General features: G+C 44.8%; 1 protein-coding gene and 1 long non-coding RNA gene across 3 annotated transcripts; one reads left to right on the plus strand and one right to left on the minus strand.

Annotated features, from left to right (window-relative positions):
• Positions 1 to 19,837: 19,837 nt before the first annotated feature.
• Positions 19,838 to 40,085, minus strand: ECI2 (enoyl-CoA delta isomerase 2). Of its 2 annotated transcripts, XM_061194781.1 has the most exons (10): positions 39,985 to 40,085; positions 37,010 to 37,172; positions 34,784 to 34,882; positions 34,370 to 34,558; positions 31,968 to 32,037; positions 28,529 to 28,631; positions 27,661 to 27,781; positions 23,020 to 23,109; positions 21,295 to 21,438; positions 19,838 to 20,643 (listed from the first exon to the last, which is right to left on the minus strand). In XM_061194781.1, the coding sequence occupies exons 1-10, from the start codon at positions 40,047 to 40,049 to the stop codon at positions 20,488 to 20,490; spliced, it is 1,200 nt and encodes a 399-aa protein (XP_061050764.1). In that variant the 5' UTR covers positions 40,050 to 40,085; the 3' UTR covers positions 19,838 to 20,487. The 2 variants fall into 2 exon arrangements, with proteins under 2 accessions (XP_061050764.1, XP_061050765.1); XM_061194782.1 differs by lacking the exon at positions 28,529 to 28,631 and having other exon boundaries at positions 27,661 to 27,758.
• Positions 40,086 to 40,447: 362 nt separating this feature from the next.
• Positions 40,448 to 82,703, plus strand: LOC133094272 (uncharacterized). Its single transcript, XR_009701443.1, has 4 exons — positions 40,448 to 40,536; positions 48,301 to 48,467; positions 81,740 to 81,867; positions 82,490 to 82,703. It is a non-coding gene; the product is annotated as an uncharacterized LOC133094272 (long non-coding RNA).
• Positions 82,704 to 144,179: the final 61,476 nt, after the last annotated feature.

Genomic DNA, 144,179 nt, shown 5'->3' on the forward strand with positions numbered 1-144,179 from the left:
ACTCTATAGAAATAAAATTTTAAACTTTAACTTTGAGGAAAGAAATTTTCTTTAAGGAGCATACATGGTAATGTTAAAATGTTTTGTGAATTACTTAAAACCAAATATTTATCCTTACCTTGTTAATTTTGCCTGAAAGAATGTGTATGAAAAAAAAGACAATTAATAGGTACATAAAACTGGTGATATTCAAAACAAGCCCCCTTTAATATGAGTGGTTGTTCATATTGTAAATTCGAATATAAATTTTCATATATTTATAAATATAAGTATAATTAGACACATCGAGGATTTCTTACCACCTGTGGCACCATCCCTTTCAGGTGGGAAGTTTTTATTTTCAGGAACAGGTACTTCTGTATCCAAATTCCAGTGAGATAAGTTCTAAAACAATATTTGTTTTAGGATAAACTTAATGTAAGAAAACTTTAAAAGCTCAAATACATAATTTTACAAGTCCCTTAGTTAAAATATGACAAAAGGCACAAAGGTCCATGACCGGCCCCCTCCCTCCTATAAAGGACACTCAGCATTTGTGAGGAGGGGGCAATGCTCTCATCAAACTATTATCAGCTGGATAACTAACACCTCTTAGGAAATGAAAGGCTTTTATAAGAATTTATGATTTCATTCACATTTTGTTAAAAATAATGGCACACAAGTTTTCAAAACTTGTGATTTAAAAGATATGATAAAATGTCCAGTTCACAATGGCACAGTCACCAGATTTTATATATCTGAGTACCAGATCTGAAAGAGTATAAGAATCTTTCCATCAACCGAACAAAATTCTCACATACTCCACACTGACCAGCCCACCTCTCATTCTAGACTCCAGATGCTGAGAAACACTTAGGAAATATTTTTTAAGGCAAAAAATGAATAAGGATAGGTACAATATCTATTGAGGATTTATGTTGCAGACACTGTGCTGAGTGGTATGCGGGAAAAGCGTGGGGTGTGTGCAGGAGAGGGAGGTGATCATTTATCCTGGAAAGGGAACGTGAGGGATGAACTCAGTTTTTTTTTTTTAACCTCAAACGAGAAAATCCTTTGCAAACTAAACTCCAAGCAATATACAAATGAAACTGTTAGGTAGTACTAGGTATTATCTCTGCACTAAGGAGAAACAGGGACAAATAAGATTAAGTACAGGATGAGGATTTAATTGATCCACAAGGAAGTTATCTCTCGATAGGAAGGAGAGTTGAACATTGGAACGTGGGCTGCAGATTATCTTTCTCCGGAGGTTTTCATGAAAAACAAAATAAATAAAATTCTCTGCTCTCTGAGATAACATGCATTGGATCTAGTCTCTGCATGAGAATCACCAGGGGAGCTCTTTAAAAATAATAGTTGAAAAAAATAGCACAGATTCTGATTCAGTAGGATGAGGCCAGATATTTGTATTTTTAAAGCCTCCTGACAGATTCTCAAGCTTCTCTCAGCTCTGTAATCCTGGTTCCCTAAGGTACAAAATAACCTGTGAGAGAAATAGCCTTACCTTAACATGATAAAGGGGAGCTGATGAAAACCATGCTGTTGAGGTCATAGAATAAAAGTAACCAAATTCGTCAGCCAGTAAGGAAGGCTGTCAGTAGCCCGTGAAGTCAGCCAGACTGCAAACTGCCTACAGGGTGGGCATTGGTTCTACTATTTGATATCCACCTGCCTTACCGATATTTTTCGCAAAACACGTGTGAGAAAATTTAAAAGGTGAGCACTGCCCGACAGTTCAAGGTGGCATGTTTCACCAAATCCAACTGCAATTAGAAATGCTTGTAGGACTTCCCTGGTGACGCAGTGGTTAAGAATCCGCCTGCCAATGCAGGGGACACGGGTTCGAGCCCTGGGCCGGGAAGATCCCACATGCCGCGGAGCAACTAAGCCCGTGTGCCACAACTACTGAACCCGTGCTCTAGAGCCTGTGAGCCACAACTACTGAGCTCACGTGCCACAACTACTGAAGCCCATGCGCCTAGAGCCCGTGCTCCGCAACAAGAGAAGCCACCGCAATGAGAAGCCCGTGCACGGCAACGAAGAGCAGCCCCCGCTCGCCACAACTAGAGAAAGCCCGCGCGCAGCAACGAAGACCCAACGCAACCAAAAATAAATAAATAAATAAATTTATTTTAAAAAAAAAAAGAAATGTTTGGAGATTTACAAAGAAGCTGGTTAGCTTTTCCTTTGTTAAAAGACAAAAATTTTCAGGGAACTCTACTCAGTACTCAGTAATAACCTAAATGGGAAAAGAATTTGAAAAAGAATAGATGTTTATGTATAACTGAATCACTTTGCTGTACACCTGAAACTAACACAACATTGTTAACCAACTATACTCCAATATAGGATAAAAATTAAAAAAAGAAAAAAGAAAAAAGAAAATTTTCCATTCGGTATCCCAAATGCACCAAGAGGTAAAAGTACAAGCTGCTCCCAGAGAGAAAGCAGCGGGGGACGTGGCAGGAAGCTTCCGCGGAGTGAGGCCTCGACCGCCGGGGCTGCTCCCCCGACGCTGCGCCCCCGGCAGCTGCCGCACCTCTCGGGAGACGGACGCGCGCAGCCTGGGGCCGCTGTCCTCACCATTTCTTGCCCCGTCCCGCTTCTCTGTTTCCTCACACTCCTGCACAGGTGTGGGACAGGCACGCTGAGGGTACGGCACGAGGCTGATTTCAAAGAGCGCGTGAACTTCGGCTCCGCATCCACAGCGGGTCAGGAGAAAGCGTAGAACGCGGGAGAGAGGGCCTGTGGGGTGAGGCGGGGTAGCAACAGGAAATTAACTGCAAGCCAGAGGCGATCAGACAAAAACGGGGGGCACAGAACAAGCAAGGTGGAAGGTCTGAGTGACAGAAGAGTAGGAAGTGAAGGTCTGAAGTGAGAAAGGAGATATTTTCAGACAGGACGATAAAACACAAATTAGAAAAAGTATGGTGAATTATCTGGAATTAAAACTCAGGGTCATGAACTCTGCTCTTAATGATTTAAGCCAGGGGCTCCGTTTGAAAGCAGGATGAACCTTACGCACGGGCACCGCCGACACTCCCACAGGCCGCAGAGGTACCAAAAGGCCCACTGTTTTCCACCCAAACTATCCTGCTATGGCGCCCACTCCTGTTTAAGGCAGAAGTCTCCGAGAACTACTGTGCAATAAAACAAGTGAAGCAATCTTTAAGGCGTTGCTTAAACGGATTAAGGCATTGCTTAGCGCATGGGTATCCGCAAAAAACCACACACTGAAGCCACCGCAGTACTCAGTGTCTTTGCTAGTCGTTTACAACTGTTTGTCCCCTAGAGGAAGGGTGGGTCCTGAGGACGCAGAGAACGCAGCCCAGGGATGCTCTACATCAGTAAGAACCGATCCACCTGCGCCGCGCCCGGGCGGAAGGAGCGGGAGGGAGGCGCGCGCGGGCGCGGGGGATGCGGCCCCGCGGGGTGTGCGAGGTGAGCGCCCGGCCCGGCCTCTGGGACGGGGACCCGGGGCGGGGCCGTGGGGGTGGGCGTCCGGCAGGGCCCGGCCGCCTCTTACCGCTCGGCGCCGCTGGCCCTCGGCTCGTCCCCGGCGGCGTCTCCGCGGGCGCTGCCGCCCCGAGGCCCCGGCCGCTCCGCGCGCGCAGCCTCCGACTCGGCCCGCCTGCAGGGAGGACAGAGGGCAGCGCGCAGCCGGGATACGGCCGGCGGGGCCGCGACCCCGACCCCTGACCCCCGACCTCGACCCCACCCTGGGCCCCGCCCCTAGGCGCTCGCCCGACCACTGACCCCGCCCCTGGCCCCGCCCCCTCCCCCTCGCCGCACCCGGACCCCAGACTCCGGCCCTGTCCCCGACCTTGAGCACAACCTCGCCACCGACCCCGGCCCAGACTACGCCGGGCCACGACCCTGATCCCGATTCCGCCCCCGCCCCGGACCTCTCCTCGGACCCGGGCCCCGCCCCCAACCCGGCCACGCCCCCGCCCCCGCCCCCGCGCCACCAGGCCGTGCTGTGTGTCCAGTGCTGTCCACGCTGCCAACATGCAGTGTCCCCATAACTGACGTGAGAGCAGGAAGGTGACCCCGCTGAGCGCAAGCGCGCCTCTGGGCGGGTCCTCATGAGTCCAGATTCGATTATATGACGAAGCACTGACATTTGAGCCAGAAATGGGGGTGGTACTAATGCATTCTGTGCGTGTAACACCCCAGTGAGGCTGGTAGTACTGGTTATGCCTATTTTATAAATGAGTAACCTGGGCCTTAAATATATTAAGTAAGTTTTCCCACTTACAGTTACTTGAAAAATAGTGAGTTGGGTAAATGTGGGGTCCACGTATTCCCAGCTAACACTTCCTATAAATATATCTAGGTGGGAAAGATTTTTTCTGTTCCCTGGCTGGGAGACAGAAATGATGTGTGTATGTGTACATGTGTGTGTGCATTTCACATGTGTAGCTTACACATCTCCCATCTTCCTTGCTCTCTGTTTCTGCTTTTACCTTTTGTTTCAGAACTTGAGATGCTTCCTGAGCCCTTTAAGTCCCTCTGAGACGTGTCATCCAGGAATACATCCTCCAAGATCCTCTTTTTCTTCCTTCACAGAACATACTCTTAAAAAGCCTCCTTTCCTATTATCGTCCCCGCTTGACACTTCTTCCTTCCTCTGGAAACTTTCTGAACGCTTTGCATCAGCATCAAAATCCTGCTTCCTCCCCCCCCCATCACTTGTTGAACTGATAAAGTTTTTAGTGTTGCATGTTTAACACTATGGTGACAGCACAGACCCTGCACGGTATTCACGGGGAGCCAGGGGACAAGGGCCAGATGTGAAATGTCGTGGATATGGAGGAATGCAGGGAAACAACCAGAGAGCTTGGGTTGAGGCTGGTTCCAGTCTGGTTTGCCTCTAGACCAGCCTTGAGAGCCAAGGCATGAGTTGGACGTAGGCTGTTTTCCATAGCAGCTCAAGTCTTCGGCCCAAGAGAATGCACTGTCCTTCTTGACCATCCCAAGGCCCCCGTGGGGATTCAGTTTTGAGTGGTAGCTTTAGCCTGTCTTACTTTCATCCTGTATCTCTTTATTAACCCAATGAAGCAGGGCCAGGTTGACCCTGTCTCATGGCATTTAACAAACTCTTCTGTCAGTTACACCAGAGGTGGTCTGAATGGGTGGAAGAGAAGGAAATCCTAGGAAATCCAATCACCTAGTGGGTAAGATGCCTTGCTGCCCACCTCGGTTTTTCCTGCTGTGACAAAGGTGACAACATTGACCACCAATAACTCTTTTGGAAAGCACTTTGATGTACATTCCTTTTCATTGTCCAGGTTTATGCAAAACGTCAGGAAGAACAGTGCTTGCTTTTGATCAGTAGTTATTCTGGAGGGAAAAGCTCTCTATTTCAGCCTCGCTCTGTCAATCCCTTTCATGGTTTACATTTCCATGCATTTGTCTCCACCTCCCTTGATTTTCCCTCCAGTATTGCCAAGCTCACGGCTGCTCGTGTTCTACAGTAGAATCGTGTGCAGCGTAATCAGGTACATGTTTTCAGAAAGTCAGGACAATCTTTTCTAATTAACAATATGCATTTTTGTTCTCAAATAAGATGGTAAGTCAGTGGGAAATATTCCAATTTAATTATGGGCAATTTGTATTCAATGTATTTAGATAACTAGTCTTTCCCATGGCTAATCATATTTATCCCCAATTTCGGACTCCATTTCTGTGAGCGTTTACCTTAAATAGCCTAACTTTCTTGTCTGTGTATAATTCTGCTCTGAGAAATATAGATGGAAAGGTTTTTAGTTAGAAGTTGTGTTTTTGTTTTAAAAATTAACCTTTAACACTTTTCTCCCTTATTTGGGAGGCCTCCATTTTGTCGCAAAAATACAAGAAATCTTGATTAAAATCTATTTATTCCTAGAAGGCATGTGATAGTGACGTATATCAATATATTTCCAGATGTAAGATGAACACAAACATCAGTAAATTCGACATCTGCATCTGTTGCAGCTCGTGCTTTTGAATCAGTTCTCAATCATATATTTCCACGTTTATTTAGATTTTTCTGCAAGATCTGATTTCTGCAGTCCAAGTTGCTTTACACCTCTTCCTGTCCTTCAGATGCCTATTCTCTCTAGCTGTGTTTTCTTAGCCTTATATCACGAATTCACTTTGAATTTTGGTTTGGGTTTCAGGATCAGAACTTACTTTCTGGTGCCAGGAAAGCTGTAGCTTGGATCCTCTTTCTGGTAGCTGGGACCTTCCCATCTCATCTGCTTGGAATGGAATGCTCTCTTTAGGACGCGCTCTTTCAGAAACTTGGAGATGATCTTTTCTCTTTGGATGTTACTGAATACCCTGCCTTCTGGAAGCCAGCTGATCTTGTCACATCCACTGTGGCAGAGCGGGAGGGGAAGGAGTTCGGGAGACACGACAGCCCTCTTTGGAATAAAAAAAGGAATTGCCGTTTACCTAAGAGTTGTGAGTAAGAGATCAGCCTACCTAGAAAAACAACCCAGAGTCCTGCAGCTGCTCTGCTGTGGGATCAACTTAGTTAATAACACACGGCACCTGCACGGGGCTGCTGGCCTTCAGAGCAGTTCAGCGTCATCACAGTAAGAAAAGGAGCACGGGCTGAGGAGGAGTCTTTCTGATCTTTTCTTGGGAGAAAATAACACTTGATCACAAATTCAGTTTTGAAAGGTCAATATACCTACCGGTCATTGAAGGGTAGCATTGTAAATAAGAGGAGTACGAAACAAGATACACAATGGAAGGTTTTGTCTCAGCAGCAGCACCGCAGGCTGAGACCTGTTTGGCTGCTGTGAAGATCACACAGCTAGTTAGCAGCTGGGCTCAGCAGCCTCTACTCTCAGGTAAGACTGTTAACTCCCATCCCCGACAGTGTTCTTGCCATTGCACGGTAATCAGAGAAAATGAATGAGATTTGACTCCTTGAAGAAGACGTACCCATGGCAGAAAACATTTCTCCCTTGGACAGTTTATTTAAAAATAAACGTGATCATTGTGGCCTCCTGATTTCAGCCAAGGTCAATAAACTTCAGATCGCTAGAAAGAGTCCAACAGTTGTTATTTAGACCAATGGTTAAGAACATATGGATCAAATAGAGAACAGACTTGTGGTTGCCAAGGGGGAGGAGGGTAGGGGAGGGATGGAGTGGGAGTTTGGGATTAGCAGATGCAAACTATTATATATTGGCTCGATAAAGAACAAGGTCCTACTGTATAGCACAGGGAACTATAGTCAATATCCTATAATAAACCATAATGGAAAAGAATATGGAAAAGAATGTATATGTATAACTGAATCACTTTGCTGTACAGCAGAAATTAACACAACATTGTAAATCAACTATACTTCAATAAAATGAGTTAAAAGAAACATATGGGTCAACTTATGTGGCTTGAAAAAAATCGATTTTAATAGATCACTTCCTTGGCCTGTTGAATGTCTTAAGACATGGTTTGTTCTTTCCTATTTATGTAAATGAGGATTTAGAGTAATCCACCCAAATCTGCTTGGAAGAGAGAAACTTCTGGCTACCAGAATATTCTACCCACCTCACCTCCACCAATTCCCTTCTCGCTCCAAAAACACCCATGAAATGATGAGAATCACATTCTATTCCAGTAGTTCTCGTTAGTTCTATACCATATTTTAAATATAGTTGTATTTAAAGTATGCCTTTGTGTTTACTTTTTAAAGTTTTACTTTTTTTTTAACTTCTTTATTGGAGTATAATTGCTTTACATTGTTGTGTTAGTTGCTGCTGTATAACAAAGTGAATCAGCTGTAGTATACATACATCCCCATATCCCCTACCTCTTGTGTCTCCCTCCCACCCTCCCTATCCCACCCCTCTAGGTGGACACAAAGCACCGAGCTGATCTCCCTGTGCTATGCGGCTGCTTCCCACTAGCTATCTGTTTTACATTTGGTAGTGTATATATGTCCATGCCACTCTCTCACTTCATCCCAGCTTACCCTTCCCCCTCCCCGTGTCCTCAAGTCCATTCTCTACGTCTGCATCTTTATTCCTGTCTTGCCCCTAGGTTCTTCAGAACCATTTTTTTTTTTTTTTTAGATTCCATATATATGTGTTAGCATACTGTATTTGTTTTTCTCTTTCTGACTTACTTCACTCTGTATGACAGACTCTAGGTCCATCCACCTCACTACAAATAATTCAATTTCGTTTCTTTTTATGGCTGAGTAATATTCCATTGTATATATGTGCCACATCTTCTTTATCCATTCAATTAAGAAGTGGAATTTTGTATCTCCTGTGCTGGGCACCACGATACCATCATGATTTTTTTACAATCCTGGCCGAGGGTTTTTAAGTTTGGTAAAAAGCTGGCAAGCACTCCCAGCCTTTGCCGCGGCACCCTTGGCTCGCGTGGCTTTCCCCATTTCTGACCACTTTGGAGTGTGATTGTCTAGCCAGTTCATAGAACAGAGCAATTACGGTGAGCCTGGCTTGGAACACGCTGAAACGAAGGAGCAGCTCTAACAGACCTCATTATTTACATTTTTGCCCCAAATCTGGGAGTAGTCCTTGGCAGCTTCTGTCTTTGTTGGGGGCTGTGCTATCAAGTGTGGTGGTTTAAGATTATTTAGTACGTCTACTGTCCTCTGCTTTTCTTTGTTTCTTTTTGATTTAATTTTTTAAATTTATATCTTATTTTTAAAAATTGAAGTATTGTTGATTTACAGTGTTGTGTTAGTTTCAAGTGTACATCAAAATGATTCTGTTAGACATATATATACACATATCTATTCTTTTTCATATTCTTTTCCATTTAGGTTATTACAAGATATTGAGTATAGTTCCCTGTGCTATACAGTAGGTCCTTGTTGTTTCCCTGTTTTATCTTTCCTCTGCTTTTGGTCCACAATGAAGAATGGCTTCTACAGTAAAGCCAGAGCTGAGAATTTTTGTTTGTTTACTTTTGTTTCCTTGGTGTTAGTTTGGACATGAGAATAAGAAGCAGGTGAGCTTCTTACCTGTGTTAATCTGGACATTTCCTCGGTTGTGGATGAGGAAGCTCTTTCCCCAGTTCCGCTTGAGAACTGCGCTGATGTAACCACACTCCCTCAGGGTCTGGTCGGTCTGTGGAGCCTTAATTATGTTCACACAGGGTGCACGGCCTCCACAGGGGCCCAATGGGAAAATAACACTGATGTGTGCCCACCGGGTCCCCCTTTCCTTTAGGAAAGCACCCTGTCTTCCTCAGATACTGTCCATGTCCAGACAGGAAACTGGGGTTTCTGCCTACAATCCCTTTCAGACTTGGGATATTTGTGAAAGGCTGATTTCCTCTGGTGGGAAGATGCAGGGTGAGCATGCCGGTTCCAGGCTAAGCTCTGGGCCATTGTGACCCTCGGAACGCTCAGGAGTCAGAGACCAGAAGACAGTTTCCATGGTACCTTCCTGGAGATGAAGGAAAGCTCGGAGAGAGGGCACTTGCGAGGGACTCCACCCTTCAAGTTCTCCGTGCATTCTTCTCCGTAACTTAACGGGTCAGCATGGGAACAGCCAGGGACAATCAACTTGAACTGAAACTCCCACTCCTTGAAAAACCTAAGGCCCCGAAAAACTATAACCATCCTGAGGTTCTCCGTCACACCTTTGAGACTCTGTCTAACCTTCACAAGCTGCTTCCAAATCGTATGATGGAGCTGCTCTTTTCCTACAAGAGTGCAGAAGACAAGACAAAATGTATGTGGGCAGAGGGTAGGTGCCAACTCTTTTTAGAAAGCGTACACTTTGTCGTGGTACCCACGGCCCCTCCTTTAGCCACGAGTGAGAATTCAGTCTTAGAGAGCAGGTGTGGTCCATCCTTGAGACCCAGGGCCCGTCTGGATCGTGCTGTGGGACCCCCTGATCAGGGCTCATGTGCAGTTAACCCGCACACTGACTTGGCTTTCCCATCGCCTCCTCAGGTTCCTTCGGTTTAAGTTGGTCTTTTATGAACCAAGATAGTTCTGTCACTCTTCTTCAGGCAGAGCGTACCTGTGGAAAGATGGAAAGGGGACTGAATGGCAGATACCAGTAAATGTACAATTTCAGCTTTAGATCTGATTTTAAGATTAGTGAGAGAACTTCCCAGTTGAAGGTCAGGCTTTGAAGTTTATTCCCTGCCTCTATTTCCTACTCCTCCTTTCTGTCACCAGGATTGTACCACCCCTAGGGAAATGCTGGCCATTTCCCCGGGGCATTCTAGGCAAACTTTGCCTTTCACAGTATGGAGTGGGCTGCCCCTTCCGGATTCTGACCCAGAGGGTGATAACTGGGCTGACTCACAGAGCTGGGTGGAGCCTGCCTCCTGGGGTGTTCAAGCCCAAGTGAAGGGCAGAGGGTGATGGCAGCCACTTGTGCCCCAAGAACTTAGGGAGCAAAGTAGCAGCTGCCACAGTGATTAATACACAAGTCCTGGGTAGGAAGGTGGGTATTGGGGTAATGATTTTAAAACATTATGGCCAATTTGGCCATTTGTATTCTAATTAATCCCTAATCCCTGAATCCACGGTATTGTGAATCAATTGCAAGATCCAGATTACACTAAAGATTACCTAAAAATCATCAAGAAAAATGTAAGCAACCTAATAGAATAGATAATCGTCATAGACAGGCAGTTCACAAGATGAAACACAAGCCATCAATAGGCATGAAAGATGTTCAAGCACTCTGGTAATCAAGGAAGTAAAAGATAAACCAAGGAGATCCTTTTAGGCTATCATCGTGGTAAAATTTAATAATAAACGTGTGGGGAAATTAGTATCCTCACAATTGATGGCATGTTCCTTGATTCAGGCTCTTTCAAAGAAACTGTCAAAATTTTAAATGTATGTTGCTGGCTTATTGAATGAGTTGAATTTGGTAAAGAGTAAGCAGAACGTAATTTTCTTCTTCTCACAACTGCCGCCTTGTACCCATTCTGTTGATCTTCGCTCATCACCTTTGGGTGAAATTACAAGCAGATCTCATAGCTTTCCTGGTCATGCTCAGGTAATAAAAAGTCCTCTCTCATATCCAAACTCTAAACCCTCGTCCAGTTTGAAGGCTCTCTGCTCTCCACTTCACCGGCCTGATTTAGACTCAGAAACTGGCAGCAGGTCGGGCCATGTGCAGGATTTCTTCTTCTTGCTCTGCCCCCTCCCTTGGTGGCTACTCTTAGGTTGACAAGGGTGAGGGTGGGAGGAATGGGAAAACTTTTCCTCGATTGGAGAAACATCACATTGTCATCTGTCATTTGTGGTCCCTGGAGGGTGGCTGCCTTCAAGAGCTGACCTTTTCTCTCCGTGGCATTTGTGTGGGTTCTTTGGGGGCTTCCACTGCTGGGGGTCTCACCTGCACAGCCTCCTGCTGACCTCTCCTCCACCACCCCCGCCACCGCCCCAGCATTGGCACGGTACACTTCCATCCTATTTCATCCCAGATTGCCTCAGTCTTTAACAGAGTCCTCTTGAAATCCTATTCAAGATAACTCAAAGCTGACTCCTTTCTGGGAGCTCGGAGGAAATTTGACCCCTGTCCTCTGACCTTCACCCAGTTGGTGAAAGTACAGCTAGTTTCCTGCACTGACCTCTTTTCTCTGTGGGCACAGGCAGCTGCGGTCCCAGCCCTTTACCATTAGACCTTTCTGGGTGTTACGGGTTGAACTGTGTGCCCCCAAAGATATGTCCAAACCCTCAGTATCCCGGGATGTGACCTCATTTGGAAATAGGGTCTTTACAGAGGTACAGATGTGATTAAGTTAAGATGAAGTCATACTGGAGCAGGGTGGGTTCTTAATCCAATATACTGGTCCTTATAAGAAGACAGAGACACACAGGGAGAAGATGGTCACGTGACGACAGAGGCAGAGATTGGAGTGATGCATCTGTAAGTCGAGGAACACCGAGGATCCCCCGCAAACCCGAGAAACTGGGAAGAGGCGAGGAAGAATTCTCTCCTGGAGGCTTCAGAGGGAACACAGCCCTGATGACACCTTCCTTGGCTCTGGATCTCCAGCCTCCAGGCTGTTAGACGATACATTTGTTGCTTAAGCCCCCAGTTTGTCATACTGCTTTATGGCAGCCCCAGGACACTAATACACCAGGTGACAGGGGACGCAGCCCGGCTTACGTAGTTCTCTTAAAGTACCTTCATTTGCCAGGGGGAGGGAAGATGCTACAGTACCCAGCACTACAACAGCTTTGCCTAAAGAAGTCTTCATGTGCCAAAGAATGTTTAGCTTTTTCTTAGACAGATAAGTTTGTCGTTCATAGCTGGGTATCTGGCACCACTGGATTTTTTTCAGACTGTGTGGCCTTAGGACAAAACTGAGACAACAGAAAAATTCACATTTTAACATCCTGCTATATATGTGTGCCCTTCAACTTAGCAATTGCACTTCTAGTTAGTGTCCTAGAGAAATACTGGCACCCGTGCACACAGATGCAGGAACAAGGGGGTGTGCTGAAGCATTGTTTATAATGGTGAAAAACTGTAAACAGCCTAATGTCATTCAACAGCCGAATGGTTAAATAAACCGATACATCCGTACTGTGGAATACTGTTAAAAAGAAAGTTGACATTAAAATATCTGTAAAACACACTGCAGAGTTTTAATAAACAAGCTGCAAAATAAGGAGCAATGATTCCATTTTTGCCAAAAGAAGACTATGTATTTGTAGATGCAAATATGTATATAAATACATAGAAAAGAGTTCCAGAAGGAGACACAGCAAATGCAGGGTGGTGCCTACCTCTGAGGAAGGATAGAGATGGGAGGGAGGAAGATGTTCCCTTTGCTGTTGACTTGAACCAAGAGGACCGCCTGGCATTTCTCCAGCAAAGACGGGTTTATTCAGGATCAGAAGAGAACCGCAATTTGGGGTCTGCAACCTTGGTGAACCACCGGCAAGTCTCCACATGGCATGGGAAGGAGAACATTTTATAGAGGGGAAAGGAAGTTAGGAGGGCAACAAAAATAGTAAACAAAGAGTCTGTGGTTGAGTCCCAGCAGGCAAGAGGGGAATCTTTCTTCTTTCTGGTTGGGCTCAGCTCTGGATGCAGGGGTGAGAGCGCCCCCTGCTGGTCTCCCGGCTCTATTTAACTGAGGTTTCTGTTCATTAATTTTTCACACTATGTATACTTCTTTAAGTTGTTTGATTTTATTTATTCCAGTGGAAATCTTTTCCTGTGTCTTTAATTTTTGTAACTAAAATGCAATTTTAAAATCGAAAATACAGTGAGCATTTATGTGAGGTTGGAGAAGCGGGTTTTGATTTCCCAGTGATATTCCAGTTATACGTTGATTTAGAGTTTGTTCTCTTAGCCTCCCAGTGTAGACATGAATAGATATTGATACATCTTTAGCAACTGGCAGTGTTCCTGCCGTGTAGACTGCTGTCCATTTCATTAGATTTGAAATTCTGACAACCAAAGCAAACCCTATGCCCTTCCTATTGTTGGGGCAAGCCCGTGGGAGCTTCCGGGCGGCCCAGCTGTGCGGTCACTGAGCTAATAAACTGCTGCTAAGAGCCCTGGCCTTCGCCCGCTGGGCAGGAGCTCCATATTCCGGGCCTGCTCTTGCCTCACTTGGAGTGGTTTTTCTGGCCTCTAAGGATCAATCTATTCAGCAAGTCATTAAGCCATTTAGTCCGAATGCCAACCTATGGTCCCTTGAGCCAATTCTTTGTTCCTTAGGTCTCTGTCAATTACCCTGCCTGGGAGGGACCTTCAGGGATTCAGCCTGAGAAATGATGGGGGCTGGACGAGCACTGATCTAATTCCTAATCCAATGCAGGGTTGCCCTGAGTCTCTCTGAGGCTTAGCTTTTCTTCCTACGGTAGGTGTGTAACAGCTTATTTTCTATGCACCTAAATGGATTGCAGAGATGCTCAGAGCACAGCCTGCAAACTGGCTTTTGCTTCTCAAATTGTTACCAGTTGGCAAAGAGATAAGAAGCTTACACTACAAGATAACTCAGCTATGTCACTAAACACCCTGCGTGGTTCAACTGACTCCCCTTCTCCTTCCCTCCCTCCTTCCCTCCTTCCCACCCTCTCTCCTTCTCTCTCTCTCCCTCTTTCTCCTTCCCTCCCTTCCTTCCTTCTTTTTGGAGAAGATGGTTTTAAAGAAGGAAGGAAGCAGTGTACTGGATTACATTCTGGCACAAGCTCTTTGTGTCACTACGGATGGGCAATTTGGTTAGGGGCCAACTGAGGTCAGTGTGAAGCAGTGGATGTGATGTCAACGCAGAGTGTGGTTAATATCGCTGAAGATAAAAATAGTAGTCCAGTTACTTACCATTCGTTTGAGAATCATGCAGAGATTACACCAATGACCGTCAGTACCTGTGGTAGTACGAGCGCACCTGCTTTGTTTGTTCACTCATTTCTTGCTGTGCATCTATTAGATGTCTAGAACCCGGCTACGGTCTAAATGTTGCTCATGATATTTTTGGGATGAAGAAATGGCAGACCTAAACAGCGATTAAGTGACACAAATAGTCTTTCTCAAATTAATGACATCTTACTCTTGCTATGCAAAGATGGAAAGGAACGTTGAATTGTATTCACGATTGTTCTATTACTAGGTGAGAATTCTGAATTCTCTGGCTTAGAAAGGATCTTAGAAAGACATCAATTTCCCAAAGAGATTAATCTGACCCCCAAACCAAGCAGTATGCCCCTGTGGAGAAGAAAAGTCAACAACAATGCAAATCAGGGGTGGAAGAAATGCCATTTGTGGAATAAAAACACAAAGGAGCCTCCAATGTCAACCATAGTTGTCAGGTAGGTGCCTAATTTTTGCCCTATGCAGGCATATTTAGAGATGTATAGGATGACCACAAACTCTCTTTATGCCTTAAAAAGCTAAAAAATGACTTAATGTTGTCTTTGGCATATACGGTGAGTGTGAAAACAAGCATTGCTCTGTATAAAAGCACATGAGCCCCGTTTTCACACCTCCCAGTGTCTGCAGGAGCCCTCATTGGGAGAAAACTCATGGAGACTGGAGCAGGTGCGTGGGTTCCCCATGGGCCATCGCATTCCAGGTCAGTGAGCAGAGACCTAGCAGGGCTGGAGAGGGATTCTTAGGGACCCAACCACCGAGCTGTAGGGCTTTTATGCTGCATGAGTTGGGAAGCACCAGCCCACCCCAAGCATGACCAGGGACCTAGGATAATATCATAAGAGTAGTAGAACTTTGGCTTTACATCTAGTCTACAAGATTTCTTCTTTTTAACGTAAGCATGTACAGCTATAAATTTTCCGCTTAGCACTGATTTTACTTTATCCCACAAGTTTTGGTATGTTGTGTTTTTATTTCATTTGTTTCACGATATATTCTAATTTCCCCTTTGACTCATTGGTTGTTTAAATGTGTTGTTAATTGCCATATATTTGTGGATTTTCCAGTTTTCCTTCTGCTGTTGATTTCTAGTTTAATTCCATTGTAATTAGAAAAAGATATTTTATACGATTTTACTCTTTTAAAATTTATTAACACTTGTTCTGTGGCCAAACATATGATCTTTCCTGGTTAACGTTCCATGTGCACTTGAGAAAAATGTGTATTCTGTTGTAGTTGGGTGGAGTGTTCTGTACACATCGGTTAGGTCCAAAGGATCTATGGTGTCGTCCAAGTTCTCTATTTCCTCATTGATCTTCTGTCTGGTTTTCTATCCACTGTTGAAAGTGGGGTATTGAAGTCTCCTACTATTATTGTAGGCTGTTTCTCCCTTCAATTCTGCCAATGTTTCCTTATATATATTGGAGTTCTAATATTTAGTGTGTAAATGTTTATCATTGTTATATCTTCTTGCTGTTTTGACCCTTTTATCATGATATTATGTCTGTATCTTGTAACAGCTTTTGAGTCTATTTTGTCTAAAATAAGAGCCATCCTCCTCTCTTTTGGTTACTATTTGTATGGAATATCTTTTTTTCATCCTTTCACTTTTAACTTATGCATGTCGCTAGATCTGCAGTGAGACTCTTATAGGCAGCATATAGTTGAACCTTGATTTTTTTAAATCTTTTCTGTCAATCTGTGTTTTTTGATTGGCGAGTTTAATACATTTAAAGTAATTATCAATAGGGAAGCACTTACTTTTGCCATCTTGTTTCCCATATGTCTTATATCATTTTTTGGTCCCTCATTTCCTCCATTACTACTTTCCTTTGAGTTGAGTTGATATTTTTGTGTTGACACATTTTGATTCCCTCCTCATTTCTTTTTGGATATTTTCTATGGATATTTTCTTTGTGGTTACCATGGGGGTTACAGATAACATCCTAAAATCATGATGATCTGTCTTAAATTTTTACCAACTTAACTGCATACAAAAACTACTGATTTACAACTCTGCCTCTCCATTTGTTATTGATGTCACAGATTACATCTTTATATATTATATACCCATTAACATAGATTTATAATTATATCTTAAGCATTTGTCTTTTAAATCCTGTAGAAAATAAAAAGTGAGGTTACAAAGCAAAATTACAATAATAGTTTTATATTTGTGTGCATGTATTTACCTTTGCTGGAGAACTTTATATTTTCATGTGGCTTTGACTTACTATCTAGCATCCTTTCATTTCAACTTGGACTCCCTTTAGCATTTCTTGGAGGGCACATCTAGTGGTAATGAACTCCCCCAGATTTTGTATAGGAATGTCTTAAATTTCTCCCTCATTTTTGAAGAACACTATTTGCCAGATGCAGAGTTAGCGGTTGACAATTTTTTTTGTTCTTTCAGCACTTTCAATATATCATTCCATTGCCTTCTGGCTGCTGAGAAATCTGTTCATAATCTTATTGGGGATCCCTCGTATATGATGAGTTGCTTTTCTCTTTCTGCTGTCAAGATTCATGCTGTCTTTGACAGGTTTGATTATAATGTGTCTCAGTGTAGGTCTCTTTGTGTTTATCCTACTTATAGTTCATTGAGCTTTTTGCATTGTATATCATGTCTTTCCTCAAATTGTGTTAAGTTTTTAGCCATTATTTCTTCAAATATATTGCTCTGTCCCACTGTCTCTCCTCCTCCTCCTCCTGGAATTCCCATTGTGTGCATATTGGTCGCTTGATGGTGTCCCATAAGTCCCTTAGTCTCTGCTCACTTTTGTTCTTTCTTCTTTTTGCTCCTCAAGCTCAATAATTTCAAATGTCTTTAAGTTTGCTGATTCTTTCTTCTTCCAGTTTGAGTCTGCTGGTGAACCCCTCTAGTGAATTTTTCAATTCAGTTATTGTAATTTTCATCTTCAGAATTAATCTTTTTAAAAAATAATTTCCATCTCTGTTAATATTATTTTGTTCATACAGTGTTTTCCTGATTTCCTTTAGTTCTTTGCCCATGTTTTCCTTTAGCTCTTTTGAACATATTTGACAGTTGTTTTAAAGTCTTTGTCTAGTAAGTCTCATGCCTGTGTTTCTTCATGGACTATTTGGGGAGATTTTGTTCCTTTGAATGGGTCACATTTCCCTGTTTCTCTGCATGCCTTATGACCTTTTCTTGAAAGCTGTGCATTTGAAAGAGCAGCCACCTCTCCCAGTGCTTGCACACCGCTGTGCGAGACCTTGAAATGGTGGGCCCATGAGTCCTGAGATCAGCCCAGGCCTTTTCAGGTTTAACTGGGCATGATTCCTGTCTGGGCCTGTGTGTAGGTTTAATTTTTGTTTTTGTTTTTTTTAATTCCGTCCCCCGCCCCCCCTGCTTTTAAATGTCTTAATTTCCCAAAGAGTCTCATTCCAGCTTCTTCTCAGGGTCTTAAATGCTCTGTCTTCCTCTGCTTGTAATCTCTTTCTCTGCATCCACGGGTGTGCAATCAGCTTGTACTTTTCATGTGTTTCACCGCCTTCTGTGGCTTCTAGCCCAGGACCCAAACTATGCCAGTGTTTCCATCTGAACTCTGAGTCAGGCAAGATAGCAACCAATCCCTCAGGCAACCCAGACAGGCCAGAATGTTGCAGACAAGTTCCAGTCTGTTCCTTCCATCCCAAGAGAAGGAGGTGGGAATTAGACTAATTGCTTCCAACCACATCATGCAGTGGAGTAGGTGGGGCAAGAGTGAGTAAAAATGTCACAAAATCTCCTATCATTTTTAATGTAATTTTTTTCTTGACTGGACATTCACTTGTTTGCTGTAGATGTCTGACTGGTTTCTGTAGTTGATTATTTGATGTTTCTGTTGGGCAATGAGGACCTGAAACTTCCAACATCTTGCTGATGTCACTCTGCTTATTTATTTTTCCTAGTATTTTTTTCTCTCTGTACTTCACATTGCTTAGTTTCTATTGATTTATCTTCTAGGTTCTTTGACTCCTTTGTCATCTACATTCTGCTAGAGAGTCCCTCCAGAGAATTTTTTTTTTTTTTCCCACATCATGATGCAGCTTGTGGGATCTTAGTTCCCCAACCAGGGATTGAACCCGGGCCACCGCAGTGAAAGTGCTGAGTCCTAACCACTGGAATACCATGGAATTCCCTAGAGAATTATTTTTAAATTTCCGATTTTCAGTTCTAAATATTTTATTTGGTTCTTTTTTTTGTAGTTTGTTTCTCTGATGAGAATTCATGTAGTTTTAATCATTTCAAGTGTGTTTTTCTTTACCTTGTGGAGCACAGTTATGAGAAAAAAAAAGTCTTTGTGGGACAATTCCAACATCTAAGTCATCTCGGGATTGACATGTGTTGTCTTTTTCACCTTAGTGTTCACATTTTCATGGTCTTTTGTATGTCAATAATTTTGGATTGTATCATGGACACTGTGAATATTATGTTGCATGGACCCTGCCTGGGTTTTGTTGAATTATCTGGAGAATGTTGATGGTTTTGTTTTAGCAAGTAATCAACCTGCTTAGGTTGAGTCTACAAGCTGTCTTCATCTTGTGTTTGTGGCACTTAAAATCCCAGTTTACTTCCCAAAGCCTTTACCATGTTGGTTTGAGCCTGTCCCACTTGTGAACCTAGGCTGTGTAGGTTCATACCTAGAATTAGGGGAGCATCTCACTCCTTCTCTGCTCTGGGATTCTCCTCTCCAGCCCCAGGGAATCCTTTTCCTGGTTAGAGAGATGTTCTTCTTGGCCTCAAATTTTGTTTTGCCCATCACACCATGGCAACCACTGCACTGCTGCACAGTCGGGCCTGCCTTTGGGGCATATGTCCCGTGCTCAGGACAGAGATCCCAGCAATTGTTTCCTAGTGTCCCACAGTCTCAGAAACTCATGGGCAGATGCTTCTCCATTTTGATGCCTTACCACAATCCATCTGCTTTTGTTTAATTTCAGCATCCTCAAACCGTTGTTTTTCAACTTTTGTCCGGAGATGTTAGTTGAAGTCAGTGGGAGGGATGGGCGGCAGTTGGCTCATGGGGACACAGTGGGGCTGGGACTCTCTGACCCTTACTGGGACTCTGACTCTGGAAAAGCTACTTACATCTCCATGCCTTGGACTCCTTACTTGTAAATGGGTAGCAGCAACAGTTTACCTCATTTTTAATTTTTGGCATTGTTTTTTGAGGACAAAATGTGCTTATGGGCATTAAGCACTAGAAACAAATAGTAAGTGCTCAGGAAACATGAATGGGTTATTACTATTAATACATTTCCTATAAGACTGAACACTTTGGGTTAGGATTACTGGAATAAAAAAATCAAGAACTAAGAAGTTAGAGGTTCGGTGGGTTGGCTATCTGGATGCTGATGCTTGAAGGAGGTTAAAAAGGAAGGAGGACATTTAGAAGAGCAAAATATTCCATGCCAATCCTATAGCCATTGGAATTAAACTCTTGTCAAGTGATACATATGGCAGCCATCGAAACAGAAAGTCACAAGGACAGTTAAGGCAGCTTTCAGGTGTGCTTTTTATAAAGTACCACATTAAATGAGAATGAAGACTATACGATAAATGAGGAAATAATCACTGATACAGAACATCACTTTCCAACGAAACAATCCAATCACTTCATCCCTTTTTATCAAATTATGGGGGGGGGATGAAACTAAGATTCTAATTTATCCTCTAGTAATATTGCTCCTTCCATTTGCTCCCCCTGCCAGATGGCTGAAAAAGAACATGCGACCCACTGAAGATCTTGACTCGGTCATCCAGAGACTGTCGGTGTTTGGGCCGATCAAGTCAGTGAGCCTGTGTGGACGGCGAAGTGCAGTAGTGGTTTTCGAACACATGGTCTCAGCCTGCAACGCTGTGAATGCCTTTCCGAGCAGGACGCCGGGCACAACGTTTCAGTGTGCCTGGCAACAGCGATTCATAGCGGAAGACGTAAGACTCCCCACTACCAAAAACCTACGTACATTCTCAAAGCTGGTTTCACATCATTTGTTTTTCATCAGGGCTCTAGTGAAGTATAATTATCATAACTGATATTTTAGCACTGAAAAAAGGCACAGCGAGGTTTACTTAGTTCAGGAACTGGAAAGCAGAAATAGTAGCACATCCCTTCCTTGGAAACGTTTAGCTTTGATGTGATGGTCATCACAGCTTTGCTTTTTTGGACAGGAAGTTCACGATGGCATTCATGCACTCATCTGACAGCCACCTCTCCTGCAGGATACTGCTTTCTTCAGCATTAATCGCGTGTAACTTTTCTTTCTCCCTATTTCTGATGACCTGTTTTGAAATTCTCATGGCCTGAAAAAACAAAACCAACAGTAAGGTTAAGAGGTATCCTAAGAAGAGTGGGATTATTCTAGAATTCTGATGCTTGTTTCTCTGTTGTTCATTTGATCCTGTGACACCTAAGAAATATGTGTAGATAAGACACTGCTTCTCAAACGTTTGTGTGTGCACATATCCTCCCAGCAGGTGTGGGGCAGGGCTTGTGATCACACATTTCTAAGAAGCTGTAGATAGAAACCAAAGCTTCTGGTTCCAGGATCACATTTTGAGCAGTGAGAACATGAGAAAATCAGTCACCAGCTATCACATATAAAAACGAAAGTGCTGCGTGGTCAGAATCTCCTCAAAGTTAACCTGTCTGGTTGCTCACCTGGATTCAAGGATGAAAGTGCTGGCAAAGGCTGCCTATCAACCTCCTCAAAGTGGTGCCCAGAAAGAGCTGCCCCCCTGTCTCCACAGCACAGAAATGGAATGCCTATTTGATAAGTTCTGTAAAAATCAGTATTTCTAACATTATTATGCTTACTTTTAATCTCAGATTTAGATGTGCTCAGAGTCAGCTAAGATGTCTCGTTTTTTAAATTGCTTATTCTCTTAAGGCAAACAGATGATTTCCATGGTTCTTACAAGCAAAACAAAACAAACAAACAAACGAATACTAACATTTGGGGGGAGCTTTGAATATGCTTTCAGCCTGACCCAAACTTCTTTCTGAAAAGTGCTGTCGGGAAAAACTTCAGTAACAAGTCCTTGGGTACATGCTTCCCGGGCTGTTAACTTCTTCCCAAAAACGAGCATCTCTGTTGCCTGAAATGAAAAGCAGGATTGAGACGTTAACTCAATGAAACAAGGCTCAGCTAACTTCAGAATGAACTGCTTTCAGCAGACATGGGGATATCTCCTTCTGGTCTTTGAGGTCGCCAGTATTTCTCATTAAGGGAGAAACTGATGGCGCCACAGGCAATGGTTTGCCAACTGCGTGCTGAGACCATTAGGCTTTCTAGACAGTTTGTAGAGGTTGCCGCTGCTGTGTGTGTCTGTGATGGGGAGCAAGAGCTGGGAGCCTGGGGCAGCAAGGCTGTGAGGCAGATGTTGATTCTACGACACATGGCAGCAATGAGTTCCTGCTTTATACACTATAAACAATTATAAAACAAAAAGAAAAATCACGGTCATAGGAAATGCCAACCAACATTCAGGAACACCAACTGTCAAAATTCCCTTCCCTGGGGACTTCCCTGGTGGTCCAGTGGGTAAGACTCCACACTCCCAATACAGGGGGCCTGGGTTCGATCCCTGGTTGGGGAACTAGATCCCGCACGCCTCAACTAAGAGTCTGCATGCTGCAACTAAAGATCCCACGTGCTGCCACTGAGACGCGGCGCAGCCAAAATAAATAAATAAAATAAATATATATATATATATATTTTTTTTTTTTTAAATTCCCTTCCTTGGAAATTCACACGGTGGTCTGGCTCTGACAGTTTTCTTTACCTGCCCAGGTACTCCAATGAGCTCCACTTAACTGAAGGAAAGTGAGGGAGATGGATGTTCAGTTTCTAACAATACTGGGGGCACCAAGTGGATATCCTTCCCTATGTTTGCAATTTCTCTTCCAGAAAAGCAAAGACTGTTTCAGAGTCAAATGTTCTAAGCCTTAGGGTTGGGTCTGCCCAAATTTTCAAAGTTCAAATCTGTATAAGAATTCAGGGCACATGACTGAAGAAAGAGATTTAAAAAGGGAATTCCTTGGTGGCCTCATGGTTAGGATTTCAGGCTCTCACACTGCTGTGGCCGGGGTTCAATCTCAGGTCGGGGAACTGAGATCCCGCAAGCCGCATGGCATGTCCAGAAACAAAAGAAAAGAGAGAGATTCTAAAAATATACCTTTTTTTCAATGAAAACCTAATAGCAACGAACAGAGGCTCAGTTCCCACTCCCCTTCTTCCAGATCCCGAAGGATGTTTGCTAAGCCTCTCCCTACCCCCGGCTCTCGGTCTTGTCATGATCCCCTTGGGGTCCTGCCCACCAAGGGTGGGCACCTAGGTTTCCATAACTGCAGGGACAGACCTGAGCGACCACTGGGCCCCTTGGAGCCTTGATGCCCTGTGGGACAGTCTGGAGAAAAGGCTGTGGAGGCCGGGAGCGGCGCTGGGAGCACCAGGCACCCAGCTGAGAGTCACTCCCAGTTTGGGGACAGAGCGTCTAAACTTCCCTGCAGACCAGACGCTTCCCACAGCCTGGTTCCTCTACGTTTAAAACTCTTGGAGTTGGGGAGCAAATAATTTGCTTCCGTCTGTTGTCTCTATTATCGAGGGAAAGAACAGAGAGTGTGGGGTTACTTTTGGAATGGAGATGACATTTCGTTTTAAGGTTTCCAAAAATTACCTTGCTTGGGCCCATTATCTTCGGAAAAGTGTAAGAGGAGCATCCTTCTGGACTCTGGCCTAGGTGACTGAATGGAGTATGAAATGTTGCCTTTTTGAAGAGAGAAAAAAAAAAGAGAAAAGAAAATCATCTTTTCACATGTGATTTCAAAAAAATCACTATTTGTTTCTATCTTCCTTACAATACTTAATTGAAGAACTTTTAAAAAAATTATGGTTATTGTATTATTATACAGGCAGACCTCCTTTTATTGTGCTTTGCTTTATTGTGCTTCGCAGATACTGCATTTTTTTTTTTCTTACACAAATAGAAGGTTTGGGGCAACCCTAAGTCAAGCAAGTCTGCTGGTGCCATTTTCCCAACAGCGTTATTTTTTAATTAAAGCTGTTTTAAAATGTCTGATTGTTTTCTTAGACATTGCATGTTGCTATTGCATGTTTAATAGACTACAGTGTAATGTAAACATAACATTTGTATGTACTGGGAAACCAAAAAAGTCCCGTGACTCACTTTATTGCGATATTTGCTTTATTGCGGTGGTCTGGAACCAAACCCACAATATCTCCGAGGTCTGCCTGTGTACACAAAATCCACTCTCTTAACGTATGCGGTTTGATGAGTTTTAAACAAATGTATACAGTTATGCAGCCACTACCATGATCAAGGTATAGAATATTTCTATCACCCCCCCAAAGTTTCCTCACGCCCCTTCTGCAGTCAGTCTGTCTCTCACCCTTAAGCAACCACTGATCTGTTTTGTTCCTACAGTTTCACCTTTTCTAGAGTGTATATAAATGGAGTCACACATTCTGTAGCCTTTTCTCCTTTTGTGGGCTTCTGTCCTTAGCAGGAGGCTCGTGAGTCACCACATCGTTACTGCACAGATGAGGGTTTGTTCCTTCTTATTTCTGAGTAGTATTCCATTGTAGGGACGTGTCATAATTCGTTTATCCATTCACCAGTTGGAGCCATTGTGGTATTTCCAGTATTCTGGATATTATGAATAAGGTTATGATGAAGGTATATTTTCAACTCTCTTGGGTAAATGCCCAGGCATGCAATTGCTGGGCTGTGTGGTTCATGTGTGGTTTAACTTTCTGAGACGTTGCCAGACTGTTTTCCAAGGTGCAGCAGGGAGTTCCAACCACTCCGCATTCTCCCTAAACCTGTGATTATCCTTAGTCTTTTCAATTTTACCCACTCTAGTAGGTGTGTCGTGGCGTCTCGGTGTGGTTTTAATTTGCTGTTCCCTAATGACTAATGATATTGAGCATCTTTTCGTGTGTTTATCAGCCATTTTCATACCTTCTTTGGTGAAGTAGCTTGCAATACTTTGCCCACTATTTTTAAGTTGGATTGGTTGTCTTTCTTTTAGAATTAATTAATTAATGGCTGCGTTGGGTCTTCGTTGCTGCGCGTGGGCTTTCTCTAGTTGCGGCGAGCGGGGGCTACTCTTCGTTGCGGTGCGCGGGCTTCTCATTGCAGTGGCTTCTCTTGTTGTGGAGCACGGGCTCTAGGCACGCGAGCTTCAGTAGTTGTGGCATGAGGGCTCAGTAGTTGTGGCGTACGGGCTTAGTTGCTCCTCGGCATATGGGATCTTCCTGGACCAGGGCTCGAACCCGTGTCCCCTGCATTGGCAGGCAGATTCTTAACCACTGCACTACCAGGGAAGTCCCTACAAGTCCTTTTCTTAATGGTGTCTTTCTCATGTGTTTTTTTTTTTACATTTTTATTTATTTATTTATTTATGGCTGTGTTGGGTCTTCGTTTCTGTGCGAGGGCTTTCTCTAGCTGCGGCAAGTGGGCACCACTCCTCATCGCGGTGCGCGGGCCTCTCATTATCGCGGCCTCTCCTGTTGCAGAGCACAGGCTCCAGACGTGCAGGCTCAGTAATTGTGGCTCACGGGCCTAGTTGCTCCGCGGCATGTGGGATCTTCCCAGGCCAGGGCTCGAACCCGCGTCCCCCGCATTGGCAGGCAGACTCTCAACCACTGCGCCACCAGGGAAGCCCTCTCATGTGTTTTTAAGAGCCATTTATACTTTCTTTTCTGTGGGCTATTTATTCCTCTCTGTCGTGTATTTTTATATTAATTTGTTGATCCATCACTTTACAGACACATTTAAAAAAATATATTAGAAAGGTTAGCCTCTATTGTGTGAGTTGAAAAATTATTTCCTCAATCTGCCATTTGTCTTGATTTTGCCTCAGAGTCTTTTTGATTGGTTTTAAATATCAGAAACTACTTTAATATTGGTTATTTAGACTACAGAGTCATTTGTAGTTTTTTTCTAGATGTCAGAAATAGTTTTGTGTGTTTCTTGATGAATGAAAAGTTCTTATGAAAGGAAATTAACTTATAATCAACAATTCTGTAAACAGCTTATTTAGACTTCATTTCCCATAATCAGGTATGGCGGGTTTTTTTTAATGAATATTGCTAGAAGATATAAACATATAATGTGCAAAGCATACAAATCAAAATAATAAAAGTATAAAGTAAACAGTTATTAATGTCACCTATCTTCTCTTTTCCCCCCCAAAAGAAAGCGTATTGGAGAAAATGTGCTGAGAAGTCACAGCCTAAGGAACACAACCAGAAAACTGAAAGAAGCAGCCAACCTTGGTAAAAGCCACAAACAGGTACGTGGAAAGCTGATAATAAGCAGCATTTAATTTACTTATAAACATTATTATAAGCAAACACTGAGCTAATTTTCAGAAATGGAGCAGTAGATGTAGTTAAGGGTTAGATGCTGGCGTCAGGCTGCCTGGTGACCCTGGAGCTTCTTAACTTCTCTGTGCCACGGTTTTCTCATCTGTAAAATGGGATGAGAGCACCTGCCTCGCAGGGCAGTTAACGTGGGCGTTTACTGAACACATATAATGTGCATCAGCAGAGTGCCTCCTAGATACTGAGCACTCAAAGATCTATTACTGTTATGATTTCTGCCTTTTTATTAACTCAAAGAGGAAATGTGCTGTTTGCTGACAGAGAAGCTAATAGGCAGAGGCACTACTTATCGCCCATAATAAAGAATAATTTGGTTATATGGGTTAAATGTTAACCCACATTTAATATGGTATCTATTCATGAAGCCAGGAATGAGAAACCCTGTAAAATGAATTCCTCTCCACAGCTTCTTTCTTCTGTGTCTTTCCCTGATTTTAAATTGAACCTTGGTTTAATTCAGTTGGGTGAACTCTTAGCAGTGGTCACTATTTGTCAAATATTTTACTTTGGGCCCAATCTTTTAGCATATATAATATATACGCATTTCCCTCTGATTTCAATTTTAATTCAAATTGTATCGTAAGATGGGAGTCCTAGAAATCTTTAAAAAGATGATGTACATGACAATCATTTGGAATCCAGTGGGAGAATCAGGACAAGATTCAAATACGATGATATCTGGCCTCCAAGTACTGAAGAATGAGACCCCCAAGTTCAGGTCAGGAACTCCTGATCCCACCCTGCTCAAAGCAGGTCAATTAATTGGTCATTTAACACACAGAGTGTGACCGAAGACTGTTAATTTCTGCCTTTGAGCAGAAACTTCCACCTACAAAGGTTAGGTAGCCTAGCGTCTAGACTTCCATTTGCTATTTTTATGGGAAAATTATCAGTAAAAATTAGATCTGACAATATGCCCAATCTCATTGAAAGGAATCCAGTAAAAGATGAGCCAGAGTTAAGGACCCTAATATACTGTCCTATTAGTGGAGAAAATAAATACCTCTAAACAAAACCAGGAATCTCTTCAGTGGTAAAAACCAAATGTTCCCTGCAAGGCTGTATGTACACTAGCAAATTTTATTGCCACAAAAGCAAAAGTCACTCTAAGAATCTGATAACCGTAAGAGATGGTTATTAGTTCTACAGTAAAAGTTCTAAGATAAACGTTCATCACATTTTTGTTTGTAAGGACAAAAACTGGAAATATTCTAGGGTTCCAGTGTCAGGGACTGGTTAAATTAGATAAGTTAAATAACCCAAATGTTAGCACTGCTTATCTGAGTGGTGAGATAAGGAGTGACTTTTAAATTAACTCTTTTTTTTGTACTTTTCCATATTTTCCAAAATTTTATTTTCTACTATGACATATATTACGACTGTAGTAGGAAGAAAAATTAAAATCTATATAATTCAATGGTGAACATGACTTCTCTGAGCTTTGGTTTTCTTATCTGCAAAGAAGGGAGTGAAAGTAGAATAATGCCTGAAAGTTCTTCCTTATTCTAGATTTATAAATTCCAGGATTCATTTACTTGGAAAAAATGATCAAATAACTCACTTGCATAACCTCCAAAGCAGCTATTTTTTGCCCCCTGCTAACAAGCTTTGAAGGTTCCTGACTATTTTAGAGTAAAAATGAACAAGTGTTGTGTAATAGGATTAGAGCACAGAGCCAAAAGAGCTGGGGCAATGTTCACAACAATATTCGTGTTTAGGAAAATTCAAGTTAATAGTAAAGGAAAAATAAAACGCGTCATATTAGACTAATTTTTTGGGAAAAATTTAAATTTGGTCCATTCTACCACAAACCGTATGTAATCTGTTTACTACTAGCAACAATAAAGGAGAATTCAGAGGATCTCCTTTTTACTTGTGTAACTTCATACATTTCTGGGAGCTGACTTACCCTGTCGGTTGCATACACGATATCAAATAGCCCGAGAATGGTGACGGAGATTCCTACAGCTGGTCCGTTTACCACTGCAACCAGAGGCTTCGGAAAATCTATAAAACAGTCGACAAAATCCCTACAGACGTGGAAATATAAAAGCATGTTTAAATATGCCAAAGTAGCATCACTGAAGTATGCAGGCGAGACAGGGTGAGTCTGGAACATGCTTTTCTGGCCAGGCTGGTGAGTTTCCCATCGCCCAGCAGTGCCTCTCTGCCCTGCCACCTCCCCCGCCTCTCGCACCAGGTTCCTCCCATCTGAACGCAATTTGAGGGAAACTCGCAGAGTCCCACAGGTCAGCCTTGGTTCAAATCTTGTGTTCTGGGCATTCGGTCAGGGACGTAAGCCAGCTGTAGACTCAGCGGCTAGGGTGGCCGCCAGCACGTGCTGCGGTATCACAGCTCAGTGGGCACCAGAGATGCAGCGGGGACTAACGAGGCGGGAGGAGACGCCTTCGCGCCCTCTGTGTTTTCCGAGACCATTTCAAGTCTCCTATGAGCAGCGATCGTGGCAGTCACGCCTTCCTCTGGCCAGAGGAGAAGTTGCTAAATTCCTCTGCCTCAATATGGGAGAATTTAATTTGTAGCGGTAGTTGACTTGTATGCTTTCCAGTCAAATGTGGTGTAGGGAGGCCAGGAGAACAGGTAACAGAAGTTACAGTGATGGAGCAAACGCCCTCTACTGGTAGAAGTCTGGAGAAATATGCTTGCCTAAAGTCACAGCCGATTACACGGAACCTAAGAAGTATTTCTTTTACTTTTGCGCAGCTGAAGACCACATTGATAAGGATAAGCCCCCCGGGATGAGACAGACGGGCTCTCACCTCAGTAAAACGGCCCCGCTTCTGGCTCTCTCCTCCACTTCACCAGGGGGAATATCCGTGAAGTTGGTCAGATCATTCCCACTACAATAATAGTCCCCATTGCCTGTAAACAAAATCCATGGATCCACCACTCATTCGCTCTACAGTAGTCACTGGGCATCTTACATGTGCCAGGCTCTGTACCAAGCTCTGGAAATACACTGGTGGACCAGTTGGGGTCCTGCCCTAATTGAAAGACTAGGGAGTCAGCTGGACCTTGATTTAAAGACACATGAATAACTGTAGGCAATGCAGCTATGATGATGCAAAGGGACATGAGGACAGGAGAGCAGGCAATGGGGCTCTGCTCTCACCTGGGGGTTCAGGGAAGGACTTTGCTAAGGCGGGAATGACTAGACTGAGATCTGAAGGACACGGGCAGGGGTAGATGGAAAGACGGTGGGGGGAATATTCCGCAGCGGTGACAGCGTGTGCAAAGGCTCTGGGGAGGGGGGGACCCGGCGTAGGATGGGCTGAGAGAAACAGATGCCTTTAATTTTCTTTTTTCAGTCCAGACAGACAAATTAGAAAACAGAATTTAGGAAATCTATATAACATGAATTAGAGAGGCAAGTCTAACTGATATAATTGTAACTCTATACCTTAAAAATCAAGAATGAACTTTTAATTTTCTTAAATTTCTCTTTTATTTAAAACATTTTTTCATTACTATTATTTTTTTGGTTGCACCGTGTGGCACGCGGGATCTTAGTTCCCCGACCAGGGATCGGAACCAGTGCCCTCTGCACTGGGGACACGGAATCTTAGCCACTGGACCACCAGGGAAGTCCCTGAACTTACTTTTTAAGTGTTCCTGGACGATATAAAATATTGGCCATTTTTCTGATTCTTAATCTTCAAGGCAGAGATTTCAATATATAGCTAATATACACGAAATTTTAATAGATTCTAAAAAAAGTAAAATTAGTAAAACCAATCATGTCTGATTATAATACAATAAACTAGGAATTGATAACAGAAATGGAAAACCAAAAAAAAAAAAAAATCCTTTCTGGAAATTAAAGGACCTATTATTACAACTTTTAGATCAAAAAGGAACTGAAAACGAAAGTGAAGGATATATAGAAAATCACTACAGGAAAAGCACTATTTATCAAAACTTAATCTTTCAGTTTTCTCACCTGTAAAATATGAGTAATAACAGGGCCTAACCTCACAGGGTTATTGCAAGAAAGCTTAGAAAAGTTAAGAATCAAAAAGCTATCAAATGAATTAAAATGCTTAGACGAGTGCTCAGCAAACAGGAAGTATGGTGTAAACGTTAGCCGTTATTACCATTACTACGAAACCCAGCAACTTCACTTCTAAGAATATAGCCTTTGGATACTTTTGCACATTCGCTGCAACACATATGTCCAAGGATACTCCTTGCAACATGATTTTAATAGCAAAAGACTAAGTACAGTCTACCCGTTCATCAATAGAGGAATGATGAAATAAATTATGGAATCCCAAAACTTTCATACTTTGTAGTCCTGCAGAGAAAAACTTAGATGTATATGTGCTGACAGAGAACAATTTTTCGGGATATGCTGTTAGGAGAAGGTGGGTGTAGTATGTATGTATTATATGCTTCCTTTTCTGTTTACAAGAGGCGGGGTACACACACGTACACACATAGGCAGTTTCTGGAAGGCTCAAGAAAAGCTGAGTTTTTCTAGGAAGCAGGACTGGGGTTCCAAGGAGAGTGAGATTTAGTTTTGTTATATGCCATTTCATAGTCTTTGGATTTTTTAAAAAACCATGTGCCTGTATTATACTTTTAGTTAAAAAAATTTTTATGTATATGTATAGCTGATTGACTTCGTTATAAAGCAGAAACTAACACACCATTGTAAAGCAATTATACTCCATAAAGATGTTAAAAAAAATTTTTTTTAATTAAAAAACCAGAAAACATTCTTCTCCTGTATCAAGCCAACGCCACCTCTAGACTGTTTTTGTTGTCTCCATTCTCCTAGGTGTATTTGTGAAATACAAGGGCCATGTTCAACTCTTCGCTTTCCTTCACCCCCTCTCATCAGCTGTTAGGTATCTCTCTTTCTCCCCATCTCTCTTTTTTACTAAAAGTTCTCTGATATCTCTATATAATATTATATACTTTACAAATTTTAAAGAAAATTAAAAGAAAATAAAATCACTCTGGGAATTCCCTGGTGGTCCAGTGGTTAGGACTCCGCACTTTCACTGCCAAGGGCGCAGGTTCAATCCCTGGTTGGGGAACTAAGATCCCGCAAGTTGCGTGGCGTGGCCAAAAGAGAAAATAAATAAAATAAAATAAAATCAGTCCTGCTTCCACTGCGTCAACACACGGTAACAGCTCCCGTCTCCCAAGCACCTGCTGTGAGCCCTGCCCTGCACTGTCTCGTGTCACCGCCTCGACCATTCCGTGGGGTTAGGAAGACACTGTCTTCTCCATTCAGGAAGCAGAGGTCGCCCACAGGTAGTAAGGAATGAAGCCAGGATTTAAACTCCAGTTGATCTGAGTCCTGACCCTCAGCTTGCGCCACCACACGCAGGGCCCCTTCCAAGTTCAATGACTTCCACTCTCCGAGTTCTCGTCAGCCCAGGCCCCGGAGCAGCCATCGTATTTTCCACTTACTACCACAGTGCTGATATAATTGCTAATGTTTTTTATTGTATCTTAAACAGTTGCTATAGTGTTGGTCTCTAGAGTTGTAAGTTTTAATACTTGTACAGTATATAGTCTACTGGATGTTCTATAATGTGCTTTATTATTCTGTCATGCAGCATATTTACAATGTTTTAACATTTTCACAATTATAAGTAATGCTGCAAAGATTATCTTTCTTGCATAAGACCTTTCCTTTTTCTTGGATAATTTCCCTAAAATAAATTCCCATAAGTGGGATTCCTGTATCAAAGTATATGAACATTTTACGTACTGTCAAATGCCCTTTCCTCAGCTACTTACACTTTTTATAGCCATTTACGCTGCTGTCAGCAAGGGATTAGAGGCATTTATTCTACCATAACCTTGTCAAAATTGGGTATAACATGAAATTTTGCTAATTCAGATAAGTATAAAGTGGTATCTCATCATTTTGATTTGTGTTTGTGCTTATTAATCTGGTTGCATTTTCCTTGTTTCTTTAATGCCCGGACTTTCTCATATAAATTATCTGTTCATTTTACTCACCCGTTTATCTAATAGGTCTTAGTACTTTTCTTACCAATTTGTATCTGCTTTTTACGTGATAAAGATATCAATCCTGTGTCTATCATATTTTTTACGTATTTAAGAATTAGAGTATCTTAGCACTAGGAAAGATATTAGAGCTTATTTACTCAATTTCCTACCTAGATGAAAATCCCGCCAAATAGAAATTTAACCAAGAAATCTAAGAAAATGTCTCACCTGTTAAAACAGTTATGGCTGAATCATCCTTGCTTGCAGCCTCAAGTGCAAGCATGATGTCGTGATACATCTGTGTGAAAGGGGGAAGATGAGGAAAAGAAAAAAACTCTGAAAATGATAACCATCACCCAGGGGCTTCACTAAACATCAGTCTGCAAGCCCACCCTCTGCAAAGTGCCAAACATTTATGTTGGCTGTATTTATAGAACCAAAAAGGCAGCCCGAAAGACTGAAAGGACTTTCATTCCTTTTATGATTACGTGGTGTGTATTCCGTACCAAGTGCTATGTAGAAGATGCTGGGGAACATGTCCACGTTTTTCCCCCAAAATGAACAAGTAAGACACAGTCCTTGAGCTTTTGGAATTAATAGACGGGGATAGCTCTAAAATGGGTGGAAAGTACAAAGCAGCAGAAAGCTCAGAGGAGCTGCCGGTACTTTTCTAGGGTGGGTAGGATGGGGCGGGGAGCAGAGGAAGATTTCCAGGAAGCGGTTTTTCATTTGGGATGTCAAGAGAGAGCATGAGTGTGGCAGGCAGTCCGGGAGGGTTATGGACGGTGAAAGGCTGGACTCGGTCAAGAACAGTGGGCCCAATATTTCAAATCAGCAACGTCTCTGAAAATCTTGGACGTGTAGCTGTCATAGCTTTCAAGGCATTTAAAACAGGTGCAGTTTCTACCTTAGATGAGGGAGAGAATGGTGAGGAGGGGTGACGTTTACAGATACACATCCCTTACTGAAAAAATAAACGCATGGACTTTACACAATGTATGAATGGAGGTGAAATCATTTCTACTGAGGGAGGGAATGAGGAAGTAGTTCCGTTATGACTACAGGGGTGGTGACGCAGCATGACAGGGCAAGTGGGAAAAGCCAGGCTTAAGAGACGGGTAGATCACGGTTTCAACTTAGATCTTCCTGGTTATTAGTCATGTGAATTGGAGCAAATAAATACTTAACCTAATTATTTTATTGTTAGGTAGCAATACTGGTAGGCTCCTGGTGGGAATTAAACCTCTGGGTGGAAAGTACTGACACACACGCGCCACTCTGTAAAGAGTAGTTATTGCTATCGCTACCATGAATATATAAAAACGAGTCAGGAGAAAAGGAAACAGTTTTGAGACTCGAATGCTTTGTTAACTGCATAGTGCATATCCAACTTCATGGAATCCTTATTTAAGACTATTTTAAGGCAGTGTGCTTTTTCTACTACAACAGAGGTGATACATCCAGTGAAAAGGGGTTACAGCCCTTTTGAATTTTACTCCCAGTTCAGCACCAAGTATCCAATTAATTCTCTACTTTTTCTGTCAAGGGGAAAGGGGTGAAGTGGCTATTTTTTCCTTAAACTTCAATTTATTTTTTTTTTAAATGAGCTATAACTGACATATGTTTGTTTCGGGTGTATAACATAATGATTTAATATTTGTATACATTGTAAAATGACTGCAGTAAGCCAATGTCCATCACCACACATTGTTACAATGTTTTTTCTTTGTGATAAGAAATTTTAAGATTTATTGTCTTAGCAACTTTCAGACATGGAAAACAGTATTATAATCACTGTGCTGTACAGTATATCCCTGTGACACATTTATTTTATAACTGGAAGTTTGTACATTTTGACCCCCTTCACCCCACACCTCTGACAACCACCACTCTCTTGTTCTCTGTATTTATAAGTGAGATCATACGGTATTTGCCTTTCTCTAAGCTACTTCGCTTAGCATAATGCCCTCAAGGGCCATCCACGTTGTCACAAATGGCAAGATTTCACTATTTTTTATGGCTGAACAGTATTCCACTGTGTACACGTATCACGTTTTCTTTGTCCATCATCCATCGATGGACGCTTAGGTTGCGGAAGTGGTTATTTTTATTATCGTTCTAGTTCAATGACCGATTCAAAGACTAACAGTGCCCTTGTGAAGCAGCTCATTTCAAGCAGAGCTGGGTTCTGATCTATTTAAGCTCTTCTCTCCTTTTCCCTCTATTTGTACAAAATAAAGCTCCATGCAAGTAGATTAGTACTCACTCTCAAGTCTAAGTGACACGAAGATACGTCCAGGGAGCGTCTATGCCAACCTTAGAGAAGCCCTCTGCATCTTCTCTTACAGTGATGTGTGTTTCATTTATATTCACATCATTTACCTGTGTTTCCACCATTAGAAAAGTTGCAGTGCCTTCTGGGCATGTAGAACACACCTGAAGCTCACAAGTTCTAAATAATGAACGTCCCACTCTGCTGTATGAAGTAGCCCCAATTATTAATCTTCTGCACAAATCAAACAAGAGCTCTCACAGAAACAGGAAGGATGCTGACACACTACAGTTTTTGAGTGAAACAGACAGAGGAAGAGAAGAAAAGCAGGGCGGGCTCTTAGGGCGGGTCGCGTTACCTGAGGGGTGAGTGCATTTTTTTTGTCGGGCCGGTTCAACGCGATGGTCGTGATGCCGTCTTGGGAGGTCACCACCAGGGCGTCACTTCCCGGTTGCTTCCTGTCTGCTGCAGGTGTCACCTGGCCGGAGGACTCGGATGAAGCGCTCAAACTGGACACCACGTCCACGTAGTTCTGCCTGGCGGTTTCCTGAAGAGAGATGACAATTTCAGCCCATGGTCAATGAACAAGCATTCTGAGAAACTTCCTGTGCTAATAAGGACACCCGGCAATGAAGAAAGAATAGAGGTTCTGGTTCGGTAGAGGGATCTCAAGATCCTGAAGCCTCATCTGTAATGGCTTAATGATGAGAAGCAACCCCTTCCCTTAGGAGCACAGCAAATGGAATAAAAGCAGCATGATAAGTAACTGTACCTTGGGCAGACTGCCAAGAGCATGCCAAGCATCCCACTTGGCCTTATTGATAAAGTCAAGCACACCTGGTTTGGGCACATTACAAGGTCCTTCAGTGGCCTGTGAAAAGGAAAGGGGCAATTATTGGTCAAACGCCCATGCAAACTGGAGCCTTAAATAGTTAAGACCCATAAAATGCACGCTAACGTGAATGCACCTTCCCCTCCCAAGGTACATAAATTGATTTGAATTTTCTTCTCCCTTTGCTGCTGTTGCTAAAAATGCACAAGCAAGAGAAAAAAGACTGGAGGGACAAAATATGCTATTGGCTATCAGTCCCTAAAATAAGTTATAACTGCCTGTGCACGAAAATAATGCAAGATTAGGGTTTTGGGAAAGTATTGAATACTTTTTAAAAAATCGTCATCGTTCATTAGTTTTATAGCGATGGTCACATTCTTCATACATGATCAAAATCTTCAAGCAAACAATCTTCAAAGGTAACTCGCCCACAAACATTTAGAACACACAGTGTGTTCTGAAAGCCCATTCAAAAGAACCACCCTCCCCAACCCAGTTCCGTGGCAGATATCTGATAACTGAGCAACACAGCTGCAGCTGGGTAGGAGGGGGCAGGGGTGAGGTCATCAGAGCCGCTGGCCCTTAGGACACTTAACTGAAGGACATGCGAGCAGAAAGCAAAAAGCAACTAAAGTTTACTTGTTTGAGGGTAGGCGCACTGAGTGTTTTGAGATGAAAAAAATATGCACTCAGTTATCTTCAGAGATGGCAATTTAAAACTCCATTTAATAACCATGTTTTTCAATTTCATAATATAACTAGCTAAAAGAGGAAAGAAGAAAGAGGCTTTGAAAAACAAAGGCAGCAAAGGAGGCTAAGACTTTCCAAAGAAAAAGAGCTAAGATTCACCTTGCAAGAGTTAGCCTTCTGAGAAATCAGAGGCAACGCAGGCCGTAAGACTGCCCCCCTCCACTTCTGACACCAAGTGCAAGATTGGGGGGCTCCCGAAACCACCCTTGGGTTCAATAATCTGCTAGAATGACTCACAGAATGCACTGAAAGCTGTTGTACTCTTGGTTACCGGTTATTAGGGGGAAAGGATACGGATTAAGATCAGCAAGGGAGGATACAGAGGGTGAAGTCTGGGGGAGGCGCGTGTGTGACACCCCAGCCCCCCGGACAACCGGCCACTGTGGAGTCAGGACAGCGCACTCCTCCAGTGCCAGACTGACGCGTGACCACACACAGAGCACTGCCCACGAGGGAAGCTCATTCAAGCCTCGGCCGGCGTTCAGCGTTTTCACTGGGGCTCCACCACCTCGGCATGGTTAAAGTGTAATCGCAGCCCCTACTCTAAATGCCACTGTTAGACTCTCCAGGCAAACAAAGACACGTCTATCACTCTTGGCATTTCAAGGGCTTAGAAATTACCTCCCAGAAGCCAAGGGCAAAGGTCAGACCTCTTTGGGGGCAAAGTTAAATTCTTTACTATACACACCAGTATGAAAGTAAGAGAGGCTCATGTGCGTCAGAGGAAGAGAAAAATAGAAAACACACAAGAACCCAGAGGGGCTGACTTCCCAGGACATTTTTCAGACACTGTAACTTAAAAACATGAGTTTTAAAATTTTGTAATAAAAAATTTCAAACATATACGAAAGTAGGATACTGTAATGAACTCCCAATATTCTTCACCCAAATTCAGTAACTCTCGTTTTTGCCATACTTGCTTCATCCATCCTTTTCTTTCCTTTTTTGCTTCATTATTTTAGAGAATGCCAAACACCATACTATTTTACCCCTAGGTACTTAGTATGCATTCCTAAAAAAAAAAAAAAAAAAATCAACATTTTCTTATACAACCATGATGGCATTAAGAATAATTCCTAGGTATCACCTAATACTCAGTTCCTAATCAAATTTCCCCAATTGTCTCAAGACCACTTTTTCAGCTGATTTATTTTAATTAGTGGCCAAATAAGATCTACACATTTGGTTGTTATATCTTTTAAGTCTCTTTTGCTCTGGAGTGATCCTGAGGAGTTACTTTTTGCCTTGATAATATTTTGAAGTCTAATATAATAAACTCTCATGTATACACTCTTGGTAGGAAAGGCAGCAACACACCCTAAAAGCATTAAGGCTGCATTTTAGTACAACACGCAGAATGTCTGTCTGAGGTCCCAACTGCTCAAAATGTCTTTATATCGCACCTTAGGCATTTACCTGCTTATACAGTGCATAGAGTTTTAGCTTCACTTCATTTCCTGGATCCTTCTTCAAGAGTTTCACCTGATTCATGGCGTTTTCAAAGTCCTTCTGGCTGGCTCTCATTGCTGGGCCACACACATGCAGCTGAAGTGCTGGGAAACGAGTGACCTGCAGAGGACTGCAAACAGGCAGGCTGACTGCTAATCGTTCCCAGCCCTTACACGCCAGAATGCTACGTTCCTCCAGAAATATTTTCCCTATACTTCCCCAGCCACCTGGCTGTGAATGGTTAGTGGTTTCCAAAACTGTCCCGAGATAAGAAATCAGTACAGAAGCTAACGGCAGTAATGTAGCCTTCAAATTAAACAGAGAAAAAGCAGCCAGAAGCCCAGGAGCCGTGGAATTTTGCCACAGGCAGGAAGCCAGTGAGAGGCCTGTGAGATGGAGGACAGCAGGAGTCCTGCGCGGGATGTGAAGATTGCAAAGCCACTTGTGTACAACTGAAGTGAAAGCAAAGACCCAAAACAGTTGTTTTTAGAAGTGAAGTGGTTTTGATATAAGAATGATGTGAGCTGTGTCAGGCTGACATCTCATCTTTCTGGTTGGTAACCATCGGAGCTCAGCGTCTGAGGGGTTCTGCAGGAGACGTATTGACAAGAGCAGATGAAGCAACTATGGGGAGGGGACATTCAGACTATAAATACCCAGAGTTTGTGAGGACCGTCCGAGAGCTTCAGTCTGGGCAAAGCTCCCCTCTGCTGATCCAAATAGCTCTCCAAGACCTTGGGGCACTAGCTCCTGCCATGGTAAAGGGGACTCTTTTATCAGCAGTGATGAAAGCCATGTAGCGGCCACCGAAGAAATCAGCCTGCCTGGCCACACCAGCAAACTGCTCCAGCATCAAGGGACTTTTATTTTGGGGCTGGCAGCTGGACATCAGCTCTTGGATGGCAAAGTCAAAACTCTTCACTGGCTTATGAAGAGGCCTTATCCTGTATGCTACTGGCTTGTGAAATTATTATTATTCCCGCAGTTAACCTGTGTTAAATAAAACAGTGGCAAAGACAATCTCAGTCTCTGAGTTTAATATGCCTGCCCCACCCCCAAACAAAATAAAGATACCGAGACCAAGGGGGTAAAGTACAAAGAATTCAGTCATTTGGGTCCCAAGGTCCAGAAACAGCCTCTGCAGTTGAAACTGAGTCCCCCTGAAACCGAGTTTCCTTACCGAGTCTGTAAGTCATCCCTCTATCCAAAACTTTATTCCCTTTCTTGTCCCCTCTGACCTCAATCCTGGGCTAACTGAGCACTAATCAACCAGAGTCAGATGACTAAAACTGCTGCTGTCGATACATCGTTTTTGTACTAAAACTGCTATTATAGACATCATTGTTAAGGTGCAGACTCAGGTTGTTTCTCCAGAGCAGGATGAGCTCACAGACCCCTGTGCCATGGACCACCTGGCCAGAGAGTTGTAAACCAGAGACATTCAATGATTAATAAATGTCACAAGAGGATAATTAACTTCAGCTTCTTTGTTCATCCCCTCAAAAAAAAAAGAAAAAGCCTGTAACACAAAGATCAATTTGGAGTGGACCTGAGGCTTGTCCTCCCACTCCCATGCTTAGTGCCCTGCAATAAATCCTTACTTTGCTGCAAACTCCTGCTGTCAGAATTTGGTTTTCTGCCCCTCAGGCACATAAGCCCTTTGCTCAGTCACATAGTCACTGATCAACAAAGTATAAACTTTTATCAGGTCAATTCCTGACTCTCTGCTCAGCAAACATGTGTGTCCCAGCACACACACAGGTGAAAGGAGGGGAAAATGAAGACGAAAGAAATGTTCAGAGGCGAGATGAACAGTTGCTGTCATTCCAGACAGACAGCACTTCTTTCTTAGGGAGGTGGAGGACCTACCTGGGGGGAATCTACCTGCCTTGGATGCTAGGCTGTGAAGCCTGCTGAGCAGACATACTCAACCCTCACCCAGAGATGTCTAATGAGCCAGGTGCAGAGCAGAGACAGCAAGTGCTACCAGGTAAGTAACTTTTTAAGCACACACAGTAAGCAGAGGGGAGGGGAAAGCATCAATGCACAGCAGTGAGGTCACAAACAAACAATGGATGTTCACAATAATGACCTTGAGTAATAAAGTTAAGGGCATCAAAGATGATTAAAATAATACAGTTACAAATAAAGCCCAAACCTAACAAACGTATCACCTCCTCTGCAATAATGTAACTTTCAAAGAGTAAGTTCAAACCTTGAATTAGCCTCATTCAGTAAAATTAGCCTTCTATGAGTTTTACATTAATTGAATCCGTTTTTTTCTTTTCCAAAAAGGGAAAAACTCTGCATCTTACATGAATTTGGCACCTGGCAAGTTACAAGCAGAAAAATGAAAGGAAAACTTAAAATGTACATAAAGGGCGAAATGTGCAAGTTCTCACAAAACATGGTGCAAACTTATTTTTTTTTAAATAGAGTTTTAAAAAAATTACAAAACCCGACCGCTTAATATATAAAATCGGGAAAATCATAACTCCACCCCCGAAGGCAACCAGCACGTTCCAGGGTTTTCCCCTTGCCGGTGCACAGCCCGTTCTGGTTTCCACGTGGCCCGGCTGTGCATCCCGCCACCATCACTAGGCAGGACGTTCTCCACGAAGCAGACGGGTCACCCCAACCTGACCGCGGGGCGCGCTCCCACGGCGGGCACGAGCCCGCAGGGCCGCTCACGCGACCCCCCCACTCAGCAAAGCATCTCCGAGCCCGGCGGCGGGGGCGGGCGGGGACGCACGCGGGGAGACCCGGCTCGGCCGTCCTGACCCTCCGGCCCAGAGGAGGGCGAGCGGGAGAGGGACACCTGACGTCACGCTCTGCTGGAAGCCCGCAAACCCTGCTGCTACCGAGACGCGATGACAGACAGCGCGCCCCCCGCAAGCACGGCGGCGTCCGAGGGCGACCTTGGGCTCGGGCTCGGCACTTACCTGCGCAGAGCGCCCGAGCACCACCGCCTCGCCAGCCTTCCGGCCACTCCGGCCACTCCCGCCATGGCTGCCCCGGGGCGTGGGCGGGACTGCGGGCGGGGGTGTGGGGGTGGGGACTGACTCCCGGACGGGGCCGGGACACCATAGGTCTGAGCGGGGTCGGGGCGGGGCAGGGCCTGAACGCGATAGGTTGGAACGGGGCGGGGGCGGGGCCTGAGCCCGGGGGGCGGTCCGGGGCGGGGCCTGAAGGCGACCGGTTGCCGCGGGGCTGGGGGCGGGGCCCGCGCGGGGGGAGGGGCCGGGAGTGATAGGTTGAGTCGGGTCAGCGGCGGGGGCGGGGCCTGGGGGGGCCTGGGGGGCCTGGGGGGCCTGGGCGGGGCGGGGCCGGGCCGGGCCGGGCCGGGCGGGGCGGGGCCGGGCCGGGGGCGGGAGGCGCGTAGCTCTGCCCGAGGGCCCTGCGGGGCTGGCGGGAGCACCGGCGGACCCCGCGTTAGAGGCCGGAGGCTGGGAGGCAGCCGAGGGCGTGTGAAAAGCACGTGTTTGCTCCGCAAGGTGAGCGGCTCGCAGACCCGGTAGAGCGGGGGCGTCAGACGGTCTCTGTCGAACAGTTTAAACCCAGCTTTTCAGGTCAATCACCGTCTGAGGGTGTTTTTGAGTTCTGCCAAAGCATTTAACAAACTGTTTTTTATAGGGAAGAAACCCTGAGAGTTGGAAGGGGCTTTGTCGCCTCGTCCAGGTCCCAGAGGAAAAAATTCCGATTTTTAGATGAAGGGAGTTGACACCTGCGGACCAGCTAGAGCGAGCCAGGCTCATTGTTATCCTCTGAGCAGGGAAATGCTGTCGCCCTGTTTTGCTGATGTGTAACGTGAGGTCCGCGAAGATTAATTAGGTGACTTCCCCGAGGACCTGAGACTTGCAAGTGGTCAAAGTCCCAAGTAATTTTATTATTTGTGCTTCATCATAGGCGGGGGCAAGACTGAAGACCATGTAGAACAGTTCGGACTTATTCTGAACCCTTTCTTCAGATGTTACAAGGTGATGGTTGGTAGGCTGAGCTGAGCCTCTCAAAGACCTGAGACCCTCTCTCAGGCTGACTTAAGTAACCCTCGGAGGTAATGGAAATGCCTGAGAAGAAAGGTGAAACACCGCTCATAGAAATATTAATTTAAAAAAAATCCCTTACTGGTAAGCATATTTGGATGGTGAGACTTTTCGTAAGACAAGTGAAGTCTTCTCAGGCTTATGCCTACTATATTTTACACAGAAAAGTGGGGTATGGGAAATTTGCTGTTTTTGTCAAAGTATCATTTAAAAAATATAGGAGCATGTGTCAAAGATTTACCTAACCCATTAATTAGGGAACCAGCAGGATGATAAAAAAGAATTTGAAACACTGGTTTATAGAGTCAGTGTAAAAATGAGTGCTGGAGTAGACTGCAGGGTTAGGTACAAAACTGGCTGATGTCCTACAGAGCAGTAAGACCTTAACCTCTGGGGCAAAAAATTTTTTTCCCTATTGGACAAATCAGGTGCATCTCTACTAGCTGTCATTTACTGAAGACCCATTCTATGCCAGTGTTTGAGTGAGGGGAGATGGTGAAGAAGACAGACATTCCTGGCAGAGAGTTCATCTTGGGTCCACCTTTGGTCTGTTGAACTGTTCCCAGGAGTCCAGGCCATGCCGTTTAAACGTGGTTGCTATGGCCTTGTGGGCGGAGACCAGTACTCGGCAAAAGGGAAGCATTGTGAGTTTGTTCAGTGTTCCACCTGAGCGTGCAGATCCTTGTGTCCATATGCCCAGGAGACTGCACTCTCTGCTGAGGCCAGTGGAGATCCACTGAAGGGAAAACCAGTGTGTCTGGTCATCCAGTTCTTAGTGCAGTCATTTGCTCCCCGTATACTCCCACGGTGTCCTCGGAGTGTAATGCTTCTAGAGAAGATTAAGACACGTGGAAGCCCAGCCAAGACCTCACCTAAAGCTCTAATCATCCTGTAATCTGAGCAGGTTCCCCCAGTGCTTATGAAGGCTTTGGGAGGGGACGTCCCATCTGGTTAGATCTTAGAGTGTTGATTGCAGGGGAGGGGGCTGCCTAGGAGGGCAGTTGATCCTGTTGTGCACGCGGAGAATCCCGGACACCCCTCGTGGCCGCAGGTGCCGGGAGGAGCTCTCCCTGCTGTAATGAGTCCTAGGGGCACAGTGCTGTGCTCAGTGTTGGAGCTAAATGTTTACTTTTGAACATTACAGAGTAGAATCTACCATGTTTGACACTCCTGCAGGCATAGTATTATTTTAATTTCTGATCTTTAAACCATCAAGTGCTGTTATAATGATGTGTGAAAAGCCTGTCGTGCTCAGTCACGAGGGACATTCTGACATCGTTGTTTAGTTAACCGTGCAAACTGGGAGCCGGAAGCACCCGGGCTCCCTCTGTCTCACTGACCCGTCACTTCTGTTGGTGCCACGTCCTGGTGATCCTGTCTCCTAAGTATTGTTTCATTTCCCCCCCTTTTCCTCTACCACTGTCTTACCTCAGGCGCTTATCATGTTTGGGTTACTGTTGCTTAGATTACTGGGGTACTATAACAGCCACTGACCGGTTTTGCTGATCTCAGCCCTGCATCTGCAATCCACTCTCTTCCTGCTTCCTGACTGATCTCCCTACCTTGTAAACCTGACACGATACTCATAATTCTCCCCTAATCATCCCCCCATGGCTGAAAATCTCACAGTGGGACCCCTTCGCCTCCGAACAAATCCAGACTTCTTAGCCTGACCTATAAGGTCCTCAAGACTTGGCCCTAGCCTACTGCCCAGTTTATCTCTCACCAACCCCACACTTGAACCTTTTCGTTTCCGGTGAACTTGGGATGCTCAGTTTCTCTGACTCTCCGTATTTGCATGTTCTCTCATGCCAGGCACTATCTTATCTAGGAAGTCTCCTCTGACCCTCCACTGGGTGTGTCCCCTCCTGTGATTTCACAGGAGATCTCCGGTGATCTCCTCAGGCTTCTCTTTCTCAAAGTAGCTGTCACTATGTTATGTGTGTGGTGAGTCATTTGTCTTATTCCTCACCCAAGGGACACCCGAGGAAGTCTCCTACCCTTACGGTAAACCCCACTGCCCTTCTCCTGACACACTCCGTGACACAAAATACTCTGTGAATGTGTGTTAAAAGTTCTTATCTCCGCCGTATTTTTCCATGTTTGATAATATGTTGTGAGTAAATTGCTCCCTTTTTATTAAGTTGTCAGAAGGAATTAACATCAGTGTTTTTGTGCTTTGAAATATTTCCTTTTCAGTGAGTGGTAGCTCACGGAGAATTTGACTATTGCTAGGTTCCTGCAGTAAAACAAACTAGAAAAAGTGGTACCAAGGAAACTATGGTATTATTAACTCTATCAATTTCTGGGGGGAAAATATGTTATGTCTTCCATTAGTCATTAAAGATCGTTAGTCATGTTCTGTGTTCTGTATCACAACTGTTACCTGCAATGACATTGCTTGAGATCAATTAAACCTATGCTGCTATTATGCTTTCTTTTCCAATTAATGCTCTTTTTTTTTTTTCCTAGTTAGGCTTTGTATCATCTTCCTACACAGCCTTGTATGTTCACGTCAGAGATATTAATGGTAATTTTCTGGAATCTTATATGCTTTTGAGTGTTCTTTCCTATTCCCAATAGTTATGATTTAGAGAAGAAAGACATTTCAGAAGTAAACATTTGGCTCACTGTTTTACCCCTGCCTTAGTTCTCTTAGTTCCCATCACCTGTGTGATGTGTTCATTCACCCAAGGCTGGTTTTATCCACTTTTTTGGGGGTGTTTGTGCAAACATTAAGCCAGCCTTGGGCTCTAGGATTCCTTTTCAACTGGCAAAGAAATCTCCCTCAGGCATCCCCGTCTGAGAATGATTGGAACTGATAGATATTATTGTGTAAGAAATGGCAGTTTTTTTTCCAGAGTCATCCCAGTTTTTCATGTTTACACCAAAGCTTAACTTATAACCTGTCCAAATGCATAGAAAAGAACAAGAACAATGGCCACAATAAAAAGTCAGCTGAAAAGAGCCACAAAAAAATCATAAGCTCTGTATTCAGCACAGTGTTACATAGTATACATTGGTTCCAGGGTTTTGAAAGAGAGCATCCCTGTTTGGTGGAACAGAGGGCATCCTTGCTGACCAGCAAAGGTGACCCAGACTCTCCTTTCTGTATAAGAAAGTTTAAAGTTCTATTCATAAACCACCACTTTAAGACTTTAAAAAAAGATTGAAAAGACGCAGTCAATCCTCACTATTCTCAGATTCTGTATTTGAGAATTCACCTAACTTGTGAAAATTTATTCGTAACCTCAAAATCAGTACCCCCCGGGGCTTCCTCTGTTATTTGCAGAAACATACAGACTTGAGTCTCCCTACATGCCTGTTCCCAGCTGAGACTGATCAAGGAGACCTCTGCCTTCTTGTTCTAGCCCACACTGTAAATAAATGTCCTTTTTGTGGTCTATTTAGTATAATGTTTTCCACATTTTTGTTTTTTGTTGTTGGTGGTGGTGGTGCTGGTGGTGATTTTGCTGTTTAAATGGTCCCCAAGTCTAGTGCTGAAGTGCTGTCCAGTGTCCCTAACAGCAAGAAGGCTGTGACATGCCTTACGGGGAAAATACGTCATTCAGGCATGAGCTACAGTGCTGCTGGCATGAGTTTGATCCTAATGAATCAACAATATGTATTAAATAAGATGTCTTTAAACAAAAATACATATCAAACAAGGTTCTGTGTTGATCAGTTGATGAAAATGTTGTGACTAGAGGCTCACAGGAACATGGCCCTGTGTTTTTCCTAGGAGCCATGGGTCAGTATCCGCTAATTCAGTATTCACTAACTACATCGACTTTGGAGAATCTAACTTCCATGAATAACAAGAATTAACTGTCTATGCAGCAGTCAGAGCTTGGGTTCTCCTAGAAGCAGACCCCAAGAAAGGAGTTTGTTTGGGAAATGATCCCAGGAAACGTTGGTGTGGGGTAGGAAAGTAAGACAGGAGAGCAGAGGCAGCCAATAAAGGGTGAATTATCAAGCAAATTACTTCCATAGGCAACTGATGGTCAACGCAGGCAGCTCTGGGAGCCAGTGAAGAACATGTGCCTTGGAGTTTAATTCCATTACAGTCCAAGAACAGAGTTTGTATGAATTCAGTTCCTTTAGATTTGCTCAAGTTTGTTTAGCAAACCATACGTTGAGAGCATATGGTCTATCTTGGTGAAGTTTCCACGTCCCTTAGAAAAGAATGTGTATTCTATCATGGTCCGATGGATATTCTGTAAATGTCACCTACTGATTTTCTGTCCACTTGTTTTGTAGATTTCTGAGAGAGGGATGTTGATGTTTCCAAGTACAATTGTGAATTTGCCTATTTCTCCATTCAGTCCTATCGGTTTCGGCTTCATGATCTGTTGTTAGGTGCATACAAATTGATGATTGTATGTCTTCTTGATGAATTGACTGTTCTATCATGTATTGTCCCTTTTTATCTCTGTTAAATAATTTTCCTTGATATGAAGTGTAATTTATTTGATATTAGTGTAGACAATACAGCTTTCTTTTCATTGGGATTTATGTGGTTTATCTGTTTCCAAACTTTTAATGTATGTATTGGGTTGGCCAAAAAGTTCGTTCGGGTTTTTCTGTAACAGCTTATGGAAAAACCCGAACGAACTTTTTGGTCAACCCAATATATCGTCATATTTAAAGTAGGTTTCTTGTAGACAGTATATAGGTTTCTTTGGTTTAGATCCAATCTCACCATCTTTGTTTTTGAAATGGTGTGATGTAATGTGTTTATCCATGTGGTTGAATTAGTCCCACCATTTTGTGATTTTTCTGTTTGTTTCCTCCGCTTTTCCTTCTTCTGTTCCCCCTTTCTGCCTTCCTTTGAGTATTTTTTAGTATTCTATTTTAATATATCAGTTAGTTTTTTGGCTATATCCCTTTGTGTTTTTTTTAGTGCGGAGTCTAGGGATTATAATACACAGGTCTAAGTTTTTACAGTCTAGTTAGAGTTAATTTTTTTTTTTTACAGCTTCAGGAAAAACCTAGAAGGCTTGCAAACACATAGGTCTCTTTACCCTCCCCCTTTATCTTACAGGGTCACATGTATCGTATTTACATACACTGACAGCTTCCCAGACAATGTGAAATTGTTGCTTTCAACCTTCATACATATTTTAGAGAACTTAAAAAGAGAAAAATATCACTTAACCAGATGTTTATCATTTTTATTGTGTTTCCTTCATTCCTGAAGTTCCAAGTTTCCCTTTGGGAACATTTTCCTCCAGCGGAAACTTCCTTTAGCAATTTCTCTTAGAGCAAACATACCGGCAGTGAATTCTTTTGTTTTCCTTCACCTGAGAATACCCTTATTTTACCTTCACCCCTGAAGGATATTTTCACTGCATATAGAATTCTGCGTTGGTATTTCTTTCAGCACTTTAAAGATTTCACTCCACCGCTTTTATGAATTCTAACAAGGAATCCTTTGTATTCTCTAGCATCTGTGGTATTTGATTATTATTCCCCTACACGTAATGTATCATTTTGCTATGGCTGCTTTGAAGACTTTATCTTTGGTTTTCAGCAGTTTAGTTTTGATGTGTATATGCATGGGTTTATTTATTTTTTTGAGTTTACCTTGTTTGGGGCTCACTGAACTTCTTGAATCTCTAAATTTATGTCTTTCACTAAATTTGAGGAGTTTTTAGTCATTATTTCTTCAAATATTTTGACTGTCACACATCTTTCTGCTCTTCTTAGGGACTCCAATGATATGGGTGTCGTCCCACAGGTCCCTGTGACTGTTTATGTTTCAATCCTTTTTCTGTCTGTTCTTCAGATTGGATCATTCCTATGGATCCATCTGCAAGTTCAGGGCACTTTTTTCTGTCATCTCCATTCTGCCCTTGAGCCTCCCAAGTGCCTTGTTTCTTTCCGACATTCTATTTTTCAGTTCTCAAATTTCCATTTGGCTCTTTCTTATAGTTTCTCTTTTTCTGCTGGCAGTTCATCTTTATTTTCATTTTAGAAGTGCTCACACTTACCTCATGGAGGAAGGTTATAATGGCTGCTTTAAATTATCGACTCCTGTTGGTTTTATTTTACATTGCGTCATGTGTTTGGTCTCTCGCATTTGACCCCTTGGATTTTCTGTTTCTGATGCGCCTGCTTTGGGCTGCCCAACCCTCACTGCCCAGTCCTGCATTGGGCAGTGCTGCACTTGATGATGCCATGTCTTGGGTTCTCAGCTAGGCTATTAGATGCTGCTGATTAGATTAGGACCATTGATTCTCCTTCTTCAACAGTGTCTTTGATCCTGCTGGACAGTTTGAATTAAATTGAAGTAAGCGGATTCATTGTAGAAAATTCACAAGGCCAACCCAGCCAGTGTAATACTTTGTTTATTACAATGTAATTATTATCTTGAATAACTCTTTTCATTCTGAGCATCTGTGGGATTTCATGGGAAAGAAATATGGTGCACATTCCATACCACCCAGCATTTTCAGCCCAATTAAAATTGCAGGCAGCCTTCATGAATATCATTGTGTACTTTGCAGAGACTCCACAGGTACCCAGCCCAGATGGAATTAACCCATTAGTGTTGCTGTCAATCACAGGAAGTTGAGACAAAGTGTTTATTAACATTATTGACTTAAAAGGAAGGATCTGCCATTCATCTGCCATGGTCACCTGCTTCATTAACTTATTGGCAGCATTTAGCAAGGCTGGAAAATTGATTGATTCATTTATTCATTCCCTCCTTCAGCAGACATTTTTTTTTTTTCTTTTTGCCATGCTGTGCAGCACGCGGGATCTTAGTTCCCTGACCAGGGATCGAACCTGTGCCCCCTGAAGTGGAAGCGCAGAGTCTTAACCACTAGACTGCTGGGGAAGTCCCAGCAGACATCTTTTGATCGTTCATTATGTGTCAGGCGGCGGGAGCAGAGGATTCCGCTGGAGTGCAGCTGAGCCCTGGGTGCCCACGGAGTGACGAGTTTGTTGAGGAGAAGCTGTGGAACGGCAGGTCTCCACTCTTTCTGCTGAGGCAGAGAAGGGAGAGTGAGGCTCCAGTAGAACCGATCCAGGAAGCCACAGGGGAGGGAGGGTCTTAGGACCCATATTTGCTATAACAACATCAATAGGAGTTCAGTAACTCTTCAGTTCAATAACTAAAGTTGAGCAGTATCGGAAAGCCGCAATGTGCCACACGTATCATCCAACATTACCACAGAGGTCGGCACAACTATGTTTGTTATTTTACAGATCAAGAAATTGAAGCACAGAGAGCCTAAATAGCTCGCCCAGCGTCTCCCAGTTAGTAAGTGGATGATCTGCTCTGGAAGCTCAGACGCTGAACCACAGTGTTTTCCCCGTGTGATCAGAGAACCAAGGACATGGATTATGGTGAAAACATACATACAGAGTTTCTGGTAAGCAATACTTTTTTTAAAGCCAGAAAATACAAATATTGTGTCAAAAAAAAATCAAACACCTTATTATTTTAATCCAAGTGAGTCTACTCTGTGTTAAGTTGAATTCAGATAAATGAATTTGATATAAATGGAAAAAGATTACAGATTAGGGAGGTTTGATGGAAAACTCTCAGGAAAATATGTTCATGGGTTTAAGACCATCTGACATTAATATGTGGAGATTTTTATTAAAGGAAATGGATGAAATTAATGAATTGTAATTATTGCTGATTGTTTTTTTAAATTCTGCCAAAATACACATAACATAAAATTTACCTTCTTAAAGCATTTTAAGTATACAATCCAGCTGCTTCAAGTACAGTGACAACACTGTGCACCCAGTTGCCAAAAGTTTTCACGTAGCCAAAATGAAACTCCGTACCCATTAAACAACAACTCCCTGTTCTTTCCTCTCGCAACCACTTCTCTACTTTCTGTCTGCGAATTTGACTCCTCTAGGGACCTCATATGAGTAAAATCATACAATATTTGTCTTTTGCAATGGGAATATTTCACTTATCATGATGTCTTCAAGGTTCATCCACATTGTGGCTTGTGTCAGAATTTCCTTCTTTTTAAAGGCTGAACAATATTCCATTGTATCTGTAGATGACATTTCATTTATCCTTCCATCCGTTGATGGACACTGCTTCCACCTTTTGGCTACTGTGAATAATGTTGTGTGAACTTAGGTGTACACTACTTTTAGTTCTTCTGGATATATGCCCAGTTGTTGATTATTTTTAACCAAGGTTCTCCAAATAGTTCAGAGTCTCTTTCCCAACAGATAAGCTATCTGTTATAATAAATAGGGAGAATAGGTAGTTTCTGCAAATTTTCTGGGGGGAAATCCTCTCTTGGTTTACAAATTGTATGAGTTAGCTTTCCATTTTCTTTTATTTTTTTCACTTTTTTTCTTATTGAAGTATAGTTGATATACGATATGTGCTTTCCGTTTTCTACTAGAAAAGTAAGACTAGAAAATAATTGTCCTTCATTGAACCAATTGAGTTAAGAGAGTTGTGATTAACTATTAACTCGGGCCCATGATTTCTGCCCCAGAGCAAGTTGAAAGGCTCTGAGAACCTCCTTGCTTTGGAGGATGTCCCACCAGACTGAAGACATTCAGATGGAAAACGCTGCTGCCTTGGTCATCAACTCTCAGTTAAATACAGAGCACCGTCCAGACCACTGACCGGAGTACCCGCTTCAGGCAGAGGGCTGGAAGCAGTGCGGGCATTAGCTGCCTTAGTGTAGGAATGAAGGGACCATAAAAACCCTTTGGGCCAGTCTCTGACCTCTGATATCCTTCAGTTTCCATTTCTCTTCAGTGAAAAGAATCAGATTGGTCTGAGAGGAGAGACCACCTTCTTATTTTGCAGGTCTTAGGAGAGTTGAGGAATCTTTTTTTTTTTTTTCCCAGACTTAATCTACGTGGCATACGTGTATTTGGATTAGAAAGGTGCCTCAGCCGGGCATATGCAACCCCATGAGAACCTGGCTTGGCGAACTGAGCTGGCTTGACTTCAGCCCTGCTCCTTGTCCCTTTGTCCAGGTGCCCTGAGATAACACACATCCGTGCACACCTGTGCTTGTTTCACGGCACTCTGGTGGCCCTGATGTCAGGGTATGTTGTGAGACAGTAAATGTTTTGTTCATTATGCAAAGTGCCTGGTTGTTTGGCCCAGTGAAGAGTACGGAACTCTTCCGACAGGCAGACGCGGGAGAGCTGGAGCTGGGAGCTGCCACTGTGGTCCGGGGTGGGCAGGGGAGGCCTTGGGGCTGTGGAGAGATGTGGGTACGTGGCAAGTGGGGAAAGATGCTGTATCTTCAGAAGATATTTTATCCGATTCCTATTATGAGCCAAAGCCCATACTACCCAGTACAGAGCAGGCCTTTAGATCAGCAGTAGGCACTGTTGTAGGGTAGACACTATAGTATGCTTTTTTGATCTTCTTTGGGAATGCCATAGAAGGTAGAGAGCTCTAAAATTATGTGTCTTTCAGAGGATTCTACTCTTTAATATATTCAAGGGAACAAGGACTCAGTAGAAGTGTATATTTTCAAAGAGAAATAATAGATAAAACATGAGATGATCCATGGGATGTTTCACCTTTTCTGTCACTATTGCTGGGTATTTAAAGGCAATAAATTCCTTCCTAACTCAAATAAAGTAATGGCAGATACACTAAAGGCCATAAATCTTTTTAATGTAGCTGGGGTTAATTTGCTTAATTGTATATTTCTAAGCAACGATTTCTTAAAACTTTGTACTCAATTGATTTTCAGAAGCTAGGATCAACTTCTCTGTCGCTGCTCTACCTTTTTGAATTCATATTGAGTACTAATTGCAGATCTCAAGCCCATTAAGAAATGATTACATTGAATCTGGGTAACTATATTCCTTTCTATTGAAATTTTCCACAGGAAAATGTTTACTTTTTCTGATAAATACAGATATTGAAAATTGTAGTTCATTCCTCAGCATCTTCGGGAGGTGCTTATGAGTGGTTACCATGAGCCAGGTGTGTCCTAAACACCAGGAAGATGGTGGTGAACCAGAGTCTTGCTTTCAGGGAGCTCACATTCTGGTGCAGGGAAGTGAAAAATAATAGACAAATAAAATAATTTCAATATTAAATATCGTGTAGAAAATACACCAGGGTCCTGATTTTAAAAGGCGCTGGCTGGGGCTTTGTCAAGAAAGACTTCTCAGAGGAGGTCAGGTTTGAGTTGAAAGCCAGATGATGGCAAGAAGCTACACATACGAATGTCTGAGGGGAGAGGGTGCCCAGCAGAGGGAACCAGTGCCAAAGCCCTGCGGCAGGAAGAAGCTTGGGAGTTCAAGGAACAGAGGAGAGACTGCTGAGGCTTTAATCTAGCAAGAGATGGGGAGGATGGACAAAGCCGAGGGGGAAGAGTAGGAAATGACCACATCATTTAGGACCTTGTAGGTTATGTTCAGAGTTTGGATTTTATCCTGAGATTAAAGAGAAATTATTGGAAAAGTTTAAGTAGGAAGATGTCTTGAAAAGGCCAGTCTGGAAGCAGAGCTGGAAATGGATGGAGGAGCGACAGAGCAGTCAGGGGTCAATTTAATGCAGATAAGAGATGAATTTGAACAAGGTGGAGCAGTGAAGATGGAGAGAAGGAAGTCGACTTGGCATGTGTTTTGGACAGAGAGCCTTCAGGACCTTAGGACGAATGGATGGCTGTGGGGTATGAAAGAAGGATATGAGTTAAGGATAACTTCTAGGCATTTGGCTTGAAGATATGGTGGTGGTATTTAGACAAAATTGAAGACTAGGAGAGGGACAATGGAATGAAGTGGGAGTGAAGAATTCATCTTGACATGTTACCATAAGATGCATACCAGAACAATGTTAGGGAATAATTAGAATAGAATATGGTGCAGCTGTTATAAAAAATGCACTTTCGACTTCCAAGCGGAGGAGTTAAGTTGCAGTTAAGATCCTTAAATTCAACCATAGTTCTTGAGCACCCTCTGTGCTTGATACTGAGAGGGACCAAAGTGAAGCAGACAGCATCTCTGCCCTCAGCAGCTTTCCGTGTACTGTGGGATTCAGATAACTAGGTAAGTTAACAGGAAACTTTAACTTGTAGGAATTTTAACTGCTAGAAGCAGCCCTGAGAGCCCCATGGCCTGTAGAAATGTGCCAGGGAGGTATGCACCTCCTTCTGAGGGCGGCTGGGAAGATGGCTGGCTGGCCTCAGGCTGAGCTGCACGGCTGGGCTGCAGCAGAGTACTCACACTAGCCTCGCCAGGCTGCCTCGGATCTGATCTGCATCTCAGCAGTGTCTCTGGTTTTAAGGTTTCCAGTGAGCTCAGAGCCATGAGGACGTGAGGTCTGAGCAGGGCCCAGGGGGATGGGAAAGTCCTATTAGGATCTCCACTGCTGCATCTGCATCCTACAGATTTTGATATGTTGTATTTTCATTTTCATTCTGTTAAAAATACTTTCTAACTTTCCTTCTGATTTGTTTTTTTATTTTTTATTATTTTTTAATTGAAGTATAGTTGATTTACAGTTTTGTATTAATTTCTGCTGTACAGCAAAGTGACTCAGTTATACATATATATATACATTCTTTTTTATATTCTTTTCCATTATGATATATCCCAGGACATTGAATATAGTTCCCTGTGCTGTACAGTAGGACCTTGTTGTCCAACCATCCTATATGTAATAGTTTGCACCTTTTGATTTATTTTTGACCCATGGATTATTTAGAAGTATACTATTTAGTTTCCAAATAGTTGAGGATTTTTTTTTTCAGAGATCTTTCTACTATTGATTATTAACTGTGGTCAGAGAATGTACTTTATATGACTTGCATCCTTTAAAATATGTTGAGACTTGTTTTACGGCCCAGAATATGGTCTGTCTGGTAAATGTTATGTGTGCACTTAAAAACGTGTATTTTACGATTGCTGCATGAAGTATTCTATAAATGAATTCAATTAGGTTGATTTGGCTGATGGTATTGTTCAGGTCTTTTACAGCCTATTGGTTTTCTGTTTATTTTTTCTACCACTTGTTGGGAGAGAGGTATTGAAGTCTCTCACTATTACTGTGACTTTGGCTGTTAATCTTTGTAGTTCTATCAGCCTTTGCTTCTATATTTTAAAGCTTCGTTATTACATGTGTAAACATTTAGGATTGTTATATCCTCTTAATCATTATCTTGACACCTTTATCATTATAAAATAATCCTTTTTATCTCTGATAATATTTGTTGCTCTGAAACCTACTTTGTCTGATATTAACATAGGCGCTTCGGCTTGCTTTTGATTACAATGAGCATGATATATCTTTATCCATCTTTTTACTTTTAACTTATTTATGTCTCTTTATTTACAGTGAGTTTCTTGAAGGCAGTGTGTAGTTGAGCAGTTTTTATCTTTTAATTCAGTACAACAATCTCTGCCTTTTAATTGGGGTGTTAGACCACATACACTTAATGTGATTATTGATATGGTTGGGTATAAATCCACCATCTTGCTGTTTGTTTCCTATTTTTTCCATCTGTTTTTGTTTGTTTGTTCCTTTGTTCCTCTCTTTTCTGCCTTTTTTGGCAGAAAAGATTGATTTTATTTTATCTCATTTTTTATTATATTTTATCCCTTTTGTTGGCTTATTAGCTATTATTAGCTGTAAGTTTTTGTTATTTTAGTGGTTGCTTTAGGATTCACAGTATACATCTCTAACTTTTATCACGGTGTATCTTCAGATGATACTGCACCACTTCACATATAGTATCAGAACCTGAAACTGTACACTTCCATGTATTTTCCCCCTTCGACTTTTGTGCTATTGTCACATCTTTCACGTCTATGTATGTTATAAATGCCACAATACACTTTTATTGTTAAATCTTTTAAAGAGATATAAATAATAGGAAAAAGAGTCTTTATATTTACCATGTAGTTACCGTTTCTGGTTCTTGGGTTTTTGATGTAGATCCAGATTTCCATCTGGCGGCATTTTCCTTCTGCCTGAAGGATTTCTTTGAATACTTCTTGAAGTGCAGATCTGCTGACAATGCATCCTTTCAGCTTTTGTATGTCTGAAAAAAACCTTTATTTTGGTTTAATTTTTTAAAATTTTAGAATAATTTTAGATTTACAGAAAAGTTATAAAAATAATAGAGTACCCATATGCCCCTCACATGGTTTCCCCTGATATTGATAACTTACATTGCCACTGTACGGTATATGTGTCAAGAAACCAATATTGATACATTACTATTAACTAAACTCTAGACTTTATCCAGATTTCCCTTGTTTTCCCACTAGTATCCCTTTCCTCTTCCAGGATCCCATCCAGGGCACCACGTGGCATTTGGTCATCACGTGTCCTGAGTCTCCTCTGGTTTGGGACAGTTTCTCAGCCTTCCTTTGTTTTTCATGACCTTTCCAGTATTGAGGAGTACCAGTCAGGTATTTCACAGAATGTTCCTCAGTTTGGAGTTGTCTGATGTTTTGTTTATGACGGGACTGGAGTCATAGGTCTCTGGGAAGGATCTCACAGAGGTGAAGTGGCCTTCTTCTCGCATCACGTCAGGCGTGCTTTCTGCCAACACAGCTTCTCACCGTGATAGTAACCCCGATCACTTGGTGAAGGCAGCGTTTGCAAAGTTTCTGCGGTACAATTACTACGTCCCCCTTTTCATACTCTGTTCTCTGGAGGCAAGAACTAAGTCCAGCCCGTGCTTGAGGAGGTAGGAGGTGAAGCTTCACGTTGTGAACAGGGAGTATCCGCTTAAGTGATTTGGAATTCTTCTGCAAGGAGTATTTGCCCCTTCCTCCCATTTTAAAATTTGAGCCATCATTTGTTTATATCACTGGGGTAGGCTGAATATTAGCCCCTCCAAAGATGGCCACGGCCTAATCCCTGGAGCCTGTAAGTTTGTTACCTTACACAGCAAAAGGGATTTTACAGGTGGGACTGAGTTAGGGATCTTGAAATGGGAGGTTATCCTGGCTTATCTGGTGGGCCCAGTGGAATCATAGGTACCCTTTTAAGAGGTAGGTAGGCGCTTCTGCCCTTGTCTCGTTGTTCGGCTCTGCTCTCTGATGCTCAGTCCTGTGAACTTGAGCTGCCTTGGCCCCCTTGGACTCCCGGTTCTAATGCCTCCTCAGCTCAGCGAGACCCTGGGCTCTGACTGGGTCTCCCTTTCTGTACCAGGGTCTGGAAAGTTTCTCAAGGCAGGAAGCTGGAGGTCATTGTAGACATCATTTTATTTGTTTCCCTTCTCTCTGGGGTGACTGTCCTGTGCTACCTGTTATCCAGTGTCTGAAAACCTCTGTTTCATGTATTTTGGCCATTTTTCCAGTCATCTCTGATGAGAGGGTAAATCTGGTCTCCCTTACCCCATCTTGCCTGGAAGTAGAAGTCTTCTGATTCTTCCCGCAAATAATTTTTAATGAATGGCTGAACTATAATTTATTTAAGAAGTGTCTGTTGTTTGTGATTGCTGAATGATTTTCATTGTATTGATGTGGAATCAGTTATTTAACGGGCAACCTATGGTTTGATATTTGGGTCAAGTTTTAGTTTTCCTTTTTATAAACACATCTACGAGACTATCTTGCGGCCACACACTGTGACCTGCATGCTTATTTCCTTATGATGTATTTCTAGATACGGAAGACTGGCTCGTGGGGTGTGCAGCACCTAAAACCAGTCTTGTGTCATCAAGTCATGCTCCAGAGAGATGGAACCAACTTACATGTTGCCCACGTGTAACTTCCTCAAAGTCACCTTTCCTCTTGGCTTTTTCATGTCATCTTCTTTGGTACGAACCTTCTCATATTGGTGGGACCCTCTGTCATAATAATTCTGAGTTCCAGAATTATAACATCTGACACTTTGAAAAGATGAATATTTAGACCATTCCATTAGTCTTGATTAACCCTATAGTAATTACATTTCATATTTCTGTGAAAATGTGTAATCTGAGCCATGAAGGAATTTAAAAAAAAAACATGTCAATAGCTCCTAACCTCTCGGTTGGGCTATAGACTGAATGTCTGTGTCCCTCCCAATGTGATGGTATTAGGAGGTGGGGCCTTTGGGAGATGATTAGGTCATGAGAGTGGGGCCTTCACGAATGGAATCCTTAGAAAGGGATTCCAAGGAGCTCTCTCTCCGCCTTCTGCCCTGTGGGGACACAGCGAGAAGATGGTCATCTGTGAACCAGGAAGCAGGCCCTCAGCAGATGCTGAATCTGCCAGACCTTGACTGGACTTCCCAGCCTCCAGAACTGGGAGAAAAAGGCTTGCTATGTGACAACATAGCCCCTAGTCGATGGTATTTTGGCTATGGCAGACTAAGACAGTGGGCCCTCAAATTAGAAACATGTAGAAACGTGGGCCAATAGAACAACAGCAAAGAGCAGATGCATTCCACCTGTCTGATCAAGCTGCAGCCGGAGGTGAGAGACAAAGCCAGGCTCTCTGGTTGGTGCAGGGAGAGCGGGGATGGGAGAATGTGGGGAAAACCAACAGCCCAGGACCACACTGCAGTGCTGGCAGGCAAACTGTGCCCTGTCCCTTTTCACTGTGTATGTTTCTTAAGAAGGGTTTATATGTATTTTTTTAATTCCTATTTTTTTTTATTGAAGTGAAATTCACAAAACACAACATAAACCGTTTTGAAGTGTATAGTTCTGTGGCATTTAGTGCACTCACAGTGTCAGGCCACCATCACCACCAGCTGGTTCCAGGACATTTTCATCACCCTGAAAGAAAACCCCATTAACCACCAGTCTGCATGTGGTCTCTGTGGATTTACTTATTCTGGAAATTTCATACAAGTGCAAGCATACAGTATGCTTCTTATGACTGGCTTCTTTCACCACGAATAATGTTTTCAAGGTTCATCCATGTTGTGACACGCATCAGAACTTCATTCCTTTTTATGGCTGAATGATATTCCATTATATGGATAGACCACAATTTGCTTGTCCATTCACCTGCTGATGGACATCTGAGTTATTTCCACCTTTTGGCCATCGTGAATAGTGCCGCTATGTACATTAACATACAAGTATTTGTTTGAGTATTGGTCCCTATTTTTAACCCAATTGGGGACATTATATTTGCCTCGATATTTCCCCACATTGCAGCTTTGGCTCAACTGTCTTGCTCAGGGGTTCTCAGTACTGTATGCACATCACCCAGGGAACTTTTAACAAACGTATGCTGGGACCCCACCCCCAAACAATGAAATCAAATCTTTGAAAGCTCCCCAGCTGACTGTACCTTGTGGCCAGGGTGGAACAGCTGGGCCTCTTGCCCAGCGTTCTGATTTTACCACGCAGCAGACTCACCTGGAGGCCTTGTGAAAACACAGATTTTTGAGATTCTGTCTCGGTAAGTCAGGGGTGGCACACACACGTTTGTATTTCCAGTAAGTTACCAGGTGATGCCGATGCAGGGGCCACGCTTTGGAAATCACTGGCCTCTTGCCCGTCAGAAGGGGGTGGGGGCATCAGGGTCACTGGGAAGGTCTGGCAACTCCTTCCCGTCTTTCATGCTTTGCTCTGGTTGGCAAAGGCAGCACCTGTATTTTAGAAACTTCTCAGCTCGCTTTGCTCACCCCCTCTCCTCCCACTTGCAGTTGAGAACCATCCTTCAAGCTTCCATGTATTTCTGGATACGGCTTCTCCATCCATCCTGTTTCCTACCCCTACCAGCCATGTAAGCCCTCACCCTTGTATTCACGTTGTTCTTCCGTCTAAAACGCCTTCCTCCTTCTGTTGTGATGCTTTAGTGGGTGTCTTTCACCCACTAAAGCATCACCCTGCTATCTTCTCTGATGTGCTCCCCAGTCCCTGAATTCTCATTGTATCTACAAGGCTGCGAGGCACTAGGGTGTAGAACACAGTGTACTGTTTTCAGTTATTCACAGATTGTTTCATCTGGGCAACGAGTTGCTTTGTGTTTCTTTCATATTCTCCTTGGTGCCTTTTCTTGTGCTATGTACTTATTAGGACCTCAGTATAAAGGAGGAAAAGATGTTAGAGTATTTCTCTAGGAGAGCATTTGCCCAGTCATCCTATTATACAGAGATTGCTGAGTGAGTGACCTTGAATTTTACCCAAGGGGCCTGGTTACCGAAATGCCTTGTCGCAAGGCAACTTGCCTACAAAAGGCTCCACAGCACAGGGACCAAAGGCAGGGTTTTTGCAGTGGCCAGCTGTGATACTAGGTCTACTTTTTCTACATACAAACAGTGCACATTACTAATTAAATAATAAACAATTTAGAATTGTTATTTTCCTTGGAAACCACGCAGTATCTCCCACAGGGCAATTAGGAGGAAAATCCCTGTTTTTCTCAGAAGCAAATTGGATAAGACATAAAATGAGGTGTCAGGTGTGGTGATACCTAAAGCCTTGAACTTGTTCTGACTTGTGTCTCTGTCCACTCACTGGACCTGTAGTTCTCACCTAGAATTTTACGTGCTGCCCAACTAATGACATTGAGAAGGGCACTGTGGATGAAGCTCTGTCAGGGGTCGGCAGACTGTGGGGCCTGGGTCAGATCTGGCTCCCACCCCTTTTTTAAAAAATTTTATTTTCTTTATTTTTTTGGCTGCATGGGGTCTTAGTTGTGGCACGTGGGCTTCTCTCTAGTTGTATTGCACGGGCTCCAGAGCGCGTGGGTTCTGTACTTTGCGGCGCACGGGCTCTCTCATTGAGGTGCGTGAGCTCAGTAGTTGAGGCGCGTGGGCTTAGTTGCCCCAAGGCATGTGGGATCTTAGTTCCCCGGCCAGGGATCGAACCCGCATCCCCTGCATCATTGGAAGGCGGATTCTTTACCACTGGACCACCGGGGAAGTCCCTCCCACCCACTTTTGTAAATAAGGTTTTACTGGAGCAGTCCCATCCATTTGTTCACCTCGAGTCTGTGGTGGTTTTCTCTGTACAAAGGCAGAGTGGAGTAGTTGCACAGAGACCGTGCATCAGCCTGCTGGGGCTGCCATAACAAACAACACAGAGTGGGGGGCTTAGCAGTGGAGATTTATCTTCTCACAGTTCTGAAGCCTGAAGTCTGCAGTCCAGGTGGCAGCAGGGCTGGTTTCTTCTGAGGCCTCGCTCCTTGGCTTTTAGATGGCCGTCTTCTTCTGTGTCCTCACACGATTGCCCCTTGGTCTGTGTGTGTCTGTCTCTTCTTGTGAGGACATCAGCTGTATTGGATTAAGCCCCTCCCTAATGGCCTCACTTTACCTTAATTACGTCTATAAAGACCCCCGTCTCCAAATAGTCACACTCTAAGGTATAGGGTTGAGGCTTCCACACATGAATTTGGTTGGGGGCACGATTCAGCCCATAACAGACCGAATGGCCACAAAGCCTAAAATACCTGCCATCTGGTCCTTCACAGGAGAAGCTATTGACCTCTGTGATACACTTTGATTTCTCCTATAGAATACAGTGAAATACAACTCCAGATGAAACCACCAGAGTTTTTCTCCTCCTCCCTTTTCTCTTCTCTCCATGAGCAGCATTGGTCACTGCGACAGTGTCCTGGGCCACGCTGCCACATCTCTGAGCAGAACTTGAGTGGATCCATTCCCGTCAGAGACCAGAGCCACAACCGTGCTGTAATTAGCTAACACCTCGACCTTCTGGAAGAACCGTTATTTCCTTACACCTACTGAGGCAGGCAATAGATGGGCTCCAGGCCAACTGGCCTCCTGTTCACACCTCCTGGGAGGGAGAAGAAGGTGGGCTCCAGGCCAGACATTCATTTCCAGCCCGCTGTTTACATTTCCTGAGGCAAGAGACAGACGGGCTCCAGGGTTTATGACCAGACTCCTGTCTATATTTCGAGATCTGAACTTTGATATGAAAACCAGCAACAGGAATAGGGTAGATAACCAGACATTGGGCACTTTTACAGCAGGGACAGAGAGGGGCTAAACCCTGTTAAAAGATCAAGAGGTTGTACATTTCCCATCCTTGGGGCGAGGGAGACATTGCACATGTGCAGAAAGGCTCCTTGGGGGTCAAAAAGGAGGGGATGCCAGACCATAGTAAGTCTGCTGTCTCCCCCCCAGAGGCCTTTGCGATGAAATCCATCTTGATTGAGGGGTGCGTGCGCATCCAGGGGAGGGTCCAGGGACAAATTAGCCATGGGGTCAAAACAATATGACTGGCCAAGGAGAAGACAAAGACGTGGAAGACTGCTCCGTTAAAAAGGATTTAAAGCCCCCAAAGGCGCGACTCTCGCGATGCTCTCACTGAGCTTGCCCATGCGTCTGTCCGCATGTATTCTGCTTTCCTAATAGACACTTTACTTTCTTCTATACCTTCTGTCACCTTGTCAGATTCTTCCTTTCAAGGTAGGCAAAGGACTGGGGACTTAGATTCTGACTGCTGGCCCCGTGCTGTAGCGGTTAAGATCCTGGTTTCCATCCAGGTGACCTGGGTTCGATTCCTGGTCAGGGAGCTAGGATTTTGCTTCCAGCTACTGTTCGCTGCTGCTTGCCGCAAGCTGCCGCGTACTGCCACCTGCCACGTACTGTCACCTGCGTCTGAAATCACTATATCCCTTTGTTTTCAACTTCCACCTCCAGCATAAGCATTGGCCCTTTGGGGGAGCTTTTTTCATCGGAGAAGTGAACTTTTTATCCCTCGTGATGGTTGGCTGAGCGTGCCAATGGAGGGAGAGAAGAGCAAAGTGGTTCCTCTGTAGCTTCTGCTACCCAAATGGGGCCCCAGAAAAATCACCTGTTGTTCACAGGACGTAGACCTTTGGAGAGAACTCAACACTGTGCTGTGAACTAAGAAACTGACAAGCTTCCTCCGTTATTATCATTCGAGAAGTAATTCACCTGGGCCCTGGTCAGTGTAAGGTCCACGAGAGACTCAGCCGTGGCATTCTAAGGTGAAGTTTAAGAATCTAGGTGAAAACTCCTATTATTTTCTGTTTCCTTTGGAGACTGAGATACGTTAGGTCTCCCGCTGGGACGGGGCTGCTCTCAGGGCCCGTGTCCCTGGCGTTATGACCCGTCTTCAGGAGCAGCAGAGACTCTATCCGTCCAAACCTCCTCTTTCTACTGAAGAGGAAACCAAAGCCAACAAGTGAAGAAAGACCTGAGGGAAGGTCACGTCAGATTGGACCTGACCCTGCGCTGGCGCCTCCCCTCTGCGCTGTCCGGTGTCCCTGGAACATGCCCTCTGGCCTGCTGCCCTCTGAGGCCACAAAGGGTCCCCTGGGCAAAGTCACTCGTTGCAGGAATTTGGAAGCTGACAGAGTGGCAGTGTCGTGGTGGAGTTAGGTCAAAGATGGAGAGGACTGTGTGTCTATTGGGACATGAAGAGCCTTCTGAACGCAGGTGGCAGCCCGGGGCACAGCAGTCAAAGTGCAAGGGAGCTGGTTTTTGCAGGTCAGAAGCGTGAATTTGCTGGAAGGACATTTGCAGAAAGAACAGGTCCTGTGGTGCTCCAGCGCTCCCAGGCTCTCCTGTAAGAGCCAAGGAGAGCCGCAGACGGTGGGACCAGCTCAAGGCACCAAGAGCCAGGGAGCGGGGCACTCCGGCCTGCACGCAGCGCACAGCTTCACCGTGGAAAGAGACGGGGCCGAGGTGGACATTCACACGGTCATCCATTCAACTGTTGAGCTCCTATTGTATGCAAAGTCCTGGAGTTGTCATGCTGAGCGCAGCCCTTTGTAGCTTTCGGGAAAGGGAAGAAGGCAGACATTGATGAAATAAGCTCAGGAGTAAATGGAAAATCACGGTGGTGATCGAGGCCCTGGAGGAAGGGTGGGTGCAGGGTGGAGACTAGAGAAAGGGACCCTCCTGAAACAGTGAGGATACCGAGGATAGCGGTACAAACTGTAGCTGCCGCCCCGACTGAGCCTCCCCTAAGGGGTCTGTTCCCAAAGAGTGCTTACCGTGAAGCGTGTGGAAAATGGTTTGTTGTCATTGCCGAGCGTTCGTATGAGAAATGGAATCCCAGACTCAGAAGGGACTTCAGTGGCTTCTGATCGCGTATCCATCCAGCTCCAAGCGAGAATCATCTCTACAGCATCCCTAACGGGGGTTACCCCGTCACCTCCAGGCACGGGGAACAGAACACTGTGTCACCGTTCTCTTAGGCTTCTTGGGACACAGGTCAGGAAGTTGGGGACAAATACTTGGCTGGGACAAAAGCAGTCCGAGAAGAGAGAAGTGACTACTCTGAGTTGGAATCCAGACCTGGGGGTACCCGGGACAGTGGGGCCGTGAAAATGCACATTCAGAAAACAAACCGCTCTAAAACTGGCATATCACTGCCTTTGGGGAATGCCAAGGAAATGCCACGCAAGTGGACCAGAGTGCATTTGGAATCTAACAAATTCCCCTCTCCTCCTGCCATTGAGATTCCTATCCTGGTGTTTAATTGAGAATGATGTTTTCAAATCAGTTCCACGCTGTGGTGTGCTTTTTTTTATTATTATTATTACATATTCCTGTTTTTATTCCTATTGTAAATATTTCTAGAAGTGGGTTAGAAGTTATGCACACTTCAATTTTAATAAATTATACAAGTGGTGTACTTATTTTTGATATCAGTAGATGCCATGGTGGTTTGACATATTCGATGCCAAGAGCAAAGGCAGCCCAGTCACCTAGACCACAGAAAGGTCAGTGATTTGCTTCCAAAGCCGGGGGACGGAAGTCACAGAAGTCCCTCTGCTGCCACATACTGGCGACAGCACTGCAAAGTGCTACAGGGTCTTTTGGGAACAAAACGTTTTAAAGCACATTTATCTTTCCAAAAGGAAGCTTGTAGTTCCTTCCTAAGGCTCTATCTTGACTAAAATTAAAAATCATTTTTAAACTCCCAAAATTCTTACACATGTTTTAAAAAAATCCGCACTGTAAGGGATTCATCATCACTTTCAAGAACCTAAAAGTTTTGATCAGCGTTTCAGGGAGTAGACAGAAAATGACTTTAACAAAACAGTCTCTAAAAATGCTGCTGCATTTATCTAAAAAACATGTCTCCGGCTCTTCAGCACTCAAATTCCTTTATACCCCTGGGTATAGTCACCTGAAGGCTAGGGGCTGTCAAATTCGGTCCCCAGTTGGTGGTCTATAGCTTTTCCTTCTATAGCTTTCTCTTTAAGTGGTGTCTGAAAGGATTTTAAAAATAGTTGTGATTCTGATGTCTGGGTGATGTTTCCAGTTATGAGGAGAAATAAAAGAAAAGGGACAGGAACTTCTGGCTCCCTAGGGGTGGTGGCTGTGCCTTATTAATCTCTGTCTATTGTTCCAACACCAGCTGGGTCGCAGTAGATGCTCAGTTAGTGCTGATGAATGTGGAAGGGGCAAGGCGCTGACACATGCATGGGTCCCTCCTAGCTGGTCCAGGCTGGATTGGAACTTTTTAGTACGGTCTCTCCCTGCCATGCTCTCGGGCGAAATGCAGCATGGTTGGAAGCCCCTGCCTCTCAGAGGTGGGCAGAGGTGGGCACTGAGGGGCGAGAAGGGGCACAGAGAGCCTGGGGGGGGTGTGGCTGTGGCTGCCCAGCTCCTTCCCCCTCTCCTCCTCCAGAAAGTGACACTGCTGGAGACGAGACAAGCGTGTCAGGGTTCTCTGGAGAATCAGAACCGAAAGGACGTGCATGTATACAGAGAGAGAGAGTTTAAGAAATTGGCTCACCTGACCGTAGAGGCTTGGTAAAGCCCAATATCCGCAGGGTGGCCAGAAGCTGGAGGCCTCGGGAAGTGTGTCAGTCTGATCCAGAGGTGTCTGCGGGCAGAACTCCTTCTTGTTCCCGGGAGGTTAGTCTAGGTTCTATTCAGGCCTTCGAGTGATCAGGCGAGGCCCACCCACGTTATGGAGGGCAATCTGCTTTACTCAAAGGCTACTGCTTTAAATGTTAATCTCATCCAAAACACTCCTACACAGAAGCATCCAGAATAATGTCTGACCACCTGTCCGGGCACTGTGGCCCAGCCATCTGGACACATACAATCAACCATCACAGCTGGCACCAGGAATCACTCAGAAGATGCGTTCAGTGGTCACTGGTTGGACATGGTGGGCCTCCCAATAGAGAGCCCGCTGGTTGTCGACCCGCAGCACGAAGCCCTCTGAGTCAGGGTGGCTAGGAAGGCTCTGCCTTCACCTGTGCCTTTACTCTCCACAGCACCGTACGGTGTAAGAGACATTGTCACAGTACATTTCCCAGGACGAGTTTCTGCCATCGTTTCTTGAAAATGGGACTGCAGGGGTGCGTGTGTCTATGAATATGAAGACACGAGAAGTTATTCTCTGGGTCCGGGACTGGAGAAGAGCAAGGGGAAGGAGGCGGGGACCCGCAGGAGTTTCCAGACTTCCTGCCAGGATGTGCTCCCAGGCTGCTCTGGGTCAGGGCACACGGCAGTCTTGAGATGACTGGGCTTCATGGAACAGCCTGGCTTTCTATCAGGTTATGTTTTCACCAATTTGCTGTTTATGCAGCTATTTTGCAAACTCTCTTCAGTTACTGGGTGTTTAGCAATGTGACATATACACATGTGTGAATATAAATACACTTATTAAAACAACCTAAAATGAATTATGGAGGAAGAATTTTTTGGGGATAATTTCATGTCTTTACAGTGTGAAAACTGAAGACCTTCAGAGTGTTGAAAATATGCAGTTTTGGGATCCCAGGAAAAATGACTTCAGGAGTCCATTTAAAATTGTCTCTGTGCTCTGTAATGGCCTATATGGGAAAAGAATCTGAAAAAGGGTGGTTATACGCATACGTATAGCTGATTCACTTTGCTGTACAGCAGAAAGTAACACAACATTGTAAATCAACTACACTCCAATAAAAATTTAAAATATAAATAAAATCGTCTCTAATCTTTCTTCTGCCTCCACATCTGGCATTAGGTCAAAGAGTAAATGAGGAAATTTACTGCAGTTGTCCCACTACACTCAGGTGACCCTGCGCTGTTTCCCTTTGTTAGCACAAGTCTCCCCGACGGCGTGGTGCGTGTCCCAAAGAATAGGGACTGAGGGCTGTATTCCCGACACCTGAACTTTATAGACGGCCGGTGAATGTTTGATGAATAAATGAATGAAGGGATTATGTTGTCATTTTTGCTGATGTTTATTTATACTTAGGGGGAGGGTCGATTTGGGGTTTTAAGACCCCGGGAAGCCTCCTGAGAACCTTAGACTCAACACGTCCTAAACTGAACTCACCATTTTCTTAACCCTCCCTCCAGCTGCTTCTCCCCCGCCTGTCCCCCTGCCATGCGCGCACACTTAGTCATCAAGCCAGAAACCCTGTTATGACCCGGACTCGCTGCCCCTGTTTCCCACGTTCAGCCGAGCCCTGGGGCTCCAGCGCTTCACCTTCTTGGTCCTCCCTCCACCCCTTCCTCCCACCTTGCTCCCCATCACTCTTGACCTGGATCCCGCAATAGTTTCCTAATAGGTCTGTCTCCTGCCAGGTGCCCCCTCCCAGCCAGCTCCAGCTCTGGCAGGGAGCTTTTTAAAATTCAAACCCCATCAAGTCTCCAACCTCCTGCCCCAAACCTTCCAGTGGCTCTCCAGGCTGTCAGGACAAAGCACAGACTGTGGCTTACCCAGAAAGTTCTTCGTGGTCGGCCCCTGCCTACTCCTCTTCCTCAATCTTGTCACCCCCGACACGGGCCTTTTGCTCCAATAATCAAGCAACTGTATCTCCATAAAATTGCCTTCCTCCCCACATAGCTAATTTCTCTCCTACTTACTGGTCTCTTCTTGTTTTATCATCAGCATCTCTTCCTGCTTATTCTTTAGGGGACGTTTTCTCTCCACCCTTACGTGCAGGAGTGTGGATCTGCCCGTTACAGGCTCTGCGCTCCCCTGGCCACGGGGAACATATGGGACTCAGGCTGGGCCCCTGGATCCTCCTCTCAGGACTTGGAATGTGACTGACGTGCCACAAGGAAGGACAGGAAATGCTGGGAGCTCCTTCCGTTATCTCTGAAGCTCTGACTGATGGTCAGTAAGTCCTTGCTGGCTGGACCCCTGGATCCTTGGATCTGCTCTGCTATTGTCTTTCCTGAGTCTGTCTTCAGATTCTTTCTAATATGATCTTGTTTTGCTTGAGTTGGCCAGAGTCAGATTCTGGGCTTGCAACCAAAAATCCCAAATCCACCCCCCTTACCCTGTACAGTGCAGCTTCTGGAAGCTTCCAGACCCCCAGCCTGACCGAGATCCCTCCGTCTTCTGCTCCCAAAGGCCTCGCCTGGTCTCGGCAGCCGGTGAATGCCTTTATAGCCCTGATACCCAGCGCTGCCTCTGCCTCATCATTGGCACGTGGTGAGTGCTGGTTACACGCCTTCATTAAAAATAAACAGAGAAAGTAATCAGGAAAGCACAGTTTCACACAAATCAAGGAAATAGATGCTTACTTTTTCACCATTTTTAAATTTGATAACAGCTTTAGTAAATTCCCACAAAAATATAATTTTATACACATTTATGCATTAATTTGGGTTATATGTCTTTTTTGAGCTTAAGATATGAGTTGTGTGTGTGTGTGTGTGTTGTTGGAGGATGAATCTTCAAATCTCTCTCATTTTTATTATTATTTTTGTTTTAAAAGTGGGGGACTTTATTTTTTTATTTTTAAAAATTTATTTATTTGGCTGCGTCAGGTCTTAGTAGCGGCACGCGGGATCTTTGTCGCGGCACGTGGGATCTTTCATTGCGGGCGTGCGGGCTCAGTAGTTGTGGCTCGCGGGCTCTAGAGCGCAGGCTCAGTAGTTGTGGCACACAGGCTTAGTTGCCCCGCGGCATGTGGGATCTTCCCCGACCAGGGATCGAACCCGCGTCCCCTGCATTGGCAGGCGGATTCTTAACCACTGACCACCAGGGAAGTCCCTCTCTCACATTATTTATTTCCTTATTAAAATTTTTATTGGGGTGTAGTTGATTTACAGTGTTGTGCCAGTTTCACCATTTTTAATGAAAATCTTAAAAAAATATATAAATCCTCTGTTGTAAACAACATAAACTGAACAAACTTCAGCCGTTTCTTGATGACTTGGTGTCTCCCCTCGGCTGCCCTGAGCTGGCATGCAATGCTGCCTTAGCATCTCCTGAAGTGTCTGTAGCCTCTCTCCTGTCGCCAGGATTAGCCCTTGTTTGTCAGTGTTTTTGCTGATAGGTTATTCAACACATTTTTTTATGGAAAGCATATCACGTGCCAGGCCCTGGGTTAGGTATTAGAAGTGCAAAGATGTGGCCACAGTTGTATTTGCAGGAGATCACAGTCTGGGGAAGGGTCAGGCAATTGACCAGAAACACAGACTAGAGATAAAGGTGTGTGCTGGGGCTGGGAGCACACGGGCAGGCACTTAATCCAGACAGGGAGGTGGTCAGAGTAAGTTTCCTTGAGGTGAGCCTCGAGGGAAGATGGGAGTTATCCAGGGGAAGAGCTTTCTGGACTAGGGCTGGGCATCTGTGTTGGGGACGCCAGCCCCTTCCCTTCCTCTGGGAACGGCTGCTCATCTACTCCAACTCTGGTTCTCCGGGGCACTGCCACATTCCTGGGGTGCTCTCCCCTGTACCCCACACAGACACATGGTACTGTGGGTGGGCTAAGGGGAGCCCCCATCCCCTTGACCACAAGTCAAGGTGGGCACACCGAGAGTCCTCCCCCCTCTGGAATATTTGAATTGTCCCTGGGACATAGAGGCTCCTTCTGAAGGGGGTACTCAGGAGTCGGCCCGTGTGGAGAAAGCTCCGTCGCCGAGAGGGAGCATGGGGGCCACTGCAGGGAGACACGGACAGAGGTGGAGGGTCCTGGCACATCCAGACGCTGACTTGTCATCCCCGTTTTTCTTACGGCTTGCTGGTCGACCCTTCCCCGGATCGCATGAGGCATTCTAGTACCTTCCAATAAATTCTTAATTATCTAATAAGTAATTTATAATAAATAAGTTCCTAAGAAATAGCTTAAGCTAGTCTCAGTTGGGTTTCTGTCATCCACAATCAAAAGAGTTCTGACAAACGCAGTGTCCTCACCCCTGGGACCGTCACTCGTGAGTCCGTGGGAGCAGGAGGACAAGGGCTGTCGCTTAGGAAACCAGCCTGCCTCACGGAGGAGTGGTTTCACGGGCATGGTGGGGTTGTCATGCCAACAGTGCAGACGGGTTTATGAATCGGATTCATTGGAGCCATGTTGGAGGCCGTAGGGGCATGCAGGCTACATGACTTAAAGACCATCAAGGGGGGCTGCCACGCGCTCAGTTCTGAGACCTGGCCACCCAGAAGGAACCCCGTTTCCTGCCCTTGCCTCATCTTGAGCCCTGTCCCCTCGATCTCAGACCGCCCTTGGCTTCAGAGGATCGCAGCCCTCATCCAGATTAGAGCTGTCTGCTCCTAACTCCGTCCTGGACCCCAACCTGCTTCTCTATGGCACAGCCTTGGATGACGTGCCTGCCCATTCACTAGTATGACCACACTCTGGATTATCTTTTCAGCTTTGACTTCTTATGTCCAAACTGAAAACTTAAAGGGACCCATGAGCCATGAGGGGGCCCTACCTGTGTGGGAGCTGCTCAGGGGCCATCCAGACACTCAGCGGCTGAAAGATGTGAAATCATTTACGGTAACCCTTCCTGGACCTTCGGAACAGCTGCAGCCCAGCAGGCCACAGAGGATGATGATGGAGCCTCTGAAAAGTGAAAAGCAAAGATATTTTTTAGCAAAAATAGCTAAAAGGAGAAACATCTGGGGTTCATAAGGAGAGGGTAGGAGGATAACTGGGGGTTCTGGGTAGCTACTGGGGCCAAAACCTAGTAAGCTGTCATCTGAGTCCTTGATTGCCCCAAAGCTGGTATGGTCTGGGGGAAATGAGTCTTATATCCATCCTTGTTTTGAGATTTTCCAGGCAGCCCTGGATGAGCATCTACACCCACAGTTGGGGCTCAGCCCTGGGTCCCAGGTGCTGACAAAGAGGTTCAACAAAAGCCTTGACTCCAGTCCTCATGGTGGGAACAAAGTTCAGTCTAGTTTCAATGCCAATGTCAACTCTGTCCTTGCACTTTGCTCTCCCCCCACAAGCCTCTTAGCGGCACAAAATAGGTCAGGAAAACAGCAGGTCTTTTGAGACACTTTCATCTCAAAGTGCAGAGCTGAACAGGCTTTCAAGGGTCAAATTGACCCAGACAGAAGAATGCCATGCGGATTCTCTTGTCCCTTCCTAAGCTCTACTTGTCCAAAAACATGAAAGAGGTTTCTCCCCTCCTGGAGAAGTTTTCTGGAAAGGACTTTAATGGGCAAAGTGAGGAATAACAGACCTTGACCCCTGCAGCCTTCCCTCTGTCCCCTTCACACCACTGGACGCTTACCTGACGCTGGGTCATTGCCACCTTCTTTCTCTTCCTGCCCAAAGAAATTTGGAGGAGAGATCAGACAAGATATTTTGGTGAAACAGCTTTTAAATATAGAGTCAGCTCTCCCTTCTCTGAGGTGTAAGGAGCTGGGGGGCTGATCTCGGGTGGCCTCGGCCTGCAGCGGGTCGAAGCAGGATGTCGGTTCCCTGGCCAGAGATTGAAGCCAGGCTGCGGCAGTGAGAGCGCTGGATCCTAGCCACTAGACCACCAGGGACAGTGGCCAGTGACAAGGCCCTGGCCCGTCGGCTTTGTGGAAATGAATTTCCACAAAGAGACAGAAAGTAGTGAAACAAAGTGTTTATTAGGAGGGAAAAGAGTGCTTGTGAATAGACACACACAGGTGGGCTCAGAGAGAGTCACGCCCTCCTGGCAGTTTGAATCACTTATATGGGGCATTTCTTCCGGGTTTCCTCTGGCCAATCATGTTGCTTTGCCTGGTTCTGAGTTCGTATTTGGTTTATCTCAGGGTCCTCACCTGTGTGCATTCGCGTCTCTTAGCCAAGATGGATTCCAGCGAAGAAGCCTATGGGTAGGTTGACATCGCCTACTATGGGGTGGTGCCCCCTCCCTTTTGACCCCCAGGAGCCTTTCTGTGCATGTGTAGTCGGGAAGGTCTCCGTGAGTTCGAGAGTGAGGAACATGTGGTCTCTTATCTGGGCAGGGCTCACCTCCTCCTCCCTCCTGCTCGTCTTCATCTTGGCGTATCTGTCCACAGGGGACAGACCCCAGCTGCTCAGCCTGGGGCCCATCTATCTCCTGCCTCAGGGCCAGGGAAAGCTGTGAGGTCCTGTTTTGGGTAGCAGCCTCCAGGGCGCTGAGTGGGGATGTGGCTGGGAGGCAGTAGCCGGAGGGATCAGGAGGGAAGTGAAACAGCCCAGGAAATTCTCACACGGAATCCACCCTCGAATTAACAAAACATGGTGCTGGGTTAAATTGGAAAAAGTCGGGAGAAATGCTGAATGCTGAATGGCTCACCTTGAAAGAAGTCGGGAGAAATGCTGAATGCTGAATGGCTCACCTTGAAAGAAGTCGGGAGAAATGCTGAATGCTGAATGGCTCACCTTGAAAGAAGTCGGTAAGGCAGGTCCTAAAGTCTCAGCAGAAGCCTGGGGGGACCGGGTACAGGGGTACAAAGAGGGGGAGCTGGTCCTCACCCAGGGACTGACACCTGGATCTGAGTCAGGTGAAGCGACCTCGGTGCAGCTCAGATGGCAGGAGGTCCCCAGCTCTATCCCTGTCAAGCCTGGATGTGACGGCTCCAAGGGACAAGCCCTCCTAGTTCCGAGGGAAAGGGGCAGTGTTCCAGGCAGACCGTGAGAAAATCTATGGAATATATTCCAGAGCAAGTAAAGGCATCTTTCAGAATTATTATTTAAATTATATACAGGCTGGTCTCCTGCCTGTGTATTTATTGAGACTCTGTAATGGAGTAGAAGCTAGAGGGTGGCAGCCACGTAGGGGTGAGACCTCCAGTGAAGGGGCCCACGACAGGCTGGAGGCGGCTAGGCAGCTCCCTGGTTTCGGCTGATAAGCCTTCCATCCAGCTCCACACCAGCTTCACCTCCCCCCGGTGTGTCTGCCAAGAACAGTGGGCTGAGAGGGTTACTGCAGGGTCTCCTCAGGCTAGAACGTAGACGGGGAGCCTGGAAAACGGGCTCTGTGCCCACTCACCCCCGATGACTCCCTGGCCCTGACTGCTGGGCCCCTGACCATAATTCGTGAGTCTCAAGCAACACCTCTGCAAACTGGCTTTTGATGAATCAGGCCTCTAGTGACTTTGGTCATTTGGTGAATTACCTTCTGGAGAATTGATCTTTGGAGGAATGCGGGGGACCCCTCCAGGGCCTGTCTCGGGTCTAGTGGATGCGTTGAGATGGGAAAGTTTACCCAGACAGAGCTCGGCCTCTGGGTTGAGCTGGAGCTTAAAGGTGATGGGTTGCGAGTGGGCAGAATTTTCCCTAGGGCTCTGTGCCCTGCAGTCGCCGGAGGCTGGGAGCTGCGCTGCTGCAGAGCGGAGGGCGGACATGCAGGGGCAGGCGAGGCGAAGAGCCTCGGAGAATGGACTCGAAGTGAGGGTGCTGGGTCAGGGAGGAAGGGAAGGAACTGCTGGGGGAGGGAGGGGGAGGGAGGGGTCCCACGGAGCACTGTGTGTCTCTGCTGCTGGGCTGGGCGTGTGGGCGAGCCTCCCTCCCTCACGTCCCTGCCTTTGGTTCTCTGCTTGCCAAGGCCGTGATTATCCGAGCCCGCCTACACCTCCCCGGAGGGCAAATGCTCCTTGGTCAGAGGGCCTGGTGGCTCTCCCTGGGCTCTCAGGCTGCTGTCTGTACCCTCAGCTCCCTGCTCTCATTCCTTCAGGATCACAGCCGGCCCGGCCCTTCCCACGGCAGTTTCTTCTTCTTGCCCTGGGTTGTTTGTCATTTTCTCTGCAAAGGTGTGCTTTCTGCTGCCCAGATGCCTGCCTCTCCCCACTCACCCCTCCTCTTAGGAAATGAAGTTTAGGGACTTCTAGTTAAGAATTCTTATGTCTGTGCAGCTGATGAGCTGGGCGCAGGCTGGGGGCTCACCACCACACCTCCCCCACCCCACCCCCGGGGAGGAAGACGGAGTTCCCCTTTCCTCTTCTCTCTTTTCTGTACAATGATGGGAGTGGAGTTAAATATCTTTACATTTTCTTTTTTGTGTTAAAACATCTTTATTGAAGTATATTGATTGTTAACCATATGGCCCTGAGTGAGGTCTGGGGAGACCAGATGCAGATCAAGAGAAAGAAATCAGGTAGAGTTTTACTGTTTTGTTATACTCACAGCTCTCTGGAGACAGTGCCGCACACAGGCAGGGCCACATGGGGAAGCACCAGGTCCATCAGGAGGCCAGGGAGGGGTGAGCTGTGGGAAGAGCCTCTATTGTGGTTTCAGTGGGAAGGAACAGGCAAGGCGGGGTGAGCAGGCATAGGATTGGCCAGTTTGAGTAATTTCAGAGGACTCTAGGGCACAGGGGGTGTCCTGGTTGTCTGGTCCCTGGTCCTGGGGTGATTAAAGCAGGTGGATGGTGGCCCGGAGTGTGAGAGTCTGATAAGGGAGGTGCTAGGGGTGTGGACTTAATTAGCTGTTAATTAAGGAGGGGAGCTGACCAACTTCTAGCCAGGGCCTCAAAACTGGGTCAAGACGGCATTAAAAAACTATATTACTTTGACATAAAATGAAGTATACAGTTTGATGATTTTTGATATATGTAAACACCTGTGACACCGTCACCACAATCAAGATAGTGAACATATCCATCACCCCAAAGGCTTCCTTGTGCCCTGGGGACCCCACCTCCCCAAGTAGCCAGTGATCTGCTTTCTATCACGGTAGAAGAGTCTGCATTTTCTGAATTTTACATAAATGGAGTCACACAGTATGAATTCTTTGTCTGATTTCTTTCACTCAGCATTATGACTTTGAGACTCAGCCATGTTTTTGCATGTGTCAGTAGTTTATCCCTTTTTATTGGTGAGTAGTATTCATTGTACAAATGTACCATTTACCCATTGGGTTAATGCACATTTGGGTTATTTTCAGTTTTGGCTGTTACTACACATAAAGCTGCTATGATATTCATGCACATTTGTGCACATACATTTGTATGCATATATACTTTTGTTTCTCTTGGGTAAATACTTAGGAGTTGAATGGTTGGCTTGAATGGCCCATGTATATTTAACCTTTCAAGAAAAAACTGTTTTCCAAAGTGGCTGTACCACTGTACATCCTCACCGACACTGTGCAGGATAAGGGCTCCAGCTGCACCACACGGGGTGCCAGCACCTGGTGTGGTCAGTCTTCTAAATGTTACTCATTCTAATGGGAGTGTAGGAGTATCTTACGATAATGCTGCTGTGCGTTTGCCTAATGACTTTGGATGGTGAGCATCTTGTCACTTGCTTATCTGCTGTCAGTAGATCATCTTTGGTGAAGTGTGTGTTCAGATCTCTGGGGTGCGATTTTTCTTATTCGTTTAAATGAATTCTTATTGTTGAGTTGTAAGAATTCTTTATGTAATCCACATACAGGTTCTTTGTTGCATATATGTTTTGTATATTTTCTCATAATCGATGTCTTACTTTTAAAATTTCACATTCATTCCCTTTTGAAGGGCAAACATTTTTGTTTTGATGAAGTCAAATTTATTTTTTCTTTTGTACTTTGTGCTTTTTGTTTTGTATGTAAGAAATCTTTGCCAAAACTAAGGTCAGTAAGATTTTCTTTTCTGTGTTCTTCTAGAAATTTTATAGTTTTAACTCTTACATTTAGGTATATGATCCATTTCCTTTAATTTTTGTAGTGGTGTCAGGTAAGGGTGCAGGTTGATTCTTTTGCATGTGGACATCTAATTGTTCTAGATTATTCTTTCCCCCTTGAATTGCCTTGGTACTGTTGTCAGAAATCGATTGACTGTATCTACGTGGGTCTGTTTCTGGGCTCTTCTCTTCTAGTCATCGATTCCTCTTTTATACTAAAAATACAGCATCATATATTGTAGATTTATAATAAGTTTTTTCTTTTAATTAATTTATTTTTGGCTGCGTTAGGTCTTCATTGCTGCTCGTGGGCTTTCTCTAGTTGCGGCGAGCAGGGGCTACTCTTCATTGCAGTGCACGGGCTTCTCCTTTCAGTGGCTTCCGTTGTTGCAGAGCACGGGCTCTAGGCGCCTGGGCTTCAGTAGTTGTGGCACGTGAGCTCAGTAGTTGTGGTGCACGGGCTTAGTTGCTCTGCGGCACGTGGGATCTTCCCGGACCAGGGCTCGAACCCATGTCCTCTGCATTGGCAGGCGGATTGTTAACCACTGCGCCACCAGGGAAGTCCCATAATAAGTTTTGAAATCAGGTAAAGCTGGTCTTCTGACTTGGTTCTTCCCTTTCAGAGTTGTTTTGGCTATTCCCACAGCCTATTCCTTTGGCCTGTGCCAATGCCACCCTGTTGTAACTCCTGAGGGGCGTCCTGTGTCTGCATGTTTATCAGGGCTGGTTCCTTCCCCGTGTGCTCCTAACCACTCAGAGGCAGAGGCTGAGCCACCCCACCTGCAGCTCCCAGCTCACGCATTGCCTGGATTCTCCTGTCCCCGGGAGGGTCTGGGGGCCCTGAGGACGGAGCTAAGCATGTGCAGAGGGGAGGACGGGAGAGGTCTGCACAGGGCGTGTCTGACCGAAGGGTGTGCTGAGTGGTAGAGGAGCCAAAGTCCACATGGAAAGATGTGGTCAGATTCTGCCCAGAGGTCTCGAGATCTGAACACTTGAGGCATAAAGACACGTTTGTTTGGGGACCGGTGGTGAATAGCAGGGGGAGAGGGTGGGAGAGGTTCCCATGGCTTTTCTTTGAAATTCTTTCACAGCAGCATGGCAGGATTTGTATAAAGAGGGAGTTTATTGGCAGATTCTGAAGGAGAGAGAGAGACAAGGTTGTTATTTTCAGGCTGCCAGTGATCTTCCGTGTGTATGGTGTTTTTTCTTCACGGATTACAGGATGCTTTACAAATGTTAAATGGCCAGACAGTCATCAATCCTTCGAGCATCCCTGTGAAATGAAGAATACAGTCGAATGGTTTGAGATGAATGCAAATTGCCTTCCACCTATGCCCTCCCACCCCCCAAATGGAACAGTGAGTGATGGAGGAAATCCATCACTCTGTGCTAGTGGGATGCTGATGGGGGCCCCGGAGCTCCCGCCCAAGGAACCCCGGCCATTCACATTATGCCAGATGCTCTTTATCCAGGAGGGTCTTGCTAATAGCCAGACAGACATTCCTCTGACAAACTTTTGCATCTTTTGGGAAAGAAGTCCTGCAACCTCTCTAGGTAATCCTGTTCAGATAGAAATATGTGATCTTTTTTCTATAAAATCTCCTTTTATTTTATGTACACATATGCACATTTATGTAAATTTACACATTTACAAATTGTTCTTCAGGAGACAGAAGGAAGAATCATTGACCTCACGGGGTGAGGACTGGCTCAAGGCTCGGAGGAGCCCTGAGCTGCTAGGGGAACAAAAATGGGGTCATGTAGGGAGAGGAGGGAGGGGCAAGGCAGGAACGGGCAGTCTGAACACTCCTGTTGTCAGGAGGGCCTGTGTTCCGAATCTGACTACAGCGCCGAGGCCCAGAGGGAACCGCAGGAGCTGCACGGCTTGACGGCTCACTTTACCAAAGGGTGCCGCCCGCTGATAAAGATACCAGTTAACGGTGTTCTCTCCCGAAACTGAGATACACCCCTTTGATCTCTTCATCTCTTGTTTGAGAATTCTTTTATCTCCCTTCCAATACACACCCTCAGAATCAAAAACATAAAGTGATGAAAACTTGAGGTCTCTGGGTGGACCTGTGAACTTCTCTATGAAGGTCCTTTCCTACGGAGCAGTTCCCCGCAAGGAAGAGGCTTCAGACTAAGACAGACTTGGGTCTAAATCCATCTCTGCTCCCTGGTACTTGTGAGACCCTGACCAAGCTCTGTAACTCCCCAGCATCAGTTTACTTATCTATAAAATGGGGACAAGAGTAATTATAATAATTATATATTAATGTATAGTTCTATACATGAAATTATAAAATATAAAACATAACTGAAATATTATTATCTTACAAATATAATTTATAGATATATATGTATAAAAATAGAAATAAAATAATTGCCTAGAGGAGTTATATTAGCTGTGATCATTTGGTTATTTATTAATGAAATAACATAATACATCACAAGGTTGGCTTATCCGGAGCTTTGCAAATTAACCTGATGGAAACCGATCACTTTGGGGGAAGAAGAGTGACATGGTCAGGTCTGGGACACGTGTATCAGGGGCTCTCTCAGTGAAGCTGATGCTCCCGAGAGTAAGGGCTACCGGCTCGTGGGAACACCCCCGGGGTGAGACCCCAGGCTGACAGCTCAGATACTCCCCAGCTGCTGCTTCTGACTTAGTGGCACGTTAACATCTTAAATTGTGAACTATTTCGAACATCCCCCAAAGTACAGAAATATAACAGGTACTTATATGCCCACCACTGATGGTAAATGTATGTCAAGATTTGGCCGTATTTGCTTAGATCTTTCTAAGAAGCCTTAAGACATTCCTCAACAGCTGTCTTCCTCCTCGGAACCCTCCCTCTCCACCCAATTCCAGGCACCACCAGCATTCCATCACACGTGGCTCTTGTATCCATAAATAACCACACCGTTTTGGGTTTGCTGAGAAACTTTAAAATAGATGGTGTAAATGGTACATTCTAAGTATTCTTTGGAAATGACCTCTTTCCCCCCACTGGACAGTGTGCTCTTGAGATTTCACCTTGTTCATATGCATAGATCTACCTCATTTTAACTGCCGACCAGCACTTCACATACAGCTAAACGTGTTTTATTTATCTATTCCTCCCCCTCAGGAACATGGAGACTCTTCCTCCCTCCCTACTCTCTCTCTTTCTTCTCTCCCTTTTTCTTTTTTTCTTTTTCTATTACCACCAGCCATGGGCATCCTTCTGGGTGTCTCCTGGGTCATGTGTGCGTTTTGAGGGCACCTCCTTAGAGGCGGGGCTGCCCCTGACTTCCTCTTTATCTCATGGCTGCAAAATTGCTTTCCCTCGCCTGCCAGCGACGTACTGAGTTCCCACTTCTCCACATCCTTGCTGATCTTTGGTGTTATCAGACATAAGTATCCACCAGTCTGATGGGTATGACGTATTGTCTTATTGTTTGAATTTGCATTTCCCTGAGTTTTATTGAGGTTGAACATCTTTTTTGCATGATTATTGGACCCTGGTTTCCTTCTCTGTGAATCCTGTTTATATCTTTTGCTCATTTTTCAACTGGGCTTTTTTCTTGTTGATTAAAAGGATAACATATATTCTACATGTTAATCCTTTATCATATTTGTTGGCTTCCAATAATTTCTTTAAATCTGTCGGCTGGTTTTTCATACTGTTTGTGGTTCCTTTATGATACAGATGTTTTCATTTTAAGAAAACCAACTTAATATATAAGTATATATATATATGTGTTTCCTTTATAATTTATGATTTTCACATCTTAAGAAATCCTTCCATATCCGGATGTCATAAAAATATTTGCCCATGATTTTTTACCTATTTTTTTCTTTTTTCCTTTTTTTACATCTAGGTTTTTAATCCATCTGGACTCTGTTTTTGTGAATAGTGTGAGATAGGGAACTAATTTTAACTTTTGCCATACGGATAGTCATTTTCCCAGCGTCATTTATGGAATAGTCCATTTTTCCCCACTCATGTGTAGGGTTACCTCTTTCATGTACAAATATAACATATAAATGCTGTGCCTTTAGTGCACTCCTGATGACTTCCTTTTTTATCTCTGTGCCTGAGGACTTTACAGAACCACGAGCCTGAAAGTACTGGGCGTGAACCTCCCGTGGGAGCAGTTCCCAGCCCAAGTCTGAGAGGCCTGGCTTGTGAATGTCCCAGTACCTCCTCACTCCCCAGGTGGGATAATTCTGGGACATAGTTTACATCCCTTCCCAGAGTTTCCGCATGGGAAGTGGCACCCCAGCCCACTATTCACCCTTTGCAGACTGTGCCTCTCTGCCCACCTCCTTCCCTGCACCTCCCACTTCAACCGTCTCAGAGCTTCTGGAAGAGCTAAACCCACGTGTGCAGATGTGCTTCCAGCTCTCTAATCGACCCCAGTGCTTTATGTGTCTGTCGTGGCCCCAATCAGCTTCTTGAAGCCGGTGAACTCAGCCCCATGTCACACAGCAGGTTGACATGAGAACCAGCCTCCAAATCCTCACGTCATCTCCACGTTGTCCTCTGCCACAGACTCTTCTCTGTTGGCCTTCGCATCTGGCTTTCATGTTGATTCTCCTGGCCTTCGCCCTCGTGATTCACCTCATCTGGCCCCTTACCCTGTTCCTCAGCAGCGTCTTTTCTCTGCAGTTGAAACGGAGCAGGACCCTAGGGTCCTTGCCCCCCATGTCCTCCGCCTGCCTTTTGTCTGTAGAAAAACTTTAGCCAAAGAATAAGTTTAATCAGAGAAGTGAGAAAATGCAGAAACAAAGGAAAACAGTCCAACAAGACTAAATAATAATAGTTTTGTCATTAAGCATAGTCAAGGACCTTTAGTTCCTTCTCAAGGGCTATAGATAATGTTCTGAGCCATATCCTGTCTTGTAAATATTGAAACGTCCACCAGGTGGAAGAAGTTAACTACATGATAACTAGACTGTAGCCATGACACAAGCTGCCACAATTCTGAGAATTTGCCTCAAGGAAATGGGAACAAACCGACCCTGGAAATGAAGACTAACTACTTAAAACAATCAAGATGATGCTGGTCAGACCACCGATGACCCATTTCAAGATGACCGTCAGAGCTGACTGTGCTGTTTCTGCATGGAGCCCCCTCCCTCCGTCTATAAAAGCTCTTGCCCACTGGCTGTCAGTTGGGGGGAGTCGGCCTTTGGACAGGAGTCCCCCCCCTTCCCCTGGTTGCCAGCATCTGAAATAAAGCAAACTTTCCTTTCCACCAACCTTGCCTCTTTATTGGCTTTTGAACGGCGAGCGGCCTGACCCCACTTTCGGTAACACAGTGGCTTAAGATAATTTGGATTTTCCTTCAGGCTATGGCTCGGGTAGATAACACACAGTCTATCATGAAAAAATAGAACCAAACTGGAGCAGGAGAAGAGTGCAGATAATTGGTTGTTATCAACATGGTGCCCCGTGGGGTCCTTCTTGGGTCTTCACTGTGTATCTCAAAGAAAAAGCTGCAGCTTTTTCTTTGAGATACAAGTAGAAGCCTACGTTGATTTCACAATGTACTCTGTTAGTCTTGTTAGGCTTGGAGAGATTACCTGTACGCTTCACCTTTCCCTGCTGTACCTCACTGAGGAGTGATGTGGGACACCCAGTGGAAGGTGCAGTCTATCTCTAGTTTCTTTGGAGGAACTAGAAGTTGACCTCAGAATCCACTGTACCTCCTTTATAACCATATGTCATGATTGGAACATAATTCTTATTATGCAGTGTGAGTATAGTCATTCTCAACTAATGCTTTTGTAGTCTTCTTAAAGTCTGGAGGGTTTTTTTAAAACAATATCGCTATAGTTGTTATATGTAAACATCTGGACCCTAACCCCAGCAATCATGGTTAACAATCTACAGTCCAGAACCAGCAAAACCGGGTAGAGAGCCCTCACGTAGAATTCTTAACACTTCCTATTTCTGTTGGGGAGAACTGCAGGTTTCTACAATATAGGTGACACATCTGAGACCAGGAAGTGACCACACAATTGTAGGAAGTGTACTAATGTCAGGGAGAGGGCTTGGTACAGCCAGGGTAGAAGAATTAAAGGTCAGGAAGAGCCACCTCTTCCATTTCTTGGTCAAGTTTGAGAGCGCTGGGATGTGTTATCCTTTAGGAACTCCAACTCTGCCCAGTTTCCTTGTTCAGTTCTTCTTTCTGGGCTCTGGCCCATGATCCCTCTCAGCCCTGAGCAGAGCTGAGTTAAACTACACAGAGAACCAGAAGTATAAGCTGTGATTCCAAATCGTGTGGTAAATCTAACAGGACTATTCTGAAGCTTTTCTGATAACTGGTTTTGTCGGTGGCTATGTTGTTGTTTATCTATAATAAACATTATTCTTGTGACACAAACACAGGAATTTTACTTACTTTACATATATGTTTCCAAAGCTAGCTTCAGACACTTTTTGCTTTTCTTTTGTTTTTTTTAAAATTAATTTATTTATTTTTGGCAGCGTTGGGTCTTCGTTGCTGCGCGTGGGCTTTCTCTAGTTGCGGCGAGCGGGGGCTACTCTTCGTTGCGGTGCACGGGCTTCTCACTGCGGTGGCTTCCCTTGTTGTGGAGCACGGGCTCTAGGCGCGCGGACTCAGTAGCTGTGGCTCGAGGGCTCTAGAGCGCAGGCTCAGTAGTTGTGGCGCACGGGCTTAGTTGCTCCGCGGTATGTGGGATCTTCCCGGACCAGGGCTCGAACCCATGTCCCCTGCGTTGGCAGGCAGATTCTTAACCACTGCGCCACCAGGGAAGTCCCTTTCCTTTTTTTTTGCAAATTTTGGTGGAGTTACCAATCCATTTAGTCTGTCTTCCCAGAGTGGTTTTCAGGTTTTCAGATAAACGACTTCTTCTGCTTTGAGGCTCTTAGAACAGTGTTTTAAGTGTTATTTACATCAAAATCACAAACTGGTTGGCGGCCCCCTCTTGGGCTGACCACCCCTGGGGCAGGGGTGGGGTTGGGGGGCGGCAGCCGCAGGCCCAGCCAGGATGGGACGCGGTTGTCCAAGCTCCTTTCCCTATTCCTGGTGCTTTAAATTACCTTTGACCCCGAAGAAGGGCTCCTGGTTCCCGGCATGCGATGTGATTATTTCGGAAAGCCCCGTGGACCTCAGAGAGCTGTAATTAAGGAGCAAGAGATTCCTGTGGAGATAATGAAAAGGTGACGACAGAGACCTGGGAGTTAAACACTTCTTAGACCACACTTATCTGCACGTTTTCCTCTTTAAGTGTATGTTCCTTGCTGCGAGTACTTCGCTTCTAGATGACCAAACTGATGCTAGTCTCAGCAACCAGAAGCAGTGTTTTGGATCCACCCGGATCTCCACGCACCGCTGATCAACCCTACGGTGCAGTGACACCTGCTCCAGGGCCTGACTCGGTGAGTCCCACCCACCCTGGGGCTCCACGTGGTCGCCAGGAGCAGTCACCGTTAAACACGAAGCGCCTTCTTCTCTCGCACTCTGTCCCCTGAGGACAAAGGACGAAACTTCTCTGCGCTCCACACCACTCTGTTCCCGCCTCTGTTAATAGCACTCACCACCCTGCGTTGTCATTGCCTCGGTGTCTCCCATTTTCCCGGGACCACGTGGACACAGGGCAGTGGCACCGCTCTCAGCGGAGTGACCACCTCTCTAAGTCCTTTCTCATCCTTCCTCGAACCTGGGTTCTGAGGGTGCTTCGCCTCTGCCGTCCTCAGATGTTCTCGCTGTGTCGTCATTGACTTTCTGCTCTCCCTTCCTCTCACCGGCTGACTGTGACAGCTCTGCCCCCCTAACCAGTGCCTGGCATCTCGTAGGCCCTCAGTAAATATGACTGGCTAAATGAAAGCGGTCTGGTATTATCTTTTTCTCTCTCTTTTTTACGCAGTTCTCACGACTGGGGTAATTGGGTGGGGGGCAGACTTTCACCTTGAATTAATAAGTCCTACTCTCCCAGGTGATCAGAACTTTTGGCAAGAGCAGTTCTCACGAAATATTCTTTCATTTATGCAGCCTCTCCCTGTGCTGAATTCCTACAGGTGTTTTCTCAAGGATTGGATTGGAGGATGTTTGAGTAGCGCCACCCAAGGTCACTTCCAGGACCACCCCTTCATGCCAGACCCAAGGTTCTAGACTCAGAGCCCTCATGAATGTGTTACACAGGCAGGTAATGACAATGAAAGAAATATCTTCAAGGAGTCCTCCCCCGACCCACGTGTTGCTCAGTGCTCATCTCTGGCAAATTTGACTTTCCTTCCCCCATAAACACACAGATGTAGGAGATAGAGGAGGGATACCCAACCACTCTTTGGACTTATTGGATCCCAGAGATGGATGAACCAGATTGAGATGGCATGCTGAGAACCTAAAAGTTTATGAGAACCTAAAATCTCTATGCAGATGTGTTTTAGCATCACCATGGAAACATCCCCTCAACAGTCAGATAATGAGATGGTAATGAAAAAGATGGGATATCATAAACTAAAACAGAATAGAAGTGCAGGCAGTTGAAAGAGGAAGCAAGAGGAGGGGTCAAAGAGAGGCAGGGTCAATTACATTAAAATCTAGAATTAGGACTTGGAATTTGAGTGTTACAGATTTAGAACCTATTTGAGGCCTATCCCAGTTGACTACTGTGAAGATTAATAAAGGAAAAGCTCACTAAAATGGTTTCCGGAGGCCAGAAGGGGGAGCTCTCATGTACGTACCACCCCCTGTCAATATAGATCCCACTGGGAAGAGAGGTACCTTGCATCTCTGGAGGGAAGTGACACTGCTTTACTACCCAGCAGGAGGAAGAAAGATTTTCTCTTCGCCTGGCAACGGTTCAGCCAATGAGAGACTGTCACAACTCAGCCAATGGAAAGCCACTATACTTCAAACTCTCAGTTTCCTCCAATGAACTCTTTGTTTACAACGGCTCCTCCTAACTCCCTCTTCTCCTCTATAAAAGAGTTTCCTCTCCTTTGCTTTACCAGACTTGCATGTGGTTCGCCCCAGTTGTATGCCCCAAATTGCACTTCTTTGCTGCTCCTGTATAAACCTGTTTTGCTGATAAAAATAACTGGCTGTTTTATTGTTTTAGGTTAACACTACTGTGATGCCTAACAAATAGAGTTTTGATTTATGAACTTTATCCTCCTGACTTGCTACAGTGCTCAGGCCTCAGAAGGTCCACGGTGGCTTAAACAGTGAGTTCTAACTGATTCGGTTCTGCTGGTGCTGCTTCTCAGCCTGCTGGGTAGACTGCTGGAATACTGTCGGGGGGACAGTAACAACTTTGGGAGAGCAGCACAAGCCCTCTTGTCAGACTAGAACCTATGAATCTTGGCATCACTGAAGTGCAAGCGTTTTTTCTTCCTAGGATACTTCCCCCAAATTAAAGGCATCTCTCGTAGTTTCTTATTTGGGAGTAAATACTAACTAGTGCCCAAAGTCCCCATCATGTTTTCCACCAGGGGGTAGATATCCCACTCCAAAAGCTGAGTGGTCCCACCACCAGCAGCATCTTTAGTTATAAAACAATGTCCACACCTAGATCTTGAGTTCCTGGAAAGGAGGTCCCCAATATTATTTATCTTTGATTCCTCAGCATCTTGCACATTGCACGTGTATAGTTAGGTAGAAGCTCATACGTATTTATTAAATGGTTTCAGAGGAGAATATCTCTTTGTAATCAGAGTGGTTTATTGAAGAGTTTGCCACTGTGATCAAAGCAAGTAAGAGGGCTCAGAGATGGACATTTCTACTGGGGCCTGGGATGATTTCTGAGACTCCTGAAATACAGCTGTGCGCATACTTTTGCCCCCGCCTCCTCTGACAGTTTATTTCCAAATGTTCCTGATTGCCTGGTTGGAGAAAAATTAGTTATTAGGTTCGGGAGTAGTTTTAAGGGTGTATGCATACTTAAAAGCACAGATGAAAGCATCTAAAAATTAAGACAGCTATTACAATAGCTCTATCCGTCACTGTTCCTGTTAGCAGTAAATTTGAGGCACATCTTTGGCACTGCATCTTAAACCATGGGTCCTTCTGAACGGTGGGTGTGATCTAGGCGGACTGAGGGCTCTGCCGGCATGGCCTCTGTCCCTGCTGTCATAGCTTCCTTCTCAATGTACCAGCATTCCTGGATTTTGAGTCTCCCTGAGTTTTGAAGACTGCGCACTACATTTTTCTCATGAAGATGATGAGGAATAACCTTCTATAGAATCACTGTGACACCTTGTGGGCATGGCTAGGATTGCACGCCGGCTTTTGATTGTTCTAAATAATAATAGTCCCATGCGTCTTGCCTTGGCGCGGGCCAGGGCTCACTCTTCTCCACCGGAAAGTCTCACGTCCCCTTCTCTGCATCATTCCTGGAAGAGCAAGTGTTCTGGACCAGGAGCGCGCGGAGTTGGCTTGCTTCCCGGTGACAAGGCGACCCTGTTAGTTTGCTTCTGTCTTGAGTTGAGTTTTCAAAACCGTCTCCGCCCCGCAGACGCAGGATTGGACAGGCACGGGGGGCGTTAGCTTCCCACAGCAGCAACGGCCACTCTCTCCCAACTCCGCGGCCCTTGGGGACTTCTTCACACTGTGGCAACGGGCCTTTGTGGTTCACCTTTGGCAAATACACTTCTCTCCCCCAGAGACAGATTTCCATGGAAACCAAACCCAGAGGGAGTGTTCTAGAGAGCAGGGAGTGGCAAAAACCACAAGAGAGGTGAGGGTAGAAAGCAGTTGTCTCAGGATTACATTGGAAATGTGAACAAGATGCAGAGGCAGCAGAAAAGCATGTGAACATTTAAAATGTTTTAAAATGTTTCTGTTAACGGGAGTGAAAAACCATAGAAAAAGGAAGGCCGTACACAGGGCACGTACTGTGTGCAAGGCGTGATGCAAAGAGCTGAGGGGGGTCAGGTGTCAAATGTGACCCCACCCTCAATGAGTTTGCATCCTCCATTCACACAGATAATCACACCAAACAACAGCACGGTAAAGTACCAAACGAGCCGGGCCAGCATTACTGGGCAATAGGCACACATGACTCTCACTTCAGGCCAAACAAATTACTTCTGGAGCCCAATCTGTCTTCACTTGGCTGCTCTATTATGTTAAAATAAGCAGTGAGGGGGGTTCCCCGGCGGTCCAGTGGTTAAGACTCTGCGCTTCCACCGCAGGGGGCACGGGTTCCATCCCTGGTTGGGGAACTAAGATCCCACATGCCACGCAGCCAAAAAATAAGTAAAATAAAATATAAAATAAGCAGTGAGAAGAACAAAGCCATTCTGGGGTGAACTGAAAGGAACTCAGTTGACTGCCCTGGTTCTCAACGCCTTCGAAGGAGAAGTTTTAAAGCATGGATGGGAGGTAGTAAGGCATGGTTTTACAGTGCTAGTGATGGTGCAAGAGACGGAGTTAGATGATGTGGGAGAGAGCACAGTGGTTTATAACACTGGCTGCACGTGGGGATCACCTGGGGCGTTTTAAAAAACACTGATGCCTGGCCCACCCCAGAGATTCTGATTAACTTGGTTTAGGGAAGAGGGAGGAGCCTGTGGGATTTATGAATTTCCCCCAAATGATTCTAATGTGCAGCCAAGTTTTAGAACCACTGGAAGATCCTATTCCCAGCACCTTCCCCTTCCAGGTTCTGCGACACACACACACACACACAAACACACACACACACAAACACACACACACACACACACTCGCCCTTGCTCTTGTAATTCTCAGCTTTGCAGAAAACTGGATTACGTGTTAAATGGAGGGGAACAGAGGTTTCAAAATATGCTGACGAAGAGAGTGATATCGCAGGAAGGGTACTGCAGCAGCGGCTCGCGGGAAGGACTTACCCTGAGGGTGGCTCTGAAACACGCCTCTGACCCTTGACGTATTTCCCTCCAGCCAGCTGTGACCCCAACTCTGAGCCGCCGGTAGCCACGTGATGTATCTGTGCCAAGGGCAGTGGAAACGTACCACGCTTTTCAGCGTCAGTTATGATACACCACGTCCCTGCTGTCCCCCTCCCTGGGCTGGAGTCCCTGTGTCTGCCTTCTCCATGCATCCTGTCTGTACCTATGCTTTTCCTTCTGCATCTCTGTTAAAAAAAAAAAAACACCAAAAACCAGAAAACACAAGTTTTTAACAGAACAAGGAGAACTTGTTCTATTTTCTGACAATGAACTTGAGCCCATAAAGGAGTATCTCGTTTATTTTGTGTTTTCTGGTGGTAAACGTGTGCCACGACACATGACATACTACTGGTTTTCCTTTGTTTGCATGATAGTTTGTTGCAGTGTGAGGAGTTACGTATTTGGTGTGATTTTGGGAATGTTGAGAAAATGCTCTTTTCCCCTGACAATCCAAGTTACTACTGAGGAAGCCCAGCCTGGTGGTGGGCAGGACAGAGTGGACCGGGGCACTTAGGGATTATTGAAGTAACATGGGGGTGAGGGGGCAGTCATAAGAAGATCCTACACTGGGGAAGTAGCAGGAAAAGGAGGAAGAAGTTGGATGTTGCTTCACGAGACATTCTGAGGGCAGATTTGATGGGATACGGCGCTTCTTAGGCAGGAAGGAGAGGGAAAATCCTGGGTGATGTCGACTGAAAAAAAATGCACAATGTGGGAGTTGTGAGCTAAGTTTTATTTGGGGCAAAATGAGGACTCTAGCCCAGGAGACAGCATCTCAGAGAGCTCTGAGGAACTGCTCCCAAGAGGTAGGGGGGGAGGTCAGTATAGATGTGATTTTGGTGAAGGGGAGTACATGCAATGAAGCACATATGTTTTGCAGAAGTTTTCTGCTAGTCTCATGAAGGCTACTGCTGGTCACGAGGAGCAGACGTCACCATGAAGGATTTTAGTGCTTTTCTAGATACAAGGAGATGCAAGAATTGGGCTCATAAAAGCTTCTCCGGAAAATATCTAACTATCTGAAGACCTGTTCTGCCAGTGTTTTTCAGAGCACAGAGGGCCTCATTTTTGCTCTCCACCCTGAACTCCTTTCGGGGGGTGTTAAAGGTCAGCAGCTGCAGCGACTCATAATTTAATCCTTGTAGAGGCAGATGGCAAGTGCCAATTTGTAGGTGATAGTGACCACAGGATTTCAAACGTGTGGAAGAAAGAATGGCGGCAGTGTGTACAGAATCAGGGCAGACTTGAGAAGGAAATGGTGGTGGGAGCTGACATATTTGGTTTCATGGTATTGAGCTCGAAGTTCCAACAGGAGGCCACGTGGAGATGTTCAGTGAGCCGTTAGGAGCTGAAGAGAGAGTTTGGCGCTAGAGACACAGATTTACTACCTCAGATGTGACAGTAAAGTTGTGTGAGAGCTAGAAATTGGTACAGGAGAAGGGATACAAAGGAAAAAGAAAGTAACGCCAGAGCTTTGGAAGAATTCCAATATTTATGGTATCTGTACTGGAAGACAGGTACCAACGAAGAACCAGGCACAGGGTGAGAATGAGAACCAGAACATGACCTAAGTCAGAGAAGGAGAGCTTCTCAAGGTGCTGGTGGTAAGTCCTGCGAGATGCTGCCAAGAGGTCAAGTAGGCCACCCATGGCTTTCATGAGAATCCCCCTATTTCACCTGTTTCTTTCTATGCTGTTAGCAGCCATGATAACCAAAGCCTAGATCCTTTACTTCATTAGAGATTACAAAATGGCAATAGTCCTATTCATCATTTCTTCTTTATTTATTAGCTCGAATATTTTTTTTTTTAAAGCATGAGTTTATTTATTTATTTATTTTTTGGCTGCGTCGGGTCTTAGTTGCGGCACACGGGATCTTTCGTTGCGGCGTGGGCTCTTCGTTGTGGCGTGTGGGCTTCTCTCTAGTTGTGACATGTGGGTTTTCTCTCTCTAGCTGTGGCATGGGCTCCAGGGCTCATAGGCTCTGTAGTTGTGGTACTCAGGCTCAGTAGTTGCGGCAGGCAGGCTTAGTTGCCCCGCAGCATGTGGGATCTTAGTTCCCCGAGCAGGGATCAAAACCGTGTCCCCTGCATTGGAAGACGGATTCTTTACCACTGGACCACCAGGGAAGTCCTTAGCTTGAATATTTTTATAAAGAGAAACTTTCCCTCATCTACTATTTGATTAGCCAGTGGTAGAGTTTTCAAGGGAAAGACAGGATAATAGTTTGAAATCTTTCCCTTATTTACTGGTTTTCAAAGTAGAGTCAGTTCCCTGGCATCCTCCAAGGGCAAATGATTAAGGTTAGGGTATTTTGGGGGGGGGCAGTTTATAAACTCAGGGATCAAATAATATTTGATGTGTTTTAATCCACCACAGCAATTATCTTTATTAATGCTCCAATTTTTCTCTCTTTGGTCCATGGGAGTCTTTTCAAGTTGCTTCCTTCCTTCTTTGACAGCTTTCTTGCTGTATGATATGATTTTCCAGGCTCATCTTGTACATTTCCTGCCCCATGTCTGGAAGCAGCCATTTCTCCAAGACCATGGTCTGTAAACTAGTGACACTCATTGCCACCGGTTAGGTCATCATTTCTAGGCCTTTGCAATGGGCAGAACTAGGATATTTAAAGATTAAAAAATATACCTCGGGCTTCCCTGGTGGCGCAGTGGTTGAGAGTCTGCCTGCCAATGCAGGGGACACGGGTTCGGGCCCTGGTCTGGCAAGATCCCACATGCCGCGGAGCAACTGGGCCCGTGAGCCACAATTACTGAGCCTGCGCGTCTGGAGCCTGTGCTCCGCAACAAGAGAGGCCGCGATAGTGAGAGGCCCGCGCACCGCGATGAAGAGTGGCCCCCGCTCGCCGCAACTAGAGAAAGCCCTCGCACAGAAACGAAGACCCAACACAGCCAAAAATAAATAAATAAATAAATAAATAAGTAAAAGATTACTATAAAAAATATATATATACCTCATGAGTTCACACTGTCACTTCCTTTTCAATTCAGGACTATTAGATAATTAATCTCGTCTCTTACATTTTTTATCAATGTGTTCCCAAACTAAGAATCCTGGTTCTCAGGGACACATAGATGATAGAATTAGATATCACAAAGTTATTAATTTGCTTTTTCCAAAATATTTTCAGAATAACAATCCCAACACTTTTACCATTAGGATTATTGAAGACGATTAAAATTAAATTTTTTTTGCATATGCTCTCGGAATTTTTTAAGTTGTACTACAGTCTGCATTGTCAGAGAATCTAGCTATTTTATACTTTTTCATATCTTTCTTTAAGTCTCCACTGTACATTTAAATATATATGTAATGCTCAGTGCCAGTATTTAAGGTGATGTCTCTCCAAGGCATTTTGGCTGATTATAGCTCTTTTTCTAATAGATTCTAAAGAAGGACTCAGGAGAACAATATTCTTTTAGTTCTTGTGTGCTGATGACAGTTTGTCTGCTGCTTTTATACTTGAAAATAAGTTGGGAACTTCTGTGGTGGTGCAGTGGTTAAGAATCCACCTGCCAGTGCAGGGGACATGGGTTCGAGTCCTGGTCCGGGAAAATCCCACATGCTGCAGAGCAACTAAGCCCGTGCGCCACAACTACTGAGCCTGCACTCTAGAGCCCGCGAGCCACAACTACTGAGCCCACGTGCCACAACTACTGAAGTCTGCGCGCCTAGAGCCTGGGCTCCGCAACAAGAGAAGCCACCACAATGAGAAGCCCACGCACCGCACTGAAGAAGAGCCCCCGCTCGCCGCAACTAGAGAAAGCCCTCGTGCAGCAACGAAGACCCAATGCGGCCAATAAATAAATAAATAAATAAATTTTTCTTAAAAAAGAAAATAAGTTGCCCTGTGTATAAAATCTTTGACTTACATTTTCTTTCTTTGGGTACCTTAAATATGCTACTACATTTTCTTCTAAGAAAAAGAATTGTGGTAAAAAAGTCTGATGGTGATCAAATTTTTTTCCCTTTATGTGTCACTTGGTATTTTAACCTGGATACCTAAATAATTTTTTCTTTTTCTTTCAAGTCTAGTAATTTTACTAGAATACATCTTAATGTTAATCAATCTGAGTCAATTTTCCTAGGCATATGAGGTATCCTGTCAATATGTAGGTAGTTTCAAATTCTCCTTTTATTTCAGAAAAGTCTTCCTGAATTATAGTTTTCAGTGTTTGTTCTGGTTTTTTTTTGCTTTAATTTTTCTTCTGCAGGGACTCCTACTATTTAATTATTGCATTTTCTTTACCTGTCTTTATTCAACACTTCTTGCCTAATCCAATTTATCTTTCTCTTCATTTTTTAATTTTAATTTTGTAACATTCTATTTTTATTAAGGCATTATCCATTATGTTTATTTGCTCTTGTGTTCCTTTAATTCATTTTCATTTCTGAAATGATTTTTCTCTGTGTCTAATTCTTTGCTGAGTTTTATCACTTTCTATCTGAGATTTCTATTTCGGACGTGTATTTTCCTTTTATATGTCTTACCATTTTTAAAAAAATTTATTTTATTTTATTTTTGGCTGTGTTGGGTCTTCGTTGCTGTGCGTGGGCTTTCTCTAGTTGTGGCGAGCAGGGGCTACTCTTTGTTGCGGTGCACAGTCTTCTCATTGCAGTGGCTTCTCTTGCTGTGGAACACGGGCTCTAGGCACGCGGGCTTCAGTAGTTGTGGCACGCGGGCTTCAGTAGTTGTGGCTCACGGGCTCTAGAGCTCAGGCTCAGTAGCTGTGGCGCACGGACTTAGTTGCTCCGTGGCATGTGAGATCTTCCTGGACCAGGGCTTAAGCCCGTGTCCCGTGCACTGGCAGGCAGATTCTTAACCACTGTGCCACCAGGGAAGTCCCTGTCTTATCATTTTTTGATGTCTTTTTGCTCATTTTGAAATATCAGGTTATAATTTTCTTCTCCCTTTGTGGGATTATGTCTAGGGGATGTTACTCTGCTTCTTTATCTCTTTGACCTTGATCATTTTTATGTGAAATTAGTTTTCCTGAACTTTTAGAATGAGATAGGGTTCAAGAGCACCTTCCTGACCTCACGGATCTCCCTCTTCTGTTGATTTTACAAAGTGTTAAAAAATATGGCAATTTGCTCCCTTTCATTTCCTGGTTCTGTTCCCCTCTCCCACGTTTATCTGCCCTTTTTTTTTTCTTTGTGTCTACTGTCCTTGTCTGGCTCAGTCTGGATTCTGTTATCAGCGGTTCCTCCTCAGTATGGAACATGCCCTGGGGCGGGGGGTGTTCGGCTATTTTGTTTTGAGAGTTCATAGACCATTTCAGCCTCTGCAGACCTTCCTCAGGAGCCCTCGACTCACCTGCTATTGGAGTGTGCAGACCCCTTATGGTCTCATCTCCTGCTCTCTGACTGGGCTTGGTGAGCTTCTCAGGTGGCCACTGATGGCTGCTTTGGAGTCCTTGGTCCATCAGATGCCCTGAGGCTTCCCTTGGTACAGCTGCTGATGCCATGAAGATCTTGAGCTGCCAGAGGTTTGTCTGCACCTGCTTGGATTTTTGGAATCTGTGGAACATCTTGTCAACCTAGTTATATTGTAGGTATTGTCCTTGGGCCTTTCATTTTGCCATCCTAGTTTATTTTATTACTTTTATGGAGGGGTCCGAGGAGGTTAAAAACTATGCTGCCACCACTGCTACCTTTTCCTTTCCCAGTCGCATTTTCCCAGATTTTCCCCAGATTTCAATTCTTGACCGTCTGTTCCTTTTATGTGTGTGTTTTGAGTAAACCCCTCACACTCTTTGCTTTTATCCTTGTGCCCTTGACCCCTAGAGCCACATCTCCCATCCCCACCCCTCCCTCAAGCTTCAGTCCCTTATTTTCTGCAGCCACTTAGTATCCTCACTTAGATGCCCCAGGAGCACCTCAAACGTGTATCCTTGTGATTTACTCTCACACCTGTATCCTTGTGATTTACTCTCACACCTGTTTCTCTTTTCTTGGAAAATGTACTTTTTTGGGGAGAATTTATTTTTCTAACCAAGTCAGTGTTGTTGGCAGGAGATCCTCTCATTGTCCCAAAATGTGTGGAATAGAATTTACTTATAATGTTGGTCTAGAGACGTAAATAAGCTTTATTAAAATAGAATACTTTTAAAGAATTTGCTTATTTTGTTTTCCTTTCTTTTGCCAACGTAATATTTAAAAGTTTTAGAACATACATTTATTATAAAAACAATACAGGTTTATTATAGAAAATTTGGAAAAATGCAGAAGTCTCACAGTCCCAAAGATAGTCGCCACCCAAAGATAATCACTATTAATATTTTGGATTTTTACCTTAAATTTTTTTTCTATTTGGATGTATATTTATTACTTACAGTTTTTGCTGGGCATTTTCCTTTGTCATTTGGTAATCTTGGAAAGCACAGTTTAAAAATGATAGTATGGTATTTTGTTATATAGATGCACCATAATTTATATTTTAATTGGCATTTAAGTTGTTTTCCAACCTTCCTACTATTATAAATACCACTGTGATAAAGATGATTGTATATGAAACTTCATGGATCTCTGATTATTTTCCTTTAGGAATAATTCCTAGCAGTGAAATTGTTGAACCAAAGGATATCCATATTTTTAAGACTTTCAATATACATTACTAAATTTTTCTCTGAGAATTGCACACCAATTTGCTATCATATCATGAGTGCGTAAAATTCAAAATTTCTTCGTGCTGCTGTTAAAAAAAGCAGTTTTTGCCAGTTTGATAGACCACAAAGGCATTTCACTGTTATTTGAATTTGAACTTGCGATATTGCTAGGATGGTTCAATATTGTATCATGTGCATAATAGCCGAGAGTATTTCATTTTGTACTTGTTCCCAGCACATGTTTACCATGAGTGCGAAGGGCTTATTCTTCCCAGGTGTCCACATGTCACAACGCTTGAAGGACTTGTTCAGCTGCAGTCTCTGTCATCGTCAAAATGATTTGTCAAAACAGTATTTTCAATGAGTACACATTTTACAGAGTCGGATTTTATATGGGTACTTAGCATGTTATTTTTAAATGACAAGATTATTTAAAATATTGTTAAATAATGAACAGTCATCGAATTCTCGCTCACACCTGCTGGTAATAATAACAGCCATAATTCATTCTATATACTTGCTAAGCACTTTGCAAACAGTGCTTCATTTAGCACAGCTTCGTGAACTCGGCACTCATTTCTGTGTTTTCCATGACTCAGTGAGCCTCAGACATCCCAGGCATGTTGGCCGAGGTCACAGAGCTATTGGGTGATGAAGGCAGAACTGAAGCTCGCTTTAAAACCAACTTTAAAATCTACCTTCTGAACCATTACGCTGTTTTATTCGGGGCAAAATGAGGACTTATAGCCAAGGAGACAGCATTTCAGATAGCTCTGAGAAACTGCTCCAAAGAGGTAGGGGAGAGGGCAGTATTATGTATGATTTTAGTGGAGAGGGGTAGGTGCAGTCAAGCACACATTCTGGCAGAAGGTTGCTGCTAGTCTCCGTGAGTGATTTTAGTGCTTTCTAGATATGAAGAGATGCAAGAAATTGGGCTCATAAAAGCTTCTCCGGAAAATGTTTAACTATCTGAAGGCCTGTTCTGCCAGTTTTCCCCAGAGCACAAGGTGCCTCGTTCCTGATCTCTGCCCTGAACCCCTTTCAGGGTGTGTTGAAGGTCAGCGGCTATAGCAGTTCGTGACTTAATCCTTGTAGAGGCAGATGGCAATTGCCAATTTTTAATTGGCAATGCTAAGGGGCTTTTCCCCACCCTGTGGTTCGTAACCCTGTTGCACACTAAGATCAGTGGAGAAATTCTAAAAAGTACTGAAGCCAAGTCATATAATCCAGACAAATTGCATCAGAATCTCTAGGGGTGGTGCCCAATCATTCATATATTATAAAGGCTTCTTAAGTCATTGTAACGTGCAGCCAGGGTTGACAGCCATTGCTAGTAAATATTAACCAATGTGGCTAAGGAAATAGTCACGGTCTGTCAAGTTCAAAACCTCGGTGTTCCATGCTATTCCTATCCCAACCTGTGTTTTGGAACAAACTCCTTTCTCTCAGCTCAATTCAGCATTCTTATTACTAATCCCTCCTACCCCTCACCCCACCTCCCACCCCCTGGCCCCCCTGCCCCCGCCGTCTCTGTCTGTCTGTCTGTCTGTCTCTCTCTCTCTCTCACACACACACACACACACACACACACTAGCCCAGAATCTCTATTCACAGAAGCAGTAGTAGGGATGCCAGACCCAAATCGGGGTGTGTTCTCTGGATGCCAAGGTCAAATGCAGACGTCAAACGTCGCTCATCCAAAGGCTGCAGTGGGTCAAGCCAAGAAAGATGATTTGAAAGCCCAGCCTTTGGAGAGACTGAATCAAAAGTTTGGCAGAGAGTCTTCCTCCCAAGACAGAAAAATAATATGTGGATGAGGCATGCAGGGATGGGGACCAGATGGTCTGAAAGAGGGCTTTTTAGAGACCATTGGTGATGCTGGATCGGAGAAGAAAGGGAGCCATCAATGCAGAGGTCACTACCTATTGGCTCATAGATGTGTTTGCTTTTCCTTGACATTTCAAAAAAATTGAAGCACAGTTAAAACTAGGAGATTCCACGCACGCATTGAGTTTCCAGCTTTAAAAAAATCTGAAGATTTGGCAACACCGGGCCATTGTTCCCACATGGCAACAGAGAGTGGCCTGTGGCGGCTGTCCACTTTAAAGGGAAGAGGGAGTCTCCAGCACCCCACAGCCAGGACAGGGCACATGCCACCTATTTAGGTGATGTGACTGCCAGTACTGACATGCGTTGACATTTGTGTCTTCTGATGTAAGATTCCAAACCAGCCTGGACGTGAAGCAGTCACCGAGTACCAACTTTTCATTGGTTGGTTTTTATGGTAGCCTTTGCTTCCCTCCAAATATCCCTACAAGAGGTTATGGCTGCTGCTTTGTGGGTTAAGGAGGCTGGCTGCAGAGCCACTATTTCTCTCTCACTGGCGTGCCGTGTAGTCAGCATTCACTGTTAGAGCCCTTCCTCCCCAGAGTCGGGGCAGGGGAGGGACCGCCACTGCGCCCATCACGGAACGTCCCCTGTAGCATCATAGCTGCACCTCCGTCCTCCAGACAGATGGCTGGAGCGTGCGCGTGTGCAGTCCCGGGGGCTGCCCCAGCCTCGGCCTCCTCCTGCCCGCCCTTCCTAGTAAAGTTTGATAAGGAAGTTCTTAGAAAAAGTCAAGTGAACTGATTATTCCTCCCAAGGATAAGTTTTTTGTTCTCTCTGAGTTGGCCTGACCTGTTTTTCTGAAGGTTTATTTCTGTATTTTTCTTTAAAGACATAATAATCAAGTTCTTTAAATTTAACCGGTTAAGGGGAAGGTCTGAATGCTCTGACTTTTGTGCTCCTTCTCATAGGGCCTGTCTTCCCTGAAGACGGCAGTGATGACAAAGGAAAGCAGATCAGATATTTCCATAAAGAGTCCTTTCTCCTGGGAGAGCAAGACAGCCCTGGGGTCTCTGCTTGTTGCAGACGATAAGTAATTAAACAAACACACCGATAAGTACATAAATCCCAGAGAAACTTGTTGCAATATATGGTCAAAAAGGCTAAATTCTTACAACCATGTGCTTAAAGTTCATTTTCTTCATTCTCTTATGTATTCTAGGTATTAAGAAAAAATAACCCCACAGCTGGGTAAAGTAAAAGGATGACCGTGTCCTTTTATTGTCATTTTCAAGCATTGTCTGAGGGGGGTTGTCCCTTTGTTTCACTTACTATTTACTATTGGTTAGATGTTAGAAATTAGATGTTGACATGGAGGTATATTAGGAGGAAATGATTTTTGTCCAGGAGGGATACATATGATTCTCTCCTTTAGACACAATAGTGACAAAAGTTTTGGTTTCATTGCCCCGTAGATATAAAATCTGTTTTATATCTAACCTAACAATCATATCACAGCATTCTATCTTTCAGTGCCCAGTCTTTCCAATTCTCTTTGAACGAGCTTTACAAGTCTGCTAGTTCCTTCATTAATGAATAAAGCAAATTTTTGAAGCACGTTCTTTCTATTTTTGTATAAGAGTCTTGTTTTTAACTTAAAAAATGATACTTTGGCGCTAACCTTAACCCCACAAAGAATTTTTGGTGACCCCAATCTCCTGTTCACAGTACAGAGCTTCTTTCCTTGTTTGCTGTGGGCGGCAGCAGGCAGAACTTTGGAAATGCTTTTGTAGTTAATGTACGTATGAGATTAACACTTGGTGGAGGAAGAGAGGGCTGATCAGTTAGCTTCAGTTTAGAGGAAGAAAAACCAGATGAGGTTATTCACGGGTAAAGCCAACACCATTTCCTGCCTGCCTCTGCTCGGCACCAACACAACCCCTGCTGCTGACGCAGTAATTTCAGGCTCAGGCTTGCGAGGGAAGCAGAGTATTTACTGCATTTCTCTTTTGACCCACGATTCTTTCGGAGGCTCTTTTTATCCACTCTACCCCATTTCCACGCATCCTGGCATCCGAGAGTAGGAGGCTCAGAGGCCACCTGGCTAAGCCACTAGGGAGGGTCAACAGGCTTCTAATAAAGATGTTCCTGAGGGGCTAAGGGTAAAGTCAATTTAAAAGTCATATTTCAGATGAGCTGGGAGGTTTGCTTTACTATAAAGAGAATGAATTATTTAATAATTGTAATGAAATCACTGTGTAGCTGTATTCTAAGACGGTGTTAGGTTCTGTTTGACCATCTTTACGTGTACTATTTCAGGAAAAATATATTCTCTTCCAAATATTGGAATAGGTTTGGAAACTTAAATGTAATGATTATCTGTGAAATGATATAGTAAACAGGGGAAGTTCTTTGCAAGCTATGTAGTGTTATATTTTGCCACGAATGTTATTTATTATCAGTGCAGTAATTCAATGTAACCTGAATGTCCCCAAGTCTACAGATAACTGAGAGGTGACCATTCCTTTGATATCCAAATAGAATAGCTCGAGTCCACACCCCACATTTGGTTTTAGTAAGTTCAGTCTTCTCCTAAATATTTCTGAGCATTCCTGGAGAGCGCGTGTCAGCTACAATCTCTGGTCATCAGCTTCTCTCCCTGGCTCCTCCTGACACCTGTTTATTGCCTCCTGTTTTCCTGTGGACCATTCACCTGCCAGCGCCATCCCAGTCCTTCCTTGATTCCTAAGGAAGTGCCAAAATAAATCAGACACTAATTTAGCAGTTAATAAACATTTGCTGAAACCATTGGTGGATACCAGAGAGGAATTAAGATACAAAATAGGAAACAACTCAAAATACTCTTCAGGCCCTGCCTCTCACCATATTTCTGGGGTCTACTTCAAGCCAGGGTCCTTTCTACTCTCTCTTTTGCCCATTTTCCAGAGGGAGCTGGAAGTCATACAAAATTAGAGCATCATCCACTTCACGGGGACTAGCCTTTTATATTATGACACGCAGAACTTTCATTCTCTTTTACTGGACCTCCCCATTGTAGCCAGCACCCTGGGTCTTACCGTTTGTAACCAACAACCCTCCAAAGATTTGTTTCCCTAAACAAAAGACCCGCTCCCCCTTTTGGGAGCACCCCTCACCCTCCTCCAAGGAAGGTGGAGGTGGGTGGAGCCATTTTCCCTCCCATCTGCTCTAAGATCACCTGGATGGAGAAAATAAGTTGCCAACGGCAGGAAGACTTTGAGCCAGCTTCTAGAATACGTGATTCGATTTTCGTATATTAACCACGTGTCAAATACCCTTGCTAAATTCAGCCGTTGATTCTGAGAGTTTGTGGATGGTTTTGAGTATTTTATGTACACAATCATTATTTTCAAATGAGGGTTTTACCCTTTTTTTTTTTTTACAGAAACTATATACCTTTTATTTATTTTTCTGGCCACATTACAGAGACTAATACCACCGACACAAAGTTGAAAGAAGCGACAATTGTGGACATTTTTGTCTGGTTCAGTCTGAAAGTCAGGGGAAAGTGCTCAATATTTCAATTTTACGTATATTATTGGCTGCACGCTTTTGGATCTTCTCTTTATCAGATTAAGGAAATTGCCTTCTAGTTCTAGTTTGCTAAGGTTTTTTAAATTTTATTATGAATGAGTATGAAATTTTGTCAAAGTACCTTTTCTGAATCTGTTGAGATGATTATATGTGTATCCTGTATTCTGGTAATGTGGTGAATTGCATTGATTGATTTTTGAATGTTAAATCAATCTTGCATTCCTGCAGTAAACACACTTGCTGGATTTGATTTGTTTCTACTTAATTTTGAATTTTTACATCTTAGTGTGACAGAAATCGGCCTATAATTTTACTTTCTTATAATATGTTTGACAGATTAGGGTATCAGGACCTCATAAAACAAATTACAATGTATTCACTCCTTCCCTATTTTCTAAAAGAGTTTGTATAATAGAGGTATGATTTCTTCCTTAAGTGCTTGGAAGAATTTACCGGTGATCCCGTCTGGGACTAGAGTTTTCTTTATGGAAAGGTTTTAAAATATGGATTCAATTATGTTTACAGATCTATTAAATTTTCTATTTTTTTGTGATCATTTAGTAAGTCGTGCTTCTCAAGGAATTTGTCCATTTCATCTAAGTTGCCAAATGTATTGGCATAAAATTGTTTACAATATCCTTTTATTATCTTTCTAATACATATTGAATCTTGATATTGTCAGTTTATATTCTCTTTCTTCATCTTTCTCTCTTTTTCTTGATAAGTCTGACGGGGGGGGTTGTAATTTCATTAGTCTTTCCAGAGAAGCAACCGTTGACTTTGTGGATTTTCTGTCTTATTCACCTGCTTTCTAGTTCATTGCTTCCTGCTCTTATCTTTATTATTTCCTCCCTTCTATTTTATTTGTATTTAATTTCTTATTCTTTTTCTAGCTTCTTTATCTTTTCATTTTTATAGTGGTATCATTGATATATAACGTTATATTCGTTTCAGGTGTACCACATAATGATTGGATATTTGTATTCATTGCGAAATGATTACCAAAATAAGTCTAGTTAGCATCCATCATCATGCATAGTTAAAATTTTATTTCTTGTGATGAGGACTTTTAAGATTTACTCTCTAAGCAACTTCTAAGTATGCAATATGGTATTATTACTATAGTCACCATGCTGTACTTTAGAGCCTCATAACATACTTATTTTATAACTGGAAGTTTGTACCTTCTGACCCTCTTCACCTATTTTGCTCACTCTCTACCCCCATCTCTAGAAATCGTCAGTCTGTTCTCTGTATCTCTGAGCTGTCTTTGTTGTTTTTGTTGTTGTTGTTATTTTAGATTTCACATATAAGTGAGATCATACAGTATTTATTTTTCTCTGTCTGACTTATTTCACTTACCATAATGCCCCCAAGTCCTTCCATGTTGTTGCAAATGGCAAGAGTTCCTTCTTTTTCATGGCTGAGTAATATTCCATTGTGTGTGTATGTGTGTGTGTGTGTGTGTGTGTGTGTGTGTGTGTACACATATGAGTATAAAATACCACATCTCCTTTATTCATTCATCTATTGATGGACACTTAGGTTTTTATTCTAGCTTCTTGATATGGATACTTGGATTATTGACCTTTCAGCCTTTCTTCTTTTCAAGTGTAGGTTGTGGCAGACGTGGAGATGTACCATTCAGATAACCCTTCAGGAAAGAACCAGCCCCACTGCTATCAGCCTCTAGCTGTTATCCTTCAGGGCTACTGTAGTTTCAAGCCAAGGTCATGCTTTGCATGGGGAAACCTCCCAGACAATGTCTGAGCAAAACAGGGGTAGCTGACTGCATTCTCTTCTCAGGGCTGCTCCCAGCTGATGACTGAGATAGATGGTGGACAAGGGCTTAGCCATGTCCACCAAACCCAGACTCCTCTAAAAGACAGCCTTTGCTCTGCAACTCCTTTTGGGGCACAGAGACCTGGGGCATCAAATTGGCACTGTGGTCTGATGTAGGATAACTTCCTGATCTGCAGGAAGTTATGGAGATGTTAATGAAACATGGCATTCCTAGGGACAAAATAGTTGGCAGCCTACCAAGGTATGTGTGTGTGACTATGTATATATACTCGAAAGAAAGCAAGAATGGGAGAAAAGGGGACTGAGGCTGTTCACCCTTCAAAAAAGTTATGATCCCTTGCCCACTTTCTAGGTATTTTCTAAAGACCATACAAAAAGTAAGCCCACTTGATTTCTAGTTTAATTCCATACTTTGTATGATTTCAGTCCTTTGAAGTTTGTTGAGACTTGCTTTATGATCTAGCATGTGGTCCATCTGGGTCAATGTTCCATGTGCTCTTGCAAAGAATCTATAGTCTATATTTGTTGGGGTTTATGTACCATATAAGTCAGTTAGGTCAAATTGGTGAATTACGTTGTTTAGATCTACTGTATTCTTGCTAATATTTTTACCTCCTTGGTCTATCAGGTACTGAGAGAGATGTGTTAAAATTCCCAATTATTTTACACAAATACCTTGCACATGGATGTTTACACCACCTTTATTCATAATTGTCAAAACTTGGAAGCAATCAAGATGTCTTTCAGTGGGTGAAATATTTCAAGATATGAATTTTAGAAATCTTGATAATTTGTTGCTTTCTTGTCAAATCTCTAATGCCTTTAATGCTTTTTTTAGAACCATATCAGACAGTGCTATAATGTTTGCTTTGACTGTCAAACGTAATTTAGAAAATCAAGAGGAAGAGAACCTATTGTATTATTTACCCATATTCCCCCTTACTATGTTCTTTTTTTCCATCCTGATATTCCAAGGTTTTTTTCTTTTATCATTTTCTGTTTAGAGAACTTCCTTTAAGCCATTCTTTTAGGGTAAGTGTATTGGTGACAAATTCTATTCATTTTCTTTTATTTGAGAATATCTTGATTTTTCCTTTATTCCTGAAGGACATTTTCACTAAGTACAGAATTCTGGGTTGAGAGTTTTTTCCCTCTCAGCTCTTGAAACATACGGCTACATCCTTTGGCCTCCATGTTTTCCTATGCCCTCAACTCCCAGAGCCCAGGTCTCCAGTCTCAGCCTCTCCCTTGAGCTCATTTCTCCTGCCACTGAGTATCCTCACTAGGACACCCCTGGAGCACCTCAGACTACATCTTTGTTATAGCATCTCCCCCATAGTCTCACTCCTGTTTTCTTTCTCAAAAATACTTTTTGGGGAAGGATTTACTTTTTCTAATGAATTCAGCGTTATTGGCGAGAGATTCTCCCAGTGTTTTTTTAAGCCAGATTTTAAACTTTTTTTCCACTGGGAGGATTTGTCCAGGTAACTAACCCGTCATTTAAAGGCATTAGAATGTGCCTTATTTTCTTGTGGGTTTGCGTGTGTGGTATGCGTGTGTGTGTGTGTGTGAGCTATTTACTTTTGTTAGCAATTTATCTATGGAGATTCCCTGAGTCCTGGGTTGAAGTTGAGGACTTGTTTTTTTCCCACCAGTCCCTTTGGAGCTCTACCAATCAGTGACCTCCTCAGGTGAAAATTTCCATTTGAGGTTTTGCAGATTCATAGGTAACAGGAACCCAAATCCACATGAAGTGCAACTTGTGGTTAATAATTCCCAGGGGATTATTTTAATTTGACTCCTTCCAACCCCAGGATTGAGATGGTCAGTTTCCTTGCTCTTTCCTCCTGCTCTATGCTGCTTCTTACTCCACAGTGGGCAAAGGTCTTCGGAGTCCCAGCTTTTCGTGAGAATCCCATTTTCATTCTGCACCTTGGGTGTGCTCTGGGCTCTACCTTCTGTCCCCTGTACCCGAGGAAGTCACTAAAACACACAAGGAATCCAGGTTTTGCCAAAATTTTCCAGGGCAGATCCGGGCTTTGGCACTTCCAGGGTTCCTGGTCTCACTGCACTTTGGAGGTTGGCATATACTTTACTTTTACACAAGCTCAATGTTCAAAAAAATTTTTTAAGGTTTCTTTTCTAGTGTTTAGATGATTTTATTTGGTTGGGTTGTTCACTGTATCCAATCTGCTATGTTGCTGGAAAAAGAGATCTCCCACAATAGATAATTTTCTTTTCTAAACTCTCCTTAGCATATGTCTCTTAGCTGAATATGTTGCAACTGTAAATATTTAATGATTAAATGTTTTTTAAAAATCATTACTTGGGGATTTTTTTTCTGAATAGTTTAAAATTTCTACTTTAAATTTACTGTCAACTTTCTTTCTCCCTCTTAACCCTATTATAAGAATCAGGCGATTGAAACATGACCCTCTATAAAGCTGTGCAGTCAGCCTGATGTGATTAGCTGCCAGGACAGTGACGTGGCTTCATTTTTTGGCTGCATAATCATCTCGCGTTCTTTGCCTCTGGATTGAGAACGTGGAGATCAGAGGTGATTTATTGTCTTATTTACACATAAAGTGTAGGGGAAAATCATTCTACACTTAGCTGGAAACATTCACGAGTGATGTAGTCTCTCAACAAGCAGTTGGGGATCTGGGGATGAGAAATGGATCCAGAGTGGCTACAGAAAGGGTATTTCAGCCAATTAACAAAATCCAAGGGAATAATTATGTTCCAGTGGAAGAAGTTGCCTCTCCCCAGATCTGCTGAGCGTTAGCGGGGATCAGCCTCAGGAAGACACACGTACACCCGTGGACACACATGCACATGCGTGCTTGCATACCTGCACAGACGCACGCACTACAAACACACACGTGTGATTGGGTAGTTACATGGGAATTCTGGCAAGTGAGTCACTGGATTTTGTTTTTCATTCTAGCCCTTCCTTCTAGATCTCAGAGTAATATGTGTTCATCAGAAAAGCATTGGAAAGTTCAGAAAAATCACCCATAATGCTGCTTCCTAGTAAAAACAGTGACAGCATTTGTCACATTTTTTCCTTTGCACTTGTTAAATATAGATCAGCTCGTCCAAGCAATCACACTCAGTCCTGCTTTTCTCTCCCACTTAACAATTCTATATTAATCCCCCTGTTTCTAAATAGTATTTTAATCATGGCAAAATATTCTTTCACATGGGTGGTTCACAATTTCCTCAATGCCCTCTCACTAGACATTGAAGTTGTTACAATTCTTCCAATAATAAAATGAGTCACTGTGGTTGCATCTACCTGTGTCCTCTGTCTTGGTTGCTTTCAGTTTCAGGTGTCAGTGACACCCTTGAAAGGCTGGAGTTCAGTCCTCAGTCTACAATTACCCCAACATTCTCCGTGGGGTTTCCCACCTCCGGCTGCTACCCTCATCCTCGCCTCAGTGATCTTCCCAAAGGATTTCTCCTACCACATATGGTATGTGTTCCCCTTGGGGGGAAGTTCTAGTAAATTTTTAAAAATTCCCATCTCACGATTTCAGGCGCAAGTTTAGCCCCCGCTGTATACATGATACATTAGTGCCTGGGGCACCAATTGCTTTGTGAAAGTGCTGAATTATTCTAGATCTGCCTTGTAGGCGAGCATTGAAGTGTGGTTGGTTCAGATGGAGATATTCTGTAAGTGTAAAAAACACAAAGGATTTCAAAGACTTGGTCTGATAAAAAGAATGTGAATTATCTGTCTCATTGATGATATTATTTATATTGATTACATGTTCAAAATGATAATATTTGGGACATTTTGGATTAAATAAAATATTTTATTAAAATTAATTTAATTTCTCGGTATGTGTTTTTAATGTGGCTACTAGAAAATTTAAAAGTACATATGTAGCTTGTGTTTGTGGCTGGTCTAGTATTTCGGTTTGAGAGGCCAATTTAGAGCCTAGAGTTGGAGTGTGGAGCCCCTTGCCAGTGCCCCCCCTCTGGAGTCACGCCCTTCCCTGCTCTCTGGTCCAGCCTCCAGAATCCAGGTGAGGGAACGATGTCAGCAGGCTTCTTCCTGCTTCTCCCAGCATCCAGCCCCACGACGGAGCATGAATGACGGCACATGGAAGCAGAGGATTAGGTGATGGAGGGGAGAACTAGCCTGGCTGGTTGGTTATGCTGCTTTATTAATTGTAAGGTCGGTTTTGCGTTAGGTTGGCTGAGTGACAGATACTCCTAGGAGGAATCGATGGAGCTGGAAGGCGCTCACCAAATGCTCTGTGGGTTTGGGCTCTGACTGCAGCTTTAAGTCGTTTTTCTCTTCCCCACCTGACTTCAATCAGTCCTTTTGCAAGAGCCCCAGAGCTCCCCTGTGCCTGTTTTCGGGGATTCAAGGCCAGGACTCCACAGACCTTTTTGCCATTTCAACGGCCAGGCAGATAAAACTTGTGCCCAGCAGAGCTCCTTTCTGAGCACTCAGGAGGGGAGGCAGGAGCTGGCACCCCTGGGTTCGGGAGGAGCCTGAGATAACCGAGCCCGTTTCTTTAGATGCCACAGTTTTCTAGGCCTGCCAGGACACTTAGCCTCCTGCACAACTCAAGGACTTGGACAGGAAAAGCTGAGTGACTGGGTGGCGGCTGACACACGGCCCTGAGCCTGCACCTCAGCACGCCTGTGCTCCGGCCCAGATACGGCACAGGGCCCCTTGGCTGGGGGCCAGCCCCGGTGTGGCTGCACCGAGCTCCTGGTCTCTGCATTGCTAGGACTGGGACTTCAGGGGCAGCTGAGGTTACTAGTTGCCCTAACCCACTTCTAAAACTGGTCAAGCTCCCATGCAGCCAGATGTCCTTCCTGATTTCAGTATTTCTGTAGGGAACCTCTGTTTGCACATAGAGTCGTATTTCTTGCCATGTTTGTTTGGTCTCTTTTTCCACTGGCCCCTTTCCTCCAGGCTGGTAGAGGCAGTCTTTCTTGTGGCTTGATGCCACTTGAGTCTTTTCCAGGTATGGCTGGAAGGGGCCTGGCAGATTCCCCTCGGAAGGGAGAACTTTCTGTCTGCCTAATTCCTAGGAACTGAAGTCTGGGAGAAGAGATAGATGTTGGGTATTCCCCACTCGTGCATATAATATCTGAGCGCCCTTTCTCTGTGGACTAAGCTCCAGGCTAGCCTCTGAGAACTCAGATGAATCAGGTATAAATTCATCCTTGTAGACTTTTACAGCCTATGAAGAGTGAAGGGTGCCACTAAAGATCCACATTCAGGGGAACTGGGGATTCGGGTGTCTTAGAGCACACAGGAGTGGGAGAAGGAATTGTGGGCATTTTGTGGAGGTGAAATCTGAGCTGGCATGAAGGATGGGAATAGCTTGGCTCTAGAACAGAGTTTCTCAGCCCCAGCACTGTTGGCATGCTGGACCAGATAATTCTCTCTTGCAGGGGCCGCCCTGTGTATTGTAGGATGTTTAACAGTCTCCCAGGCTTCTACCCACGAGGAGCCAGTAGGACCCTGTCCACTGGTGACAGCCAAAAATGCGTCCAGACCTTGCCAAATGTCCCCTCTGGAGGCAAAAATCATCCTGGTGGAGAGCCGCTGCTATAAAGGAATAGGCAAAAGAATATTCCAGAAAGAGTAAAAAATATGAGCAAAGGACAGGCCCTGCATGAACGGAAGGTGACTCAGTTTGCCTGGAATGAAGGGAAATGGAAGTAGGCTGTTAGGGGAAACAATGGAACGTTAGCCTCTAAGCTCCATAGAATAGGAGTTTGGTGCATGTGTATCTGTTCTGTTTCATGATGGACCCCAAACACCTGGGGTAGAGTCTGGCACATACTCAGATCTCAATGGTTTTGTGGTGTGGAAAGAGGCTAAGGTCCCTTTATAGAGGGTTGAGGGGTATTGGTTTTACTCTGTAAGTAACAGGGAGACACTTGAATGTCTTGGAGTAAGATATGGTGGCAACCCATTCTAGATGTCAAGAATATTAGTCAGACAGTCATATGTCAGGGAGACTGGAGACGAGCGTAGCCCTGAGGGCTAGGGTGAGGCTGTTGCAGGAGTCCAGGCAAGAGCTACCAGGGGCTCAGCCACAGACGGCGTGTGGAGGGAGATGAGAAGTCATACACGACAGCAAAAGTTTGACTATGGGTCATGGGAATGGGGTGGGAAGGGATGGCAATGTGTAAAAGTAGGAGACCCAGGAGAAAAAAAGAGGGAATGTGGGAAAGAATTTAATTATTTACATTTTGCATTAAAAGAAGAATTAACACTAATCCTTCTCAAACTCTTCCAAAAACTTGAAGAGAAAGGAATACTTCCAAACTCACTTTATGAGGCCAGCATTACCCAGACACTAAAGCAGCACAAGGCCACTAGAAGAAAAGAAAATTACAGGCCAATATTCCTTACACACATAGATGCAAAAATCCTCAACAAAATACTAGCAGATCAAATTCAACAGCACATTAAAAGTACCATACACCATGATTAATCAGGATTTATCCCTGAGATGCAAGGATAGGTCAATATATGCAAATTGATAAAGGTGATATTCCACACTAACAGAATAAAGAATAAAAATCATAGATAGATGCATAAAAAGCGACTGGCAAAGTTCATCACCCTTTCAACATAAAAACTCTCAAAAAATTAGGTAGAGAAGGAATGTACATTAAAAAGTCCATATGTGAAAAGCCCACAGATAACATCCTGCTCAGTGGTATAAAGCTGAAAGCTTTTCCTCTGAGATCAGGAATAAGACAAGGATGTCCACTTTTGTCACTTATATTTGTTATAGTACTAAGAGTCCTAGCCAGAGCAACTAGGCAAGAAAAAGAAACAAAAGGCATCCAAATCAGAAAAGAAGAAATAAAATTGTCTCCGTTTGCAGATGACATGATTTTATGCATACAAAATTCTAAAAACTCCACCAAAAAACTGTGTTTGAACTAATTTAAAAATCCACTAAAGTTGCAGGATACAAAATCAACATAGAAAAATCACTTTCATTTCTATACACTAACAGCAAACTATCTGAAAGATAAATTAATAAATCAATTCCATTTATAAAGCAGCAAAAACAATATCATACCTAGGAATAAACTTAACCAAGAAGGTGAAAGACCTGTACACTGAAAACTATAAGACATTGATGGAAGAAATTGAAGAAAACACAAATAAATGAAAAGCTTTTCTGTGTTCTTGGTTTAGAAGAATAAATATTGTTAAAATATCCATACTGGACTTCCCTGGTGGCACAGTGGTTAAGAATCCACCTGCCAACACAGGGGACATGGGTTTGAGCCCTGGTCCAGGAAGATCCCATGTGCCGTGAACAACTAAGCCCGTGCTCCACAACTACTGAGCCTGCGTGCCACAACTACTGAGCCCACGCACCTAGAACCCATGCTCCGTAACAAGAGAAGCCACAGCAAGGAGAAGCCCGTGCATGGCAACGAAGAGTAGCCCCCACTCGCCGCAACTAGAGAAAGCCTGCGCACAGCAACGAAGACCCAATGCAGCCAAAAATAAATAAATAAAATTTTAAAAAAATCCATACTTCCCAAAGCAATCTACAGTCTCTATCAAAATTCCAAAAACATTTTTCATAGAAATAAAAACAACAATCCTAAAATTCCTATGGAACAACAAAAGACCTTGAATGGCCAGAGCAATTTTGAGAAAGAAGAGCAAAGCTGGAGGTATCACACTTCCTGATTTCAAACTATACTACCAAGTTACAGTAGTCAAAACTGTATGATACTAGCATAAAAATGGATATACATAGACCAATGGAGCAGAATAGAGAGGCCAGAAAAAAAGCCACTCGACATGGTCAACTTATCTTTAACAAGGGCACCAAGAACACACAATAGGGTGAGGATAGTCTCTTCAATAAATGGTGTTGGGAAACTGGATATTCACATGTAAAAGAATGAAACTGGACCCCTATTTTACACCATTCCTAAAAATTCACTTGAAATGGATTAAAGCTTTACATGTAAAGCCTGAAACCACACAACTCATAGGAAAAAACAGGGGAAGATCTCCTTGGCATTGGTCTTGGCAATGATTTTTTGGACATGACACCCAAAGCACAGACAACAAAAGCAAAAATGAACAAGTGGAACTACACCAAACTGAAAAACTACTGCACAGCAAAGGAAACCATCAGCAAAATGAAAAGGCAACTTAACAGAAGAGAAAGTATTTGCAAACCACGTACCTAAGGGGTGAGTATCCAAAATATATAGGGAACCCATGGAATTTAATAGGAAAAACAAACAAAACCCCACAAATAACCTGATTAAAAACTGGGCAGAGAGTCTGAATAGACATTTTTTCCAAAGAAGACATACAAATGGCCAACAGGTATATGAAAAGGTGCTAAACATCACTAATCATCAGGGAAATGCAAATCAAAACCATGAGATATCACCTCACATGTGTTAGAATGACTATTCTCAAAAAGACAAGAGATGACAAATGTGGGCAAAGGTGTAGAGAAAAGGAAACGCTTGTACACTGTTGAGGGGAATGTAAACTGGTGCAGGTGTTATGGAAAAGAGTATGGAGGATCCTCAAGAAATTAAAAATAGAACCACCATATGATCCAGCAATCCCACTTCTGGGTATATATCCAAAGGAAATAAAATCAGCATCTTGAAGAGCTATCTGCATTCCCATGTTTATTGTATCATTATTCACAATAGCCAAGATAATGGAAACAACTGTCCATCAATGGATGAACGGATAAATATTGGATTGGCCAAAAAGTTCGTTCGGGTTTTCCGTATGTTCTTACAGAAAAACCCAATATATGCACAATGGAATGTTATTCAGTCACAAAAAGAAGGAAATTCTGCCATTTGCAACAACATGTATAAACCTGGAGGACACTATGCTAAGTGAAATAAGCCAGACACAGAAAGACAAATACCATTTGGTATCACTTACATGTGGAATTAAAAAAAAGTTGAACTGCCAAGTGTGGCAGGAATCTCTTATGGTGCTACATCTATGGGTGTGTGCAGAGTCTAGGGGTTGTCCATTATTACTCATTCTCCCCCTCTTCCATCATAAGAGAACCCATATTTTAAATTGGGCACAGAGTTGTCTGAAAAAAAGACTATATATCCCATTTTCTCTTGTCACTAGGTGTGGCCAAGGGACTAACTTTTGTCCAAGAGTTTAAGAATCAGTGCCCTGTAATTACTTTCAGGAACATATTTTAATAGATGTTTGGCCCTTTGTCCCCTTATTCTTTGTCCCAAGTTCCATCTTGCTTCCTGGACTTCTGATGTGAAGGGCTGGAGTTCCAGCAGCCTCCTTGGACCCTGAGAATGGGTGCTATAACCTAAGGATGGAGCAGGAGACGCTGGCATGGGACCAGGGCTCTAGATGACTCCGTGGGTCGCTATACCAGCTCTGGATTGCCGATCCCCAGCCTGTGACACGAGGGAGAAAGGAACTGTTATCTTATTTAAGCCACTGTTACTGTGGGTCTCCGTGGCTTACAGCCAAAACGAATCCCAACCGACACAGCACAAGAAACAGCAGACGGGAAGAAACGGCCAGAGAGCTTAAACAGGAGAGATTCTGTGTCATGGAAACCGAGGACGGCAGCATTTCAGAGAGGAGGTAACCCGCAGAATGGACAGGGATGAACCCTGAGGACAAAGACGCTGTATCTGACGGCTCAGGAGTCACTACTGGTTTTAAGTAAACACTATCCCACGTTAACTGTAAACCATTGCATACAAAAAGCCTCCTCACAGCATCTGCAAATACTCAGGACTTGCCAGTGGAGCTACATCTTGGGATCTGGAAGGCGCCCGTGTATTGTGAGGAAAACAAAAGGTTTGCAGACTCACCTCATCTACATAGACTGTATCAGCCCTCGGGGAATTAGTTAGAGCCACAGGCACAGGGAGAGGATGTCCAGATAACCAGAGGAGGGTTCCCGGCATTGAGGGTGAAGAATGAGTGAAGGGCAAGGGGTCCTCCCCACCCTACCCCCTCTTCACTGGGCTGGTGCAGTGGTTCAGATTCCAGCCTAAAGCTCCCTCCTCAGATGGGCATCCTTGGGCCCCTGCTGTAGTCTCTGTAGCTCCCTAATCTTTTCCTGTGTATTTCCCTGTGTTTAATAGCTGCTTCCTCAATGCTTTGTTAGCTCCGTGAGGCCTTGGACGATGTCTGGTTGGTTGGTTGCCGTGTCGCTGGGGCCCAGCCGAGCGTCTGGGAGCTCAACCTCGTGCTTGGTGTTTCTCCTTGCAGAGCTGGCGCGGAGATGCTTGGTGTCCTGCTTCTTTCGTTCCTTGTGCATGAGGGGAGGCTTTTTGAAGTTGCTTCCTCTCTTAGCTTCTCGGTGTTTCCATCTTAAAAACGGTGGTGAAGGAGAGAGAGGGGAAAGTGGGATTCCTGGATACTGGCCCCCTGTGTGGGAGGCGCTGTCTTATTTAATCCTGTGGACTCACCGAGGGCCCCAGGGGGCCGATTAGCACAGCAGGGTGGTGTGGGGCCCAGGGGTCTCTCAGAAGCCGGAGGAGTGAAGGAGGCTCCAGAGGTGCCCCAGAGAACCTTCCAGGGTGAAGGCGCTCCAACAGGTGGTCTAGATCAGCACCAGTTAGAGCACGGCTCCAGATACAGAGGGAGAGCAGCATCGGGTCCCTCCGGCCTTATCTCCCGCCCCCCCTACCCCCCCATTCCCCCACCCCCGTCACTTCCCCAGCACAGCAGGGGTGCTCCCAGCTCTGGGCCTCAGCTCAGGTGGCTCCCCTCCTGAATGTCCCCCACCCCATCTCTGCCTTTCTCAGGATAAACGCCGTCCTCCTGGGAAGCCCTCCCTGGTCGCCCCACAGGGACACAGCTTTCTCCTCTAACTCCAACAACTGTCTAAGATTCCCTTGACAATGAGCACGTTCCGTTTTGTGCCTTGTTTTCAGATGGACGTTCAGCTTCCTGAAAGGGGGCTGCCTTGGGCTTCTGTGCAGCCCTTGGGTACTAGCGGGCTGCCTTGTACAAAGCGGATCTCAGTAAAGAGCCGTCGGTTGACTGATCGCAGCATCCTGTTGGGTAGCCATTCTCTCCTTCTGCTGAAGTGGAGAAGGAGACACACAGGCCAGCAGCAAGCCCTGCCCCCCCGGGACTGCGCCTTCACGCGTCCATCTTGGAGTGTCAAGATACGCGTGCCACAAGATGCAGTGGGGACTTAATTCATTTCCCTATCTCAAATACCCACCGCCTGCTGTGGCTAGTAATTTACAAGCCACGTGATTGTTAGTGAGATGCATGTAACCGTCCAGCCGCAAGCTTTAAATAAACATGTGAATTTCAGTGTCTCTTCTCATGGGATCTTCTGAAGTGTTGGGACTGAGCTGAGCTCTCATTGAAGTATAAGCTACAAACTGGCCTCTGAGGCTCTTACATCCAGAAGGCGGGGCTGGGGATAATGGAGTGGTTAGCGCCTCTGAGGAGCACATCGGTTTGGGGGCGATGTAGCGGGTTGTATTTTCTCGGCCAAACGAATGACAGTGTCGCCGCACGGAGCTGCAGAGACGGCCTCGAAGCTGCCCCTCTGTCCTGGCCGTTGTCAGGGGCCCCTGGCTGAGAACAGTGGGGACAGGCCCGTTGGGACAGCAACCTCTTGTGACAAAGCCAAGATTCTCATTGTCAAACGCTCCTCTAGCAATCGTTCCTCATAGTGACTGTATTAGGATTTTCCAGAGAAACTGAAAACAGAACAAATAGGAGACATGTGTAGAGAGAGAGAGCGAGAGAGGGAAAGAGGGAGATTTATTGTAGGAATTGGCTCCGGAGGCTGAGAAGTCCCCTAGTCTGCCGTCTGCCAGCTGGAGAAGGAAAGCTCGTGGTGTAACTCAGTCGAGTCCGAAGGTCTGAGAGCTGGTGGTGTGACCCCCAGGCCCGGGTCAGAGGCCCGAGAACCCGGCAGCTCCTGGTGTAGGTCCCGACAATGACCCGAGGCCCAGGAGCTCCGATGTCCACAGGCAGCAGAAGATGGACGTCCCAGCGCAGAAGAGAGTGAAATCACCCCTCCTTTGCCTTTCTGGTCCATTTGGGCCCCCCGTGGACTTGAGGGTGGCCCACCCACTCAGTCCGCTGAATCCAATGCTCATCTCTTCCAGAAACACCCAGAAATACTGTTTTACCCACTCTCTGGGCATCCCTTCACCTAGTTGAGTGGATACATAGAATTAACCATCCTAGTGACTGTCGCAACATCCCATTCTAACTGCATCAGGGCTCATTTTAAGCATCTTGGCCGCCTGCGTCCAGCCCCAGCCTGTTCAGAGGTTGGAGTAGCCACAAGCTGAGTGATGGCAGAGGTCGTATAGGCCAAGGCGGCCGTAATGAAGGGCTTGGGACACACCCTGAAACTGTGTCGTTGCACCAGCTCGCACCAGCCCACCAGCCACGATGGCCCAGTTAGTGCCTGAAAAGGCAGCTCCCTCCTCCCTGGGGTGCCAGCTTGAATCTGGGCTGGGCTAAACGTCTTCCACGTTTTAAACTGTTATGTTCATTTTAAACGTGTTATAAAGCGTTATGGACGGAGAATCCCACATTGTTATTGAAAGCTTTCCTGCTAAAGCAGGGTTAGTCAGAAATTACTGATGATTCAAGTATTAGAATCCATTTAAATGACAGCGTCCCAGGGCAAAAGTGAGGGAAATGTGAGGGAAATGACTCCCTTCTGATGAGGAAGAATAATCTTAACATGGAAATCACTGGATTTCCAGATGGCACATATCGGTATAGATGGTGGGGTTGTGTTTCCCTTTTTTTTATCAGCACCTAAAATAAGAAGTTTCAAGAACACTTGGTTGTCAAAGAGATGGCGGGGAATTCTACGAAGGAGACACAACGCCCCGTATTTGGAATAAGTCAGGGGACCTTCCTAGCTAAACAAAGTCCCAAGACTGGCAGGAAACTGTTTGCAAAGGTTTTTGCCACAGAAAGCCACAGTGGGTCCCACATGAAGACAAATTTGAAGTAATTTAGACAGTTGCATCCTCCTCATATCAATGAGAGATCAATGAAGCTGTGATTGAGAGTGGTTAGTGGCTTCCTTCCTTCCTTCCTCCCTCCCTCTCTCCCTCTCTCTCTCTCTCCCTTTCTTTCTCTCTTTCTTTCTTTCTTTCTTTCCCCCACCCCCAGCTCCTGGTAACCACCATTCTACTCTGGTTTTATGAGTTCAACTTCTTTCTTGATCCCACATTTAAGTGAGATGATACAGCATTTGTCTTTCTGTGTCTGGATTATTTCACTTAGCAAAATGTCCTCCAGGTTTATCCATGTTGTCACAAACGGCAGGATTTTCTTCCTTGTTGGCTAAATAATATTCCATTTGTGTGTGTGTGTGTGTACACACACACATTTTCTTTATCCGTTCACCCGTTGATGGACAGTTGTTTCCATTGTCTTGGATCCTGTGAACAAAGCTGCAATAAACATGGGAATACAGACAGCTCTTCAAGATATTGATATCATTTCCTTTGCATATATGCCCAGAAGTGGAATTGCTGGATGATATGGTGGTTCTATTTTCAGTTTCTTGCGGATCCTGCATGCTGTCTTCCATAGTGACTACTAATTCACATCCCCAGCAACCGTGCACAAGGGTTCCTTTTCCTCTACGTCCCTGTTCAGAAGAGGGGCTAGTGCAGGGGAGCAGAGGAGCTTTCGGGCAAACAGAGTGAGAAAATGTCAAAGAATGTGTGTGGAGGCTGGGAGGTCAGGTGGGGATCAAGGCTGAAGCCTCGAACCAACAGCCAGAACTCCCCACCATCCTCTGCCACAGCCCCTCCCGTGTTCCACTCCCTCCCGGCTCCTGGTCCCTCGCCTTGAGCTGCCCAAACCAGATCTGTTCTTACAAAGCTTCAGATGCTCACAAGTCCCCATAAGCCGTGGGGCTGGCCTGTTTTGGTGTCTGGGGAGTGGTTGAAACTTTACTGATTTAATTTTTTTCATCTGGAATATCATTATGCAGTCCTTACAGATAACAGTCTGATTTTCTTTTCATAGTTGAGACCATATCTGTATCAATGTAGCTAAATATATCTCCTCAGCCCTTTATCTCTTGGGAAGCACTGCACCAATGGGAGGATTTGAATCGACCCCGAAGGGAATGATTAAGGTTTACAGACAATTTTGCTATCACTTGGAATACGTTATCACATATTAGCTGCATCTGTAAAGGCCACCCTAGGAACACTCTGGCTTCTCCCCCTTTGAATTAATACTTGGAAAGAAGAGAACAATTAAACTATAGTGAGGAGGGAGATCTGCGAAGTCCCAATGTCAGTACTTGGTTTTAAGTTCTGAAGAGAAAAGACAAAGCAGAGCATTACATCGTAGGTTAGGAGGAGCAGAGAGGACACTTGGGGGAAGGAAACCGGTGTATAAAATTAATTTTAACCATTTTTTTGGAGGGGGATCACCATTGAATTCTTTGAGGAGCTGATGGAGACTTTGGACTCTTACCCAGACAGATTCACATCAGCACATAATACAAATTCCACACGCATCCTCGCAGGGCACTCGGTCTCCCCGAAGCCCACTCACAACTCGTGGGGTGGATCCAAGGAGGCCAGTTAATGCCCTCTGGGTCATGACAGGCTCAGAGAACACGAGAAACCCCAGCTCCACTGGAACTGATGGCTGGGACAGGAGAGGGGAAGAGGCTGGACAGCTAAGCAGAGAGACCAGGTGGAGGTTTGTGGCGGGCGGGATGCACACTGTAGACCAGGGATGCTGGGTCTTGGACAGGTCACATTTCTGGGCTTAAATGGCCTCATCTGCATGAGAACAAAGTGAGATAACATGAGAGAAGGTGTTTTGTAAACTTTTTCCAGGTTACGGGAGCTAAAATGGAGGTTTAGGAAGATTAACCAGGTTGTAGCATACTATGTTCACTCACAGCCCTTGACTGTGGAGCAGGGAATATCTGATGTGCTTTGAGACTCTTAGGGCAAGAGAAGGAGAGAATTCATGGACCCGTCACAGAGTAAACTAGGTGGAATGAACTTATCATTTTTGAAATGAGGGGCAATACTCTTAATAGATGATTACCTCTTAGTGTGAATAGAAAGGTCTGGAGTGAGATCAGGAAGATGAGAAATGTTCGGCCTGAAAGCCCCTGCGTTTTTCCATAGGTCTTTCTTCCAAAACCAGATGGTACATGAGTTAGATGCTCTGTGAGTTATAGAATATTAAATTTTATAACCAAATCAAATTGATGTCTTATGCCTGGAACCAATGCACTATTGAATCTACGGGGAACCGCTTAGATTATCTTAACTATTGATTCATGAAAAAGGTTTTGGCAAATGGTCTCAGACAAGGAATCAAGCCAGAAACAGCATTTGTCAGACCAGATGGGTTGACTCACCCTTCGAACTAAAAAATTCACCTCTTTTTGTGAAAACTGCCTAGTGGTCTATTAAATTGGTTCTATCATGTATCAATGGACGAGTCTTGATTATCCAATGTATAGGAGCTTCTGGGACACTTCTGTGTGGTGCTGAATGTTATCTATGAAGCTGGTCTTTTAGAGAAACTTAATAAAAACCCATTTGGACACCCAAAGGTCAGCTGTTTGGAAGAAGAGATGGGAAATTGGCCCATACCCACTGTGGGAGAAAAAAGACATTATTAGAGGTTGAGAATCTACTACATGCAAGAGACAAGTGAAGCATCTACTCTACAGGATAGAAAATAAGAGACCGTCCCTTGTTTGGGGGCCACAGCAGAACCTTGGTGTCTTGATGACAAAAGGTAACCCCCTAAATGGTTATTTGGATTCGAAGTTGTGTAGATGGCTCTTCCCCCAACTTTTCCCTGGTTCTTATGTTCAAAGTTCAGCCCAATGTCACCTCCCTACCTGAGCAGCAATTCTACCCCCAAGTCCTGCCATCAGGACACTGTCGTATCACCCTGTTCCTCGGTCCCTCATCTCCAGATGGCGTTAATTGTTTAGGGTCCACCTCCCTCCCCCCGTGGGACAGGGCGTCCTATCCATCTTGCTCCTGGCTGTGTCCTCAGCCCCCAGCACACGTCACCCAGATTTGTCAAACGGATGAATTTGTGGAGTTTTTGAAACATTGAAACAAACTCTGACTTGCTTACCAGTTTGTAGAGTCCCAGACCTTTTATGTTATTCGGACAACGCTTGCGGATTCTATACCTGCAGGGTCTCTCCATTCCAGGTGCTGCTGTCCTCACGTTTGGACCACTGCAACGACCTCTGAAAAGTTCTGCCTGCCTTTGGTCTCCACCCACGCCAGGTCCCTCTGTGAACCTCTGCCGGGTCCATTTCCTATTTCCTAGAAAACAGCCATCGGTCTGACTTTCAAGCTCCCTCACATCTGTCCCTGTTTCCCATCTTCTTCCTTATGGACCTTTGATTCAGTCGAGTCAAAATACTCCTCCTGTTTCCCGGCAGAGCCTGCTGTTTCCTGCCTCCAAGCCCCTGCTCACGTGGTTCCCTTTACCTGCCTGAAGATGAACCAGCTTCTAAGACGCAATTCAAATACTTTCTCCTCCAAAAAGCTTTTCACGATTTCATTAAACTGAACGTAACCCCTGCTCCTTTCAACTTTTCTAACACTTTTTTTTGTTCCTCTCTTAAAGTATGGGCCACTTTACATGAACGTCTGGCCTCTTGCAGTGGACGGTGAAGCAGGCGAGGGTGGGGACTAACCCTTACTCATCCTTGCCTTCCGCAGAGCACGGGGCTCAGAGCCTGGCCCAGAGGAGAGGCTCGGTGAGAGCCAGTGAATGAAGCGCTGAGTCTGCATTCTTGTCTGGGTGCAGTTTTATTTTAAGGCCAGGAACATGCAAAGCATCCTGGAATATATTAGTCACTCTTCTTGCCAGGGGAAAGAAATCTGTCTCCTATTTGAAGAACTGTCTGGCGATGGACGGTGGTTTGGGCAGTAAAAGCAATCCCACAGAACGTTACAGTTTGCAACGGGCTTTACTTCATCTGAGCCCATGGGCTTGTGAGGTAAGAGGTGTCTCCAGTTTACGGTTGAGGAACCCGAGACTCAGAGAGGAGAAACTGCGTGCATGCGACAGCCAGTATGTGGTGGGATGGGTCCTCGGGTCTTGTGACTCCGGGTGGTAGGTCCCCCTCTCTTCACAGTGCTGTCCTGCAGCCCTGGTCATGAGGTGGGTGGAGATGGTGATAAATTTTAAGGAGATGGCCCCAGAACTTCCAGAATGCCCAGCTGAGTATGCATCCTGGGCGAGAAAGAGTGAAGATAAATGACCTATGCTTTTAATTCAAGAAGCCAGAATAACGAACGATTTAAAAAGTAGCAGAGTTTGACTTGACAGTGATTGAGACGTTTGATGAATTAAATGGAACGAACTCTTGCCTGTGAACTATGGGCTGGTCTAGCGTAGGTGTCTGTGCCTGCTTCCTCGCGTCTCCTGGAAAATAAAGGCAGCAAGAGGAAGAGGAAGATTCAGGAATTCGACCCAGAGCCTCCTGGGCTCCTCCAGCCTTACCACTCCTGGCTGTCTGGCTTTGAAAAAATACTGTCTATGCCTACATTTCCTTATCTCTAAGTAAGAAATCGTCATCATAATGATCCCTCGGATGCTATGGATTTATGATCCCATTCAATCCTCCCCAACTCTGAAAAGTAGGAATTATTATTATTAATTTACTAATTTTTACTCCTTCCTCACTGTACAGACAAGGAAAGGGGTTCAGGGAGGTTAAAAGCCAGGAGCAAGAGGTTGCCGAGATGAACCCTGGTCCCCTCACTCACTACCCAATGTACCAGTTTCCAGCTACGTAACGCGGGATAGGAGGACCCATCCCAGCAGAGTTCATGTGACGGTAAGATAAGAAAATGTGGCTGAAGTGTCGAGATGATGTTAATTAGATCCCTTCTCATTTCTTTTAATAAATGTTTGTGAATTAGTAAGTGTATCCAGGTATCTGCATTTCTTTAAAGCACGTGTGAGTTGTAGACCCTTCGTTTAATGGTGATGAGTAGTTTACCAAGTTCATGCCGCTGCTCAGCCTGTTTAGTAAAGACCTTCCTGGGGAAAGTTACCATCAGGGGAGGAGGTGGAGCTAACGCCCCCCCACCCCTGCGCCCGCGGCAGCCGATCCCTCTGGGTGGCAGAGGGCCTAGGAGGCAGGGAAGGGCCTTTGAAGTCCTGCTCTTGCAAAAACAAACCTATAAATGACGGCGTGGCTGCCAATCACTGCCTTCAAATGGGTGTCTGCCCCCCTCGTAACATTTAGTGGGGACTTACAGAAGTTAATCACGGAAACACAAACCTGGAAAAAACACACAGTACAAGGATTATCGATGGGTCTGGAAAGGCTCACAACTTATTTCACATAAACGTTTTCATCAGATTTTCTCACCCTTCCCGACGATCATTCCAGCATCAATGCCCTAGAGGGATGCTGGTAGCAGGAGACCAGAGAACATTCCCGAGGGGAGGACTTGGAGGCCTTGGAGGAGGGCAGGACCAAGGCTGGACAGGACCAGACTCTGCCTGGTTTGAATGTCGGCTCTGCCTCTGATCAGTGCCTGACCTCCAACCAATGCCCGTTCGCTGTCGCAGCTCTGACAGAGATTCTAGGTCTTCCTCAAGTCATTTCCTTTCCCCTCGGCACAAAGGAGAAGCTAGCAGTGGCCCTGGGATGGGTTCCGGCCAATGGATGTACACGGAAGGCACGCACGCCATGTGCCATGCCACGTCCAGGCTGGCAACAGGCTCCCACTCCCTCGTTCCCTACCTGCCGGCAGGGAGAAAGCTCTGAGCACTTAGAAGAGGACAGGGCCACAGAGGGAAGGGCCTGGGTCCCGAAATGCTACGTGAAAGGTCACCACTCCAGAAGTGGTCTGTGGACGTGACTGCTATGTGAGCAGGGAATCAACTCTCGTTGTGCCGAGCCACTGAGAGCTCTGGGTTTATCTGTTACTGCATCCAGTGTTTCCTTTACTGATACAGATTCATCTTCTTTGTCAGTACCCGGGGGTAATGATGGTCCTTATCTCAGCTGCTATAGAACCAAAAGAAATAATTTATTGGAAATCACCAGAGAAACTCTAAAAGCCCTAATCGTCGATCTTATTAGTCAGCCTAGTCTCAGAGCTAATGACACTAGATCCTGGGTCAACACTAGGCCAGGCTCCCCCAGCAGAAGGGGTCCTGGAACCACAAGCCACCGCCTTACGCCCTGTGGTGGGCCCGGCTGATGTCCAAGGTGATGCCACGCCTCCCCCTTTTGCTTCTCCCCAGTGGATGCTGCAGAGAAGCTGTGAGATCAACCACGCCTTCCTGCTTATCCTCTACGGCTCATCCGAGGCTGTGTCAAAATTCTATTCTTCTATCTTGCCACCTGGATTTCACCTCAAATGATTTTTTAAATAACAAAAGTATTACATACTTACTGTGGACAATTTGAAAAGAAAATGTAGAATGAAAATATCCGCCCTCTAAAGAGGATCATTATTAATAGCATGGCATATTTCTTAAGTATATTTTTATCATAGCTGAGAACATAATACCCGTACGATTTTGTCTCTTGCATTTTTTTGCTTGCCATTGTCATAGGTGTTTCCCCATGTCACTAAAAATTATTTATTAGACGTTACTTTCGGGAGTTCCATAATACTCCAGGGTGAGGATGTACCACGATTTTTCTAACCCATTCCTCATTGTTGGATATTTAGTTGTTTCCAGTTCTTCAGTGTTATAAAAAATGCTACAATGACCATACCTGTAAGCACTGGATTGCTTCCTTTGCAGTCTGAATTCTTAAAGGCCATTCAGGTTTTAGACTTGGGTAATATGCGGAAACCATCGAATGCACTGGACACAACCTGGTTTCTGGAAGGTAACGGTGTGGGGTGGTCACCTGCGTGATGCGGGCTACAAGAGGTCCTGGGGAGGGTGGCTGAGATTCTTGAAGGAGACTGGAGGGAAATTCTTTTCTGCACCAGCTCTAGGGAGGGGTGCTCTCTGCCTGCATGTGAGGGACAGTGCGGGTTCCTCCGTCCAGTTCTCTCTCTTTGAGGGTCCGGCCAGGCCAGCCCCTTTGCTTGGGAGAGTCTGGGCTCATGTCTCATGAGCTGATGACTGCACTGCCAGGCCATACTTCTTGAGTGTTTTTCTTATTTATTTATTTTTACCCACATCCAAGCATTTTAAAAATTTTGAGCTATATTTAACATACCACAAAATTCACTCTTTTAAAGTGTACAATTCAATTGTTTTTAATATGATCACAAAGTTGTGCAACCATCACAACTATCTAACTCCAGAACATTTTCATCACCCCAAAAGAAACCCACACACGTTAGCAGACACTGTCCCATTGTCCCCTCCCCTTAGCCCCTGGCAACAACGAATTTACTTTTCTGTCTCTATAGATTTGCTTATTCCAGACTTCATATAAGTGGAATTTAGATGTGTGTCCTTTTGTGTCCGGCTTCTTTTACTTAGCATAATGGTTTCCAGGTTCATCCATGTTGCAGCATGTAGCAGAACTTCATTTTTAAAACATATTTATTTATTTATTTGGGTTGCACCGGGTCTTAGTTGTGGCAGGCAGGCTCCTTAGTTGCGGCAGGCGGGCTCTTTAGTTCTGGCATGTGAACTCTTAGTGGCAGCATGCATGTGGGATCTAGTTCCCTCACCAGGGATCGAACCCAGGCCCCCTGCATCAGGAGCGTGGAGTCTTATCCACTGCGCCACCAGGGAAGTCCCAGAACTTCATTTTTCAATGGCTAAGCAATATTCCATTGTTTGGCTAGACCATATTTGTTTATCCATTCATCAGTTGATGGACATTTGGGTTATTTCCACTTTTGGAGTTTTATGAATAATGCTGCTGTGAACATTTGTGTACAAGTTATTGTGTGCATATGTTTTCAATTCTCTTGCTGTTTAACTCCATGTTTAACTTATTGAAGAATTGCCAAATGGTATCCCAAAGGGGAAACACATCTTTCATTCCCAGTGGCAATGTATAAGGGTTCCAGTGTCCCCACATCCTCACTGACAGTTGTTATTTCTCCATCTTTGTTATTATAGCCACCCTACTAGGTGTGAAGTGGTATCTCATTGTGATTTTGATACGCATTTTCCTAATGATTAGCGATGTGGAACATCTCTTCATGTGTTTATTGGCCATTTGTATATCTTCTTTAAAGAAATGTATATTTAAATCCTTTGCCCATTTAAAAATTTGATTGTCTTTTTAGTATTGATTTGTAAGAGCTCTTTATATATTCTGGATTCTAGACCCTTATCATATAGACTTGCAAATAATTTTTCCCCACTCTGTGGGCTGTCTTCTCACTTTCTTGGTGGTATCCTTTGAAACATAAAAGTTTTTATTAGAAAAAAATTTTTTTATAAATTTTTTAAAATTTATTTTATTTATTTATTTTTGGCCGCATTGGGTCTTCGTTGCTGTGCACAGGCTTTCTCTAGTTGCAGTGAGCGGGGCTACTCTTCGTTGCAGTGTGCGGGCTTCTCATCATGGTGGCTTCTCTTGTTGCGGATCACGGGCTCTAGGCGCGCAGGCTCAGTAGTTGTGGTGCATGGGCTTAGTTGCTCCATGGCATGTGGGATCTTCCCGGACCAGGGCTCGAACCCGTGTTCCCTGCATTGGCAGGTGGATTTTTAACCACTGCACCACCAGGGAAGTCCCAACGTTTTTAATTTTAATGACGTTTGATTGATCTATTTTTTCTTGGGTTGTTTGTGCTTTTGGTGTCATGTCTAACCCAAGGTCACAAAGGTTTATTCCTGGTTTTTTTTCTGAGACTTAACACTTAAGACATATGGTATGAAGTACAGGTCCTACTCCATTCTTCTGCATGTGGATATCCAGTTACCCCAACACCATTTGTTGAAAAGACTATTCTTTCCCCATTAGATTGTCTTGGCATCCTTGTTGAAAATCAGTTACCTATCTGAATTTATTCCTGGACTCTCAACATATGTCTATCCTTATGCCAGTACACACTGTCTTGATTAGTGTAGATTTGTCGTGAGTGAGTCTTGAAATTGGGAAGTCTGTCTTCCAACTTTGATCTTTTTCAAGATTGTTTTGGCTATTTTGGGTCCCTTGCATTTCTGTGTGAATTTAGGATCTATTTGTCAATTTATGCAAAAGAAAAGCAGCTGGGATTTTTCAAAAAGATTGTGTTGACTCTGTAGACCAATTTGGGGAGTATTGCCATCTTAACATTGTTCTTCCACGGTGTTACTCTTAAAAAGCAAAACAAACCACAAACCTCAACAGTTAGCTCACATGACCAACAGTTATTAGGTTTTTCTGTAACAGCTCTTTATTTCCTCCAGCTACTTTTAAAAATGAAATGCTTTGCCCTTGTAAATGAATCATTCTTTTTACCAGTCAAGCTTAACTATGTATATTTCCTTATTAGACCATGATGATTCTGTTTCAGTAAAGTTAGCAGGGGTGAATACCACAGAATGTCACTAAAAGATGGAAAAGCCAAGGCAAAAAATCCCTCAGGCAAACCACTGCTCAACTTGCCGCAAAACAGCAGGCGGATTTGGGATGAAAGCGAAGGGTTCTAGGTTCTCGCACTCCTGTGCCCTCAGAGCATCAGCAAGAGCCGATTTCAAATCCCAGCTGCTCTCCGTTCCTCTGCTTTTCTGTGCATATTTTAAAAAGTATTTAATGTCTTTGAATCTGTGTTTTCTTCTTTATGATAGTGGTATGATCCAGGTGCCCAGGGGACCTCCTGAGCCTGTGTCTGTGATATAAGTCACACTTACGCCCAGAGCCAGCCTGTCAGCTAGTCACCTGCTCTGTCACACCTGCCCCTGCTGCCTCTTCTGCACCTGTCCCCCCCGCCCCGCCTCGTTGATGCTCGGTCTCCAGGAGACGCCCTCATCGGACTGCCAAAACCGCGTTGGGATTCATTTAAATCTCCACGCCCCGTGGGGCACCAGAGCAATGCTGTTTCTATACAGATGAAGAGAATGATCTTCTCCACCTTAAATGCAGCAACTCTGTCCAGTTCCGGAGTCTCTCTGAGTCATTCTTGAAAAATCCAGTAAGCCTCCGGCCCTTTCACCTCTTACCATACTCCAGCCAGCGGCCCTCCACTGCCACCATTCTCCTCTGCTTTCCATTTACCTCCGCCTCATCCCAACCTCCTCCTCCCTCCCAGGTCACCAGACAGAAGCGTGAATGAATGCCAGCCCGCCTGAAGAAAAGGGTGTGTGTGTGTGTGTGTGTGTGTGTGTGTGCGCGCGCGTGTTGGGGGCATCTCATCAAAAACGGCTGGGCACCTGCAAGCATGAGTTCCTGATAGTTGAAAACGGTGCCTACCCCCAGAGGCGTTATGAGGATTAACGGAAGTAATGCAAATAAAAGTACGTTAAGTTAATGCAAAATAAACATAAAATAATGCCCCCCCCAAGTCCCTGGTACAAAGAAGACACTTCCCCCAGGGTTTTAAAATATCAAAGTGACAAGATCCCTTTTCTAGTTAAAAGCACATTTTCCAAATACTCCTTGCCGTCCCAGTGGAAAAGCCCCCAGGCCCGTGATTCCAGGAAAGACCCCCGGGCTACGCCCGTCCTTCCTGGGACTCCCCCTTGGCTTGGGCCGAAAGCGGAAGCTTGTTTCCTCCACCCCTGAGCAAGGCCTCCCCCAAGGCCCCTCCTCCGCAGCAATCCCGGCCGCGGCTCCGAGCCCCGCCTCCCCCGGGGCCCCTGCACCGCGCAGGCTCCGCCCCTCCACTGCCGGCGCCGCTTCCCGGGCGGGTCCCGGCGCCCGGACGGGGCGGCCCCGTTTCCAAGCCGGCGGACGCGGCAGTGCGTCCCTGCGCTCCGCCCGCCACCTGCGACCCCGCGGCGGGTGCGCGCCTCGCCAGCCTCCCGGCGGAGGAGCGGGAACCTGGGTTGGGAAGCGGGGCAGGCAGGTGGCGGGGGCGAGGGCGTTGCGAGCCGGGAGCCCGGCCACGTGGATTCTCAGATCTCCTTGTGGTTTCGTTTCAACACGCAGCCGTTGGGTGTCTGGGTGTTCGCGCAGGTGGGATACGTGATTCGAGAGGTCGGAGTGCAGAAGCAGCAGGAGGGCTGGGTGGGCCAGGCCCTGAGGACATGGGCACCACATGACAGAGCCCGACCCGGAGAGTTCACGAGAAGCGCCAAATGCACGACACTGTGACACGTGTTTTAGTGAGATGCGTGCAGGGTGCAGAAGTGAAAGGGAGGGATGCTTTCTGGAGCGTCTTCAGGGAGGCCTAAGGCGAGTTTAAGTTTGCGGGGTGGATAAACACAGAGCAGAGCATCCCGTTGAGAGGAAACTGGGTCTTTAAAGCGACAGAGGGGAACTGGAGGGGGTGTGAGCCAAGAAGGAGCCCGAGGGGGGCTTGGTGCCCCATCGTCTCCTTCAGAGCCACCTCAATAGCAATGTCAGCAGAAACGGGGAGATTGCTCTGCAGGCTCCACTTCAAGGTATGTCTGTCCCCTCCCCTTTGGACTCTATGTATTAACTTGAGCAGCCATGGGTGGTGTGGGGCTTTGGGGACAAAGGGATCGACTGGGACAGAAACAAGAATGGACAAGACCACGAAAGGCGTTGGATGCCATGCTGATGGGCTTAAACTTTATCCTGTGGGCTGGAGCTTGCAAGCTGGTGGCCATGAGATGATTTTTATTATTATTATTTTTTAATCCTAGGAACTTGGTTTGTTTAATTCATAAAAAGTTTTAAAAGTCAGTACCTTTCTAGCATCTCTTGGAAGACTGGGAAGATGTGGCATCACTGGATTCGTGATCCTGCAGGGGGCTGGTGCCAGGTCACTGCTGCCGGCTTTAAACCAAGCACGGGCTCTCTGTTTGCTTCAGTCCCCACCACTCCCTTATGCCTCCCAGGAAACTGCCGGGGCTCTGCAGGCACTTCAGCACACCCCCTAGAGGCAACTGGGAGCCAGTGGTTTTAGGTAGGAGAGTTGAATGGTAGGATTTGGAGTAATATGATTGGTAGGTGATTGGATTTGAGAGGAGGCCATTGGAAGCAGGAAGACATGTCAGTCAGTGTTAGAGCAGACAGATTTAAGTAGTATCGGAAACACAGGAGGGGAGCAAAGTTTGCCACCCCAAAATGTATCTCTTTGGCATGAGGATTAATCTAGGCTTATTATTTTTAAAGCCCAAAGACTCAGGAAGAAACTTTGACCTTCTCTTTAACTGCCTAAAGTGTGTAGACAGAGGACCTGTTCCAGGAAGGAGCCATCACCATAGGTCAGTATAGTATGAACTAGCTGTGCAAAGTCTGTCTGTTAAAACTCCTCTCTGTGTCCCGTTGTCTCTGCTGGCCCAGCAGACATTTGCTTACCAGGCCTTTGCTTTTCCATCTCCGTGTCAACTGCCTTCCTACCCTTTGAGGTCGTAAATCACTAGCCCCAGCATCTTCTTTTGTCTTTAGCTGAAAATGGTATTTAAGGTGAGGGTTTCGGCCGTTTTGGCGAGTTACTCAGTTTTCCTGGGGTTCTCCCATGTTACGTGTTATTAAACTTTTTTTGATTTTTTCCTGTTAATCTGTCTCATGTCAGTTTAATTCTTAGACCACCCAGAGCAGCTTAGAGGGGAAGAGGAAATATCTCTGCACCACCACGCACATGCCCCTGTTTCGCCATATTTACAGTGCGTGCGTGCGTGCACACACACACACTTTAAATACGGCGGAACAGCTCCCTCTTCTTCAGTATTTGGAGTGCTTGGATTTCCTGATTTCTTTGCCCCATTACATTTGTTTAAATTTAATTTAAAGATTATTTCTTTCGGGGGGAGGGACGTACAAGTGTCTTTTTTTCCCAGGGCCCACTTCTCCCTTCTGTGTCCCCCTCCTCTCTCAGAGGTGGAGCTGGGTTTGGCCTGAGGAGAACATCAAATCCTGGACTGCTGAGTTTCTGACCCCAGAAGGCCGCTTGCAGGATTCGGCCTCCTACCCTTCCAGCGGCTCTAGTGCTCATTCCCCGTAGAACTGGGCTGCCTCCTTCCCACGCCCGGCAAACACCTATGAATGCTCTGGAAGGAAGAAAAATAGAGAATTGTCGGGGAAGCGTGGTGGAGAAATAAAAGGCTGACCCCGGAGCCGTATGTGATCCAAGTTACGATAACAGCTTGTAGAGGAGAGAAAGGAGACCTGTCTCCAACTTCTGCTCCCCCTCCCCCTCCGCTGCTGGGCGACACACCCAGAGTGGTTCTGCGTCTCTGTTTCTGCAGCAGGAGGGGAGGAAGATGGTGTGATGCCAGTCGAGGGCCAAGCAAATGGAAAGCCAGTGGTATGATTTGTCTGGCTATTGATCTCGCTAGCTCACGCCTCCACTGGAGGCTGGAGTCAGCTGGAGCTGACTTCGCCTGCAGGGGCCGTGTTGTTTACTGACTTAAGCATCTCTTTCGGTGCCGTTGTCTCAACATGGCACTTTTAGGTAAGATAACGTTCCTGTGTGTGTGTGTCTCGATTACAAATGTCAGTAGAGATAGAAGTGAAGGTCTGAAATTCCCTGCGGGGTATTGGCTCTTCCTGGCTCAGGACATGAGAGGCTGCTGGCAGTCAGTTTACCTGCACCGGCGGGGAGGCGGGGCCTGGGACAGAGACTCACTCATTCATTCAACAAGCACTCTGTCCTAGTGCGGCTTCTTGGGGACGCAGATCCTGAGTCAAGGATTTGAGAGCACGTTCTTCACTGAGGAGCTGAAGTGAGGAAGTAAGACAGAGACCGGAAGTGGGGCCAGCCTAGACGAAAGTGATCAGAACAGAGGCTCTGGGTGGAGGCAGTGACAGCACCTGCTGCCTGTCCTTTGAGGCCTTCCTGTGCGCCAGGCACGGTCATACAATGGTTACTGAGATGGATTTTGTCTCTGTTTTCACAGAACTTACGGCTTAGTGGGGGAGACGAACAAGTAACCAGGCTGTGCCCCAAAGGTGGGATGTTATGTGATGGTAGAAAAGAGAAGTGTGTCAGGGAAGGCCTCCTGGAGAAGGTGACATCTAAGGTGGAATCTGGCATTGCCTGGGTTACAGAGTTCGAGGCGAGGATTCAGGAGGAGGGGCCCCATGATGGAGAACTTAGAAAACTGTTTGGACGATTCCTAGAGGCAGCTTCTTCCCAAGACCAAATCCCCTTCCAGTTACTATTTCAGGTCCTTACGTGGTTGTCCCTAGCATCTTCCTCTCTATTTTAATCTTGCGTGCAACCTGTTCTCTTTCACATATTTCTAACAAAACAGATCCTTTTAAACCTTTTAAACAGAAAACCTAACAAAGGTTTATTTGATTTTGTTACAGATTAAACTAACATATAATGGCAAATTATTCCTGTTCTTAGATTCAATGGCTGGTTCAAGCAGTATTTATAAAGAGTCCCTTAAGATCCTCAAAATATGTAATGGGCTCTGGCATATTGTGTTCTCCATAGACGGTTGCAAGGATGCCTCCCAGCCCACACTCTTTTTGCAGCATGATTGGCCCTCCTCCCAGTGAGAGGTAGGCCCTGTGTTTCTTATTCTTGAAACTGCATGGGCTTGCGACCACTGTGGTCGGGATACTATGTGACTTTTGAGGCTAAGTCATGAGAGGCAAGACTCCCCTCCGTTTTCTAGGGATGCTTGCCTTGGGAACCCTGGGCCCTCACGTAAGAAGCCTGAGGCCGCCATGCTGTGAGGAAGCCCAGATCACATGAAGAGTGGCTGTGGCCTCCGGCCCCAGCTGAGGTTCCAGCTGAGCACCAGCATCGACTGCCAGACTTAGGAGTGACGACACTGTCATGCGATTCCTGCCCCCAGCCGTTCAGTCACTCCCAGCCTTTGAATCCTCCTGGCTGAGGCCTCTGACCTCATGGAACAGAGAGAAACCCTCCCCACTGTGCCCCTCCCGAATTATTGGCCCAGAAAATCCGGGAGCAGGGTAAGTTGATTGTAATAACCCACTGAGTTTGGGGGTAAATTGTCATTCACAGAGCTGAGTCACTTAGAGGACAATCTCACACCATGTATAAAGGACCAAAGTTTGTGCTACAGACCACAAGCACCCCGTGGAAGGTCACAGAGAGGAGACTTCACACTTGTCCAGAGTTTTCTTAGAGTTCAGGCTTGAACCAGCCTTGAAAGATGGTGACCGCCCTGCAGTCACTTCCTCTTCCAAACAGAACAAAGTTCCTTTGACAGACCTCTCCCCTCCCATTCTCGTCTGCCTGGCATCGATGCTTCAGGCCAGTTGGGCTGGGATTGGATTAAACCGTGGTTGGTTCAGAGCCAAGGAGGCCACACATGCATGCCTAGGACTTCATGGAAAGAAAAGCTTCCTGCCTTTTTCTTGGAGGACGCCAGCAGACGCTCAGTGTGGAATGAGGCTGCTTCTACGTCAGAGGGGGAGCCCGGGGCTGAGAGCACGGGTGTGGGCGCTGGGGGGAAGCCTCCCCGTGGAAGGCAAGTCGGGGAGCCGGACAGAGCCAGGGGGGCGCCAGGCCATGGGTGACAGCGTTTGATTTGCCACACGATCCCTTGCGAGTCCCAGGCCTTGATTTTTTAGTGCCCTTTATTATACAGACTAGTTTTAACTGGATTTTCTGTGACTTGCAACAAAAAGAGTCCTAACTGATCTCAATGGGTGGGATCTGTTCCCTGTCAAGGAGGTGAAGCATCTCAGGCAAGGGGAAAGGGGAGCGTCCTCCCAATGTGTAGCCACTGCGGTGAAGCCTGTCAGATAACAAGGGGGAAAGTTCCCACGTCCAGAATATTGTTTGGTGTAACGTTTCCCGAAGTTTTATTTTTTCCTTAGTGGGTCAGTAAATGTGTATGAGCCACTGGTGTCAGCGCTGTGCTGTGTTGGGGAGACGCCGAGCAAGCATGGGGGCCCCGCCTTTGTGGAACTTGCGTTCCAGCGGGAAGTACAGACATTATGCTCGTTATAGTGGGATGACTGGGCTGCAGGAGGGACAGAAGATGCTTGGAAGCTGTGACGGGCCGCACACAGTTTGGGAGGAGGGGTGAAGGAAGGCTTCCTTGAGAAAGCGACATTTTAGCAGGGCCTAAAAGGTGAGTAAAGATTTAATTAGTCAGTGGGGGAGGGGCTTGGGGGGAATGTTCTAGGTAGAGAGAATAGCATGTATTTGTCTATAGGACTTCTAAGGGCTTTTAAAGTGTAAAGGTGCACTGTGAACCCCAAGAGGGGCTGAAGTGTGCAGTCCCCAAATATATTGACATAGAGTTCCGATTTATTAGAGAAGCATCTTGTAGGACTTAGAAAAAAAAGCATGTGTACAGGAATGAAGTGTTCTGAGGCCAGAGGGAACATGGTCCTGATTCAGGTAAAGACCTATGTATGAGAATAGAGGGTGATGATAGATAGATAGATAGATAGATAGATAGATAGATAGATAGATGACAGATAGGTAATAGATAGATGACAGATAGGGAGATGGATAGACAGATGATTGATAGTAGAGGGATAGATAGGGAGATGGATAGATAATGGATAGATATGTAGATGGATGATAAATAGATGACAGGTAATAGATGATAGATAGGGAGATGGATAGATGATAGATAGATGGATAGAGATGATGATAGATAGGTAGATAGATAGATAGATAAATGAATGAGATGGATGGAGGGAGGGAGGGAGGGAGGGAAGGAGAAAGGAATATTAGACAAGGCCCAGAAGGGTCAGGATGGGGAGGGAGTTGAATGTCAGGATAAACACTTTGTTGGTGTCTGAGTGTAGATTCATGGCTGAGGTTTATGTGAGAAGTTTGGGAGCAGAAAGGAGGTTACAGTGATCCAGGCATGACATTCTAGGCTAAAGTGCGGACCAAGGTGGGAGAAAAAGAAATAAATTTCAGAGACATCCCAGAGGAGGGACAGGGAGTGATTAATGAGAGCCATCTAGAGTGACAAGAAAGGCAAGAAGAAGCAAAGTGTAGAGTCTGGGTTTCAGGAGGAAGAGGAGCTCTAGGAAGAAACGGAAAACCTCTGTCTCGCTAGTGACTACTAGTTCACTGCACAACGGCAGGAAAAGTTCAAGTCACCAAGTTCCGAAGCATTTGCCAAATCCTCAGCAGGGCTGGTGAACCCGGGGAAGCTGAGAGAGAAGTCGAAAATTATGGTAAATAGAAGCTCAGAGATGTTCGGTGGGTTTTAATCATCTGTGTCATCATTACTTCGACCCCGAGAGCTGCCTCTCTTGTTCACAGGTGACAGGAGTGACATGGCCTCCTTCAAACCCGTGCCGCCGCATTTCATTAAGAGGAGAGAGAGACAGAAATTTCCTTTCAGGTCAGGATGTCAAAGAGATGAAAAAGAGGAGATATTTAAGAGAAAAATAACTCAGCAGTACACCATTCATCTCTCTCTCTGTCTGCCTCTTTCATCTCACCTGACCTGATACCCTGAACGTCCGGGATAAGAAACGTGGGCGCAAACCGCGTTCAGCGGCAGGGCCTGCTCACCAGTGGCACCGGGGTTAATACAGCCGCACACAAGTGAGGTTTTCACCCCGTAACCACCATCCTTTCCTTTGGGGGATCAGGGCTCCAGGTGTCAGGCTCTGTGTGCAGTTCCTGGGGGGTCACAGCGGGATGCCTGGTGCAGCTGCTGCAGATTCAGAGGCATCTTTCAGAAACTGTGACTGGAGTCCTTTGGCTGTTCCTGGTACTTACCTGCGAGGCTGATGCCATCCTTGACCTGGGCGTTTCCTCCGGTCAGCCCTTGTCCTCCTGTAAGGGGTGCGTTGATGCATCACCTGGACCAGACTCATGGCCCCCAGAGAAGGCCAGTAGGGCTTTGCTGGGACCAGAATGAGCGTTCATACTTCATCCCATTCAGGGAAGGTTCCCGGAGCATCTCCTTTGCACCAGACACGGGGCTCTGCATGGGGCCAGACAGACACAGAGTAGCCACCACCATCGTGAATAAGCCTGTGACCAGGCCTCCAGAGGCTCAGACGGGGCTGGGGACACAGGAAGGGGACCGGGACTGGACTCTAGGGCGACCGAGACAAAATTCCATAGACGGGGGGCTTAAGCGACAGAAATGTACCGACTCACAGCTCTGGAGGCTGGGCGTCTAAAACCAAGGCAGGTGTCAGGAGGAGGTGGCACTTGACCTTAAAGAGGGAGGAGGATTCTGAAAGGTGCAGAAAGACGTCCAGGTGGAGGGAGCCCTGTGAGCCTATGACCTCATTAGAGGGGTTAAAAAATAACAGCGCAGGCCTGGCCGCTGACGTCAGGCGTGGTGTGGCCTGAAGATCAGGGATTGTCAAGGTCACGCTCGCTTCTGCAGGAATGACGATATAATAATCACTGAATCCTAATGAGCGTTTACTACGTGCCGGGCACCCTGGTACGAGCCGTATGTGAATTTTCTCTTTGAACTCCATGCAGCCTAACGAGGCCGTGAAGGACGTGACTTTCCTTGCACAGACGAGGAAGCTTAGCCCTGGAGAATTCAGTGATGTGCCCGAGGTCACACAGCTGGCAGCCCTCAGCCCGGGTCTGTCCCCGTAGCCCAGGCCCTACCCCTCCCGCTCGCCGACGTGGGGTAGGAAGTGTGCAAGTGTTCCACGTGTGGCGGCTGAGCTCCTAAAACACACGGATTCTCAGACCCCGCTCCCAGAAATGCTGGGGAGAGGCCATCACTCTACTCTCAGAGACTTCCGGGGCGATTCGGATGGGAAACGACGACAGAGTAGCTCTGAGCTTTGCAGGGTGGATTCTGTCCTGAGCCACCTCCTGAGCTTTGCTGTCCTTGAAGTTCGCATCTCGGTAGGAAGGATGTTAGGCAGAACCTAAAAGGCAGGGCTTCTATGCCTGGCCCTGCTGCCAGCCAGCTGTCTGATTTGGGACGAGTCCTGCGGCCTCTTTGGATTTTAATTCTTTGTGTGTCGGAGCAGGGGGTGTGGGGCGGAACAGATGACTCCAGAGATGGCCTCAGGCTTTGTCACGCAACAGTTCTGCTGAGCAGTGGCATTAGGAAAGATGGCAAGTTCTGTCATTGAAGCTTAGACGTCTGTATTCGTTTTCTCGGGCTACAGAAACAAAGTACCGTAGACTGGGGGCTTCAACGACAGAACTTGACGGTCTCACAGCTCTGGAGGCTGGGAGTCCAAAATCAAGGTGCTGGCAGGGTTGCTTCCTTCTGAGCTGGGAGGGGGAAGCTGCTCCGGGCCCCTCCCCCAGCCCCTGGGGGTTTGCTGCGCGTCCTTGATGTCCCTTGTGTTGTAGGAGCATCACCTCAGTCCCCGCCTCCACCTTCACACGCTGTGCTCGTGTGTGTGTGTGTGTGTGTGTGTGTGTGTGTGTGTGCGCGTGCGCAAATCTCTCCCTTTTATCAGGGTACTGGTCGTATCAGAGGAGGTGGCACCCACCCTAATCCAGTATGACTAATTGTATCTGCAATGACCTTATTTCCAAATAAGGTCATATTCTGAGGTCTTGGGGGTTAGGGCTTCAACATATGAATTTTTAGAGGATTCAGTTCAACACATAACAAGGTCCAAGGGAAAAACGCCACTAAAATGAGCCAAAGTCACTTGAAACTGAGTTAGGTTTCTGATCTGTCAGGAATAATGGTTGCCTACCAGAGAATCCACTCAGGCCAGTTTAGGGTGGAAAGGGATTTATTAAAGGATGCTTGCTAACTGCAGAGGGGCCACCACCTCAGGAAGGACACCCACTTTGCACGGTGGCCCGGCTCTAGCGGAGGCCCTGGCGCCACTTCTGGGCACAGACGCGCAGCTCCCAGGACACGGCTCTGGCCCCGCCCCCGGTGCAGGATCTGGCCCCGCCCCCGGTGCAGGATCTGGCTCCGCCCCCGGTGCTCGCGCAGCGCCTGCTGCCTTGCGAGTCGTGCTCCTCCCAGAGTCCCACACACACGTGTCTCATGCTCTCTTAGTGGAATAATTTGGAAGGACTACGTTGAAATGGAAAATGTGCATTCCTTTGATTCAGCAGTTCCACTCCTATGATTTTTTCCCCCTAAGGAAATAATTCAGTGAGTGCCCAGACATATCTTTGTAAACACGTCTGTTTATCAGAGTGCTGCTTATGTGAACCAAGACACCTCACTATCCATCAGTGGTAGATGGGCTAAATAAACCATGATACACGTGTGCCCAGCGTGAGGCTACGTTAAGTGTAATGATATAAATCGGTGGTTTTCAGCTCGGGTCAGATCCAAAGGCCACCCCTTCTATAATAAATGTCAGACCCAAATGTCCCCTTTCTATAACAAATGTTTATAATGCTCCCCTTACTATCCTGAAATGAAATTCATAGATAATATAACCTACACACATGATTTTTTTTTAAATCAATATAATGACACAATGACTCATACACACAAGTTTAAAAAATCAATATATTGCCTTAATTGTAACATAAAAGAGAAATAAAGTGAGAAGAATTGGAATGAATTGTTTCAATATGTAAACACACAGGCATGGGTACACGTGGAGACACATGGAATGTCAAGGTCGGCCGCTAAGGGAATCCCCACCAACGACCTGGGCAGGAGGCAGACCCTTCAGCTGTGGGCGCCAGGAGTTCAGATCTTCTAGCTGCATTGTTATGGATGATGGGGTTTCCCAGAATGAACAAAGCGAGGTACAATCCACCCTCAATATCCCTCCATGTTCCTGGAATACGTGGTATATGTTAAAACCATGCAAAATTACTTGTGTCTAAATTAAAATGAAGTTTGGATCTTAGATTATTCTAAATAAGCTTTTCAACTACACGAATGACTGGGGTGATATTTCAAAATTATGAGGGCTACTTCTCCACGTGGGGGGTTGCCTCGCACAATATAGGACGCTCAGCATCCCTGGACCCCCAGCTGCTAAATGCCGGGAGCCCCCCAGGCAAAAAGTCCCCACAAATTTCCAACACACTCCCGCTGTGGAGCAGAATGACCTCCTTGAGAATCTGTCACCACTCATCTGTGTTTATTGACATGGAAACAAGTCCACGATGTGTAGTTCAGTACAATGTACGGTTAAGTCAAAATCTTCAGGATCAGCCGCTACAACATGATTCCATTTTTGAAAAAGGACTAAGCTAAAGAAGGAAAGACTCCGTGAAAGAAAAATGTGTGTGTGTGCATGCGTGTGTGTCCACAGAGGAATAAACCTGGACGTGTATAAACAAACACATTAACCAGCATTGTCTCTGGGGATGAGATTTCAGGTAATTTGCATGTTCTAATGTCTATTTGTCGGAAAGGACTGATTTTTTTAAAAATTATGGTATACAATCAGAGAAAAACAACTATTTTCATTTGGCAAACAAATAACAGAAGGCAGTTTTCTCAGCTGCAACACTATTGATGTTTTGGGCTGGGGAATTCTCTGCTGTCCTGCGTGCTGTGGAATGTCAGCAGCCTGGCCTTGTCCCCCCAGATGCCGGGAGCACACACCACGGGCACAGATGTGAACCAAGGGCATCTCCAGACACTGCCGACTGACCGCAGGGGAGGCAAAACCGCCCCTGGCTGAGAACCACTGTTGCTGCCTGGGTTCCAATCCCAGCTGTGCCATCCGTAATCTGTGCGGGTAACTGAATAATCACCCTCCAGATTCTTCGCCTGTAAAATAGATGATGATACTTCATAGGGTTGCTTGAGGATTAAATTAGAAAACATACATTTGAATGACTGGCCCAGTTCTTAGAGTACAGTAAAATGCACAAAAATGTGAGCTTTGATTATCAAAAGAAAAAAGTCTACTTCTAGATATGGGACAGGGGTGGCGGGGCATTATAAATAAAGACACTTGGTATAGGAAGGAGCTGGACCCCACAGGCCACTGTCCCCAAGGGCTGACCTCTTCCCACGGGGTCCTGGAAGCCCCTCTCTGGGCTGGCTCTTTCCTGGGACCTGGATAAAGTCTCAACAGGTCCCAAGCCATTTCTGGTGCGTCTAGTCATGAGAACAATATCATTCCCGTAATTACAACGTTGTCCAAAGTAGAAAACTCCAGACTTCACTTGAAGGTGATGTTTCCGGCTCCATCAGCAGTTTTTTGTTTTTTGTTTTGGCTGTGCTGGGTCTTCGTTGCTGCGCACAGGCTTTCTCTAGTTGCGGCGAGCAGTGGCTACTCTTCGTTGCGGTGCGCGGGCCTCTCATTGCGGTGGCTTCTCTTGTTGTGGAGCACGGGCTCTAGGCGCGTGGGCTTCAGTAGTTGTGGCACGTGGGCTCAGTAGTTGTGGCTCGCGGGCTCTAGAGCGCAGGCTCAGTAGTTGGGGCGCACGGGCTTGGTTGCTCCGTGGCATGTGGGATCGTCCCGGACCAGGGCTCGAACCCGTGTCCCCTGCATTGGCAGGCGGATTCTTAACCACTGCGCCACCAGGGAAGTCCCATCAGCAGTTTTTAACTTGCTCTGACAGCATCAAAACTTGGATCAAAAGACAAGGAAAACCAAAAATCATCTGGGCAGTAGAAAAGCGTTGAGGCTCCGGCTTTAATCACAATGAAGTAGAATCCCCAGATAGGACATCCGCACCTGCTAGTTCAAGTGCTTCCACAGCAGCTGCCCTTCCAGTGATTGTACGAATTCCTCATGTCATTCATTCATTGAACAAATATTCCTTGCAGAGCTGGCAGTAGGGAGACAGCATAGACTGAAGACTTGGATCTTGCCCCAGAAATGCCACTTGGACAAGTGCTACAGACAGAGGGGCGATGGCACTGTGGTCTGTGATCTGGGAGGTCGGGAAGCCTTCCTGAGGAGGTGACAAAGCGCTGAGATGTGAAGACGGTAGGAGGGAACTAAATGAAGAGAGGGTGGAAGGGTGTCCTGGGCAGAGGGAACAGCATGCACGAAGCCACGCGGCAGGGAGGAGCTGGTGGGAACGAGCTACCGCCACGTGGCAGGGAGGAGCTGGTGGGAACGAGCTCCCAAAGGAAACAAAGCTTTCATGGGGAACTAGCAAATAGTTCCCCCCTTGGATAAAGGAAGCGGGCAACATCAGGACACGTCTGCCTCACATGGGGCTTCAGGGATGCTCCAGAGGTGTATTCTGAACCATGCCTCCTGACACACAGTCTAATATGACACGTGTTATTGAATTTTGCAATAGGAAATGTAAAGCCCATGTGGTTTTATTAAGACATTTCTATCAAATTTTCCTTTGACTTGCCCTTCCAAATAATAAACCGAATGTTGCTTCGCTTAATTTTCAAGTTGATGAAGCTTCCTTTCCTATTGCTAATCTAAGTCACTTAAAGTGAATTTTTATTAATCTGAGATAGAGAGTTTTGCCTTTCTTGATTGAAAATGTTTTTGAACCAATAGAATACTGCATGAAATTATTCAGGAAATCTCAGGCCCTAGAGTCAAGGAAAATCTTTCTTCTTTTTTAAAATCCCAGCTTTCAAAGAATTTTCTCCAAACTCTTTTTTTTTTTCTTAACATCTTTATTGGAGTGTAATTGCTTTACAATGTTGTGTTAGTTTCTGCTTTATAACAAAGTGAATCAGCTATACATACACATATATCCCCATATCCCCTCCCTCTTGCGTCTCCCTCCCACCTTCCCTATCCCACCCCTCTAGGTGGTCACAAAGCACCGAGCTGATCTCCCTGTGCTATGCAGCTGCTTCCCACTAGCTAGCTATTTTACATTTGGTAGTGTATATATGTCCATGCCACTCTCTCACTTCGTCCCAGCTTACCCTTCCCCCTCCCCATGTCCACAAGTCCGTTCTCTACGTCTGTGTCTTTATTCCTGTCCTGCCCCTAGGTTCATCAGAACTTTTTTTTTTTTAGATTCCATATATATGTGTTAGCATACGGTATTTGTTTTATTCTTTCTGACTTACTTCACTCTGTATGACAGACTCTCGGTCCATCCACCTCACTACAAATAACTCAATTTCGTTTCTTTTTATGGCTGAGTAATATTCCACCAAACTCTTACAACAATCTTACTGAAAAGAGTTACTGAACTCTCAGCTGGCTACCAATGACTTATCTCCACTAATTAAACATAAAAACGTGTCTGGCTTCTTTGCGTCAACGTGTGTAATTCCAATAATCATCATACTCTATATTTATACAGATTTCTGTCTTATTTATACTTCCCAACAGCCTACAACTGGTGGATGGTGGGGAGATGATCTCTGGGAATGATAAAATAAGATTGCCCTCTTGTGGGACTTCCCAGGTGGCACAGTGGTTAAGAATCCGCCTGCCAATGCAGGGGAAATGGGCTTGAGCCCTGGTCTGCGAAGATCCCACATACCGCGGAGCAACTAAGCCCGTGCGCCACAACTACTGAGCCCGCGAGCCGCAACTACTGAAGCCTGCGAGCCACAACTACCGAAGCCCGCACGCCTAGAGCCCGTGCTCCGCAACAAGAGAAGCCACCGCAATGAGAAGCCCACGCACCTCAACAAAGAGTAGCCCCCGTTCGCTGCAACTAGAGAAAGCCCGCGCGCAGCAACGAAGACCCAACGCAGCCAAAAATAAATAAACTAATTAATTTTTAAAAAAGATTGTCCCTTCGTTTTCAACCATAAAATAGGGAGGGAGGAACCCAGGTTGTGTTACTCACGAGCTGGATCACCTAGAATAAGTTAATTAACTTCTCTGTGCCTCGATTTGCCTGTGTGTAAAATTGCATAAGTAGTAATAGTACCTACTCCATGGGCTGTGCAAAGCTCCCAGAACAGTGCCTTGGCCTACGTTGGCCATCAGGACTGCTGACTGTTCGTCTTAAGAAGTGGGATCAGGGTGCTCAAACCGCAGCAGCCTCACCTGGCTGGTAGGGGAGCAGGCAGGACGCTGCAAACAGCAGGCGCCAGGCCTCAGAGGCAAGGAGGCCACAGGGCTTCCAGCAAACTGGAAGAAGCTCAGGGGAGGAATGGTGCCTCGTATTATGTTTTAGTCACTCATGACACTGTGTGGCCTTTTTTTCTCATCCCCACATCACACATACGGAAGTCCAGTGTCAGAGGAGTTGGGGCAGAAACCTGACCAATCCACTGCAAAGCTGGTGCCCTTGGAAACTAGTGCCTCCAAGTTCCTGACTGATAGTCATCTTCGGGATTTTGGAAATCCAGAAATCATGTTGAGCTTCAAATAATTCCAACACCCTTCATACTCTTTACTCATTATAAAATTTTGTTTTGTAAAAAAAAACAAAACAAAACATTGAGTTTAGTTGTATCTACAAATATCTGTGACCTATAGACCAACTCTGTCCAATACAAATACTATGTGAGACACACGTATTTTACGTGTTTTTGTAGCCATGTTTAAAAAGTAAAAGGAAACTGGTGAAATTAATTTTAATTATATTTTATTTAAACCAGTATAACCAAATGGTTATTATATCAATACTTAACCAATATAAAACTATTAATGAGATATTTTGCTTCTTTTTATTCATACTCATTCTCCAACGTCTAGCACATCTCAATTTGGACAAGTCCCATTTCTAGTGTTTAATAGACACATGCAGGCAGTGGATAGTGTATTAGGGCAGCTGTAGAGAATGGTCACACACGGGAAAACACCAGCAAATACTGGGTGTAGTGTTTGAATACTGTAACACTTGGCTCTCCTAGCAAAGGTAATAACACTACACAGAATCACTTTTGAAGTTGCCAGTAAAGAACTAATTTTGCTCCTAAAACTTGTTATTTCTTGGAACACCTCTCATAGGATTTGTAAAGTATACAATGCATACAGACATCAATATTTATTTTATTTGCAAGAGTGACTCGCCATTAGCAGCAGACAAACCATAAGCACACATACAGCCACAGTACAGCAGCTGATGACATCATGACCACCCTGAGTTCCTTTCCCGGTTCCCGGAAAGGTCAGCCTTCACCTTCTCCTCCCCCAACTCGGCTCTTGCCTGACGTCAGTGGGTTGCTTGGAACAAGCAACATCTCTACGTAGATTGTTAAGCTTTAATCCTTTCAGGAGAATTATAATACTTTTTCCAGTTTTCCCAATTTCTTGATTGATTTTTCTTGGTGCTCATTAAAACGTATACATTTCCCGAGAAATGCTAGGAAGACATTTCTGCTCGGGAACACCACCCTTTCTGGGCTTTGCTATTGTGACGGCCGCAACAAAGATGATCTGGTACCCTTGGATGGCTGTGTGCAGTGGACAAGGCTTTGAACAAGACTAAAAGTGATTTCATCCTCTCCATCTTTGATGTGTTTAAAGATTTTCTTTCCTTTTAGTTCAGCCTAGGGTTTTTATTAAAAAAAAAATACACTACACTTGTGTTAATAATTTAAATGTGTGAACACTAGGTAATTTAATGGGAAGAGGGTGGAGAGAGCTGTCCTACTAACAAAGGTTACTTAATGGGAACCTACATCAATAAGTAATCTTATTGCCATTGTCTTGACCTGTTGCACGGCAGCAAGGGCACTAAACTGGAACAAACGTCGTGTTTCCTCCACCCACATGTATCTCCCATGACCACGTACTCAAACAACACTATGTCTTACCCACAGAATCCATTTGTATCGAGGGAATATGGTGCACACCTAAAATTCAGATTTCCTTGTCTCAAGATGAAGGGTCAGATGTAACAAAATACGATTAGGAAAATTTATTCCAAAATGAAGTATTTCATATGAACAGGCTATGAGTTAGAAACTTAAAAAAAAGTAAATAAATGCTATGAAAGGTCTCTTATAAAATTCTTATTCAATGAGGTCAGAGCCTGAGTTAGGTGGTTAAGAAAAATATGTAGGGAATCATAACAAATGATAATAGTCCAACTGAATTTAAACTATGTAAACATGCATTCAGTAATCTTTTGGTGTAAGGCCAAGGTCTTTTCTTTCTGTATGGTCTGCTGATTGGAATGCCTTGTTTTGTTTTTTTTTTGGCTGCGTTGGGTCTTTGTTGCTGTGCACAGGCTTTCTCTAGTTGCAGCGAGCAGGGGGCTACTCTTCGTTGTGGATGCAGTACATGGGCTTCTCATTTGGTGGCTTTTGTTGCAGAACACGGGCCCTAGAGCGTGCGAGCTTCAGTAGTTGCGTCTCATGGGCTCAGTAGTTGTGGCTCACGGGCTCTAGAGTGCAGGCTCAGTAGTTGTGGCGCACGGGCTTAGTTGCTTCGTGGCATGTGGGGTCTTCCCGGACCAGGGATCGAACCCGTGTCCCCTGCATTAGCAGGCGGATTCTTAACCACTGCGCCACCAGGGTAGTCTTTCTTGAATAAATCTTGCCCATAATGTGTTTTCTGCATCTTCAAGTGGAGGTAGAACTTAAAGCAGTTTCAAAACAATCTGAGTGCAGAAAACTTCTGGATTTGTAAGATTAGATTTCCTCTAATTATGATACAGTAAAATTAACTGGTTTTTTTTGGTGTGTGTGTGTATACAGTTCTGTAGGTTTCAACACATGTATAGATTCATGTACCTACCACCATAATCAGGGTACACAACAGTTCCACCATCCAAAAAATTCCAGCATGCTATCCCTTTATAGTGTTTCCTTTCCCTGCCCCATAACCCCTGGCAACCACCGATCTGATCTTCATCACTATGGTTTGCCTTTTTGAGAATGTTCATAATGGAATCATAGACTATATCAACTTTTGAGCCTGGCTTTCACTCAGCATAATGCTTTGGAGAATCACCAAATTGTTGCCTGTGTCATGAATAGGTCCTTCCTTTTTAGGGCTGGGCAATAATCCATCATACGGATATACCACAGTTTGCTTATACAGTCACTTGTTGAAAGGCATTTGGGTTGTTTCCAGTCTGGGCTGTTATGAATAGGGCTGCTATAAACATTCGTGTGTAGGTTTTTGTGTGACCATAAGCTTTCCTTTTTCTAGGGTAGATATATAGGAGTGGGATTGCTGGGTCATACATCAAGTGTATGTTTAGTTTTATAAGAAACTGCCAAACCAATTTCCTGAGTGTATTTCTGTCAATAATATATGAGTTGCAGTTGCTCTGATTCTTACCAGCACTTGGTATTGTCAGTATTTTTAATTTTAATTTTTCTAATAGGGGTGTAGTGCTACCTCATAACGGCTTAAATTTGGGCCTTCCTAATGGTTAACAGCGTTGTACATCTTTTCATGTGTTCACTTATCATCCTGTGTTCACTTATCATCCTTATAGCTTCTCTGGTGAAGTGTCCGTTCATGTCTTTTACCCATTTTTTAATTGGGTTATTACTTTTTTATTATTGAATTTTGAAAATCCTTTATATATTCTGAATAAAACCATGTCAATATGCAATTTGCAAGAATCTCTTCCCAGTCTGTAGCTTATCTTTTCATTCTCTCAACAATATTTTGTGCAAAGTGTATGTTTTTAATTTTGCAAAGATCCAGTTTATCAATGTTTTCTTTTTTTTTTTTTAAGATTTTTTTTGATATGGACCATTTTTAAAGTCTTTATTGAATTTGTTACAATACTGCTTCTGGTTTTTTTTGTTTTTGTTTTTTGGTCACAAGGCATGTGGGATCCTAGCTCCCTGACCAGGGATCGAACCCACACTCCCTGCATTGGAAGGCAAAATCTTAACTCCTGGACCGCCAGGGAAGTCTCCATATCAATGTTTTCTTGCATGGCTCATACTTCTGGTGTCATGTCTCTTTGCCTAGCCCCCAGTCACAAAGATTTTCTTCTAGAAGTTTTATAGTTTTACACTGTACATGTAGATCCATTTTGAGTGAAATTTTGTATGAGATGTGGGGCATAGGTCGAAATTTATATTTTTGCTTACAGACATCAAATTGTTCCAGCAGATTTATTGAAAAACCATCCTTTCTCCACTGAATTGCTTTTTACCTTTGCCAGAGATCAGTTGGCCATGTGTGGGTGGGTCTATTTCTAAACTATTTTGTTCCATTGATTTATCCCTTCATCAATATCACACTGTCTTGATTACACTGTGTAGTGTGATTCACCAACTTTATTCTTTTTCAAAATTGTTTTAGCTATCCCAATCCCTTTGCCTTTCCATTTAAAGTTTAGGATCAGCTTGTCTATATACAATACAGCTGAGATTTTGACTGGAATTGCACTAAATCTATAGATCTATCTGGGGAAAATTGGTATCTTTATTATGTTGAGTCTTCCAATAAATGAGCATGGTATGTCTCTCCTTTTATTTACATCTTCTTTGATATTTTTTCTTCATTGTTTTGTAGTTTTCAGCATACAGATCCTGTACATGTTTTGTTAGACTTATACGTAAATATTTCATTTTTTCTGAGCTATTATAAATACTATTTTTTAAAATGTGGCCTCAAATTATAGATTGCTAGTATATAGAGATGGTTTATTTTTCCCACACTTATTTTTAAACAAAAAATATTTTATGTAACTTGCCTTTATAGAGTATTTCCAAAGCATTCTATTTTATATTCATGGAAATAACAACTCTTTTCACATTATGATATTATTGGTTTGTATAGCATACAATTAAATTGTGTAATTATTATAATATGTACAATTGGTATGAACAGGTTCGGGAACAAACTCAGCCAACTCTTGGTAAGCATACACCTCGACTGGTGAGGGCAGAGGTGTGTCTGTGTATCACAGTGGTCTAGTAGTCGTGAACTACGGTAGTCTACTAGCTGCAAGGATTCACCATGCCCATGGAAAAATAGAGTAAATGAAGGGTAATCTAGAGAGTTAGTTAAGTGAAGGTCATTTAAGAGAACTTCCACTAAAAGACCTGCATAAAAGAGACAAGGAGGAGACAAGAAAGCCCAGCTTCCGTGATTACATTTAAATATACAATTAATGATATATCTTGAGCACATAAGCAATATATTTTATACTCACCACAATCTTTCTACTGAAGGAGAATTTAAAGAGAAAAGAGCTACTACCATCATGTTTTTGAAGACTACTTAATGATAGTGGAAAAGACCTTAAATATAATAGTAAGCAAAAGAACTTATGATACAAAATGTTACATGCGACGTGATCCCAAATATGTTTAAAAAAACATGTATTTAGTTATAGGAAAAGATGAAAAATACACCAAAATGTTTGTAATAATTATCTATGGCTGTTGGGATTATGGTCAACTCTCATTTTCTTTTTTTTTTTTTAACAGTTTTATATTTTTGCAATGACCATGTGTTATTTTTTACAATCAGAGGAAATATTATTTTGTAAAAGAAGAGCAATTCTTTACTTACTTTATTTGCCCCATTTAAATGTCAGACAACAATACTTCCATTGTTTTCTTGGGTTGTAATAAAAATGATTACATGGTTTGGGCATTTCCTACCAATTTCCTGTGTCTTTTCAGGAATCAAACTGCTCTAGTTTCTGCCATTTGGTAAATTACATTAATGGTTATGACTGCCATAATTATAAAGTCTTTACAAAACTTTATAATTTATTTATGTAATAGCTGTCTAATCCAATAATAATAGCTATTTAGAGATATTAATACTTATTTAATATTTATTTCATCACCGTGAAAATTTTAAGGAATTATAAGTAGAGCTCAGGGCCGGTTTCACGTTTGTCCCCTTCACAGCCATGCGACTCTTCGTTTTGGCTAAAGGCATACGCCCCACTGTGGAGAAACCACGGTTTCTGTCAAACCAGAAACCATTAAAGACAGTTATTTCACTCTTTGTCTTCATTTCCTTGCACGGGCTAGAGTTTGTTGACAGTCGTCAGAGTTACACGTAAAATTCCCGTGTTAATAGCAGGGGCTTTGCAAAATAAGCTTCAGAGCATCACGTGGTTTCTAAGGCAACTCTCTCTCCTGGTCACTGGTTCTTTCTTTGTCAGTTCCCTTGGATCAGTGGTTCTTAACCTTTGCTAGGTCATGATAGCCTCAGTCATCCCGCACAGACATTAAAATCTCTCTAAATTCTCCCATCACCAAGTCTGCTTCTCACATCTGTCACCCAATCATTGATTCTCTTCCAGACAAGTCTCACATCCGTCTTCTCCTCCCCATCCCAGTCTCAGCTCAGGCCCCATCTTCCCTCACCTTTAGCCTCACCAACAGCCTCCAAACTGGCCTCCCTGACTCCATTCTCCTCGTTATCATCCATCATCTGCGCCAACACACTGGAGTCATTTTCCTGAAAACAAACCTGCCCCTGTGCCCCCTCGCCTGAAGATGGTCCTTTCTGCCGTCCCTCTCTTTACCTTCCACAGCTGGGGAAGGTGGTCATGGCCCATCAGCCTGCACAGCCCAGCCAGGCCGAGAGGGGCAGAGGCTGAGAGCACACTGCACACACTGATGAACGAGGATGATTCTGATCCCCCTAGAGCAGTGAGAGGTTGCTTGGCCATGTCATCATGTGTCTCTCCAAGAACCACTTTCCCTGCTACAGATCTATCCATCCCCTCGGAAGCAGGGCTCAGGCCCAGGAAAGTGGACCGAGGTGGTGTGTGGCCACATCTGCGGACGTGTCTGGGTGCCCCACGGTCACAAGGATGATGAACTTGGAGGAGGGTGAGCTCGGGAAGCCTGGCAGGTGACAAGAGAAGGATGGAGGGAAGCTCATGCTTTCACAACGTTTCTCAAACCTCAGAATCCCCCGGGGAAGCCTTGAGAAATCCCCAGGCCCACCCACCCTATTAAATCAAAATCTCTGCGGTAGGACCAGGGATCTGCACTCTTTTAACCCCCCAGGTGATGCCCTGTGCAGCAGACGTGAGAGCCAGGGTTTCACAGATTTGGGGTTTTCAGGAAGGTTCCTGGGTGGAGCCTGGGGGTCACAGTGACCTCTCGACCTCATGGGT

Source organism: Eubalaena glacialis, chromosome 7 (assembly GCF_028564815.1).
Source record: "Eubalaena glacialis isolate mEubGla1 chromosome 7, mEubGla1.1.hap2.+ XY, whole genome shotgun sequence".
In the NCBI taxonomy this organism is placed as follows: domain Eukaryota; kingdom Metazoa; phylum Chordata; class Mammalia; order Artiodactyla; family Balaenidae; genus Eubalaena; species Eubalaena glacialis.

What these genes read in the sequence shown, in the direction of transcription:
- ECI2 (XM_061194781.1), bottom strand. Translation starts at nt 40,049, where the DNA reads ATGGCGGGAGTGGCCGGAGTGGCCGGAAGGCTGGCGAGGCGGTGGTGC. An exon ending in AAAATGCACTCACCCCTCAG is followed by an intron (nt 32,038 to 34,369) that starts GTAACGCGACCC and finishes CCTTTCACACAG; the next exon opens with ATGTATCACGACATCATGCT. An exon ending in TCGTGTATGCAACCGACAGG is followed by an intron (nt 23,110 to 27,660) that starts GTAAGTCAGCTC and finishes CTCTTCAAAAAG; the next exon opens with GCAACATTTCATACTCCATT.